At 43.9% G+C, this 144,179-nt stretch overlaps 2 protein-coding genes across 2 annotated transcripts; both read left to right on the top strand.

The window, feature by feature from the left end:
* Positions 1 to 33,667: 33,667 nt before the first annotated feature.
* On the top strand, positions 33,668 to 103,126 carry LOC146808541 (extracellular calcium-sensing receptor-like). Its single transcript, XM_085623991.1, has 6 exons — positions 33,668 to 33,876; positions 38,727 to 39,018; positions 56,732 to 57,574; positions 101,670 to 101,888; positions 102,457 to 102,484; positions 102,990 to 103,126. The coding sequence occupies exons 1-6, from the start codon at positions 33,668 to 33,670 to the stop codon at positions 103,124 to 103,126; spliced, it is 1,728 nt and encodes a 575-aa protein (XP_085480117.1).
* A 5,892-nt stretch (positions 103,127 to 109,018) lies between these two features.
* Positions 109,019 to 126,389, top strand: LOC146808540 (vomeronasal type-2 receptor 26-like). The gene is made up of 3 exons (XM_085623990.1): positions 109,019 to 109,129; positions 120,741 to 120,750; positions 125,467 to 126,389. The coding sequence occupies exon 3, from the start codon at positions 125,481 to 125,483 to the stop codon at positions 126,387 to 126,389; it is 909 nt and encodes a 302-aa protein (XP_085480116.1). The 5' UTR covers positions 109,019 to 109,129; positions 120,741 to 120,750; positions 125,467 to 125,480.
* Positions 126,390 to 144,179: the final 17,790 nt, after the last annotated feature.

Genomic DNA, 144,179 nt, shown 5'->3' with positions numbered 1-144,179 from the left:
CAGATTAGTTGACTGGGGATGAGTGTTTGATTTGCTCAAGCTCTCCGTCCATTATCCCCTTTGGTATCGCTTTGTTCACCCTAAGTTGGCAGGGTATGCCCAGACGTGGGTCCTTTGCTCACTTTGCCACTGGATTCAAGATAGCCTGGCTGATGAGGGTTATGAACCCGAAACTGGTCCCAGGATGCTTGTTTCCGGTCTAGGGAAGACATGGCTTGGTAGTTCGGGCTGGACTGTTCCCATGAGGCACAGGGTCAGACTGATTTGCATATGTCCATGTCTGAACTGGGGCGGTGGAGTGAGCTAAACAATGATATTGGATTAAACCCAGATCAGTTGACTGGGTGTGAGTGTTTGATTTGCTCAAGCGCTCAGTCCATCATCCCCTTTGGTATCGCTTTGTTTGCCCTAAGTTGGCAGGGTATGTCCAGACCTGGGTCCCTTGCTCACTTTGCCACTGGATTCAAGATAGCCTAGCTGATGAGGGTTATGAACCCGAAACCGGTTCCCTGATGCTTGTTTCCGGTCCAGGGAAGACATTGCTTGGCAGTTTGGGCTGGACTGTTCCCATGAGGCACAGGGTCAGACTGATTTGCATATGGCCATTTCTGAACTGGGGTGGTGGAGTGAGCTAAAGAATGATGATGGATTAAACCCAGATCAGTTGACTGGGGATGAGTGTTTGATTTGCTCAAGCTGTCCGTCCATTATCCCCTTTGGTATTGCTTTGTTCACCCTAAGTTGGCAGGGTATGCCCAGACGAGGGTCCCTTGCTCACTTTGCCACTGGATTCAAGATAGCCTGGCTGATGAAGGTTATAAACCCGATACTGGTCCCAGGATGCTTGTTTCTGTTCCAGGGAAGACATGGCTTGGCAGTTCGGGCTGGACTGTTCCTATGAAACACAGGGTCAGACTGATTTGCATATATCCATGTTTGAACTAGGGTGGTGGAGTGAGCTAAAGAATGATGTTGGATTCAACCCAGATCAGTTGACTGGGGGTGAGTGTTTGCTTTGCTCAAGCGCTCCGTCCATCATCCCCTTTTGTACCACTTTGTTCGCCATAACTTGGCAGGGTATGCTCAGACGTGAGTCCCTTGCTCACTTTGCCACTGGATTCAAGATAGCCTGGCTGATGAGGGTTATGAACCCGAAACTGGTCCCAGGATGCTTGTTTCCGGTCCAGGAAAGACATGGTCGGCAGTTCGGGCTGGACTGTTCCCATGAGGCACAGGGTCAGACTCATTTGCATACAGCCATGTCTGAACTGGGGTGGTGGAGTGAGCTAAAGAAGGATGATGGATTAAGCCTAGATCAGTTGACTGGGGGTGAGTGTTTGATTTGCTCAAGCTCTCCGTCCATCATCCCCTTTGGTATCGCTTTGTTCGCCCTAAGTTGGCAGGGTATGCCCAGACGTGGGTCCCTTGCTCACTTTGCCACTGGATTCAAGATAGCCTGGCTGATGAGGGTTACGAACACGAAACCGGTTCCAGGATGCTTGTTTTCGGTCCAGGGAAGACATTGCTTGGCAGTTCGGGCTGGACTGTTCCCATGAGGCACAGGGTCAGACTGATTTGCATATGTCCATGTCTGAAATGGGGTGGTGGAGTGAGCTAAACAATGATGATGGATTAAACCCAGATCAGTTGACTGGGGGTGAGTGTTTGACTTACTCAAGCGCTCTGTCCATCATCCCCTTTGGTATCGCTTTGTTCGCCCTAAGTTGGCAGGGTCTGCCCAGACGTGGGTCCCTTGCTCACTTTGCCACTGGATTCAAGATAGCCTGGCTGATGAGGGTTACGAACACGAAACAGGTTCCAGGATGCTTGTTTTCGGTCCAGGGAAGACATTGCTTGGCAGTTCGGGCTGGACTGTTCCCATGAGGCACAGGGTCAGACTGATTTCCATATGGCCATTTCTGAACTGGGGTGGTGGAGTGAGCTAAACAATGATATTGTATTAAACCCAGATCAGTTGACTGGGAGTGAGTGTTTGATTTGCTCAAGCGCTCAGTCCATCATCCCCTTTGGTATCGCTTTGTTCGCCCTAAGTTGGCAGGATATGTCCAGACGTGGGTCCCTTGCTCACTTTGCCACTGGATTCAAGATAGCCTAGCTGATGAGGTGAGGAAATTTGATTTTCGATCTCTATTGTATTCAGCCACCATTTTTTGTGTTCCACCGCCATTTTGTATTGCCCTCACTCAGGCAGCACAATGAACAAAGTTTTTCTGCTGATCTTACTGCGACGTGTAAAATAACCTTCTGCCTCTGTTTATGAGACTTATATCAGGGATTGGCTGAGTCCACTAATCCTCGTCTGGTTTGACTAAACCCTGTCTCAACTGTCGGTTCACACCATTCTTTCCTGACTTTATCTTATCTTTTGGCCTTCGCTATTCTCTACTTGTATTCTCTCATTTCACAACTGTCCTCCAAAGTATACATATATGTCCTGCCACCTGCAAGTTGAGTTGTAGACACTACCACTGATTAACTTGTGGGGAGGTGTGACACAAACAGTTGGAAGAGAGGTTTATTTGGGTCGTCAGTCTTAATACAACGATTTGGAGACAAACAGCGGCCATGTGCCTATTTTTCAGCTACGTTAGACCCAGTAGCCTAGGCATTGCCTAGGTGTCTTAAAGCTACAGCAGCAGCAGCGATTTCCATTCGTCAGTCTGCTGGAGTGGTGCTAGATAATACTCTCATTGTTATGGTACCACATGCAGTGGATACCTTGCTAAATAGGACGAAAACACAACATCTTAAAAGTGCTCGATTGTCTGGATATGAGCTGACGCTCTTGGCTAGTCATGTGCACTTCAAATGATGTAATATTTTAAATCCAGCCACACTGTTACCTCTTCCAGAAGAGAAAGATATTCGGAAACAACATGATTGTTTTCTCCATACTGAGGAGGAGACAAAAGGCAGGATTGATTTGAAAGATACGCCATTAGTGGATCCAGATGGGATCCTATGGGTGGATGGGTCTTGTTTCAAACTCCCAAATGGTGAGACAACTTCAGCTTATGCTGTTACCACCTTGTATACAATCGTGGAGACAGCACGCATCAGACATAATTCAGCTCAGGCAGCTGAACTGATAGCTTTGACCAGAGCATGTGTGTTATCTAAAGAAAAGAGAGTGAATGTGTATACTGACAGCCAGTATGCGTTCGGGGTGGCGCATAGCTTCGGTCGTTTGTGGAAGGAAAGAGGATTCCTTACCTCCCACGGTACTAAAATACAGCATTGTCAATTGGTAACTGATCTTCATGAGTCACTTGTTTTGCCTACCCAGATAGCAATTGTGAAGTGTAGTGCGCATAAGAAGATTACTGATGATGTTGGTCGCGGAAATGCTTTTGCGGATGAGGTAGCAAAAAGGACAGCCAGAGATGCTACAAGCCGTATGTATGTTGCGGGCCCTGCAAATTGGGTCAGGGAAAGAGGGATGTGTGAGGACACAATAGAAAGTGTGAGATCGATTCAGGGAGATGCTACAGAGAAAGAGTTGAGAAAGTGGAAAGAGAGTACAGGAATGTTAGATGCAACAGGATGTTGGATAGAATTGTCAGAACACCAGCGTTGGCTGTTACCAGATGCCTACGTACTTCCTGTAGTTACTATGGTGCATGGTCCAGCCCACATCAGTTCAAAAGGAATATGTAAACTTCTGGCTCCAGTGTGGCTGAACGAAGGGATTCCAAAATGTGCAGATAATGTGGTGAAGCATTGTATCATTTGCTTGATGTACAATCCGGGAATGGGAACCCCAACTCCGGCAGGTCATTTTGCTCCCCCAACATATCCTTTTGAGGTGTTGCAAATCGACTACATTCACATGGATCGATGTAACAATCTTAAATATGTTCTGGTAGTGGTATGTGCCTTTTCCAGATGGATAGAGGCTTACCCCCTGAAAGACAACACTGCTTTGTCCACTGCCAAGGTTCTTCTAAAAGAGTTCTTCCCTAGGTTTGGTTTACCGCGCATTGTCTGGAGTGACAATGGAAGTGAATTTGTAGGCCAAGTTATGCAAAAGGTGTGTACCGGTCTTGGTATAAGGCAGAAGTTTCATGCGGCAAATCATCCTCAGTCCGCGGGATTGGTAGAGTGCTATAATGGCACTCTCAAACTTAAGCTTGCAAAAGTACAAGCCAGCACAGGTCGTAATTGGCCCGATGCTTTACCTTTGGCTCTCCTGTCCATTAGAACAGGTGTACATTCTCGTTTGGGACTCAGCCCATACGAGATTGTTTTCGGGCGCCCAGCTAATGTATGGGGAGTCCCTCGCCCTAGAAAGTATTCTGATATACAGTATCCAATGCTGATTGACTATTTACATGACCTCACCACTAAATTACGTTTTCTTCACCAACAGGTTCAAAATGCTTTACCAGAAGCCTCCACAGACCCAGGTCATTCTATCCAACCTGGAGACTGGGTCTGTGTGAAAAATTTTCAGAAGACAAAGAATTTGGAACCTCACTGGAAGACGCCTCGACAAGTTCTTCTGACAACTCGCACAGCAGTAAAAGTCGAAGGGAAAAAGAACTGGATCCACGGCGTGCACTGCAAGAAAGTGCCCTTGCCCTTGCCTTTTGATCAGTGGGTTCGTAAGGGTATAGGTGATTCTGAAGGAGAAAAAGTCCCCCGATTCATACCTTTCAGTAGTGCACACCTGGATGGAACTCGATCGGAGAAAGAAGATGACAACATTCTACAAGATGCCGTTCCTTCCCATCTCCGATTAAACACTACAGAGCCACAGACCCTATTTCAAGACCAAACTGTACCAACAAGGACTAGATACAATTTAAGACCTCGATTGGTCAAGGACACCTGAGATTTCCATCTCTTCTGCTACATTTATCATCTGTCCAGGTTGCAGGGTCAAGGTAGGAGTCTTGGTTTGTGACCTGTATAAAGGCTAGGCCCCCAGGACTTGCAGTGTCATAGGACGGCTAATAATCACAGCCAAGTAAGTAAGGAAGATTGCTGTGAGCAACAATTTTAGAGGATGGATGTTAAATTAGGAAAGAAGGATACTAAGGAAGAGATGAGAAAGAAATATTGTAAAATATTGTACAGTCAATGTGGCGTAACATTGTGTGTTTCTATATTTTTGTGTATCTTATTGGCTTGTGTAGGTTTGGTTATTCATGCTATGCAGCAAAAAGTTGTCCCTAATTCTATCTCCTTGCCTCTTCATTCTACTATCTCCCCACATCAATTATATACACTTCCCCAACATGAACTAATCAGGAGAACAGAATATTTTAATAATTAATTTATCCAATGTTTGCACCAACACCAATTGGTAGTCAACACAACCGACTGTTGGGTGTGTGGTCTTATGCCTCATACCACAGATAAAGGGATGCCATATTTAGTCCTTCCATTTTCTTATGAAGGTTCCGCTTGGGCCTATTTTGTAATATTTTCAAATGCAAATCAGAGCCGATTTAGACATCCAGTTGGTTCCTATGGTAGTAAGCCAGATTTTAGTCATAGTTCTCTGATAAAGGGAATGGTGGCTATGACTAAAATTGTGGAGAATAATAAGGTTCCTGTTGACGAGAGACAAACATATACTAATTGGAACGTGACTCGTTACATTACTAGCCTTACAGATAAAACTAAACAGGGAAAATCACCAATTTGGACTGTCCCTCATCAAGGTAATTTCTGTTTACAAATGAATGGCCAGACTACTGACACTGGACAAAGAAAAAGCTTTTTTTCCCATACATACATCTACACGTCTCAGAATTCACTGCCGTTAGTGCCATCCCAGGGCACATATTTTGTTTGCCACGTTAGAGCTTACACGTGGCTACCAACGGATTTTTCAGGAACATGCTATATAGCTTTTCTTCTCCCTCCTACATACACTGCTCCTTCAGGCCATCATAGAAACAGATATGGCAGAGGGATTATTGATTCTATAGACACGGCAGGACAAGAGGGAAGTGATTTCCTCAAAGGATTTCTTCCTTTTTGGGGCCCAATGGCCAACAGCAGAAACATGAGACAGCTGATTCGTGTTGTTGAGACTACCATAGATGTCACTGTGGGAGCCTTGAGTAATCTCACAGCTGAACTTCAGGCGGATCGTCTCAGAACCGGATTGCACTAGATGTTATTCTTGCAGATCGTGGTGGAGTCTGTAAATTGATCGGATATAGCTGTTGTATTTATATACCTGACGACGCCCCTACGGTATACCAAGCCATCTCCAAATTACACATGATCTCCGAATCGATTCATCAAGACGAAGGAGATTGGTATTTATTAGGATGGTTTTGAGGATTACTATCTACATGGGGATTGAAGGTACTAACCTTCTTTGGAGTGGTTTTGGCCATAATTTTCTCCTGTTGTCTCTGTATGCAGTGTGGCCCCGCCATCTGCGGTCTTTGTGCCACTCTGTGTGTCCCAAGACCTGAGTCACAGAAAACAGAGAACATTAAAATGATGTTGCAGCAAAAGTTTGACGACCTCATGACTATTGACATTGATTCAGATTAACGTGAATCTGTGGGTTTTGCCTGAGTTATGGCAAAAGGAGGGTCTGAGGAAATTTGATTTTCGATCTCGCTTGTATTCAGCCACCATTTTTTGTGTTCCACCGCCATTTTGTGTTGCCCTCACTCAGGCAGCACAATGAACAAAGTTTTTCTGCTGATCTTACTGCCACGTGTCAAATAACCTTCTGCCTCTATTTATGAGACTGATATCAGGGATTGGCTGAGTCCACTAATCCTCGTCTGGTTTGACTAAACCATGTCTCAACTGTCTGTCGGTTCACGCCCTTCTTTCCTGACTTTATCTTTTCTTCTGGCCTTCGCTATTCTCTACTTGTATTCTCTTATTTCACAACTGTCCTCCAAAGCATACAAATATGTCCTGACACCTGCAAGTTGAGTTGTAGACACTACCACTGATTAACTTGTGGGGAGGGGTGACAAAAACAGTTGGAAGAGAGGTTTATTTGGGTTACTTGACATCTTGTTTTCAAACTTTTCTCATTGGTTATATCTTGTTTTCAAACTCTTCTCATTGGATAACCATGTATGCATTGGGAGTGTTCTTGGTGAATCTATGTCCTATAAAAGATTGTGCGCCACGGAGTAAAGTGACAGTCTCCTAAGAACATACTGAGTGTACTTCTGGGACAACTGTACTTAGCTGCAGCTAATAAACCTGATCTTCTATGCTCAACAGAATGTCCTGTGTCTCTATTCAAAAAAGCAGGTGAACTCAGGAGATTAAGGCGTGCCCTGCGCCGCCAGGCCCATAAGTGGGCGGAATTTGCGAAATCCACTTTCGCAAATTATCACGAAAATGTTAAAAATTATCGCAAACACGCGGAAATATCGCGAAGATGCGGAAGTTTTTTTCCCGCATGTTTGCGAGATTTTCTGCATAGTTGCGGCTCGCCAACTTACCCATGCGGTTGCTCGCGGGCGCGGCCATCTTGTTTTCAGTTGTCTCGCGGTGCATGATCGCGAGAAGAAAGACGTGATCGTACGACGCATGACGTCACTGCGGGCGCGAACTGTCGCGAGACAGCGCAAATGGCTAGAAACAATACAACATCTCATGGAGAACGCGACCGGATCAAGAAAACTTGTCGGCGAACGCAGGGATTCAGGTAAGGTGATCGCGCGTGCGCGAGAATGTATTATTTTACAGCGCGAGCAAAAACCAAATTATCGCAAAGCTGCGGAATGCGGAAATTTTGACATTTTCGCGCTTTCCGCGGAACGCGAAAATGTCAAATTATCGCAATTTCCGCGAACGGAACGAAATTTTAGCCAAGGCCTACCCATAAGGCCCTGGTTCTTCAGAGGGTTATGAATCCGAAACCGGTTCCAGGATGCTTGTTTTCGGTCCAGGGAAGACATTGCTTGGCAGTTCGGGCTGGACTGTTCCCATGAGGCACAGGGTCAGACTGATTTGCATATGGCCTTTTCTGAACTGGGGTGGTGGAGTGAGCTAAAGAATGATTATGGATTAAACCCAGATCAGTTGACTGGGGATGAGTGTTTGATTTGCTCAAGCTCTCTGTCCATTATCCCCTTTGGTATCGCTTTGTTCACCCTAAGTTGTCAGGGTATGCCCAGACGTGGGTCCCTTGCTCACTTTGCCACTGGATTCAAGATAGCCTGGCTGATGAGGGTTATGAACACAAAACTGGTCCCAGGATGCTTTTTTCCGGTCTAGGGAAGACATGGCTTGGCAGTTCGGGCTGGACTGTTCCCTTGAGGCACAGGGTCAGACTGATTTACATATGTCCATGTCTGAACTGGGGTGGTGGAGTGAGCTAAACCATGATATTGGATTAAACCCAGATCAGTTGACCGGGGGTGAGTGTTTGATTTGCTCAAGCTCTCAATTCATCATCCCCTTTGGTATCGCTTTGTTCGCCCTAAGTTGGCAGGGTATGTCCAGACGTGGGTCCCTTGCTCGCTTTGCAACTGGATTCAAGATAGCCTGGCTGATGAGGGCTATGAACCCGACACCGGTCCCAGGATGCTTGTTTCCGGTCCAGGGAAGACATGGCTTGGCAGTTCGGGCTGGACTGTTCCCATGAGGCACAGGGTCAGACTGATTTGCATATGGCCATGTCTGAACTGGGGTGGTGGAATGAGCTAAAGAATGATGATGGATTAAACCCAGATCAGTTGACTGGGTGTAAGTGTTTGATTTGCTCAAGCGCTCCGTCCATCATCCCCTTTGGTATCGCTGTGTGTGGTGGCAGGACACAGTTTATTCATGTGTAAGTAGGACAATGACAATTTTCACTCTCCCATCCTGCCAGTGATGCCCCATCCTGGCCCACCTAATCTCTCTATTGTGTTTGGCTGTCTAGGAGGCATACACAAACCCAACTGGCAACTACGCACAGTCATGTGACCCAGAAAAAGGCTGCTGACATGAAATGGCTAAGGAAGAAAAATGCCAACTTTATTAAAGATGCATTTTCAAAATTGTAATCTAAAATCCAACATCACACTAAGAGAAAAATACATTTCAGAGTTTTTCACTATCAGGACATGTAAAAATTAAACATACATATCCAACTTTTTAAAGACACTGCACCCTGCCCTCTGTGCTGTTCAGGGTCTACATTGGGGGTGATTTGTATGCATTAAAAAGGGAAGTTTAGGCCTGGCAAAGGGGTAATGTTCATTATCTTTCTCCTCCTCCTGCTTCAACACCCTCCTCATGCTCCGCAAGATCTAAAGATGGATCCCCACCGGAACCAGAAGGACGGTCACCCAGGCCCTCGTCAGCAGCAGGTTGGACTACGGCAACGCTCTCTACGCAGGAGCCTCAGCCAAACTCCAGAAATGACTACAATGCATACAGAACACCTCAGCACGCTTCATCCTTGACATCCCCCGCCACAGCCACATCACAGCCCACCTGAAAGACCTGCACTGGCTCCCCGTCAACAAGAGGATCACCTTCAAACTCCTCACCCACGCTCACAAAGCACTCCACAACACCGGACGACCGTACCCCAATGAACGACTCACCTTCTACACCCCAAACCGCCAATGTAATTAATGTCATCATGTAGAATGATTACAAACTATTTTGTTTGTGTGATGTAAGAGGCGTGCATTCAAATGTGGTCAAAAGATCGACTATGCGATACTGCTATGATACAAGTTGCCAAGTATCTTACCGAATGTTTGTGAATTCCAAAATTGATGCAGCGCGGAACCTGGGTAATGGGAATCAGGACCAAACCCCCTACCTAATATCCTCCTTTCATCACAGACCAAATATTACATTAACACATTCACTCTTACAAACATTGGGGGGGCCCATAACACCAACATTCACACTTCGCTTCTCACTGGTCTGCACTTACAGGAGAAATGTATGTTCCAAGCGCTGACATGAAAGGAATACCTTATAACCTATAGAGAGAAAATTATTTACACTTCTATACACTAATATCCTTATCTCTACACATTAAACCTAAACATTAAGATACTCCTCCCACGTGATCAATGGATCATTTAGTTGGCTTGATATTGATGATTTAGTCCCGCTAAAAACATACTCAAAGGTCCTGATCTATCCTCTTTCAATAAATGACCACAACACATTTGCTTGTTAATCAATATTTTGTTTATCTAAATAATGCAAGAATTTAATTTATTAGTCATTACGCAAATCGTAAAACACCATATTTACCTAATCTGGCTATCGGTCGTCCTTCAAGTCATCAAATTTTGTAGTCAGCACGCTACAGTCCCAAAAATTGGGTCAAGGACCAGAGACGTGCAAGCATTGAGCAGTGCCCATACATTTTAGGAAGTCCTCAGTTCATCAAGAAATTTGGGCAGCAATTCAGTCTGTCAAGGATTCAGGAACGCAGCAGTCACGGAGCGTCACCGTCGTCTCCGTCAGCAAAAGAAGGCACGCGTCAGCACGAAAGCCTGCAAGCATCACGCCTCAAGCAACCATCCTCTCTATTCTAACGTCATTTTATAATGGAAATAAGGTCTAGAAGATACATTTTACAAAATTTGGACTTATCCCATTGGTTGGTTGGGATCGTCCGGTGAGGTTTCACACAATTCATGAGGTTCGGTAATTTTTCTTGATGGCGACCCTTGACCTTGGTTGAGGCCGGTTGCTCCCCACGCCACGCAGCTCCACCTGATGGCGACCGTCCCCGCCACTGCTGAAATTCTGTGCCCCTGTGTTCGAGACCCCCCTGGGCTGCTGCTTGTCACTTGGTATTGTTGGACTGTGGTGCTGTTGTGTTTCTACTTATTTTTTGTTACTGTTCATGTTCTGTTCTTTACTCTCTGACTGCCCGTTTCACCGCTCTCGCCGCCCCCCTCCCACCGCCGCCCCCTGTGTCCCCACCCCTTCTCTTTACTTTCCCTTCGTCTTTACCGCCGCTGCGTCCCCTGCGGCCCCGTCCCCCACTCCCATTGGCTGTTTCCCACTCTCCTCCCAGCTGATCCTCCCTCCCACCTCCCAACTTATGGCTGGCGTGCCGGAGGCGTGCCAGAGGCAAGCCCGTCTGCGCCCGTCCGTGCCTGTACCATGCCCAGTGCCACAACCCCTGGACCCCGCGAACCCCACAACACCAGACTACGCTACAACGCCAGCACCCTCCACGCACTCAACACCGGCCGAAACCACACCTGCTTCCAGGCCGCCCCGAAACGGACCCACGGACCCTTCTCCTGCCGCACCTGCAGCCTCACCTGCAACAGAGCCACCAAACCTCCTAAGACTGAACCCAACCAACTTCGCTGCATACTCCTCAACAACCGCTCCGCACGCAAACACGCCGTCGAACTCTGGGATCTGTTCGACACCTCCACCCCAGACGTGGCCTTCCTGACCGAGACCTGGTGGAACGACTCCTCGGCACTCAACATCTCCATAGCCATCCTGGAAGGCTACAAAATCACCCGTAAGGATCGCGCCAACAGAATCGGAGGAGGCATAGCCATCGTCCACAAGTCCACCCTCAAGGTCGCCACCCACGCAGATTACACCCTCCTCACCGCCGAACACCTGCACTTCCGGATCAACACCGACCCCAACACCACCCTCAGAGGAACACTCATCTACAGACCCCCCGGACCCCGAACTCAGTTCAGCGACTCCATCGCCGACCTCGCCAGCACCCACACACTCACCTCCACGGACTACATCCTCCTCGGGGACCTGAACTTCCACCTCGAGAACACCAACGACACCAACTCCACAACCCTGATTGACAACCTAGCCAACCTCGGCCCCAGACAGCTCATCACCGCACCCAACCACGCCGCCGGCCACACGCTGGGTCCCGTCTTTTCCACAGGCACCCACGTCACCTTCAACCACACCACCAAGCTCCACTGTACCGACCACCGCTGCGTCCATTTCACCTTCAACAAACCAACCATGCACCACCGCACCCAACAGATACCTCGCCGCTGCTGGAGGAAAGTCACCGAAGACCAGCTAATCACCATCCTTGCCCAGAACCCACCCACCGACCCCACCGACCCAGACGCCGCAGCCCGCAATCTCAGACAGTGGATCGACGACTGCGCCAACACCCTTGCCCCGCTCAAGAAACCCTCCAACAGCCACACCAGCAGGAGAGCCACCTGGTTCACCGACGAGCTCCAGACCTCCAAACGCATATGCCGGAAACTGGAGAAGATATGGCTCCATGAACGCACACCGGACAACCACACAGCCCACAAGGAAGCCACCCGCAGACATCACCACCTCATCAGATTAGCCAAGAGATCCTCCTTCAACGACCGCCTGGATAACAATACACACGACAGCAAAGAGCTCTTCAGCATCATAAAGGAACTCTCCAACCCCAGCGCCAACGCCGACGACATCCCGCCCTCACAAGAACTGTGCGACTCACTAGCCGTCTTCTTCCACCGCAAGATCGCTGACATCTACGACAGCTTCAACACCATGACCGCCCCACCTACGCCACACCCCACCCCCTCTGGGAACACCACCAGCACCAACCGCCTGACCTCCTGGTCCAACGTCAACAACGACGAGACACGCAAGGTCATGAACTCCATCCACTCAGAATCTCCGTTAGACCCGTGCCCACACCACGTATTCAACAAAGCAGACGCAGCCATCGCACCCCAACTACAGAAGGTCATCAACATCTCCTTTGAGACAGCTACATTCCCGGAAGGCTGGAAGCACTTCGAAATCAACGCCCTCCTCAAAAAACCCAAGGCGGACCCCAAGGACCTCAAGAACTTCGGGCCCATCTCACTGCTCCCGTTCCCGGCAAAGGTCATCGAGAAAATCGTCAACATGCAGCTGACCCGCCACCTGGAGGACAACAACATCTTGGACCCATCCCAGTCCGGATTCAGATGAAACCCCAGCACCGAGACTGCACTCATTGCCGTCACAGACGACATCAGGCACCAACTAGACAACGGCGTGATATCAGCCCTCATCCTCCTGGACCTGTCAGCTGCCTTCGACAGGGTCTGTCATCGCACTCTAAAGACACACCTCCTAGAAGCCGGAATCCAAGCAAGGGCCCTTGACTGGACCATGTCCTTCCTCTCCGGCAGAACCCAGAGCGTCCGCCTCCCACCCTTCCGATCCAAAACCACCGACATCATCTGCGGCGTCCCCCAGGGCTCATCCCTCAGCCTGACGCTTTTCAACATCTACCTGGCCCCCCTCGCACAAGTGGCTCGCCATCACGACCTCAACATCATCTCGTGCGCCGACGACACCCAGCTCATCCTCTCTCTCACCAAGAACCCACACATCACCAAAACCAACCTCCATGAGGGTATGAAGGCCATCGCTGACTGGATGAGGAACAGCCGTCTGAAGCTGAACTCGGACAAGACGGAGGTCCTCATCCTCGGACCCACCCCCTCAGCTTGGGACGACTCCTGGTGGCCGACCACACTGGGAACAGCACCGACACCCACCGACCATGCACGCAACCTAGGATTCATCCTCGACTCCTCCCTCTCCATGTCCAAGCAGGTCAACGCCGTCTTCTCCTGCTACAACACTCTCCGCATGCTTCGCAGGATCTACAAGTGGATCCCGACCGAAACAAAAAGAACGGAGACACAGGCCCTCGTCAGCAGCAGAATGGACTATGGCAACGCACTCTACGCAGGGATCCCAGCCAAACACCTACAACGACTACAACGCATCCAAAACGCCTCCGCCCGACTAATCATCAACGTCCCCCGCTGCAGCCACATCACCCCCCACCTGAGAGACCTACACTGGCTCCCCGTAGACAAGAGGATCACCTTCAAGCTCCTCACCCACGCACACAAACCACTCCACAACGCCGGACCAGCCTACCTGAACAGCAGACTCAGCTTCTACACCCCCACCCGCCAGCTCCGCTCCGCCAACCTCACCCTCGCTGCTGTCCCCTGCATCCAACAAACATCCTCCAGTGGCAGATCCTTCTCCTACCTCGCCGCCAAGACATGGAACACCCTCCCTACCCACCTACGGCAGACCCAAGGCCAACTCACCTTCAGAAGACTCCTCAAGACCTGGCTCTTCGAGCAGTAGCGGCACCACCCCCCTCCCCTCAGCGCCTTGAGACCCTCACGGGTATGTAGCGCGCTCTACAAATTCTCTGATTGATTGATTGATTGATTCCGGTTTTTGTAAAAGTCCTTTGTCAAAATATTTGGCAGGCCTCCCAACGCGACCTTGCTTGGGTACAGCAAGAGCGGGGTCATGTTGAGGCTGCTCGTACATGTTATGGCGCAGGCGCACTTCGCCGGAGACCTCGTGGAATGGTGGTCATCTCGTCGAGTTAGTTTGGTGGCCATCTTGATTTTAGGCCCAACGGACAACTTAAGCGAAACAAACACAAAGAGAAACTAATACATAGAAATATTGAATAAAATGTTAAACCCTCACTAATTTCCCTATGTGCTTGTAATTATCTAGCGTATTGCGACATTTAAAGCGTTCATATTCACCCATTGATGTTATCTGGTGCAACATTACAAAAACGTCACAAAGCAAGATATATCATGCGAGATTCTATTTTTCTAGTGTTATTATGCATACATATGTTAATTACATATTATTTACGCCTTGCAAGTTTTAAATCCCACGTGTATTTTCATACATTAATAATGTTGATTAAACTTCATGCAAACCCATTAATAATATTAAAATTAATAGATTAATCTAATTAGTATAAACATGCAGAATAGGGGGGTATACAAAATTGTGTACTACCATCTCCATCAATTACAAACTATTTTGTTTGTGTGATGTAAGAGGCGTGCATTCAAATTTGGTTAAAAGATCGACTATGCGATACTGCTATAATACAAGTGGCCAAGTATCTTACCGAATGTTTGTGAATTCCAAATGCAATCTGGTCCCGAACAACAGATGTTAACAAGCTGGCAATACAAACAACACCGCATTTCCTCCAATTAAAACTAAATGTAATGCTGACGTGCAACCTGAGACTGGAGTGCATGATGAAAGAGAACGGACTACACGAGAATAGGGGACGACTAGTACACTAGATGCAGCTGTGTTGCAAAGTAATGTTGTGTATTCATGATGACTGAAAAGGGGATGAAGACCCTAAAGAATTTGGGGGCATATTATCAAGGGCAGGAGAGAAAATCATCGCCGCTTTAGCGTCCGTTTTCAGGTGAAAAGCGGCGATAATTTTATCGCACTATCAGCAAGGACACGCTAGCGCGTGAATCCATGCCTCAGCGCCTGTTTTCCTAATGCCCAGCGTCGCAATGCTAATGATATGCAAAGTGGGCGTACCTTACTAATATAACTTGGGAAATGTCGTTAACACAACTATCTCCTATCATCAATCTTTCCGCAAACCCGCATGGCGATGTAAAAAGTAGCGCAAACCACTCTTATCACTGGTTTCTTAACGCCTGCTTACAATCTGACTTAAAAACTCAGGGGCATATCAGCAACAACCGGCGATAATTATTGCTAAGCGCACTTAGCGCTAGGATAATTATCGCCGGCTAGCGTGGATTTTTATTGCTGAGATAGTGTACTATTAGCAACGCTTATCTCAAAAGCGATAAAAATCCTAACGCTAACTGCCAAACGTGAGATTATCGCTGGAAACCCAGCGATAATCCCACAAAGTTTGGCGATAGCTTGCTGACAGGGCCTCACATACTTAGCCATGATATCCACCTTCCATAGGATATCATGGCTAAGTCAGTTTCAAAGCAGGCATGAGGAAAGTAGCGATAACAGAGGTTATCGCTACTTTTCTTGTTGCTATGTTGCATTGCGTGAGGCTTGATAATAGGAGAAATGTCGGTTAGCGACATTTCTCCCGTTATCCTGGGGAGGAACGCCCACTTTGCATCTCATTAGAGATGCAAAGATGGGCGTTAGGAATTCAGGGACTAAGGCAAGGTTTCAAGCGATAGCGTGACCTAGCTGATATAGCGATCAAATTATCGTGGCGATAATTTTTTATCGCCGCCTTGTAGATATGCACCTAACTTTGTTGGCTCATGCACAACCACTTCTGGATGAGAGTGTTTTTTGTTGGTTCAAAAGTTTTTTGTGTGCTCCTGGGGTGGCGTATTCCGTTTCAACATACGTCACTGTAACAGATACTTCATAGCACTTCCAAATTCCATTGGTTGCGTCCCCCTGGGCACTACCTACATCCTAGAACAGGATTTGTCAGTTTGCATTGCTTCGCTTCAAAAATAAATGCTGGCTCTTGTCGCAATTTTTTTTTAATTGTGTTTTTATTTTTTTTGCTGTTAGAAATTATCTTCATTTCAACATTCTTTTAGCATCACATCTCTACAAGCCTTCTTTAGGCTCCAATGCATTTCGGGCTACCCGCCCTTCTTCAGGGAGAATTACTGCAAATTAATCATAACACACATACTTGTCAGAGGATTAACTGTATTAACAAGATTCGGCATTATCCCCCATGTTGACATTTCTTAGTGATTGATTATGTCTATTAAAAATTGTGTGCAGTGCTCGTGGTTTAAACATGCTGTATTATGGTTGTGAAGCATTTCTCAGGCATATTTTTAACGCGGTCGGTGTAGCGTGATAATATTTCAAAACGCGAGTTGGTGTGGCGTGGTAATTATTTTGGCGTGGTAATTATGTATCGGCGCGTGTTTCTGTCACCAAGTTAAAACAGTGTCAGTCACCCATAGTAAACTACTAGTTACTCACGGCATTTCTGTTCCAGTTTCTCTAATGCTTTTACTATAGGAAAAGAGAACGGCTTTTAAGCGAACGTTCAGGCACAACAAAGTTTGCACAAGTAACAACGCTGATTGCAGCTTACTTTCAATAGTTGTGAAGATATTGGGCTGTTCGGTGTCTCGTTATCTGATTCTCTGTGTCGCTGTCTCTGTTTTTGAAACCACAAGTGGTGTGGTTGATAAAGATGTCGGACTATATAGCTTGGATGCCGATTGTTGCATCACGTTTAATTAACATATGCGTTGGACTAACCGGTCAGTCTGTAAAGTGGCGGCCATATTGGAGGTTGTGATTCCTGCATATGTAATCAACACTTGCATGGGACTAACCAATAGTTGTGTTAAATAGTAGTGTTAAATAGTAGCCATATTGAGACTGACTTAGCTGTCTCAGCCATTATATCCTATGGGAGGTAGATTGTATGGATAAGTCCACCCTGCCCTATCAACAAGGATTCGCCTATCGCTGTGCTTTTATCACTGGAATTTCAGCGATAATCTCATATTTTGCCACTATCGCTAGATTTGTTATCGCATTGGAGATACGCGTTGATGATAACGCGCTATCTAGGTGATATAATCCAGCGATACCCGGCGATAATTATGCTTGTGCTAAGCGCGCTTAGCGATAATTATCGCTGGCTGTTGCTGATATGCCCCCAGGATAGTATGTCTCACAATGCACAAAGAGAAACTGAAAACAGTACTGATTGTATATACGTCTGTCCATATAATGAAACTGCAAAAACTATGCTGAAAGTGTAGATATGCAGAAACTGAAGGAGAAGACAAACAAGGACTGTGAGAGAACCCAAATATAAAAAGAATAATTATGATCAAGAATAAGTAAACCTGACTTATCATGTTCACAAGATAAGCCTTGTGATATATCACAATCTAAATAGGTCCAAATTAACGAACCATATCATTTTCATAAGAAGATACTGTTTATATAAATGATGGTAGGCAGGTGAACATCATGAATGCAATATTACCTTTGTTTGTGAAAATGGTCATAAAAAGCAACTGAATTCTGTTTTGTCAATCAGGCCCTTGGATATAAGGTGAACATTAAATGTGCGTATACTAAAGGTCAGAGGAAACAACTGAATTCTATTTTGTCATTCAGAAATTCAGTCCCTTAGGTGTGAGAGTATTGAGCTGTTTAATCCAATATGTTTGTCTTTGTGATAATATTCTTGAGTTATTCAACCAAGGAATAATTTAAAGAATATCCCGGACTTGGAACCAAATTATTGTTAAGTTCCCGACAGTGATTTGCTAGTTTAAAATTAAGATTATTAATCTGAACCAAGTTCTTGTGTTCTATAACCCGGATTTTACATTTTCGCTCAGTCTTTCCGTTATACAGGAGTCCACATGGACATTTGCTAGAGTAAATCACGTTGCTTGTATTGCAGTCTGCTGAATGTTTAAGTATAATTGTTTGTCCGTTTGAAAGATGAGTTCTTGTTTTATCCATTATATTATTAGTATTATTACGATGAGTGCAATTGTTTCATGCCAGCCCAATTTTGTGTTGAAGTCTTTTTTAGTGTTGTTAATATTTTCTCAAGGTTTTTCGTTCTGGTGTATAAAAATATTGGTGGATTTCCAAAACGTCCATGAAACTCTGGCTCCCATTGTGATAAGTTCCATCTTTTTTTGATTAATTTTTTGATGATAGATGAACTAGTGGAAAACCCTGTCACTAGAAGTGGTGTTTCTGATTTCTTATTGGTGTTTTTTTCCAATAGTTTATCGCGTTCCATGGACATGATTTCAGTTGCAGTATCATCTAAAAGATCTTTGGGGTATGCTCTTGTTTCATACAATTGCTTGTGTTCTTCTATGGTTGATTGATATTTGATTACATCCAAAGTTATTCTCTTGATCCGCATGAACCAGTATCTAGGTAAATTCCTGATTAAAGATGGCAAATGATAACTATTGTATATGGGACAGTTATTGTGATCTGTGCTTTTTTTAGAAACACTAGTTTCCCTCTTCGCGTCCATTATTTCTATCTGTATGTCCAAAAAGAATAGAAAGCAATTGTCAATGGAATGCGTAAATTAAATTCTTGGATTGTTTGACTTTAATTTTAATATGTTATTGTCTAGTTTTTATCTGGTTTCACTTTGGCTTATAAATATATCATCGATATACCGACAATATAACATCATGTGTTCATTTCGCCATGAAGGTGTTGGCATATGCTGGAGCCCCAGTAAAGCCAATTGAAGTACCGTGTTGTGGTAGATAGAACTTGTCTTCCCATAAAAAAATAGCTATAGTACAAGCAAAAGTTCAGGATTTCCAGAAGAAAAATTTTGTTAGCTTTAATTTCCGCTTGTTGGAGTAGTTCCCATTCGACTGCTTTTAACCCTTCATGATGTGGGATAGAAGTATACAATGATACCACATAGCTAACAGTTTGCCAATTGATCATCTGGGAGTTCCTTTAATCATTTTATGAAATGTGTAGTATCCTGTACATATGACTTCCATTGCTGCACAAAGGGTTGTAGGTAAAAATCCTGGTACCTCCCATGGGGTTTATACACTGAGCCACACACTGAGACGATGGGTCTGTAGGGTGGGTCCATGTTATTTTGATGCATTTTTAGTCTCATTTATAGTCATGGTCTTCTAGGAAATTCCATCAGTAAAAAGACTTTGGGCCCGATTACGATGTCTTCCGGAAAGGAGGCGAATGGCATTCGATTAGTCCAAATCTGATTCTGAACCGGCCTTTCAGAAAGACTCGAACACTTTATCAATGATCGATTATGATGGCTGGAAAGCGTTTGAACTGCCTGACTTGGTTCGGAAAGACATTGGGAGTAACCTACTCATTTGGAGCTGAATCGTAGCGGTCTATGGACTGCTTTTCCAGCTGAGCAATTAAGTTTCTCAGATTAGGACAGCCTTTCCGATTTGGTTGTGCTAACACAGATCGGGTGTCAGAATATGACTTTGGGGGCACCTAGCAGGCCCCCTTCACCCGGGTCCTTCTGAATCAGGCCCGTGAGGGTACCCATGGGTCCCCGCTTTCCCTGCATGCACAGGGTGCAAGCTTTTTTCCAACTACCCCTTTTGTCAATGGGAGCCTGTGTTCTTGTTCGGAACACAGGCTTCCATTGAAGTCAATAAGCATCCGACCGAACAGTGTTCGGAAACACCGTAATCGGTCGGTTGGACTCCCAGAAACCGAGTCATTTGGAAAGCATTCTGAAACCTATTCGGTTGTACTGCTTTCCAGACTATATCGTAATCGGGCCCCTAGTTGTAGTCCTTATCCAGTCCCACTCTACTGCTTTATCTAGTGTCTTCAGTAAAATCTTGATGATCTTGTGCGAAGGATCAGTTTCCAATGGGAGATAGATGGTGTCATCCAAAATCTGCTCTGACTTTAGACAAGTAATAACTCCTATCCATTACAGCCAAGGTGCCTCCTTTGTCGCAGGGTTGAAATATCAAGTTTGTATTATGTGATAGTGACCTCAATATGTTGAGCTCTGTTTTAGGTTTTAACATTTCTTTGGTCAAAAATTGATGGATTAAATGTCTTTTTTGATGACAATTTCCAAAAAGTATCCAACGTCTTGTGGGAAAGTGGAGCAACAAACGTACTTTTGGGTTTAAATTCCAGATACCTAGGTTCTGCTTTCAGAAGAGTCGGAGGTATGATATTCTCAAAATAATTATGCAAACATAGTGCTCTCATGAATTTGTAAATTGATATTTCACATTCCAGTAAATTAGTATTGATGTCCCTTTTTCCAAAACTGATTGTTGTTTGTTTGCCAATGTGAATGATGATAGATTAATGACTAAACTTTTTGTTGCCTCTTTCTTTTTCTTTTTCCTCACTTTATTTTGTGGATAAAGTTTGTCATGTTTGTGTTGTTGTTTCTGGTTAGTGATCTACATCCAGACCGGTGGCTAAAAAAGCTGTAGTTGATGTGGATGCGTTAGAAGATTTTATCTTATCTGGTGTCATTCCTAGATTGTGATAATGGTAGACGTGTAGAAGCTATATCTTTGTAAATGTGTAAATGTAAATGTGCAGATATTTATATAGCGCAAATCACCAACCGGTCTCTAAGCGCTTGCTTAGGGAACCCGTCCTGGTATTCCCCTATGAGATAACCCAGCAGGGCATCCACAAGGTGAAAGCCAGGCATCCCGCCGCGAGGGGCCATTGTGGAGATTAAGCAAGCTATTGCCCAGAGTCGCAGAGTGTGAACCCATGAATCGAGTATGCACTGGAGCGAGAATTATCGAGTCCATGGGCAATTTATGGACTCAAGACCCAGCCGAGCCGGGAATTGAACCCTGGTCCCAGGCTGATCTCTGCTTCCAGGTCTGCAACTCTAACCAGTGAGCCACACTTCTCCACTGACAAAACATGTTCTTCTGAAGATACTTCATGTTTCTTGAATGGTCTTCCTTAGCATAAACTTCTGCCCATTTATAAACTTCATTAATTTTATAGTCTTTGGTATCCTTCTTGATCTTTCTTGTTTTTCTGTCTTGTAATTCTTTACCATAAGCCTCCAATTTGGCTGTTAAAACATCCAAGGTGATTTTCCATGTGTCTTGTTCCACCCGTCCAGGCAATTGCTGTTTGATGTTCTATATTTCTTCCTCTATTTCTTTTATAATTCAGAATAATTCTTTGATCAGTAAAAGTATAAGGTCCAAGGAGCACTTGTTGAGACTTGCAGTTGCAAACCATTTCACCATTAAGAAGTTTATTATAGTTTTATTATACTGGAACCTAAATAACATAGGTTTGATCGCCCATCTAAAACCCCGAGGAATCCGTCTTACTTTGTGATATTGAATTAATGTGGATGCATAAAGTTCCCTGTGCATCAAGACTCAAACTGTTTTAATTGTTGAGCTGTGATCCCTCCTGCCATTCCATAAGACTTTGTTCCTTGATTAACACATACATCTCTAGTGCTTGTTCAGATGTATGTGCACGAGTATCTGTTCGATTATCAGTGATGTTTGATATGCTTTCAAACAACATCTTTGGTGGGTGCAAGGTATTAAAGTAGACAGAAACAATTGAGAACCTTAGAGATAAACATACGATGCATGGTACATTTATCTCAAAAGGTTGATTTTGCCAGGTTGAAGTATCAGTTTAAAACTGCACACACAAGCTGCAATGACTGGCCTGAAACATGTCCGAAAGTACTACTTAAGTGGGTCGCACATTCAGATCCACAGGCCCACTAGTAGCATGTAATTTACTGGACCTGGATACGTACAGTACTATTTTACAAAGGACTTATAAATAAAATGTACCAACTGGAGGTCAGCCATTGTTACCATGTTTTGAGGAGTGAATGTTGAAAATGGCCCTTTTTGCAGGGTCTGCCTCAAACCTTTTGCCTTCCTTCTTATACTTTTTGCTGAATTTATTTTTATTGGCCTTAGGGCTCGGAGCACTTTGCCACTGCTATACAGTGCTAAAGTGCATGTGCTCTCTCCTCTAAATGTGGCCACGAGGATAAGTAGTCCCAGGGCCAGTTCATAGACCATGCTTAGATCTCCCTTATTTGGGAGATACACTCAGATGGTGAGCTGGTGGTCCCTGAGGGTAGGGGTCGTCACTTCCACCAGATGAAAGTGGATGGGGTACTAGTCACTACTCTGAGGAACACTGGGCATATCCAGAATATCGTAGTGGAAATGTTAGTTATCCTTGAGCAGTACACCAAACAGGGGTGTAGGGTGACTCAGGCCCATGGGCAGGACTTTTTCTGTCCTATTACCCTGGTATCGCTAGAGTGGGGTGGGGAGCTGACCTAAAGGAAGGTCATAGTTAGTCCCCAGAAGCCCATAGACTGAATTCTGGGAATTGAGTCGCCCATGTATCAGAAGAACTGAGAGGGTGGCCGCTCTGTTTTCTGAGGGTACCACTTCTGAGCGAAGGGTATGGGAACCCAGATGGCGGTCAAGGTGAAAGAGAACTCACCCCTGTCCCCAATTCAGCCAAAAGGTACAGACCCCGGGTAGACTGGCCCATGTCAGGATACTACCCCTGAACTGGTGGGAGAGAGAGTGGAAGTAGGGTGCGAAACACCTAGAGCCACTGCCCCCACTCTGAGACAACGAAGAGTCAGAGAAACCTCTGGAGCCCTGAGGGAACTCCTTGCCAGTCCTATGGCTGGAAGAGAGGCCTACCGAATAGCTCCACTTTGGGCCTCCACCTAGCAATGGATGTCCCTGGAACTCACTCCTGACACTGACAGCTGGCAGTGGCCTCTGTCTTTTTTATTTTTTACTCTGTTTATTGATTTTTAAACATTACATACAAGGACAAAACACAGTTGTTTTACTGCAAGTAAGGTTGCATTTATCATTGATGTAAAGAAGTTGTGTTGTTCTGATTCATACATTTAAACTAAAACATATTAATAGCAGGGGAGAGAGGGGAGGGAAGGGAGGGACTGAGTGATCAGTGTTTGGAGAAATTGCTGTCATGGCTGTGCACATGGCATAAACCATCGGACATCCATAGGGTAAAGTACAGGCAACGTCAAAATGTCACCTCACACGGGTGAGCCATTCCCTTAGCAGACTCAAGAAGGCAGTCATTGCCTATGTGTCTCCCAACCCACCAGGCATTGTGGAAGTGGCAAGATACACCTCTAAAGGAGACCAAATATACTTGGGGTGGTCGGCATTGACATAGCCTCCCAGTAGGAGCTCAACTATTCCTAACTGTACACTGCGACCCCAAGCCAAACCACAGCACATGGAGCCCTACGTCTTCTCCAGTACATCACCATGCAGGTCTTTGCAAGCAAAATCTGGAGTGCTGCCAATCTGCAGCCTGCTGGCAAAGCGTCTTTTTCATGTAGCCCAATAGTCCAACTCGAGAAGAGCGCTCCAGTACATACTCGAGCTTCTCATCAAGCACAGAAAACACTGTGCCCCATAAACACTGCTAGGCAGTGCATTTCCAGGACAAATGCAAAACGGTGGCACAAGGTGCCGCACACCACACAAAGAGCGTATCCTTAAGTAGCCCCATTTTGTGTAACGTGAAGGGGGTGCAATAAAGCCTATGTAAATACTTGAAGTGAACAAAGCACAATCTATAATTAGTTGAGACTGCACCTGATTGAGCACAGCAATATCTCCATTGCTCATCGGACAAGGGGGAATCGATATACCAATCCCATTGACCGCGGCCTCTGGGCTCATGGACAGGTGCAGTGTCCTGCATTTCCACATATAGCCTAGTGATTAGAGAGGGTGGAGAGGGGGAATTATGGATAATCTCTAGGGCAGGAGTGTAAGAGGTCTGTCCAGGAAAGAGCTGGATATTCTTTTACAAATGAGTCTTAGGCTAAGTCTGTCTGCTCTGCGCTACAGCTACCAATGGTTGAATTCAGGTTTAAATTATTGAGATATAACTGAACCTAGTAAGGAATAGTGTCAAAATTAATTGTGGGGGACCACCATACATTTCAACTAATAATCCACTTTCTCACACACATCTGAATCTGACGAGAAGAACTAAAATTTGGTTGGGACAACATTCTGCAGTCCAGAAATTCTAAAGAGACAAGAAATGGTCATACATACACAGGGAAACAAATATTGTGAAAAGGGGTGAAGTACATACTGGACAAATACACTTGGAAGCCTCTGTGATTCATCCAGCAAGATTATAAGGGGGGTTTCGACTGTGAGTAACAGGAAGGAGAAGAAATCTGCCCAGAAACAATGCCAGCCATTTTACAGTGGGTATTAACAGTGCACAGTATCTTCCTTAGGGAAAAGTATACGTTTATGCCACTCATCCTTTTAATGTGTAAACTAAGCATTTCATCCTTTCAACCTAAATCTACCAACTACTACACCCTTCAAGTCATGTAGGGAAAAGAGAGATTTGACTGGAAGAGGACTCCAGCCACAAGGTGAAGTGTCCTCACTGTAAAGTATGCACATGAGATGGGGTGAAGCACAGCCATGGACATCACTGTTTCAATCACCAGCCACACAGTGCCAGAAAGCAAAGACTGTTGCCTTGCCAAGGGACAGAAACTAGAGAGCTGGTGTCCTGTACGTGACAGAACAGATATCTTCTAAGGCTCATCCCCACACGGCCCATCAGCCATTACCTGTTGAATTTATGCAAGTCTCAGAAAGGACCCAGCGAGAGAAACCCATCAGCATCTAGCATCTCTATACTGTGCATCAGACACTGAAAGTCACCTTCTGCACCTGGAGATTTTATCTTTGAAATTTCTCACTTGATCATATTTTCTGAACAACAAATGTGAGGCCAGGTTTGACACAGCCACAGAGATGTTAGCTTGGCCATTAGATACAAATTGTCATATAGGGCCTGAATTAGATCTTGGTGGACAGTTACACTTACAGATATCCTGTCTGCCAAAATCTAATCCTCATTATATCCCATGGGATTTATATTTTGGGGAAAGGGATATCCGTCACCATTGCGACGGAGTAACCCGTCCGCCAAGAACTAAATCATGCCCTTAGTTTTTTATAGTAACGGTTGGACTTATTCCATATTATTTGGAATATTTAGACTTAATTTGAATCTCTTGAGTCTTGCTTCCATTTTCAAATTTATGAGGTTTTATTCATTGTTCTAAATCCTCAAATCTATCAGTGAGCAAAGTAGTTTATTATATTGAGTGGTTGTTCGACCTCTCCATTGATACACTCAGAAAACCATCTTGGGTCCTGCCAGGCCGGTTTCCAAAACCTTCGCTCAACCCTAGGGAGCTGTGACTTCAAGCTGTCAAGCTTGTCTAAGGAACAAGTGCAAAGCATTTAGAAGTATCAAAACAGTTGAAGAAACAGAAGAAAGAAAATCAAGACAAAGAAAACCTCAAACCAATTTGTAAAATAGCTCTTGTTTATGAATGTTTAGACACCAAAACTAACAAAATCCACCAGAGGGTTCAGAGATATAAATCATTAGGCAAAATGTAAATCACTGTTTTTCATTCAAATCACAAACAAGCATTGGCAACTACAATTACGTGGGAAATGTTTGAAAAGCTTTGTAAAGTTGTGATGGCTACTGCAGCCCACTTTGGGTGACCAGTTCCAGAAGGGAATATTCCACAGGTGCAAGAAAGGCTTGGCAGTTAAGTTACCTCGCAGTTAACCCCTTCGCTGCCAGGCCTTTTCCCCCTCCTGTGCCACACCCCTTTTTGGCTATTTGGGGTAGTGCGCGCTGAGGCCCCTGTAACTTTTTGACCACATAAGGTATCCACGCCAAATTTGCGTCCTTTTCTTCCAACATCATGGGGATTCTGAAGGTACTCAGGGTTTGTGGATTCCCCTGGAGGGGTCACAGAAATGAGCCAAAATACAGCAAAATTTAGTTTTTGGGGGGAAAATGGGAAAAACGGGCTGCAAATGAAAGTATCTGGGTTTTTCCCTGCAAGTGTTATCAAAAAAGGGTTTGTGGGGTTGAAATCACTATTTTCCCAGCTTTTAGGGGATACCAGACTTTTGTCAGAAACCCAACATATTTTACACAGTTTTGGCATTTTTCTGGGACATAGCCTATTTTTGCTATTTTTTGTCCTTTCAACCTCCTTCCAGTTAATGGTAGAAATGGGTACAAAAGCAATAATGGATCCTGGAAAGCTATACATTTTATAGAAGTAGACAAAATTCTGAATTCAGCAAGGGGTCATTTGTGTAGATCCATCAAGGTTTCTTTATAGAAACTAACAGTTAAATATAGGATGAATTGAAAATTTGTTGAAAAAAAGCACCTTTTGTGTCAACGTTTTCACCTGTAACTTCTTCTAATTATGACAGCTCTTTGAAAGCAATATACCGTTACATCCACTGGACATTACTGGTTGTGGGGATATATTGGACTTGTAGGTTCACCAAGAACCCGATGAACCCAGAGCCAAAAACTGAGCAGCAACTTGCAATGGTTTTTTATTATGTACCTGGTATATAGTAATTATTCTGTAAAAATGTGTACATGGAAAAATAGGTATGAAAGACACCTATGTATTTCTGAAATGGGAACAAAATATAGAGTTTAGAAACAGTAGATATTTGCACATTTGCGAATTTGGGAATACTCATACTAGCATGAGAATTATCAGTCATTTTTTAGAATATTATATATATTGATGTACTTATAGAGCGCAGCTATCACCCTACGGGCATCTTGGCGCTTGCATTGGGAACCCGTCCTGGTTTTTCCCTGTAAGATAACCCGTACTGGGCATCCCCAAGGTGAAAGCCAGGCATCCCGCCGCGGGGGGCCGTTGTGGAGATTAAGCAGGCTTGTTGCCCTGAGCTGCATAGTGTGAACTTGTGCTTAGAGTGGGCACCGAAGCAAGAATTATCGAGTCCGTGGACGATTGGGCTCTGGACCCTGCCGCGTCGGGAATCGAACCCAGGTCCCGGGTCTGATCTCTGCTTCAGGGTATGCCTCCTCTAACCAGTGAGCTACACTTCTCCACAATGACTTCTCCAGAATGACTTCTTTTTTACACAATGTCTATCATTTGGAAGGCAGAAATGCATCGAAAGTCAATAGGTAATTACAGCTCCTTTACAAATCTGAATTACCCTGAGTCTCCCGATAAAAATGGTACCTCACTTGTAGGGGTAGGCATAGTGCCCACGACCGTAAATGGCTCAAAACCCAACGTGAACACACCACATTTTCACAATGCAAAATTATCCTTTTTTAGCAAAGTGCCTAGCTGTAGTTTTTTAACCCTAGCTCTGCCGGCACCTAGGGAAACCTAGCAAACCTACACATTTTTGAAAACTAGACACCCAGGGGAATCCAGGATGGGGTAACTTGACTGCCTCCCACCAGGTTCTGTTACCCAGAATCCCTTGCAAACCTAAACAATTGCCAAAAAAAAAAAAATTCCCTACATTTCTCTGGTGGAAAGTTCTAGAATCTGCGTGGATCCACAAATTTCCACCCACCCCGAGTTCCCCAAAGTCTTCAGAGAAAAATGGTACCTCACTTGTGTGGGTCAGCCTAGTGCCCACGACAGGAAACGGCGCAAAACGTAACGTGGACACACCTCAATTTTGTAGCGAAAAATGACCCTTTTTTGGCAAAGTGCCTAGCTGTAGTTTTTGAACCATAGCTCTGCCGGCACCTAGGGAAACCTAGCAAACCTATACATTTTTTAAAACTAGACACCCAGAGGAATCCAGGATGGGGTGACTTGACTGACTCCCACCAGGTTCTGTTACCCAGAATCCCTTGCAAACCTAAAAAACTGCCAAAAAAAACACAGTTTCCCCACATTTCTCTGGTGAAAAGTTCTGGAATCTGCATGAATCCACAAATTTCCACCCACCCCGCGTTCCCCAAAGTCTTCCGAGAAAAATGGTACCTCACTTGTGTGGGTCGGCCTAGTGCCCGCAACAGGAAACGGCACAAAATGTAACGTGGACACACCTCTCAAGTTCACAGCGAAAAATGACCCTTTTTTGGCAAACTGCCTAGCTGTAGTTTTTGAACCATAGCTCTGCCGGCACCTAGGGAAACCTAGCAAACCTATACATTTTTGAAAACTAGACACCCAGCGAAATCCAGGATGGGGTGACTTGACAGCCTCCCACCAGGTTCTGTTACCCAGAATCTCTTGCAAACCTAAAAAATTGCCAAAAAAAACACATTTTCCCCACATTTCTCTGGTGGAAAGTTCTGGAATCTGCATGGATCCACAAATTTCCACCCACCCCGCGTTCCCCAAAGTCTTCAGAGAAAAATGGTACCTCACTTGTGTGGGTCGGCATAGTGCCCGCGACAGGAAATGGCACAAAACGCAACGTGGACACACCTCAATTTCGCTGTGAAAAATGACCCTTTTTTGGCAAAGTGCCTAGCTGTAGTTTTCTAACCATAGCTCTGCCGGCACCTAGGGAAACCTAGCAAGCCTGTACATTTTTTAAAACTAGACACCCAGGGCAATCCAGGATGGGGTGACTTGACTGCATCTCACCAGGTTCTGTTACCGAGACTCCCTTGCACACCTCAAAAATTGCCTAAAAAAAAACATTTTCCCCATATTTCTGTGGTGGAAAGTTCTGGAATCTACTTGGATCCCAAAATTTCCACCCACCCAGTGTTCCCCAAAGTCTTCCGAGAAAAATGGTACCTCACTTGTGTGGGTCGGCGAAGTGCCCGCGACAGGTAACGGCGCAAAACGCATCGTGGACACACCTCAATTTCGCAGTGAAAAAAGAACTTTTTTTGGCAAAGTGCCTAGCTGTAGTTTTTTAACCCTAGCTCTGCCAGCACCTAGGGAAACCTACTAAACCCACACATTTCTGAAAACTAGACACCCTGGGGACTCCAGGGAGGTATGGCTTGCGTGGATCCCCCAACGTTTCCTTACCCAGAATGCCCTGCAAACCTCAATTTTAGATGAAAAAATCACCTTTTTCACACATTTTTGTGTGGGAAAGTTGTGGCATCACTGGGCTGACACAAATTTCCTACCACCCAGCGTTCCCCTGGGTCTCCCGATAAAAACGGTGCCTCACTCGTGTGGGAGGCCCAAGTACCCGCGACAGGCAAGGGCACAAAATGTAGTGAGGCGACATGAAAATTGCCTATCTCAAAACGACCTGGTTTAGCAAGGGGGGGTCACTTGGGTTTTTCGCCCAGTGCTCGGCGGCCACCTAGGGAAACCTACCAAACCCACACATTTATGAAAACTAGACACCCGGGGGATTCCAGAGATGTATGGCTTGGGAAGATCTCCCAACGTTTCCTTACCCAGAATGCCCTGCAAACGTCAAATTTAGCTGAAAAAATAACCTTTTTCACACATTTGTATGTGGGAAAGTTGTGGCATCACTGGGCTGACACAAATTTCCTACCACCCAGCGTTTCCCCGGGTCTCCCGATAAAAACGGTGCCTCACTCATGTGGGAGGCCCAAGTACCCACGACAGGCAAGGGCCCAAAGCGTAGTGAGGCGACATGAAAATTGCCTATCTCAAAACGACCTGGTTTTGCAAGGGGTTCACTTGGGTTTTTGGCCCAGTGCTCGGCGGCCACCTAGGGAAACCTACCAAACCCACACATTTCTGAAAACTAGACACCCGGGGGATTCCAGGGAGGTATGGATTGTGAAGATCTCCCAACTTTTACTTACCCAGAATGCCATGCAAACCTCAAATTTAGCTGAAAAAATCACTTTTTTCACACATTTTTGTATGGGAAAGTTGTGGCATCACTGGGCTGACACAAATTTCCTACCACCCAGCGTTCCCCCAGGTCTCCCGATAAAAACGGTGCATCACTCGTGTGGGAGGCCCAAGTACCCGCGACAGGCAAGGGCCCACAACGTAGTGAGGCGACATGAAAATTGCCTATCTCAAAACGACCTGGTTTTGCAAGGGGGGTCACTTGGGTTTTTGGCCCGGTGCTCTGTGACCACCTAGGGAAACCTACCAAACCCACACATTTCTGAAAACTAGACATCCGGGGGATTCCAAGGAGGTATGGCTTGCGTGGGTCCCCCAACGTTTCCTTACCCAGAATGCACTGCAAACCTAAAATTTAGCTGAAAAAATCACCTTTTTGACACATTTTTGTGTGGGAAAGTTGTGGCATCACTGGGCTGCCCAAAACGGGCAGGCCCATGCCCCCACCCCTTTTTTTTTTTTTTTTTAATTCCCTGGTGTCTAGTGGGCTTTTTGCCTCCCCGGGGGGCAGATTGGGGGCCAATGCCCCATCTGCCCCACGGCGGGGGCAGAAAGACTGTAATAATTGGGGGGGTGCGGTGGGGGCATGGGCCTGCCCGTTTTGGGCAGCCCCCACCCTATTTTTTTTTAAATTCCCTGTTGTCTAGTGGGCTTTTTGCCCCCCCGGTGGGCAGATTGGGGGCCAATGCCCCATCTGCCCTCCAGGGGGGGCAGACAGGCTGTAATGGTGGCGGGTGGGTGGGGGCATTGGCGTGCCCGTTTCGGGCAGCCCCCACCCTAAAAAAAAACCTAAAAACTAATCCCTGGTATTTAGTGGGTTTTCTGCCCCCCCGTAGGGGCAGATTAGGGGCCAGTGCCCCATCTGCCCCCGGGGGGGCAGAAAGACTGTAGTAATTGGGGGGTGGGGGCATGGGCCTGCCCGTTTTGGGCAGCCCCCACCCCTATTTTCTTTTTTTTTTAAATTCCCTGGTGTCTAGTGAGCTTTTTGCCCCCTCGGGGGGCAGATTGGGAGCTAATGCCCCATCTGCCCCCCAGGGGGGGCAAAAAGACTCAATGGTGCCAACGTTATTTGGGGGGAGCAAAGGCCCTTGCCCAAGGGGCCGCTCCCCCTTCCTGGTGTCTAGTGGGTGGATCCCTGCTTGGGGATCGCCCTCCTGTGGCGATCCCCAAGCAGGGATTCACTGGGGAGATTCTCCCCTTTCAAATGATACCTCTCCCGTCTTACTACATGCTCAGGGGGCTGAGATAGCCCCCTGAGCACGTAGAAAGTGAAACTGAAATGAGCCTCTTGGCTCATTTCAGTTTCACTTTAATTGTAATGATGTCGGCGCGACGTGCGCTCCGATCATCATTACACTGAAAAGGGGGGGACCTCGGGAGCTGGGGAAGCTCTTCCCCAGCTCCCAAGGCTATTTTTAATTAAAGGGAATCCCTCTGGTGCCCGCACCAGAGGGATTTCCCAGGGAATGCCTCATGACGTGCTGGACTCGTCATGGGCACGGCGCGACTGTGCTCCATGACGAGTGCAGCACGTCATGGGCACAGAAGGGGTTAAATAAGTCTCCAGTCCAGTTCCAGGCTCTATGGGTGAACCACAGTAGACATCCATGGAGTGGTCTTGATGCAAGTGATACACAATACTGAAGATGCTGAACCAGTGGTGGAGATCTTCCTGTGGCCAACTCTTTGACCACACACACAGTGGAGAAACTTTGGTCACAGGGGTCAACATCCCTAGAAGTCCAGTTGAAGTCCAGGCCAAAATCCAGTTGCCACTGGTCTACTGGTCTTTGGTTACAATGAAACCAGCCGTGCCCTTGAACTGAAGCTGGTGTCCATCTTGGGTGACAAAACCACACTCTGCCAACTCTCCCAGGTCCAGCAGACTCAGGTGCAACTTTTGAGGGTTGGAACTTTGTCTTCCAGGCTGCACTTCAGTGGTCAGTGGCAGTCAAGCATTGGTATTGCTAACACTCACTGAGGCAGGCTTCTTCAGCTTTTGGGGCCTTGCAGCTATAACAGGAAGCTAGCCTGCTGATTGTTGGTGTTTCTTCTTCTGTCTGGGACTCAGCGATGACTTTGCTTCAAGCAGTGCACCACAGGCTCAGTCCTCTCTTTGCTAGCATAAGGATCAGCAGGGGCAGTCCAGTCTTTGGTGCACCCTCTTTTGTCCAGGAAACAGCAGGGCAGTCCTTCTTCCCCATGCTATCCTAAAGATTTGGGGGCCCATGCAAAAAGTATTTTGGGAGCCCTTGTCTGGGACAACATGACATTTTGTTAGTCTTTTTTGCTAATCAAAGCCTTATGTTGCCTAGCAATATTGAATGGTACGTTAAAGGTTCAAATACAGAAGTACACAGAAGGGAGTTAGAGAGAAATTTCACCTTCCCTGGGGGACACTTGGAAGGTGGAGGCCGTGGGCAATTACCCACTTTGCTCATGCCTTAAAACCTCTCTGTTTCCTTGGTTTTCTCTAAAGTACAGACATGATCTGAGTACCAGGTGTGCCTCAGGGGATGCAATGACTAATAGCCAGTTGGCTACCATGTCCCTTCCCAACTGACGAGGACATCCTGCAAAGTGTGGCATTTAGTTATCACTGGGTGAACTATTTTGCTCACTCCCACAATGGCAGAACATCTCTCAGTGTGGCGATTTGTAGCCCACCCTAGATGTGTGGCTATCTGAGGACTATATGCCCACAGAAAACTGACTTGGTAACTGTTCCCCCTCTCTGTCCCAAACACATACTTGTCTACCAGAACCAAAACGCAGCTCCACGTTTTGCCCTTCAAAGGCGGCTTTCTCTTATAAGCTGACCTTTTGTGCTTGCACCCTGTTTGGCTCAACAATGATGTCTTCAGCTGCACCACAGCACAATTAAAACAATCTGTCCCTTACTTAATATTTGTACCCAAGATACAAGGCATTAGGTGGTGCCCTCAGGTCATTTTTTGGCACAAAACTTCCTTTTAGCATATGAAAGTTGGTCCGTACTTCTATTCGCCCTAAATTGCATTGCATTGTGAGCGCCCACATTAATCAATAGTAAATCTTGGCCAGTGAATGCTTGTTTTTAACCCAGTCCCAAAATATCCCTGTATGTTACTTGGTCAAGCCAGATAGGCTTTTGCAATTTTTGTGAAAATTGTTTATTGATCCATATATTGAGCTCCGGTTTTCTTTACTCCTCTCTGCCAGAGTACATTGTGGACTTAGTTTATTATAATAATTACATATAATACCTACTCATTATCTGAAATCCTCCTATTCCCCCGTGATGGGAAAGAGGATACTTGGAAAGGGTAAACATAGCATTGCAATTTCAGAATTCATAAATCCCTTGTTGAATAAAAGTCAGTTGATCCTGAACACTTGTAATAAAAACTCCTACCAGGGAGAGAACATGAATAGTGTTGTTTGACACAGAGCCAGCACCAGTGCATTGACCCAAATGTTGCTTCTGGTGTCTACTCATCCCAAGTGCTTAAACTAAATACAGTGCGGGGCACAAAACCGAGAAAGAAACAGCCTTGAAAGAAGCTCTACATCAGAGGGCAGATGTCTATCCCTAAATATCTGCTGAGAAGGATCTGGGATCAGCTCTCAACGTAAATGTCCTGCTCCACAGACAGTCCACCAGGCCACGCAATGGGTGGCTGGGCCTGTACAGTGATTGTCCTGCTGGTCAGTGCCAGAGTGAGGGCTCTGCTGACAGCCTGCAAGCTGGAGACATTGGAACTCAACATCTTCTTCCGGGATGGAGACCTTATCCTAGGAGGTGCTCTCCTGGTTCACTCTGAGTACACTTCTCCTGAACTCACATTCAAGGAAGTGCCACAACCTATATCCTGCAAAGGGTAAGAGTAGTTTAATAAATCATGTGAATAAGTGTGCTAGCAGGTATCCAGTGAGAGGCCACAACAGTTTATTACTTTGCAGTATGAATACAATCATCTCTACTGATATCCTGTGAAGGTTGTTAGAACTGTTTACAGTTTGTGTAGAAAGGGCACAGCTGATATCCTATGAGAGGTAAGAAAACTTTACCACAACTTGTATAGACGTGTCACAATTCATACCCTATGAGGGGTGAGTACAGTTTATTAGAGAACATATGGAAGTGTCATTGCTGATATCCTGTGAGAGTAAGAACAGTGTATTACAGTATGTGTAGAAGTCTCACACCTGATATCCTATGAAAACAATTTATTACAGTATGTATAGAAGCCTCACAGCTGATACCCTGTGAGGGTAATAACAATTTACTACAGTATGTATGGAAGTGTCACAACTGATAACCTGTGAGGGGTAAGGACAGTTTATTATGATATATATAGACGTTTCACAACTGATATTCTGTGAGGGTGAAAGCAGTTCATTACAGTATGTGTAGAAGTATCACAGCTGATATCCTTGGAAGAGGGAGAGTACTTTAATGTTGTTTTTAAAGTTTCTCATCAGATATCGTGTGATGGATAAGACTAATTTATTATAGTATTCATGTAAGCGCTGCAGCTACTGTCCACAGAAGGAGCAAGAACTGTTTTTGCAGTGTGTCTAGTTGTGTCACAGCTGATATCTATATAGAGATATCATTGTGTCTACAGATGATATCCTGTGAGCAGTAAGGATATTTTATTATATTTTTAATAGATGTCCTCAGAAGGGTGAAAGCAGTTTATCACATTTTGTCACATCTGACATTCTATAAGGGGTAATATTAGACATATACAGACAAAACATTGCATAAGAAGCACAGTGTTGTTAAGGGTCCAGTGGGACTGAATTAGTACATAAAGTCATATGAGTCAACAAGGGAAGTCGTACGGTAGGTGCTGTTCACATGATCATATCTGAGTCTGGAAAGTAAAAGCAGGGCAGTATTCACCTAAGTCACCAAGTGTTATTGTTAATAAACTATTATAATTGTGCATGCATGATGAATCACATTCTTCTAATTTCATGCACAAAAACATTGAAATATATTTTTCTGTCATCCCCATGACGAGCACACCGTCACACACTAAACTCTGACTCTCCCGTGTGACAAAGGGGCTGCAGACATCACCCCTGCCTGGGTCTCTGATCCAAAGCATTGGCTGCAGTGACTGCTCTCTCTGAGAGGCTAATTGTGAGAGGCTTGTGCCGCTATTTTGATGCTCCAGCGACGTAAGGCTCTCAATCATATTTATGATGTAAGCCAAAGCCACTGTGCTTGTCTTTGCATTGCCTCATAGATATGGAGTATGGCAAGGCAGTGGTAAGTGCTGCATTGCTTTACTCTCTGCCAAAGAGGATTTCCATGGGCATTGCGGTGGGTGTTCCCCCATACCACCCATGGATTCTGATGCTGCTCCATACTGGGGCAGGTCCAAAACCTTATTCCCCACCAGAGCAGGCATAACAAGGTGAAATATGTTTATTTGTTTCTCCTCGTTTTTCCCTCTTTCCATGTGTTCTGCACTCTGCAGCACACATAGGAGGAAAATGCCTTTCAAGATTATTTTTGTGCAGGAATTGGTCCCTTTCTGCACAAAAACAATTCTGTCAACAACACAGGCACCCTTGCAACATGGTGCCAGGGTGCCTGCATTGGCAACATTTTCCCAAGTTTTAAATTTAGGTCACCTGGGTACCTAAACACCATTTCCAAGATTCTAGCACCAGAGGGGAACCGCTTAGAGGTTCAGAACTCAATCATCTGGGCCCAGGTGTGCGTTCAAGATGGTTGGAGCTTTTTATTTCCTTGTGGCCCTGATCAGTGGGCCAGCCAACTAACCCTTTGAGTCACTCTAGAAGATCTGAATGAGAAGGCCAGCCAACTAGCCCCTTGGGTCACTTTAAAAGTCCTGGGTTCAAGCAGAGCTGGAGGTCCTAAGCAGCAGGACAGGCTTCTGAGAAGAACACGGGGCAGGCTTCACTTATCAGGGCAGTCCTTTTAGAGTGCAGGGGAGTATTCTTCTACTGTACACAGCAGGCTACAGGAAGCAGAACAGTCCTCTGAGACTCCTTTTGCAGGTTCAAATATAAATTGAAGAGTGGGTCTGAGAGTCCTATTTTAATACCTGGTGGAAGTTTTGAAGTGAAAGAAACTTCCGGATTTTTCTCCCCATAGAAGTGTCTGACATTTCCTGCCTCTCTGCCCTTGTCCTAGGATGTCTGGAGTCACAGAAGCCTAGTGTGTAGTTATTTGTCCATGTGCTAAGGCAGCTCCCATGAAATGCAAGTAGGGCTGCCAGAGTGGCACATCCTGCCACTCCTCAGTTTTCCTGTTGTGTGTCTCTCTGTAAGGAATAAACTAAGACCAACTTCCAATTACACCTAGTCATCTGATCCAGGAACATGCTGCAGGCACCATATAGCTAGCATAGGAAGATGCCAACTTTCTAAAAATGTAATTTTCAGAATTGTGAAATCCAACGTTGTCAATGAAGAGGATTCTACATCACAATTCCTTATGCACCAAACATGACATTTCTACCTGTTCCCAAACAAATGTTATCCCTTATCAAATGTAATGAGGCAACCACATTTTATCCTATGGGAGAGGTAGGCTGCTCTGTAGTAAAACATTACTTTAGTAGTATTTCAATACCAGGACATGCACAACTTAAAAGTACACGTCCAGCGTTTTAAATACAGTGCACCGTCCCAATGGGCTGTTTGGGGTCTACCCCAGGGGTAACTTATATGTTTCAAAAAGGGAGTCCTAGACTTGGTAAAGGGTTTTTTTCCCCAAGTCGAACTGGCAGTTTAACACTGCTCTACAGGCTGAAAATGTCAGGCTGAGACATGTTTGAAAGACTACTGAAGTGTTTGGCACACTAAGTGCTGCAAGTCTACTAGAAGCATCTAATTTTCAGGCCCTGGGTATATGGTATGCCTCATTACTAGGGGCTTGTAAGTAAATTTAATATGCCAATCAGGTGTATAACACTTTTACCAGGTTTTAGCTAGGAAGCACTTCAGCACAGGTTAGCAGTGGTAATGTGCACAGACGCTTAAGACTGACAAATAGGAATTCAGTAAAAACAGGAGAGGGGAAGGCAAAATGTTTGAGGGCAGACCACACTGAGGCCGATAGGTCTAACAGGGCCTGTGTGCCTGCGCCCATTCTCAGCACTGGAGATCAGGCAGCTCCTAGAACTGCTTTGAATGAGTTTGGAGAATGCCTCTCTTTAACTTGTTTTGAGAGGTACCTTGGAGTCTTCATCCCTGGGGTGACTTGGAGTATGTTTGAGTGTCTGCACCCTTTCAAAAGGAGCAAGGAACTTGATTTTAAATGTTTCATTACAAGAATTTTTTTATTTTTATTGCAAACATAGCACACAATAAAATTAAAACATTAAATGATATCACCATCTAATACAATATTTATTTTAAAAAAAGATAACTATTGCACATCATTGTAATTAAACAGGGAAGTGCTTCCTAGGGGGCAGCCATTGCCCCAAAAGGTATGGAAATTGAGATCATGTTTATAATGTACATCAGAGGTAAATATGATCATTGATATAGAAAACCAAGTTACTGTTGAACTTGAATTACTGTAAATAAAGATATAGCTTAAACATGCAAGGATATTTAAAAAGGATATAGAAAGGACAGAAAGAAAAATGTGCAAAGTGAAGTATTGAGTCATCAGCCCTGGCACTGGAATGCACTTCTCTGCAGAGGGGCAAGTGTAATCAAACAAAATGACATCACTCACAGTACAAAAGAGCCAGGGGGTGAAGAAGTCAGATCCATTGATCCCATGGTGTATGTTGAGGTGGGTAGAAACAAAATGTAAATGACACCTGAACAGACCACTGATTGTAGAGGGTTGATGCAAAGATATTGTATGAAGTTATATATCTATTTTTATTTATGATTTGTATTTATTGTGTGATGCTGAAGATGTGGCCTCTGAGCCACAGCTACAAATGTAACTGCAGTCTAAGACACAGAGCACCAGGACAAGTTGCCATTTTCAAATCGTTTTTGGCAGCACCATTTGTAGGAAATACCTTTGATTTGTAGGAAACACCCATGAGTACCTTTGATTTATGAATATTTTTATTTGCAGTTCTTAATGCCGCACTATGCCATCAAACGGCCACAGTGGTACAAGGGGGTGAGTTGAGAGTCAGAGAATTACCAGCAGAAATTCAGGTAGTTAGGAGTCCAATTTATTGTGGGACTAAGATCCATCTTCGCTACTCTTCCCTGTCCACCCCTTTATTGACGTGCTTTCTGCAGCGGCACTACTTCCTGTTTGTCATGACTACTTTGTGCCTCTACTGTAACACTACTGTGTATGCAGAAAAACAATCCCACACGTTGAATAAAAGATTATATTTCCTGCTACCCAGAAAAATGTGGGTTATAGCTTTCACATATTGATACAAAAAAACATCTGAAACCTTTGATGAATTTTTTTTTATGAAAGTGCCAGATGGCCAGTATTCCATTTGACATGTGTAATATTCACAATAAATGAACACAAACTCCAATGCCCCAAAGACCATGATGTGTTAATATGAGAGGAAGGCACTCTTTCCCAATAAACCGCCCAACAGCCACATCTGTAGCAACCTGTCATCGAACTGTGGTCTTTTTCTCAAAGCCTGCTGAGTATGTTATAGCTTTTCTATTTGCCTGCGTAGGAGTTGAAATATTTGTCATTACCTGATGTCATCAATCACATACTCTTTTGACCCCACAGGTTTGCCAATCGCTTTTACCGGGACCTGCTGGCCATGCTTTTTGCCATTGAGGAAATTAATCACACCCCTGACCTGTTATCAAACATTACTTTGGGTTTCCGGATCTTCGATTCCTGCACCTCTCAAAATAGGGCCATTCAAGGGCTCTTACAAGTGCTCTCAGGGAAGTCTGACCCAATGCCGGGGTACAACTGCAATTTAAAATCAATACCAGTAGGACTTGTTGGAGAAATGCTGTCATCCACGTCTCTTCCACTAGCCAGAATTTCAGGACCTTTCCATTTCCCCATGGTAAGCAGGGTGCATGGAGCAGCTGAATAGATCATTTCATGACTGGATGGAATAATCGTGGCAGATACAACCCAAACAGAGAACTTGCAGGTCACCATAGAGCTCCCTTTCATAGAAATATATGTGGGTGTTCAAGTGTAGACCTTCTTAAAAGGGTGTTTAGCCAAAATATCAAGTTTTAAATTTCGACCTACGATAATATCGTGTTTTTAATATCGTAGGTACAGAATATCGAAGTCAAGAATATCGACGGACAGAATATCGATCCCAAGGTAAGTAATATCAAAGTTAATAATATCGAGGTAATTAATTTCGATGTAAGTAATATCGTAAGTAAAAATTTCGATGTCAATAATATCGATATTTATTTAGTGTAATGTCATTTAATATGTATTTTATTTGTATGTTAAAGATAATTGTAATGTATTTTAATACATTTAAAAATAAATGTTTAGAGATTAATAATTATTTTAAATTTAATTTATCATTTTAGTATCAGAGCGGGTTGTGGGTTTATAGGGGAATAGGGTGGGAAGTAATTTAATTATAATTAATGAATTAATATGTGTTGTTTAATTGGTATTTATGATTAATTAATTGGTATTAATTAATAATTGGTAATTAATTGATTAATTAATTGTTAATTAATTATTAATTGTAAAAATATTTTATTAATTGGTTAATTATATACATTATAATTAGTTTATTATTAATATTTATTTATTGTTATTGTTAATTAATTAATTGTTAATTAGAAATTAATTGGTGATTTAATTTTATTAAGTGATTAATTGATAATTAAAATAATTATGTGAATTTTTATGTGTAGTGTGTTGTGGGTTTATAGGGGAATAGGGTGGGATGTAATTAAAATAAAATAAATAATGATATATTTTATTTATTTGTAATTAATATTAATTAATTGTTATTAGTTAGTTAAATATAGTAAATATAAATAATTTATTATTGTATTTTATTTGTTGTTATTGCTAATTAATGTATTGTTAATTAATAATTAATAGGTGAATATTTGTAATTTCGTAGTTAATATGTATTAATTAGTCAATTAATAACTATATTAATTATAAAGAATGTATTATTAATTGCAAATAAGAGAGAAATTGATATATAAATCTATTGTGTATTTTGTATGCGTAGTGTGTTGTGTGTCAAAGGGGGAATAGTGTGGGATGTAATTTAAATTTATTTATTTAAATATTTATTTTACATAATTGGTATTTAATAATATTTTTTGTTTTAAAACATTGTTAACATGCAATGTTTTTTATAAGAAATTATTGAATTGGTTATAATGTTCATAGAATCACTATGCTATCTAGTGCTTTCACAACTGTTTTACTATCTGGAGTGGGAATAGTAATTTTTACCCCTACGCTATCCAGCGCTTTCCCTACTGTTGCAGTCTCTGGAGTTGGAATAGTAATTTTTACCCCTACGCTATCCAGCGCTTTCCCTACTGTTGCACTCTTTGGAGTTGGAATAGTAATTTTTACCCCTACGCTATCCAACCTTTTCTCTACTCTTGCACTCTTTGGAGTTGGAATAGTAATTTTTACCCTTACGCTATCCAACACTTTCCCTACTATTGCACTCTCTGGAGTGGGAATAGTAAATTTTACCCTTACGCTATCCAACACTTTCCCTACTATTGCACTCTGTGGAGTTGGAATAGTAATTTTTACCCCTACGCTATCCAACGTTTTCCCTACTGTTGCACTCTTTGGAGTTGGAATAGTTATTTGTACCCCTACGCTATCCAACGTTTTCCCTACTGTTGCACTGTCTGGAGTGGGAATAGTAATTTTTACCCTTACGCTATCCAACACTTTCCCTATTATTGCACTCTCTGGAGTGGGAATAGTAATTTTTACCATTACGCTATCCAACACTTTCCCTACTATTGCACTCTCTGGAGTTGGAATAGTAATTTTTACCCCCACGCTATCCAACGCTTTCCCTACTGTTGCACTCTTTGGAGTTGGAATAGTAATTTTTACCCCTATGCTATCAAATGTTTTCCCTACTGTTGCACTCTCGGGAGTTGGAATAGTTATTTTTACCCCTACGCTATCCAACATTTTCCTTACTGTTGTTTATGTTGAAGTTGGACTAATAGTTTTATTGTGTCTGATATTAAATATGTTTTGTAATATTTTAGCTATTGTAATATATAATTAATAATAAAAATTATTCAAATTAAAATTATTGATTATTATTTGCTATATGTAATTATTTAATATTTATTAATGTTATAGTTTTATGTGTATAGATGTATTGGTAATTTAAATAAATATTTAATAATTTATATGTTACAGAAATTATTATTAAAAGTAATTATTAAGTAAGTGTATATATTATATATTATATATATATGTTTAATTAAAGTTTCATTTAATTACATATATTTATTATAAATTTTACATATTATAAAATATATTTAATTATGTTTCTTTGATTTATAAGTATTATTTGGTTTATTTTACATATATTTTTAAACTAAAAAAAAACGATATTTTTGAATTACGATATTTTTGACATCGATATTAAATTATCGATATTTTTGTACTTACCATGTTGTAGATAGGATGTCGATATTCTTGACCACGATATTTTTGTTGCGATATTTTTGTAGGTCGAATTTTTGTCTTTCGAAATTATGTCATACAATCCTTAAAAGCCAACAATTTGAAAGGCATCTAAAACACACAAAAAGGGAGTCTACAACAGAAAATTGGCTCCTATGACTGCTGGGCATGTAGTTGGCTTTTGACACCATAAACCATGACCTCTTCATACAAACCCTAAAATGTAGAACAACTTCTACAGCTGCCTCCTCGAGAGGGAGGTTCCACAAGGAGCAAATGAGAGATATCTCTAGCTCAAATTGTCCACTGGAATTATCTCAGTCAGGGAACAGCTTCCTCTACCTTAAGGTTCTTATGGTACTGCTATTAATGGAAAGTTTTATAAAAAAAAAAACAGGTCACTGGTGTAACCAGACTTGGACCAAAATGTGTGAGCGAGAATTTCTAGTCCGGTGCGATAGAATGTGTCTTCAGTAGAGCTGGAATGCTCTCTCTAGTCTTCAGATCCATGGATCTCTTTGGAGCTGGGTAAACAGCTGATCACTCCTAAGCCAATCCTTTTCAATCTATACTGCTTCACAACCAAGTTTTGCATGAAAGTGACACACTTCATATTTTGGGGGCGTGCTATGTGACAGCACAACTATCTCAGAGTTTCAAGCAACTGAAATACAAAACCGTGATCCCTGTCTGAAATATATGGATCTCTCTTTTGCTCACCAACTCCAGCCATTGCCCTTCTCCCATAAGTGACCACTTGATCTAGGCCTCCTAATGTATGTGATTCCACAGGGGTTGGAAGGATCAATTCCAATGAATGAATTATGAACTGCAGGGCTGGCTTTAGTGCTGGGGTGCCCAGCACGACAATATCGTGTGTGCCCCTCCATCAACTCCTTCTACACGGATTCCCTCACTCCCTCCTTCCAACAGTACTCCTTACCCTCTGTCACATACATTTAATGAATTTTAGAGCACTACATATAACAGTTTAGGGTGTCAGAGCACTTCACATTACAAACACACACATTATACAGACAAAAGGAATCATACATGTGTAAATCAGTCTATAGGAAATGTTGCATAACACAATGAGGATTGCAACATGAGTGAACCACATGTCATTCATGCTGGTAGCCAGTAAGAGTTCTTGGTCTGGAGAAGCACAAACTCAGGATTTAAAACATACCACAGTGGCTTTACTAATAAAAATGTATTTCTACCCAAACATTTTTAGCAGCAATAGAATAATGAAAGCCTGGGGGGAAAAAATCACGTTCTAACATATTGGATGTAGCTCTTTTATGACAATTCATAGCTTACTGTGCTATATTAGGATCGTAACTGATGAACTAGAAGTAATTGAAGGATCTCTGTCACAAAGACAGAAATCTACTGAGATAGCCACATAAAATACAGCTTAGTGATCTGCATGGTGCTGGTTATTTGCAGTAGGCACATTAACCCTCTGCACTATGATGAGTCCAAACTGTTCCTAGACAAGACTCCATCTTTCGCAAGTAATAACAATAATCACCAGAGTTATCTTGACATTTTTTATTGTTGCCTGAAAACTGCTGGACACACAAGGAACTCTGCAGCAGGTGCTTCTAAACCTGTAGTTTATTTCTATTATTTCCAAACACAGCACCCACCGAGGTCAGCACCAGGTGTGGCTGCATTGGTCACACCATCCTAAAGACTGCCTTGATGACCTGGAGTGCCCTCCTCAAACACTGATGTCTCAGTAGGCAGCACCACAGGCTTTTCATCCCAGTTCAGGTCATTGTGAGGTCAGTCATTTGAAAAAGTATCTCGTAGGCAAAACTAAAATGTGTGAATAAGGTGGGATCGCAGTCAGAAGAGAGGATGCCTTCCTTAGTCCACTTTAGTAGAATCCAGGCAGAGCACATTTCATATTCCAAAAATGTTCTAAATGTAATGGTAAATGGGGAATTAACTTCAAGACTACAGTGAGGTGTATCTGTACACTGCTTATGCATTCCTGTCAAAAGTGATCAATATACATAGTGGGAATATTTCCTGCCATACTCCAGCTGGACAGTTGTGATGCTGGAGAGACACTTTGGAGAATCAAAATGGTACTCCTTTTTAATGGAGCCAAGGTACAGTGCCATCGACCTACAGGGAGAAACATGGTCCTTTGCTCGTCTCTTTCCAGATCTTAGGAAATGAAGACTTGCCATAATTTCATAGATGACATTAATTATTAATCTAGAAGTGATGCTGTAACATAATGATCCTTTATTTAGTTTTAAGCCTATACTGGAGACGATGCAGCTTCTTAAACCTGATAATACTGGAATGCTGCCTTTAAAACCCACAGACTTAGAATTAGTCATAAACAGGTCATTACAGAATCTGAACACTGAGAATGGTATGGTAGGTCTAGTATCATTACTGATGACTGTGATATTGATGTCATTCAAATCATCAGCTTAAAACTCTAGAGAACATAGCGCACTTGGTAGACTAATGTATAAATCAGTCAGTCAAAGCTCTTTATTTCGGTGAGATACCATAAAAGAAACAAAGATTCAAGATAAGCTTCACACATGTCGATAGGGGGACAATACAATACGTATGATAAGACTTGACAATGCAGTTAAAACTGACAATCTATAAAAAGTTAAATAGCGAACAATAAAAATTTAAAAACAACAGATATCTTGCAATACAAGCTTACATCATGGAGTCTTATCAACAAAGGAAAAGTTAATGTACAAAATTGAAAAGGTCCCTTATCTAAAGTGCATGTGCATTGGTTAAAATAATACAATTATAATCAACACACAATTATATAAGAAGCAATTATAAAACCAGTCATGACAATGAAAACAATTGGGTGGCAATCGAAAATGTACATTAAAAAGGAAATTAAAATGACTCCTTACATCTTGAAGTTAGATGGCCAGAAAGGTACTTACAAAGACAGGGGATCATGTAAGCCATTGTCAGTGGTTGGCCGGGGTGCTGTCTGTGCCCTCCTTCTGATCGCCCATGAGTGGCCTAAAAGCTTTGCAGTTGCACACACGAATAGTTGTCTTGCATCAGATTTCAGTATGCACATCGTCTCTCCAGAGTCTCCGGTGCCAAGTTGCCTACATACAGGAGTCCAGCAAAACACACAAGATGATGGACGGAATGTTGCACAATGGCAAAACATTCACCCCCAGTCACAGATCTGGGTTTAATCCATCGTTATTTTGCTCACCACACCACCCCAGTTCAGACATGACCATTTGCAAATCAGTCTTGACCCTGTGCCTCATGGGAACAGTCCTGCCCGAACTGCCAAGCCATGTCTTCCTTGGACCGGAATCAAGCATCCTAGGACCGGTTTATGGCTATCAGCCATCATCAGCCAGGATAGCTTGATTCCAGTGGCGTAGTGAGCACGGGACCCACGTCTGGGCATACCCTTCCCACATAGGGTGAACAGCAAAACACACAAGATGATGGACGGAATGTTGCACAATGGCAAAACATTCACCCCCAGTCACAGATCTGGGTTTAATCCATCGTTATTTTGCTCACCACACCACCCCAGTTCAGACATGACCATTTGCAAATCAGTCTGACAATGACAGGGTGTCCAAACAAATGTTCAAATGGGCTGTAATCAACCCCCTTTTGAGGCACCTCCCTGTATGTAAATAAAACGCAGGGCAAGAGTAGGTCCCATTTTCGCCTAAGCTTCTCTGGGAGTCCTTTAATCATGCCCTTTAAGGTTTTGTTGAATCTCTCAACTAAACCATTACATTGTGGGTGATAGGATGTGGTGAACTTGTAGTTCACTCCACACTCCCTCCACATAGCAGTCAAGTTACTAGACATGAAGTTTGCAACCCTGTCAGATACTACCTCCTTAGGAAAGCCTACTCTTGAGAACACACTCAAGAGAGCTCTTGCCACTACAAGTCCTGTAGTGGTCCTTAGGGGAATTGCCTCTTGGTACCTGGCGGCATTATCCACCACCACCAGTATAAATCTGTGCCCAGATGCTGTTTGAGGATCCATGGGACCAACAATGTCAATCCCAACCCTCTCAAAGGGCACCCTCACCACAGGTAGTGGTATCAGGGGGGCCTTTGTAGTGCCACCTGCTTTGCCACTGGCTTGGCAGGTTACACAGGAGCGACAAAACTCCTTTGTGTCTTCTGACATGTGGGGCCAGTGAAAGTGAGGAACAATTATGTCCCAAGTCTTGTTCTGGCCCAGGTGTCCTGCTAGGGGAATATCATGGGCTAGTGTCAAGAGGAAACCCCTAAACTTCAGAGGTATAACCAACCTCCTGGATGCACCAGTCTTAGGGTCTCTACTCTCTGAGTATAGGAGTCCATCATCCCAATAAACATTATGGGTGCCACTAGCATTACTAGCAGCCTCATCAGCAGCATGCTGTCAGAGGGGTTCAAGAGAGGGGCAGGTTTTCTGCTCTTGTCTCAGATCAGACCTGGAAGGGCCCCCTGTCCCCAAGAACTCAACCTGGTCAGGTCCAAGCTCCTCTGGGACAGTTCCTTCTTCAGGCTCAAGATCATCTCCCTGAGGAGACTGATCAGCATTCTGAGTCAGGTGGGAAGGCTCTGCCTTAACCCTACTGCTCTTCCTCTTGTGAGGCACCTGGTCCATTATTCAAGAATCCAGGGCCTGTCCAGTTTGAGACATTTTTGCCAATGACTTGGTCACAGCAAAGACATGTGCAGGGATCCCTAACATTTCTGCAAGTGTCCTGAGCTCCACTTCAGCCCAAGCTGAAGTCTCTAGATCATTGCCAAGCAAGCACTGTACTGGTAGGTCTGCACTTACCACAACCTTCTTAAGGCCAGTTACCCCTCCCCAGGAGAAGTTATCAACTCCCAGAGAATGGTCTGTTCTGACATTGCTAGCATTGGTCACTTGGTACATTTCACCAAGTATAATCTGCCCAGGATCCACAAGATCTTTTGTCACCATTGTGATACTTGCTCCTATGTCCCTGAATGCCCAAGCTTCTACTCCATTTATTAAAGGCTGCTGTCTGTATTTGTCCAAGTTACTGGGACTCACAAAGGGGGACATACCCATGCCCCCATCACTGACAAGCACAGCCTGAGTTGGTGATCTGATTAGGCCAGAGTCCATCTCAGAACCCAGGGTCAACCCTACTACACCCTTATTCTGTGTATTCCCACCACCAATTGTGACTGCAATAGGGGGAGCAGGTGCCTTAGGGGCATTGGTGGTGGCTGGAGTAGTTTCTTAAGGCCTAGGTGTAGTCACTGGTCCAGTGAGTTTTCTGCATACAGATTTTGCACCAAGGTTTCTTTTGGCCTTTGCCCTTACTTGGCCGTGACTCCCCATTAGAAGAAGATTTTGGGGGCCCTTGAGAAGACTTCTGGTCTTGGCCCTTGTCCCCACCCTTGTCAGAGTTCTTAGAATCTTGCTTCTTAGGGTCACCACCTTGGTTCTGTACCTTCTGCCTCACCCTGGTTCTGACCCATTTGTCTGCCTTCTTTCCCAATTATTGGGGAGAGGTCAGATCAGAGTCTACCAGGTACTGGTGCAACAGCTGATTTTGACAGTTATTAAGAATCTGCTCCCTCATTATCAGATTATACAATCCTTTGAAGTCACACACTTTACTGCCGAATAACCAACCTTCCAGAGCCTTAGCAGCACAGTCAACAAAGTCAACCCAGTCTTGATTTTGTGCTTTTTGGATGTCTCTGAACTTTAACCTGCATTGTTTAGTGGTTAGGCCAAACCCATCTATCAGTGCACTTTTCAAGACTTTGTAATCATCAGCACCCTCTTCTCTTACAGTGAGGAGCTTGTCTCTACCTTTGTCTGCAAAGGAGAGCCATAAGATTGCTGCCCACTGACCTTGAGGGACCTTCTGTACTTCACAGGCCCTCTCCAAGGCAGTTATCCATTTGTGGATGTCATCCCCACTCTGGTAGGGAGGGACAATCTTACTTAGGTTTCTATGGTCATAAGACCTCTCACTATCTCTAGGGAAATTTCTGCCACCAAGGGACTCGAGTCCTTCCTTTTTACTAGCTCGTTAGAGCTCTAGGGCTTCCCTATCTAAGGCCATCAGCTGCTTTCTGAGGTTGAACGTGTCTTGCTCATACTTCAGCAGTCTCTCTCTCCTCTCCTGGGAGGTTTCCCTCCCTCTGTGAGAAGAGACAGAAGTTCCTATAGAGGAGACAGACTAGATAGATCACAATGACAGAGATCTATCCCTTCTAGCCCTGTTGTCAGGCCTACCTGGAGGAATAAAGGAAGGAGCATTATTGTCATCCTCCTCATCCTCATCCAGGAGATCTGTGTTCACCAGAGTCTGGTCATTGTCACCAGTCTGGTCAGCATTATAGATAGGGTCAGGGGAATTGTTAACCCTAGGCCCACCCTCACCTGCTGTCCCACCCACACTGTCTACCTCATCAGGCCCACTAGGCCCTGTGATATCATCCAGCTTAAGTATCTTTATGAGATGCTGGGTGGATGGACTTTTGCCTGTCTTCAGCTTCCTAATGGAACATAAGGCCCTTAGCTGAGCAAAGGAGAGATCCTCATATTGATAGGGAAGGAGCTCACTGGTCCCTGGTAGGGACCCACTGGTTCCTGGCTGGTTAGACATTACTAATGTGGTGTGGTGTATTGCTTTACCTACACTAGTGTGGCCTACTAAACTCTCTTGAGTTGTAGAAAGAGTGTGCTATACCTTGACACACAACTCTGAGTTCAGTAGAACTTACTGTAGCTAAACTTGATATTATATGTACCTCAGGTACCTTTAGTGGTTTTCAATTAATCAATTCAATTGAGATTATCTAGTAAAACAATGGCAAGCTGGAATCCCACACGCTGCACACCAATGTGAGAAGGTGGCCTGATATATGCTGTCCACTAGTTCTAGTGGGCAACTTGTATCAGTCCAAACAACCCCTTATGGTGATAGGTTAAAGACAACATTTATTGAAAGCTATCCTAGAGGTAGCTATGGAGAGCAGCCTTCAGGCTAAGTCTTGAAGGAATGTAAAGCAGCTTGTTTTACCAGTCTATAATCTCTTGAATGAGCCAATGAAAGGACAACCACACCAGGTATATATTTAAAATATATGTATTTAGGCTAACACACACCCCTCTAGTCTCTTTATGAGACTGAAGTTCGAAGTACTTAACTTACAAGTGAGCAAGCATCAGTAATAGCACAAATACACGTTTGGACCCTAGGGGCGTACCAAACCATATACCAAAAAAGTGGTATAAGAACCACGACTGAACTAGACACAAGGCCTAGAGCCTGTAGAATCGCTGGTACCCCAAGGAACCACCCAAGGTAGTGACACAGGGGACCCACGGGGACTGTCTGCAGTGTGTGAACACAACCGCGGGTTCCCGTTATCTTCTATGGGCAATGTCGCGGTTGGAAATTTAAAGATTAGGGACACTTAGAATTGAGTCAGGACCAAACCCTTTTGGACTTAGGAAGTCCTAGGGCTAGCACCCACGGGAGTACCGTAGTACTCAAGTTACTTCACCCAGTGAAGCCGGCTGCATAGGTGTCTTTTGGTGTTGGGTCACGTCGTCGATTTCAATCGGAGCCTGCAAAAACTGCTGCTGCCGTGAAGAGGAGACGTGTCCGATGAGATCCAAATCTGGATCAGGGATGGAAGTAACCTGAAAGCAGAGGGGACAGAGTCTGGGTCACTAACCAGTAACCGAGGGCAGGATGGACCAATGCCCACAGATGTCGGGTGCTTCAGGTGAGTTGATGGGTGTCTTGACTCTTCAGCCACGAGGTCCAGGAGGCGTCAAGGAAGTCCATGAGCCGAATTCTAGCTGTCCCACAAAGTCTGTCGAGTGCTGCGGTGTCGGCGACCAGATTTGACCCAACAAGCCTTGGCAACAGCAAGTCACTGGAATTCAGAGAAAGGACTGCGGTGCAGACCAGCAAGGTCTAAGAGACTCACCCAGCAAGGGTAAATCAGGGCACATCTGGAGCAACCAGGAAAGCCCAAGCAGAAGAGGAGCTGCCTTCGTGGGGACCTGCTAGCCAACGGGTTAGTGACCGCGAAGGAGCCTCAAGCAGTCACACTTGAAACTGGCCCACGGGTCACTTGTGGAGTGGAGGCCAGCAATCTTCGGTGCAGGATGTGCTCAAGGCTAGGGCTACTAGGAGCCCAAAACACAACTTCGAGGAAGCCCAGAAAGATGCTGTTGTTGCAAAAGATCACGTTTTCCAGGGGTTACGTTTCCACGTCACCCACGATAGTCACGGGCCTCAGCATTGCTGGGGTCTCAGGGTAGCCTCGAGGAAGTCTGGAAATCCACCTCTGGTGATGCAAAGACTTCAGCGTCTGGCAGGAGCTTCAGAGATGCAGACCGGTCTGTTGCTTCTTTGGTGCCAGCCAAGCAGGGGAGTCACTCCTTGACCCCAAGGGAGATTTCTTCAGTCTTCTAGTCTGGATAGAACGTCGAAGGTCCAGGATGTATGTTGCAGAGTTTCGTCCAGGGTAATCTAAAGTCCTGAGGACTGGATTCCTATACTTATACTGTGTTGAGGGGATAGACTAACTCTAAGGCCCCACCATGGGTGGGCCTGGAAGGAGGGGTGGTTACACCCATTTTCTTTGTCCAGTTGCACGCCACAGCAGGGGCAGGTAGCCCCTGCAACCGGTTTGAACTGGACTATGCACAGGGACACCAAATGTGCCCCCAGTGCAGGACTTCAAAGCACCAGAGAGTGCTCCAGCCCAGCCCCAATAAACATCTTCCTGTCTGGGGAGGTGGTTACACCCACTTCGACAGGAAACCTATTGTCCAGGCCTCCCCTGCCGGAGTTTCGGTCAGCAGCAGAAGGCCAGACCCGTGTCTGTGGCAGAGGCATCCAGTTTGTGATGCCAGGGCTCAGGAAAGTCCTACCGGGTTTGACCAGTGTGAACATGTCTCTCCCTCTAGAAGGGTGGAATGCTACCCCCGCCGCCGAAACTGGTGGTGGGTTAGTATTCCAAAGCGTTTGACACCAAACTCGACATGTTTTGATGCAGCCATTCCAAAGTTAGCATTTACCGTGAGGTTATAATGCACTTAAGAGTATATGTATGGCTGTATCACAGAACAGCCATAAGGAAGTATTTCCGAAAGCTGCAGAGCGGCTCAGCTCATGCTTGGGCACCCTCTCACACAAAACCAATCACTCTGCCTTCAGGATTGTCCAGGCCTGCCATAGGAGTGACTTATAGGTTTATATGTGTCTGTATATATGTGTGGATATAGGTAGCCTATACCACTGTAAGGGGTGCAAGCACACCCTTACCCAGGCTGCAGAAGCAGACCTGTGGTGCCATTTTGGAGTGCTTCCCAAGGGTGACATAATACTTGCTTCAGCCCCTGGTAGGCCTCTGAGGTACCTATGCCCTAGGTACATAGTAAACCTTATACTAGTGGCTCATAAGGCACTCCAGAATCCAATTAGATATGTACCTAATGTACATGGAAACCATTTTAGAGAGGAAGCAGCTAGGCTGTGGTCCTGATTAGCAGGGCCACAGCCAGACTAAGGTCGAAAAACAGTGAAACACCAGAAAAAAGTGGGGGTACCCATGTGAAGCAGATCCTACTCTCCTACATAGCCTATGTGCTAGAGTTAGGGAGTTCAGCTGGAGGGCTGCTTCTAACCACTTCTTCATTGGGGGTAGCTCCAAAGATGGAACCGACCACTTGTTATCCTCTCATTAACTTCTAGGATATCTTCCCAATCGAGGGTCTTGAAAGATACATTAAAGTCACCTCCCACGATTAAGGGGTAAGCAACCTGTTTTGCATCCAATACCTCATCTAAGGCCTGCAGGGTAGGTGATCTGCCTGCTCTTAGTCTCCTTGCACAGATGTTAAAAATGTCTATGGACTGGCCAAGTGGGCCTTTGAGTCTAACCCAAAGGATATCACAGTTGTTGGTAGGGAGCTCCTCAAAAGCACAGCTTAGTGCAATGCTAATCAAAATGAGGAGCCCTCCAGGGGGGCGGCCATGTTTTGAGGGGATTTCCGGTTTATAAAAAGTTGCGAAGCCTAGGATAAAAGTGGGGGTCAGGCTCCAGGTTTTCTGCAGGATGCAAATCTCATGTTGGTTAATGAACTCAAGCCAAAGCGGGCGATCTGTTTTTCCCCTTATGCCCAACACATTCCATGATGCTATTTTTAGTTTCCTTGCATCTAAGAGGAGTGATGGATTGGGAGTGGTAGGTGATGTGGAAGGTTGGGCCATATGGCTGGTCTAGTGTGTACGTGTAATCATAACACCAGCCTGATCGTCATCTCTCAATGGTGAGGGAAAATGAGCGTGTAGGGGAAGGTGGGTGCTAAAGGGCACTGGCTTCTGGGCCCGTGTGCATCAAAGGGAAGGTAACATCTTGATCAGTGTTGGAGGGACACACACATTGCCATGGGGACTCTAGTGTGAGTCAGTCATTATGCAAAAGAGGTGCAAGTAATATATCTCTAAGTGGTGCTGCTACCGTCTTGGGAGTAGCCACAGATGGAGGGATGTTCAGTTTCAGTTGAATGATGGTGGGGAAAGAAGGGTAAGATCTGGCTACCAAAGCGACTAGATTATGCACTAGGTTTTCACTTGTGAGGGTGAGTTCTACTGCGTCAACAGTGCTATTATTCAGGACGCATCTTCTTACCCTCAAGATATCGTCCCTTATCACTGATCGACAGCCCCTTACATGCCTGATCCAGTGAAAAACTTTGTTCTTAAGGGCCTCCCCAGACTCATGTTTGTTGTTGCAATCAGCTTTAGGGACATTGGTCATATAGATGGTACACTAGGGGACATAATGGGGGATTAGGCGGGGCAGAAGAAGTTGGAACGCCTCACTGTGGCCTGTGATCTGGTGGAATGGTTCTTTTGCTATGGCCCACTCATCCCCCTAATATTTCCTCTGGGGCCATCTTGATATTTATTATGTGGGGGTGGCATATTGCGGGTGTCCCCTTCTCGATGGCCAGAATTGCAGGGTTGGTGATTGGAGTGTTGCATGGTGTTCGTGAATTACGGGTAGAAATCTGGTTTGATTTCATGAACATGCTTGTACCCAGGAGACCCATGGGTGGTGCTGTTTCCATGCTGCTATGATCTGCAACTATACGATATAGTTTGGAAATAGGAGTGTTCAAAGCCCCTATTGTTTATTTAAGAGCTAAGAATTCCCTCTGGAGTTCGAAGTTAGTTGTTGAAATTTCGGTGCCCACCACCCTGCAGTTGCCATGGTAAGGGGTAGTGTTCACCCCGCCAGGTGCTATGCCCGAGAATCCCGAGCTCTCCATGTGAGAAGGTGTTAGAATCCGGGGTCTCTGGTTGGGGCAGCTGTATTGGGCTTGATTGTCTGTTCTGCGAGGGGTGCAAATCTGTTGCTCAAAATTAGATCTGCTGAGGTCCCATTTTGCATTTCACTGTGGTTACTCTGGGGGCCAGTAGAGGGTGCATCAGTATAATCAGGGGCTTTAGATGGTCGTTTGTTGCTGTCGGCCTTTTTAACCAAGCTTAGAATACTACTAGGGCTGAGCTGGTGAGTGGTGTGGCAGAGGGAGTGGAGGATTGGGGGACCTTAGGGGAAGGTACAGTTGCCATGAGCAAACCTTGCAATCATTTAATAAAATATATTTTCGGTCTAGCACGCTTCCCCCGCATTTGCTATCCCTCTCAGGGCTGGGGATAAAGTTGCGAGTCCGTTTATTGGTCTTTTTCTTTCGGACACCTCCCACCCCTCCCTCAATAATTTTCCTTTTTCCTGTTTGCACAAAGCTGGTTGGTTAGTACTGGAAGGGCGGTATGGGGCTAGATGTATTCAAACACAGTCACAGTACCTTAACCCCTTCGGTGCTCATGACGGAATGGTTCCGTCATGACCCACGGTTGAGCTGTGCTCATGACGGAACCATTCCGTCATGACCACGCCCGCGCAAGATTCCGCCAGCACAGCGGCGGAATCTGCGCAGCATCGAAGGGGTTAATGTGAGGAGAAAACCATAGTCTGGGTGCCTTAAGTTGGAAGTGGCAGATGGGTGGTCCAGCTTCCTCCGGGCTCTGATGGGCGCAGACTGGCCTTCTCTTGGCCCAGCCTTCGTCCGGGTGTGTCCCGCACTGTGGGAGTGTTGTGTCCTTTTTCTGTACCTCCAGGTGCAGCAGGAGATCGTCAGCAGCCTCTCTTGCCATAAAGGGTACAGGGCAGTATAGTCCTCTGGCCCCGGTAGCTCTCTGGTTGTGTCCAATGCTTCGGGAGTGCAGTGCCCTTTTTCAGTGCCTCCAGGCAGAGCAGAAGATCATTGGCGGCCTCTCTTGTCACAAAGGGTGCTGGGCAGTGTAGTCTTTTGGCCCCGGTGGCTCTCTGATTGCGTCCTGTGCTGCAAGAGTGTTGTGCTCTTTTTCTGCACCTCCAGGCACAGGAGGAGATAGTCAGTGGCCTCTCTTGCCACAAAGGGTGCTGGGCAGTGTAGTCCTCTGGCCCCGGTGGCTCTATGGTTATGTACCGCACTCCTGGAGTGTTGTACTCTTTTTCTGCGCCTCCAGGCGCAGCAGGAGATCATCGGCAGACTCTCTTGCCGCAAAGGATGATGGACAGTGTAGTCCTCTGGCCCCGGTGGCTCTCTGTTTGAGTATGTATGTATAAATCATTACACTATATTCTGAATGTAGTATTTCACATTTGTTTATTTATTTGATATATTTTTGAGTTTTATATAGTGCTAGTTTGACCCGATGTAATAGAGTGCTTTACATGTTAGATTAATACGTTTACTTGAGCTACAGGTGGAGATAAGTAAGGTTCAAATCAGTCAGCTTAAAAGTAAAGAACTATACAACAATAAGGTAGTAAAAACAGTCTGAAAAGTATATAACAATATAGCATTAATGACATGACTTTAGAGCAAGATTAAAGAGTGAATGAGTCAGGCGACTACCTCGAAGGATCCCGGCGATGTGGGTTGGATCTTTGAGAAACATGGATCAGCTTGTGAGTGTGTTGAAGGGGTTCTTACACAGTAGAGATTTGTGATCCTGTTTGAACCAAGAAAATTAGGGGTTGCAGCGGAGATCCTTATACAATACGTTTCAAACCGTAGGAGCATTTCCTGGGAAAGAGTGCACCTGATATGATTTCGTCTTCACATTTGGTGGTATGAGAAGAACTGAGTTGGAGTTTCTCATCGCCCGCTCTCTTCTTGCCCTCGATAGTTTTTTTTTGGGAGATTTTGTTTAAAGGGGTTTGTGGGTGATACAAGCTGTCTTGAAAATGCATCTTCTTTGAATGGGTTACCAATTGAGATTCTTGAGGGCAGGTAAGATGTGATCAAACCCATTGATTCCCATGTGGAGTCTGGAGGCTGACTTGATAATTGCTCTTAGGAGCACAAGGTGACTTTTCGGAGTTCCTGTGATGATGGCGTTCTGTAGTCAAGTTTCAAGAGGACAAGTGTTTGCATTACTGTCTTAAGATCATCAGGAAGAATAAACGGTTTGATTTTCTTGAGATTTCTTAGTGGGAAGGGCGCTCCTTTGGCTGTGTTGTTGATGTGCTCCTTCATTGACATGTTTTGTCCAGAATGATACCCAAGGACTTTACGGAGTTGGAAAGTGAAAGAGAACAGTTTGGTGCATCAAATATATTAAGCCGTTCTTGGATTGGTAAAAATGTATGTCTTGGGGGAGAGGAGTAGTAGTTCAGTCTTGATGGGGTTCAGCTTTAGGTGGCGGCGTTTAGACATGTTTGTATCTTATTTTGTGTGACATTATGCTGCCAGATGTCTGTGATTGATTTTATTTTGTAGTAGAGTTGTGTGTCATCAGCATATAGGTGATATATGGATTAATATTATATTTTACCCCCGCTTGGTTTAGAATACCTGTGGAGGGTTCGAGGTAGAAATTAAATACGGCTCGAAAGAGGAGTCCTGAGGTACACCTTGTAGAGCTGGTGCATTCTTCAAGAGGAAACTGTTGATTTTTATTGGTTGAGAGTGATGTTTCAGATAGGACGTAAACCATCTGAGGTCTATGCTATTGATAACAGTGTGGTTCTTGAGTGTTTCAAGTAAAGCTGGATGAGTTAGTGTATCAATTTGGATTAGGAGCATAAGTCGCCTTTATTTAGGGATCTATGAATGTCATCTGATATATATTAAGCGTAGCAGTTTCTGTGCTGCAGCCTTTCCTGAATCCTCATTGGAATGTGTTTGTGGATGTTGACTTCATCTATGTGTTGGTTGAGTTGTAGCAGGACACACTTCTCCATACTTTTAGCTAGGGCAGGAAGTCTGGAGACCGGTCAGAGGAAATTGAGATCATCGGGGTATGCCCCTGGTTTTTAGAGAATGGGTCTGACTTGGCCTACTTGGAGGGAGTCAGGTACTTGGCCTCATGAGAGAGAGGCATTGATGATGTTGGTCCAAAACGGGAAATGATACGGTTGATGTTCAGTACTAGGGTTAAGAGGAGGGGATCTGTAGTGTGGGTATGGGCTTCAAATCCATCTGGGTAGGAAATAGAGGGATGGAATCTCATAGAGGACAATGTAAAGACCCTCGTCTACTAAAGTCTATAGTGCCCGCTGGCATTCCTAAATGCAGTGACAGAGCATTCAATTAAGGACCCAGGTGCTTAGTGCAAAACTCTATTATGCAGTGCAAGCACCTGCACAAACTTTAGTAAATGGGAGCCTAATCCTCTTCCCATTCAAATATCTCCCACTTGCCTCGGTTCAAAGAACCAGGAAACAGTAAAGAAGCAGGAGACTTAACGAGGCTGGGCTGGGTTGGTAGGTCTTATTAAACCTACATAAGTAAAATATCAACTTTTTTAAATGTCTTAGTTAGTCTCAGATCAGAAAAACAAGGGAGATGACAGTCTGGAAAGAACGAGTATTAGCAGATTGCATTTCTAATCACAGGATTTTGCCAGGACTTCACTGTCCAGGCTCTACACCAGAATACCCATAGTTGTTGTGGGGAGTAGGGTGCTGCTTAATTCATACATGCTGTTAGAAACTGATTGTGTGAAATTAAATTAAAACTTCTTAAAATCCCTTCCACTACAGATCAGCTATGGGTCACTGCTCTCCACTCTGAGCGACAAGCTACAGTTTCCATCTTTTCTACGCACAGTGCCAAGCAACACCTTCCAGATCATTGCCTTGGCACAGTTAATGAGATTCTTCAGATGGACATGGATTGGGATGATGGTCTCTGACGATGACGTGGGAATGTTGGGGGGACAATCCATAAAAAGATTGATTGAGAAGGATGGGGGCTGTGTTGCATTCATGGAAAAAGTCCACCTAAGCTACTCTATGGCTAAGATCACCAATGTTGTTGAAATTGCCAAGAGACATACTGTGAAAGTAATCATTGTTCACAGCCCTGAGGTCCATGTGAAAAAGGTCATGGAGGTCTTCTTTGCACTGAATGTGACAGATAAAGTCTTTGTCTTCTCAGCATCCTTCACATTTACTCTTGGACTCTTCCCCAGACACACCTGGACACTCTTCAATGGTTCTCTGGCACTAGTCCTCCATTTCTCAAAGATGCCAGGGTTTGAGTGGTTTCTTACCCACCTAAATCCACTGCAAGATTCCAATGATGAATTTATTAAACTCTTCTGGGAGAAAGCTTTCAACTGCAAGTGGCCAGGATCTCAAACAACTGAGATAATGGTGGCGATGGAGACCAATGATAAACAAGTTTCTTGCTCAGAGAACCAGACATTAGATAAAGTGGCAGCTTCTCTTTTTGAATTTTATGATCTCAGTTTCTCCTACCATGCCTACCTCGCAGTCTATGCCTTTGCCCATGCTATGAACTCATTGATGTCCTGTAAACCTGGACAAGGACCGTTCATTAATCGTGATTGTGCTGATATCAATAACTTTCAACCTTGGCAGGTAAATAAGAGATAAGCTTATACATTGCAATAGCTCATGAATGTCTTAATTGCTCAGTTTCATAGAATATGTGAATCATGAAATTTGTTTATAGTGATGCGCCTTTCAACAGCAACATTATTATTAAGGCTTAGCTTGAAATCTAGCTCTTGACATCCTATATTTAGTGAGAAACTCCACTATTGAATTACATGTAAATTTACAATCAGTGAAAATTCCTAAACTTTTATTTCACTAATAACTTTGGCACCTTTTGACGAATTTTCACAAGACCTTACCCAGAATAAGTTTATACACCTTCCAGGAAAGTTTCAGGGTGATCCATCCAGTGGGGGCCTAGGAAATCGAGAGGGGGGGGGGGGGGCAAAACAAGGTTTCCCTGGGGAATTTACGATAGGAATTTTAGGAAGCGTTTCACATAAAAAGAAATGAGCAGCATTACATCAAATTTGGCAGAAAGCTGGATCTTTACTCAAAAACAAGCTTTTTAAAATTTGATGTAAATCTGTCCAGTCATTGTTACGAAATTAAGGTTAAAATATTAATGATATAATGAGAGTTGGTCCTGTGGGAGACCAGCAATTCTCCGGGAGGACCGCACATTCTAAAACTGTTTGGCTGGGAGGGCACTTTTTCCCACTTGCCTTTTTGTACTAGTTCCATGGTGCAGAAGAATCGGATTGTCTGGCTGCGACACAAACAAAGATCCTGTGGCCTCCATTATAAGACATGGGGACTCGGACCTATGTTGTGAAATAAAATAAAAAATGAAGGTCTGAAGGGGCAGGGCAGTGGTACCATGAAACGCTTATAGTTATTGTGGATTTCAAGAGGGCCCACCCAGAACCCCCCCCCCCAACAAATGTTTCACCCGTCTCATGCTACTTCAACTGGATCACACGTGGTCCACAGTGACTCTCTCCGCGCACCTGGAGGATAATGAAAAAAAACATATGTAAAAAAAAGGTCCTGTGGACGCAAGTGATATATAGTCCACTCTCCTCCAGACTCTCAAGCCCCACTAGGAGGCCAAGCCTCACTAATCACATCCTTTGCTCTGTACTGGATCCTTTGAAGTTTGGCGGCCTCTTCTTTACAATCAACGAGACACAAGTGACCAAGCCCCTATAATGCACAGCCTTCACTTTGTAAAGAAGTCTTCATGGAGAGCCCAGTCTCTCCAGAAAACCAGGCCTCCTTTGGTGGTCAAGCCCCTACTACAAACAGCCTTCACACTGTGAAGAACAGCCTTTGCCCTGTGCGCAACTCTTAACAGAGAGCCCACTACTCTCAACCTCAGGGCCCCTTAGTTGGCAAACCCCTATTACCTTCAGCATTTGCACTGTACTCAACCCTTTGCGGGTAGGGGGTGTCTTGTGGCCAATCAACCAGACACAAGTGGAAAGCCCCTGCTGCTCATGGTCTTTGCTCTGCTTATAACCTCTTATGGACAGGCCAGATTCTTTAGATAGCAAAGCTGTTGGAAGCCCACTGAAACCCACACTATTCATTGCTCTGAGGCTCTATCACATATCCTTTTGAGAGGGAGTTTGGGGTAGAAAGTTTTGTTAGGGGCATATTATCAAGCACAGCGTTAAAATTATCGCCGCTTTAGCGGCAGAAAACTGCCGCTAAAGCAGCGATAATGAGCTTGATAATATGCCGCACAGAATTCCAAAAGAAGCCCATGTTGACACCAGAACATGGGATTCTATGGGAATTCTCAAGGGCATATTATCAAGCCCATTATCGCCACATTAGCAGCAGTTTTCTGCCACTAAAGTGGCGATAATTTTAACGCCGTTTCTTGATAATATGCCCCTTAGATTGGTCCTACCGCACTCCTGTCTACTGGTTAAATACCCCAAAAATAGTGTTATTTACCTGGTACCATAATACACCCATGGTAATATTAAGATCATATAAAGAGACATACATTTAGATTACATATGTAAATGGGAGGAAAGTGTATGCTGTGTTTAATGAACTGGACAGAGCAGAACAGCACCATATGAGGTGCATGAGCGAGCACACTTTCAGCTGCCATGCACCAATACAGGCGTCCGTGCATCATAATGCAAATGTGTCTGTTTGTCGTCAAAATATGTTTTGTGCTGGAAGCGGTCCCCTCCTGAACAAAAACGATGCTGTAAAACAATTAGCGTAGCACACATTCACAAAAAAAAACAACTTGAGAAATAAGAATGTTACTCCTTGTTACGACAGCCTAACGGATGCTTATTTTGGCACACGTCCATGTCTAAGAGTGGATATGGTTTTTTTTTCTGACATTTTGCTATTGCCATTTGGTATATCATCCATCAGGGATATTAACGGATGTATGACGTTACAGCGCATACTTTTACAACGCATGCACTTACAACGCAATTTTTACATCGCAACATCCACTACAACGCATTCCATTACATCGCATGACACTACAACGCATTTTAAAAAACTACCTTTACAACGCATTTCGTTACATCGCATACTACCTTTACAATGCATACCATTACAACGCATACTGTTACATTGCATTTAAGGTAAGTATTGGATAGTATAGGGGTAAAAATTACTATTCTAACTCCAGGGGGTGCAACAGTAGGGTAAGTGTTGGATAGAGTAGGGGTTAAAAATTACTATTCTAACTCCAATGGTATGCATTGTAATGGTATGCGTTGTAATGCCTGCGTTGTAGTGACCTGCGATGTAGTGTCATGCGTTGTAATGGTATGCGTTGTAATGGTATGTATGCGTTGTAGTGTCATGCGTTGTAAAGGATGTTCCGTTTTAATGCCTGCATTGTAAGTGTAGTGCGATGTAATAGTTGCGTTGTAAAGGTTGTTTCCCATATTAACACATTAAGAGTAGATATGGATTTGCCATAAAATCCATGGATGAATTAACAGGAACACCCATACAGCACCCATGGGTTGTTCCTCAGACACACAGTAATGCATGCCACATTCCACTACATTGCATTACTTTTGGTAAAACCAACCTAAAACGAATTTTGAGTTGGTTTATAAATATCCACCATTTTGTGTCAGAACTACATTAAAAAGTAAATCAAACCTTAAACAAGCTCTTTGTATATATGGTGGAAATCAATAGTTATAAATGTTTCCTTTTCACACCTATAACAATGGACTTACCTTTTATTATTATGTGTAGACTGCTATGGCAGATGATCACAATACACTAACATTAAGAGACATGTAAAAACAACATTATTTTTTTTAATTTTCTATTCTTGCAAGAAAGTGGTTCTTGCGAGAACCTGTTTGTGTGTATTTCCTGTAATGTTTTTTACATTTTTTCGAAAAGTTTATGGAAATTCAACTTAAACTCAGAAAAAAAGGACATCAGAACTTGGAGATTGAAAGAATCGACTTTTTTCCATACTGGTGTTTGATGACTAACTTATTTCTGGCCAACAAGCAGAGAGGGGTGGTAATAGAGAGCTCAGGCTATGACGTTAAGAGGCGATGTGGATTATGAGCCTTAAGACTGTAGATCACGGTTTGAACATAGACCGTGAGCTGCATTACTTTTTAGGAGACTGAATTATTTTATTTGCATGTCTAACTATGAAAAGTTTAGGTAATGTAAATACTCTGTGTCGAGATTAGTGGTGTTTGAATAATTTCATATTTAAGTATGATATCACCACTGGAGATAGGGAACATCATATCTGCAACTTAGATGTATAAACTTGTTGCAATATGGTTAATGTCCATCATCAGAGGCTACTCCCTAAATACAATCTATACAGACTGAATTATTTTATTTGCACGTCTGTACTGTGAAATGCTTAGGAAATGTGAGTAATAACTCCATGTCAAGATTAGTGGTGTTGGAATAATTTCTCAATCAAATGCTATATATTACTGGAGATTGGGAACATAATACTTTCAAATCAGATGTACAACATTGTTGAAATATGGTGAATGTTCATCAACAGAGGCTTCTCTCTAGACACAATGTATATCCACTAAGACAATATTAGTGGAATCGTATATGAAGACTCTCAATGTATTGTAATTTTGTCTTGTTGGGATTTTGAAGGGACTTAAGTTTACTGTCCTTAACTGTACACCCTGAATAGGGTATAGAATTGTAGTAATATCCATGACAAGTCGCCATTTACATGGTAATGCATGCCCTTCAAGATTTAGGATGGAGCAGATTTGCTGTTATCGGATTATTATGTCTCATGTTTCTGTCTCTCCTTGTTCTACCATTTTAATCACGGCTTTTGTCTTTTCACTTGGGTGAATTACTGGTCAAATTAGTATTCGGAATCTATAGCAAGCAGATTGGTCGCACCGCAAACAATTGGGTCCTAAGCTCATATTATGAGGCCTATGGATCATAATCTGATCCTCTGACTACCAGCCTATCACCAGATGGCCTCGTTTTTCGACGCTCATAGACACGGATAGCTTGTGAACTAATAGTTGGATTTATAGATACAGAATAGAATGGAGAATCTTCGAAGGTCATCTCATTTCCCATTATCTGAGAAAGTACAATGTAGAATATTGCATAATATGAATTTATTATTACGCTATCAAGCACAGTTAGTTTACATGATTATTTACTTTGTGCTCTTTACAATGTCATACTTGACTAAATAGGTATAGCTATGACGGAAAAGTCACTATTGTCCATTTGACACACATTGATTTGGGCAATATCATATACATGACAAGATGGTTGCACCGTGTGGTAAGACATAACGCGGATTGTTTACCACACGGGTATTAATAGGAGAACCGATATGGTTCCCACACTGAACGCCACAGACCCGATAAACGGGGGGAACGGTTGTCTTTTCATGGTAAGTGTTGAGGATAAGAGAACAGTATGGTTAATGATGAAAGTATTCCATCAAACAATCGTATTGTCAGAAATAACCAATTTTGGGGAAGGCAAAGCATACTTGGTTTTGTCATGGCTAATTAGAATAAATAGATTGGTAACGTTAGGGACGTAGCTTACGTGGTGCTACATTTTTTTATTCGCAGATGCAATGATGCATTGACAATATACTAACTCTGGGCGTAGTTTGCGAAGTAGCGCTACACGTAGCTACGCGAAGTGCTCTTCGCATTACGCGAGCTACGCGTAGCTTCGTAAACTGTGTAGTGCACTGTGCAAGATGCTGTTCGCACTGATTGCACAGTGCCAGATGCTTATCTGCACTGTGCAATCAGTGCAAACTGCATCTTGCACAGTGCAAGCGGTCGTTTTCTGCCGCTCGAGTAGATTTCTACTCGAGCTGCAGCTTTCTCAACGCGGATTGGTAGTTTCTCATCGCGATCGGTCACGAGCATACACGACCACTTGCAATGAGAAACCTGACCTCCCCGCGTTGAGAAGCTCACTGGGAGGTTTATTTTCCACGCTCGCAATCGGCAACTTGATGTTGCTGATCGCGAATGAGGAAAAAGTCTCACCGGGATGTCATTTTGCTTGCTCGCGGTCGCCAACTTGACGTTGAGGACCGCGAGCAAGCAAAAAATGACCGCTGCACAACGCTACGCTACACGTGTTTGCACTGTGCTACGTGCAATTCGCGTAGTGCGAAGTAGCGCAAACTTTGCAAACTACGCAAGCGTAGCGTAGTGTTTTGCCCAGGCTTAAAATATACCATAATCACTTGCAACAGTTATTTTAGAATATTAAGTAAGTGACGTGTTAGTATTGATAATTCTGGTATGAAATATATATTATGTGACAGTATGTAATTAGAGATTTCTTTGAACTTTCAGATTACTTATACGCTTACTGGATACAGTACCTAATATAATTTATGGGTACATTGAGATTACTTTTGAGGGTAAGCTCCCCTCCTTTCTAATAAATATGAGGTGGCCATGCAGGACTTAGTAGCATACAGTACTCAGTTATTTACAACATATCTTGGGATTATATGGCACAAGTGGTGAATTTATGCTTGATTTAACGCAAATCGAGAAAATTCTGGCAGTATATACTTTCCTATTCTCTTATCTCATTGATCTATTTTTGTTCACATTACCTTCTTTAACTCGTTTCTTAACTCACAAGTCAACTTTGGTACTTGAAATGTTATGAGGGACTCTCATGGCACAACTTGGTGATGGATCCCGGTGATGGGACTCGATATAATATCATATCCCTCCTTACTCCAATTTACTTGATCTTTCCCCATTCCTTATGATGCTGTTATCTTCATGTTTCAGCCCTGACAAAGTCTTTTTAAAATTTAAATAACAGACAAAACATGTGTTGGCAAGGAACTTAACAGCAATATGAAGTGCTTGCATGTTCGAATGAAGAACAGTGGATATTCTAATTACATCACATCATTTGACTAATTAAGTGCTTGGATATTCCAATATACCCTGTTTACTGATGACCACTAATACGTTGCACTTTGCACATTAATGATGAGCAAAAATGATGCTGAGTAGGTACTGGAGGATTTCACATGGGGCACCGTTCACAGGTGCAATGGAGGCTCCTGAGGTGAAGGTGGATGCATCATGACTGCCTCTCCGGTCTCATATAGCATTTGGAATCCACCACCCTCATGCAGCAACATTCCCAAAGTAATTTTTTGGAGCATTGCATGAGAAGTCCTTTGCAGGTATTCGGCAGGTAACGATTTTTGCAGTGACTTTCTTCTTCCCTGAAGGGATACTGAAGAAATACCACCACATAAGCAACTCTTTCATGGGTGTTGGAGATTTCTGCTGATGCTTGTAGGAGAGTAGGATCTGCACTTATGTTGCCCCCACTTTTTTTCTGATGTATACACTGGTTTCTGGCTATAGTCTGGCTGGGTCCCTGCTAATCAGGGCCCCAGTCTCTCTGTTCTCTCTAAACGACTTGGTGTGCGTATTAGATGCACGCACTAGTGATTGGATACTGTGCTACCTTAGGAGCCCATTGTATAAGGTATCCTAGGTACCTAGGGCATTGGTACTTCACAGGCCTACCAGGGGCTGCAGCATGTATTATGCCACCCCTGGGAAGCAGGCTCAATCGAACACGACAGGCCTGCTACTGCAGCCTGTGTGAGGTAGTGTTAGCACTCCTCACTGAGGTATCGGTTCCTATATCTAACCATACACACACATATAAACCTATCAGCCACCCCTATGGCAGGCCCTATCAATCCTGAGGGCAGAGTGCTTGGTTTACAATGTGAGGGGGTGCCTCTGCCTGAGCAGGGCCCCTCTGCAGCTACCAGAGTCTATTCTCTATGGCTGTTTGTGGATGCGGTTAAACCATATACTCTTAAGTGCATTAAAATGCTAACTTTGTAATGACTGCATCAAAACATGTCTTGTTTGGTGTCAAACAACTATGAATCATACCCCCACATCAGTCCCTGATGTGGGAGCATGATCCCACCCTTTTAGAGGGGACGACATGTAAAACTATAGAAATCCTATTGAGCCCTAGCATCACAAAATGGATGCCACCAGCACAGACACTGGGCTGCCCTCCAGCTGCTGACTGAAACTCGCAGTGGAGGAAGACCAACTAAAGGCATCCTGTCACAGGGAGGTGTCACCACCTTCCAGGCAGGATTTAGTGTATTGGGCCTGGGTGGGTGCACTCCTAGAGTGCTTTGAAGTCCTGCACTGGGGGAGCAGTAGGCTCCTCTGTGCATATGCCAGCTCAAACCGGTTCAGGGGCTACCTGTCCCTGCTCTGGCATGAAACTGGACAAAGAGAAGTGGGTGTAACCACCCCCTCCCCTGACCCTCCTAGAGGAGTGGTCATAGAGCTAGTCCCTCCCCTATCTTCACTATAAGAAAACAAACTTTGCCATTGCAAATAAGATAACCCTGGACGAAGCTCTACAAAGAAGAATCCTGGCTCTTCGACATTCCACTACCTTTGGAAAACAGAAGAATCTCCCTTGGAGTCAAGGAGTGATTCCCTGCTTGGCAGGTACTAAAACCCTTAATCAACGGTTGCAAACTTTCCCGCTCCCGCCGGAGTTCGAACTCCCTACTGCCCCGGAAGTAGATTTCCTGACTTCTCAATAGCCATTGTGAGTCCCCAGCAAAGCTGTGGCAAGTGGACCCCACGAGTGACAAGGAACAGCAATACCCAGGGACCGTGCACTATTGTCGAGTGCAAACCCTTCACGATGTCCTACAGACTTGTGTATTGGACCATTTATGGCCCAAGCCTCCAGCAGGTTTTGCAGGTAAAATCAGAGGCCTACCCCATCCCGAGTGACTGCGGGCTCCTGTGAAGCATTTCCTGAAGAGGCGTCTTTGTATTCACTTGCCTGTTGGCTAGTGGGTCCCCCGAAGGCTTTCTTATTGAGTAAAAGAGCTCCTCTGGTTGCTCCAGGCCTGTCCTCACTGACCGTCACTGGGTGAATCCCTCAGATCTTGCTGGTCTGCACCATCAACTTTCTTCAGTCTACACAAGACTTGCAGTTGCCAAGACTTGTTGGCTCCAATCTGGTTTCCGACACCGCCATCAGCTGCAGACATTGTGGGACACTCGGAATCCAGCTGCTGGTCATCATCAATCCCTCCTGGACCTCGTGAGTAAAGAGTCACAACACCATCGATGACCTGAAATCACCCGACATCCGTGGTCAGCCATCTTCCTGGCCACCGGTCACTGGCAAGTGACTTTGAACACTGTCCCTTCAATTTTCAGGTCGCCTCCATCTTGAATCCATCCTTGGATTCCACCGGACACTTCTTTAGTCGACACAAGCAGCAAATCTTCTTTGGGCTCCATAGAAAACAGCGACGCGAGCCAACGCCAAAAGACGCCTATGCACCCGGCTTCACTGGGTGAGGTAACTCGTGCACTCTGGTGCCCCAGTGTGTGTTGGCCCTCGAAGTACTTACCTTGTAAGTGGCTTGCTTGTAGACTTCCTCGAAGTACCCTAGAACTTTAAAAATCAAACCGCGACTTGCACCATTATAATCAATAGGGAACCCGCGGCTGTGTTCACACACTGCACGCGTCTCCCATGGGCCTGTTACTTACATGCTAACACTGCAGTAGTGAAGCCCCAGCTATTCCCCAGGCCCTGGGCCTTGTCATTTTGCAAGGCGACAGTCTTATACCATTTTTTTAGTATATGGTCTGGTACGCCCCTAGGGCTCCAGCCATATTTGTGCTTAATTTATTGTGAAACGTTGACATTTGAATGTGTATCTGGCTTCTAATCTCATAAAGAGATTAGTAGAGTGTGTCCAGTAATAAATACATATATATTTGAGATATATACCTGTGTGGTGTCCTTTCATTTGGTAATTCAAGAGATTATAAGGTAAAACAAGCTGCTTTACATTCCTCTGAGACTTAGCCTGAAGGCTGCTCTCCACAGCTACAACTAGGATAGCTTTCTTTAAAAGGTTGTCTTAAACCTATCTACCATAAGAGTCGAATTGGACTGGTGCAAGGTGGCCACTATAACTAGTGACCAGCATATGCCAGGCCAACTTCTCACAATCCTGCTCCCCCTCTAAGTCTTTCCTTTCATCTTGTGATACCATTTTAAGTAAAATTCCCATAAAATGTGAGAAAAAGCTGAAGGGTTCAGCACAAGATGTTCTAAAAGCCAACAGCTAATCTCAAAAGAGGTTGAAACGGAGGGAACTACATGTAAAGTGAGCAAGACACTGATGTTAACCAATCAAATGTTTTTCAATGTGTGTCTCACAGGTATTGCGGTACTCCTGTTGAACCTCAACAACCAAAAGCGAGAAAATTTCACATAAAGACTAACCCTGGGCGAAGTTCTCGTAGTCGCGCTTCGCGTAGCTACGCGAAGATGTACTTGCACTACGCGAGCTACGCGTAGCTTCGTGAGCTTGCGTAGTTGCTTGGGGCGCCCGTTCGCGATGGCTTTTTCTTGTTTGCGAGCACGGTGAGCGTGTTCGGGGAGCTGTTTGCATGCCTGGGGGATAATATCTTGTGATCTTACCCATGCGGTCGCTAAGAGGCACGGCCATCTTATTTTTCAATTGTTGCGCCTGCTCGCAATGCCTTATTTCCTGTTCCGGGTCGTGGATAGCATGTTCGCGATGCGCATTGTCGTGTTCGGGAGCGCATTTTACTTGTTCGCGACCAATAGTGCATGTTTGCGAGAAATATCGCGCAAACTTACCCACGCGGTCGTGAATGGGCGCGGCCATCTTGTTTTTCACTCATGCTATGGTTCTGGGCCTACTTTTCTATCCTCCCTTAATCTTTGTAATCCTTTGTATTTAAAAAAAAAAATCTGACTTTTTTTAGTTATCATCTATCTCTCTCTTTCCCTAAGTTTTTATTTTGCATTTTATTTCTACTTTTACTGTGTGTTTTTTTCCTTTTATAAAGTTCTTTCTTTCTTTCTTCTTCCCCCTAACTTTTTCCCCCTTCTAACTTTTCTTTTCCGCCTCCCACCCACCCCAGAACCATGGCCAAGGGCACACCTAGTGCCAAGGTCAAGGGACCTGCAGGAGCAGACAAGGGCCGCCTGCCTTGCGGCAGAATGTGTCCTGCAGGGGTGCAGGCCCAGCAACTTTTTGGGGAGGTGGCCGCCTTTGTTTTTTTCATTCAGCGCCACCTCCCCTTGACCTTGGCAGCAGGCAGCAGGCCTGGCTCCGGGTACGCTACCCAGGAGCGTCGGTGGGCGAGGGTGTGCCAGGCAGTGTTCTGGTGCTCTGGGGTCCGGCGCACCCATAATCAGCTGGCCCACCAGTGGTCCGACATCCTGGACCGGGAGCAGGACCTGTTGGACCTGCTAGGTGTCGAGGTCGTCGGGCTTGGTCAGTAACTTATTGTGTATAAATTAAATTTGACGAATAACAAGATTACTGCTGCGTGCTACACGTTGCTGGTAAATTACGTTCCAAAAAGCAAAATCTTCTGTGATTGTAGGACCCAGGTGCTCGGTGGTACTCTTATTTGTTTGCGCTAGCTTGTGATGATTATGTAAGAGTTTATTTTAGAGAACTGAAGTTAGGTAATGCGATCTGCTAGAGAGACTCTAGTCCTTCCATTGTCCTACTGTGAAATAGTGGTGGATGGATATTGGATACTAGGTTTAGTTTGTTAGTATTAGTTATTAATTTTTTTATGCGGTCTACGTGACACCTCCTCTGTCACTCAGTGCTGCTTACCCCAGTCCTCCGTAGAACCTTTTGTACTTTGTTCAGTGAGTGGAAGGCTTAGCATGGTCAGTCAGTAGCAGAACTAGATCAGAATCATGCAACCAACCCACAATTTGTTGTATCTATGCACAAATTTATGCATGTGTCCTCCATCTCATCTATGCATTTGATGGCTGAAAAAAATGGAAACGCAGACTTGGTGAACAATTGGCCCGTCTGGAATAGGTGGTGTAGGTCAAGTGGTACTTACTAGGCTTCGTTAGTATTTGTAATCAGAATGATTATGGAACACTGGAGTGTCCATAAATAAGTAGACAATCCGTGAATGCAGGAAGCAGCCAGTAGTCGATCCATCTGATTAGATAGGTCAATTCTATTGCAATTGTTGTTTCCTAAAATGATGTTTGACTTATTTTTCCAAATGATTTATTATTATTTGTTTCACAGCACTCCTTAATGTTTGTCTCTTTCTTTATTATATTTTACATGCTCATCAGCACCACCCAGGGGCAAGAAGACGGGGTCAGAGTCGGCGGGGGAACCACAGGACCGCTCCTCTACCGAGGCTCTTGCTGCTGGCCCCAGTAAGTCCTCCAGTGGTTATATTGACAGTTATATTTCCCTAACTTTTACTGCATCTTTTTTTCCCGAACTATAAATTATGGTTCCACTTTCTAATTCTATTTTTTACAAAAGCTTCTTTGACCTTGACTATCTGTTTCCAAATTCTGTTTATCCCTGCCTCTAACTAAGTTCCTTCTAACTGCCTCTGGTATGACTCTCTGTACTACTACTACTACTATTATGCTGTCTGTAGCGAAGCTTGCACAGTTGCCCACTCTTTATTGAAGGTTTTGTTTGGAATAATAAAACTCTGATTGACCAATAGCTCTAGCCACTGTGTCCTGTCCTTTGGGTTGTCCTCTTCTAGTCTTCTCAAGGTTGAGGCTTTGACAATTACCACAAACAAAATGGCCACCCAGATATTTGACTAGTGTTTTGGATCGGATAGTACATGATACTACTATTGTTGTAGTGATTCTGCAGAGCCACATACAGAACTATGCACAACAAAATAGGATGTTGGTGATGGGAGGTTGGACCTTACTGATCACACCTCAGTCCGAAGAACCCACGATCCCCTGACCGACTAGCTATAGTGTCTCACATTAGGGTCCCACTCCCGACCCCCCCCCCCCACGAAGAAGATACACAATGTTGATGATGACTGAGACAGACAACCCAGAACATAACACCATTTTGCTCACTCACTTGTGTAAGTTCACCCCACCACACCAAATACCACAGAGTCTATGTGTAAGTTCAAAAGGTGTATTTGAAATAAGTAACAAGCTCTGTACGTCGTTATTTGAAATTTAATTTACTACAGCCATCGTCAATAAGCCAGCAAAAAGCATAAGATTAAAATAGTAAACATTTACAAGTGCATGACAACAAGAACAAGAGACAAGAGACAAGATCCTTTGAATTCTGGAAGACCCCTCACCGTAGAACGTAGAAATACTGGTTACATCATGCATCATAAACTCTGTAAATCTCTGGTTTGTAGAAGGGAATCTTCCGCCTATTATATGAGAAAAATGCTGCGCGTTAGCCGTTAGATAGTATACTGGTGAATGCAAGCATTTTGCAGTCATGGCAAAAAGTGTAACAAACATGTATGTGATGGCGAAGCAATACGGACTAACCAAACTCAATAACAAAGTGGCTTGTTTTTCGACCTCTTCACTTTTACGCAAGTCATGTGGCCTCAAAGGCGTCTACTGCACATGTCAATAAGCTGCCAGGTATAATTAAATATGAGCCAAAAGTAGTCAACATGATGAATCTAAAAGGGTTACACATGGCTCAGGCTAACTTTCAAAAGGGTAGAGTAGGACTAGATGACCCTAGGAACCATATCACTACTAGTGTCTGTCTACCGACTGTACTTACTACTCTAGTGCTGATGTATGTTGTATTAACATTTTTTTCAATGTTCCAAGTGAACACTAATAAAATAGGGGGAGGTTTCCAGGCATCTAAAAATGTGTGATGTTTTTTTCTAGGCACACTACCAACCACCAGTGCCGGCGGGGCCAGCGGCGATGCGGCCATTCTGGAGGGGGCAGGAGAACTGGCGGCACCTGCAGGAGCGACATGGGGGAGCCAGCAGCAGTGGCCGGCGGTGGTAAGTTATATTCATTACTTCTTGACATTAGTACTAGATGGAAATGTGTTCACTACTTCACTGTACTGTGGGACTTATTAAGTTGTAGTACACATTATAAAACGTTTGAAGAAGACACCCTTTACTTAGCATTAGCAGCGTGAGTTGCGTAACCAATGGCCTCTTCTATTTGACTCCAAAATCAGCTGTGAAGGTTTTATGGAGAAGACAAACTCAGATCAGATGACCTTGATGTATGTGTTGAACAAAGAGGGAAGGAAGGGTGGAAGGACGAGCAAGATAAATAATGTGACTGACTGGCAGAGAAGGATATGTTGGAAGCATGCATAGGTGGCTGATAGAGATCAGGATGCATGGGTTGTTGAAGGATGGGTGGAAGGTGAAAGAGAATGCCTGCCTGGGTGGGCGACACAGTATGGGTGGATAGTACTAGATAGCAAGAATCAGCGTTGTTTGGTTCAAACTCAAAGCCAAGGCAAGCAAGGAAGGAGCGGAAGCATGGGTGGTTGTTGGTGAAACCAACTAAGGTTTGTTATGAGATATATAAAAAAGAAGGATAAATGTTTACTTTAATGGATGTATGCCTGGATGTACTATCATCAATAGACAGCATAGGTGGAAAGTGTCACTGGAGAGTTATACCTTGAAGAAAATGTAAAAGAAACTGCGCCACAGTAGCAAAACGTAGGGGAATATAGGTAGTATTATCAGAATTCAGTTGACTCACAGTAGTTTGCAAGCATGTCATATATATATATATATAGATATATTATCTACTGGCGGTCGCCAGTAGATAGTTATAGATAGGACCGTGTTTCCATAGGAAATCCGCAACATTCTATTTGGAATAACTTTGGCGCCGGTTGACGAATCCTCGCGAAATTTTCAAAATAGGTGGGGCGCTCCACTCCGCTCCTACCCTCAAAGTCTCGGGGGGATTTGTCAAGCGGGGGCTGAGAAAAAAGGGGGTCCCAAAACGCATTTTCCCCATGCAATTTTCCATAGGGACCTTTAGTCCAAGGTACAGCCCGAACGGCTGAACAGAATTACTTGAAATTTGGCAGAGAGGTAGTCCTCAGCTCAGGGAAGTGCCTTTTGCAGGTGTGGTGTCAATCTGTTCAGTAGTTCCTGAGAAAATCAAAAGTAAAATCATATATATATGTGGGCGGAGCCTAACCACACCTCTCATCCTGAGATCTGATTGGCTGTCAGCACTTCATCCAAGAAGTGTTGGCAGCCATCTTGGGACCAATATACATGATAGCACCTCATTAAAAAGCATTGCAGTTAATAGAAGGTTTTAAGACTTTAGTTACATTATAAATCATTTGTTGATGGTACCATACTCATTTTAGGAATTGTGGTATGTTCTAAGGTGATTTCACCATGTGAAAAAGCCTTCTGCTGGGATATCATGATTGAGAGAAAACTATTTTCTCATGCTTTTCCCGCAGAGGTTTGGAAGGGGATCTATAAGCTAAACTGAGAGCTTATTTTCTGTAAATTCACATTATCTTTCTCAGTCATGTGAGAATGAAGTCTGACATTCTCAGTAAAACATGTACATCCAACAAGGGCAGAGACTGTCAGTTGATTCCTTTGTGTTCTACTGCAGCTTCCCAGAGTGTTCCAAAGAACAACTAGAGCGCTAACAGTCCTACTTATGATGAACGTATAGCACACCTGAAGCCATCTTGCTTGGATTAAAGTGGTAACTCTTAAAACATTTAATTTAAAAAGGAACAAAATGAGGGGGTTCATTTTTCCATAAAAAGTATGATTAGTGCTGCAGAAAGAAAAATTAGGGCACATTTTGAGTGACTTCTCAAATCCTCTTCTATTTCATTAAAAAATTCTGACATGCAGACTGAAACATGCACTTTTAATACCAGCAGCAGTTTCCCCTGGTGAGCAGTAGCTTTACTACAGTGATCTAATGAGCAAAACGAGTGCTAACATTCTGAATTTATGGTAAATGTGTGACACATCTGAATGCCTTCTTGATGGAATCAAAGTAAAAAACTGAAAGTATTTCCTACTGAGGAGACTGCAGTAAATGAGGAAATTAGGAAACTTCATACCAAATACGTCTCCCAAGATGGCCACCAGAGACAAAAGAGCCCAAATGTAGCCCAAATATCACCCAGATGTAGCCCAAGTATAGCCCAATGACAGAATGTCCCAGAGTGTTCTTAAAAACAACTAGAGCGCTTACTGTCTTCATTATGACAAAAGTATGGCACACCTGAAGCCATCTTGATTGGAATAAACTGGTAACACTTAAAACATTTAATTTAAAAAGGAACACAATGAGGGGGTTCATTTTGCCATAGAAATTATGATTAATGCTGAAGAAAGAAAATGAGGGCACATTTTGAGTGACTTCTCAAATCCTCTTCTATTTCATTAAAAAATTCTGACATGCAGACTGAAACATGCACTTTTAATACCAGGAGCAGACTTCCATGGTGAACAGTAGTTTTACTACAGTGATCTAATGAGCAACTAGAGTGCTAACTTTCAGAATTTATGGCAAATGTGTGACATATCTGAATACCTTCATGATGGAATCAAAGTAAAAAACTGAAAGCATTTCCTACTGAGGAGACTGCAGTACATGAGGAAATTAGGAAACTTCATAACAAATAAATCTCCCAAGATGGCCACCGGAGACAAACGAGCCCAAATGTAGCCCAAAATCACCCAGATGTAGCCCAAATATAGCCCAATGACAGAAGTGTGCAAAACACTTATTATTTTGTGGTTTTGCAGTGTTATATAGTGCAGACTTGTCAGGTATTGGAGTGCTTTACATGAGCATTGGTTACATCACACAAGAACAAATTCATTTTGGTTGTAGACATGGGGAGACTAAGTGATTTGACCAGAATCACAGAATGTCGAGCTGAAGCAGAAACTCCAACCTGGTTCCCCAGTTGCAAAGTCTGCAGTTCTGGAAGTAACACCACATCCTCTCCCCTAAGTGCAACATTTAATCAAGTGGTCAACTGGATAAAAAAACATAAAGATAACAAATAATATAAAAGTGCTTTGTCGATATTTGAAAACTCAGAAAATATGTCCTTATTTTAGTCTTTTAGAGCACTAACCATAATTTTGATGCCAATAAGACCCTCTCATATATGTAATTTCTAAAGGAAATGCTCTAGGTATTACAGTTTTGATTACATCAAGATGACGTCAGGCGTTCCACACTTTTGTAATAAATATAGAATGTTAGCAATCTAGTTGTTCATTAGGATACTGTTGAGAGGCAGAGGCCAGGGGCACGGACTCTGAAAATTGAAGGCAGGTAGGAGGGTGCAAAGGCAACAATTTACCACACTGAGCAGGCAGGAAGGGCCGTGGCAGCACAACAGACTATGGAGGGCAGTGGAAAGGGGGGCAAGGGCAACAAACCAACAATACAGGACTTGCAAGAGAGGCTGTGGCAATGTAATAGACCATTGTGGGCAGAAGGAAGAGGCAATGGTAGTACAACCATACATGCCAACAGACCCGATTCAGCCAGGAAACGTCCAATGTTTTGAAGCTCAAATGGGCTTTATTTGATCTGTCTCCTGTCTACAATCTCCTCTTTTTCAATGTAACTCAAAGGGGAAAATCAATATCCCAGTTTTTTTTCAAAATGTCCCTCTTACCAAGTTCAAAATGTTCGCAAGTATGGTACATTGGATCATGGAAGGAAATGGGGTAGGGACATGGACTTGGATAACAGAGGACAGGAGGGACATGGAGAGGTGCACCAAACTGACCCTGCAGGGCAGGCATCAGGGTTTGCAGCAGCACAATACACCACACAGGGCATGCAGGACGGGAGTGCAGCACAACAATCCACAGAAAGCAAGAGGGAGGGGACAGGACCATGCACATGGACATCAGAGAACAGAGGGGCAAGAGGCAATGGTAGCTAGCTGACCATAATGGACAGACAGGAGAGAAAGCTGCAGCATAACAGACCATAAAGGGCAGGAGGGACGGATCAGGGGCATTGCAATGGAACAGACAAGCCAGGAGGGAGGGAGTAGGGGTCTGCACATGTAAACAGAGGGCTGGGGGCAAGGGGGCAGGGCAGGAGCAGAAAGATAGCCATGAAGGACAGGCAGGATGGGCACTAGAAGCAAGACACACCATGAAGAACAACAGTGAGACTGTGATGGCATACACACAGACCATGGAGGGAAGGTGGGAGGGGGTCAGGGGCAGCTAACTGACCACACAGGGAAGGTGGGAGGGGCCATGGCAGCACAGAAGACCATGCATGGCAAGTGGGAGGGTTAGTGGCAGCACAATGGCTATGATGGGCAAGAAGGAGGGTGCAGGGGCATGCACAAAGGACGATGGAGGATAGAAGGGAGGGTCAGGACCTGTGCACAGACAAGAAAGTTCAGGGGAAGGGGCCTCACAACAGACCGCACGGGGCAGGCAGGAGGAGCAGTTGCAGCACAACAGACCAGGGAGGGCAGAAGGGTGTGGCAGTACAATGGACCATGTAGGACAGGAGGAAGAGGATAGGGGCATGGCATGTGGACAGGCAGGGTGGAGGTGGCAGGGACAGGTTACAGTCATCTGACAATGCTAGGCAGGTGGGAGGGGAGTGGCAGCTCAACAGAACACTCAGAGTAGATAGGAGTGGCAGGTCCATGGAACATGGTGGGCAAAAGGATGGAGCAGGGGCATGCACAAAGACATCGGAGGGCAGAGGGAAGGAGAATAGGGGCAGCAAGCTACGCACAGAGTTTAAGCAGGAGGTCAATGAAGGGGCATAGAATTGGGCAATGGAGGGCAGGAGTAGTGGACTGGTACATCATACTAAATTGAGGGCAGTGGCAGCACATCAGACCATGCATGGCAGGAGGGAGGAGGCTAGTCCATGGATTCACACAACAGAGGATAGGGAGGAGGGGGATGGGGCAGCAAGCTAATTGTTCAGAGAAGGCGGGTATTAGGAACTTTATTGTTTTTAAAAACGTGTGTCTGTGTGAACTACTTAAAATATGAACAAGTATGCAGCATAATCTCACTTTTATTCAGGAAGAAGAGGACGTTTGTGACTGTGACTCCGGGCTCACTTGGCAGAAACACCCCCTGACCCTCCACCCCCTATCGCAAAATGTAATGCCTGTGAAAAGGGTAGGTGAACACAGTGTTATATAGAACATAGTCCTGAGAGCACGATTGAAAATGAAAACTAGATATAGTGTATGGTATAAACTATGCACCAAAAAGTGTGATATAAGATGAACCGGGCGTGAAATATAATATGCAATACATTGTGCGCAATGACAGATTCATTGGAGAGCGCGAGATAGCACAGGCACTAGCGCGTGCTATGCGATATGCGCCTTGGAGTGTAATATGCACAGGGCAGTGTTGTGTAACCTAACTAGTCTCTAAAGTTGTAATATAAAATATGTGCTGGGGAGTGTAACGTTGCATATGCACTGTGACAAAGATATGGATCCCAGATTGTAATATGTATGGCATAGCACTGTGCGTTATAACATAGGCATCGAGGAAGGCACGTTAGATGGGGCAATATAACCCGTGCGAAGACAAGTGTGGCATGACATATTCACGGGGTGGTGTTACAGTGCACATAGGCTAGAGAGTGTCATAGCATATGCACTAGCTGGTGGAATACAACACAGAGGTGTGTGGCACTCGGCAGGCAATGGTGGGTGTAACACAGCATTGGGCTCTGCCAGGAGCGCGCTGTGACTCTCAAGTGATGTTCGTCACCTTTCCAGAGAGTAAAATAAAAAGTATTACACATCCAGCAGTGGATGTGTGTTTTATTAACCGTGAGGGGGGTTTCTTGCATAGTTTTGGTCGATTTTTTGTCGAATCCCCTTTGAATGGCTTGGTGTGCATGTGCATTAAATGTGCCCGTCAATAGCTACCCATGTTTGTATAAATAAACGACAAGGGTGTCTACCGGGATTAGGCACGGTAGGGCATCAGACATGTCAGAGCTTCACTAGTGGTGTAAATACTTTCCACGTGGATTCATTGTATGCATAGTCGCCTTTTAATGAATATCACGCACATCGTCATGGTGATAGGTACGTACGGTTTGTCTAGCATGTCCTAGGTGTGTCTATAAATATATATTTTTTAAAAATAATAAAAGACAGTGGCCGGCCCTGGGGATTGGGGTCAAAAAAATATAATTAGGAGACAGGCCCTGGGGGATGGGGTCATCAGGGCCAATAAATTAGAATAAGAAGGGGAACCACACAGCCCCCCTTCTTAAAAAATTCAAATAAATAAAAGACTGGCATCGTGCCGGAGGCCACGCCACCTCCTTGCAGCACTCTGCAAACGCGCCCCCTGGCGAGTTGTAAGTTGGGGAATTAATTCCTCTTCAATAATGAGGGTCCCTGAGGGCCAACTAGCCCAACAGGCATCTCCAGTATGCGCCAGGGAGCTGCGCTGCAGACAGGTGTTCTGAGGCCACCCCTTTTTACACCTCTCTGCAACGCAGCTCTGTGGCACTTACTGGAGGTACCTAGTGGTCTAGTTTGACCCTAGGGACCCTTAGGATTCAAGGGGACTTAATCTCTCAACTTAGAACAGCCACAGGGCGCGTTTACACAGTGGTGAAGGGAGGGGACGGGGCCTGAGGTGAGGTGTGCAAACACGCACTATGGCACGTTTTAAATTGGGGATATAATTTTCCCTTCAATACTGAGGGCCCCTGGGGGCTAACTAGCCCACCAAGTGCTTCCAGTAAGCGCCACTGATCTGCATTGCAGAGAGGTGGTCCAGGCCGTGCCACTTTTTACACCTCTCTGCAACGCAGCTCTGTGGCACTTACTGGAGGTACCTAGTGGGCTAGTTGGACCCTAGGGACCCTCAGGATTCAAATGAACTTAATCTCCCAACCAAAAACGGACACAGGGTGTGATTACACAGTGGTGAAGGGAGGGGACGGGGCCTGAGTTAACGTGTGCAAAAACACCCTATGGCCTGTTTTAAGAGGTAGTTTTAATCCCCCTGCCCTATTATATACTAGGGGCTTACAGAGGAGGTCATGCTAATCACAGGGGGACCCCAACGCATAATGTTCCCTAGTGTATGTAGGTGTTTTCACTGTATTCTAAGTGTCTTTTAACATAGCACTGGCTCTAGGACTGGTTAGTCAGACTCAGTTACCACCAGTATCCGTCTGAAAAAGTTGAGGGTACAGGATGATTTTGCAACAAGGATTCTTTCTGCTCTTCTTTTTGTTCTTTCTGCACGTTATCCTTCTTCCTGCACTTTTCTTCGTCTTTGAGGACTTCTGTTGCTTCTTTCTGCTTTTTTTTTTCTTTCTGTGCATTTTTTCTTCTTTCTTTACATGTCCTATCTCTGTAGGCATAGTTAGAAATTAGCATTTAAAAAACCTTTGAAATTCACAGAAAAAACCATAGGTTTCAGGCCTGTTATAGTTAGGAATTAGCATTTAAAACACCTCAGAAATTCACTGAAAAAACCATAGGTTTCAGGGGTGTTATAGTTAGCTGGACTTTTCACTTGTACAAAACCATTGAAATTCCCCGGTTATAGTTAACAGCTAACTATAACTCGCGCGCCCTGAATGCACTGCTGATGACGTCACATATTACATCACTCATGACATGGTCAGTGACATCACTCATGACATCACTGATGACATCTCAAATGACATCACTGATGACATCACTGATGACATCATCCTTGTGATAGAGTGGCAGACCTCCTCTCACCCTAATATAACCTTTGATACACACATTCAGAAATAGAGACTAAAATTTTCAAAACAATGGACATACCAATACCAGTTACAACAACCTCTTCAGTAATTCTAAGATCCACATACACATCCACTCATTCACCAACAGTCCTATACAGTCACTCATACATGTACTCACTCATCATATGTACTCATACACCTATACATCCTGTTACACAATGCCACTCATCCATAGAGTTACTCACACACATAGTCACTCATGCTAATAAAGAATCAAACATACATTTACTTGCATATACAGTTATACACACACCCCCACACTTACTTCTACGGAAACTTACACATACTTAGTCTTTTAAACAATCACTTATAGAAACACATACTTATTCATACAGGAACTCTTTCAATCTCTCACTCTCACATATAATCACTTATATACACCAATAGTCACATATACTAGTTTAAAACATATGTAGTTACTCATAAAGACACTATTGAAAAACTTGAAAAAATCTGGCGCATGCACTATAGGGCAGCTGACAAAAAAACGCTTAATTCAGAACAAAGGCGTTACAAGGAATCCATCCTTCAAGCGAAAAAAGCCTTTCTCACGAGACAGATAGAAGATGCAACCAATACCCCTAAAGAACTCTTCCTTACGGTCGCTTCCTTAGCAAACCCCAAACCTATGGAAATTCCAGCAAGCCTCTCACTCTGCGAAAGCTTGGCGACCTTCTTTCGTGAAAAGGTGGAAAACATCTTTCTCCCCTTAGATAGTATAGTGATGACCTCCTCACCGAGGGAGGCCCTTGATTCCGCCAGACCTGAACTCACGCTTCTATATTTCCCGCCCATCACGGAAAAAGAAGTGATAAGTCGCCTACTCAAAATTAAATCAGGCTCCCCTCATGATCCCTGCCCCACAACAATAACTAAACTTGCACCAGACGCAATTGCTAGGGGTCTCACTCCCCTCTTCAATCAGATGCTGGAGACAGGGGAATATCCCTCTAGTTGGAAGCAAGCCTCCATCTTACCCCTGCTAAAAAAACCCAATCTTGACATCACGGAGATGAACAATTATCGCCCGATTGCCAGACTCCCACTCCCGGCCAAAATAATAGAAGGTTACTTGAACACACATCTTAGTGCCTTCCTCAAATCGGCGGATGTACTGGACTCTTCCCAACACGGCTTCCAAGAGGGGCACAGCACGGAATCCGCCCTGATCAAATCTATGGAAGATATCAGGCAGGTGATGGATACAGGGGGCAGAGCAGCTCTGATCCTATTAGACCTCTCGGCAGCCTTCGATACGGTCCACCATAAGCTTTTGGTGGACCGGTTGAGGGCATGTGGAATTCAGGGTAAGGCTTTAAAAATCCTACAAGCATTCCTGTCTGACAGATCTCAGACAGTGGCGCTGGGCGGCCACGAATCTCACTCCTTTGTGCTTCCTTGCGGAGTTCCTCAGGGGTCTTCGTTGAGCCCAACCCTTTTTAATGTATACGTGTCCACCCTCGCCCCGGTGATTCGATCATTCGGCTTTCAACTCACGGCGTACGCCGATGATACACAGATTGTGGTGTCCCTCCTTCCCGGTAACACAGAAAATACCGCTGATAGATTCAGAAACTGCATGCTTGAAGTTGGCCGCTGGATGGCACAAAGTTGCCTTAAGCTGAACTCCTCAAAAACCGAGGTTCTGCTCTTTGGTGACAGAGACAACTTTTGGTCCCCGAGATGGTGGCCAGACGAATTGGGACCTCTCCCAGATCCGGTGGACAAAGTGAAAAATCTCGGTATTCTGGTGGATACCTCCCTGACCTTTAAAGCCCAGGTGAATGCTCTTTCCTCCTCCCTTCATTTCATACTCAAAACCATCAGGAAAATACTACCTTATCTTGAGAAGAAACACAGGAAAACAATAGTTACGGGTCTAGTGCTCTCACGCCTAGACTACTGTAACAGCCTGATGTTAAACGCCCAGCAGAGCGTATTAAATAAACTCCAGCTTCTGCAAAATGCAGCTGCTCGCCTTATCACTGACACACCCAAATTCGCCTCGGTTTCTCAGGAGCTGGGCAAGCTTCATTGGCTGCCGGTCCGTAAAAGAATCATTTTCAAAGCAGTCTGTATGGTCTTTAAGGCCCTCCACGATTCGGGACCTAGGCACTTGAAATCTCTTTTCCGCTGGCACAAACCAGCAAGAACCCTGAGGTCAGGACAACAGGCGCTGGTCACGGTCCCCAGAATTAAAAGAGCTCGCTGGGGAGGCAGGAGTTTTTCTCTTGGGGCCGCAGAGGCCTGGAATAAACTTCCACTTGCGCTTAGACAAATCCAGAATCTGATGGCCTTTAGAAAAGGTCTAAAAACATGGCTCTTCACTCAGTAAGCACGCTTCAACACACCAGTCTATCTTTCTAGCGCCAGGACACCTCCGGGTATCAGAGCGCTCTACAAATGTGCAAAATAAATAAATAAATAAATATTGAGACAGTCATTCACTCACTAACACACCCATACACACACTCATCCACCCATACAGTCCTGCACACATGCTGTCTTCAACACATACAAACAGTGAGTCACTCATTCATGCACCTATGCACTACGTAATACCCCCCACCGAAGCATGCAGACACTCAGACTGATACTCAAAAAAACAACTAATAACCTATATAGACACCCATGTAGCTACTCACCAACCCATGCAGCCACTTATACACAAAGTGAGAGACTGATACAGATATTTACATATTTAAACATTACTCACTAAGCCATGTATTCACTATGATACACTTAATCAGTCAGTTACACAATCAATTTTTCAAAAACAAATCATCCATTTAGACACTTATATACCCATTTATTCTTCCATCGACCTTGAGATATACATATATAAAACATATTTAATTTTCAGAAAAACAGACATTCACTGGATGATGTAATCAGTGATGTCATCAGTGATGTCATTTGAGATGTCATCAGTGATGTCATGAGTGATGTCACTGACCATGTCATGAGTGATGTAATATGTGACGTCATCAGCAGTGCATTGCGGGCGCACGAGTTATAGTTAGCTAAACTAACTATAACAGGGGAATTTCAATGGTTTTGTACAAGTGAAAAGTCCAGCTAACTATAACACCCCTGAAACCTATGGTTTTTTCAGTGAATTTCTGGGGTTTTTTAAATGCTAATTCCTAACTATAACGTGCCTGAAACCTATGTTTTTTTTCTGTGAATATATATATATATATATTATCAAGTGGAAGCCCCTTCCTCCGACTCCAGGGACCACTCCCTACCTATTAATGTATTTTCGATTGGGTCAGCCAGCCTGCAAAGGGTGGCCTATCTGTTGGTTATGGTTACACAATCAATTTGTATTTTTGTATTTGTATTTGTATTGGCATTTATAAGGCGCATAAATCACCCGTAGGTTTCATAGCGCCCGCAGAAAACTCCTATAATAAACAGATGGTCAAGTGGAATCAGAATAACCAGGTTTTCAGAAGTTTACGAAACTTTAGGTGGTTAGATTCAAGTCTCATAGGGAGAGGGAGAGAGTTCCAGATCAGAGGGGCTATTTTAGAAAAGGATCTGTCTCCATTTCTGACCGTCCGAACTTTGGGGACGGAGAGGAACTGCTTGCAGGATGATCTGAGAGTTCTAGTCGAGTGATAGGCTGTGAGCTTGTTGGCAAGATATAAACGGCCTTTGCCGTTTAAAGTTTTGTGAACCAGGCAACAAAGTTTGAATTCAATGCACTTTTTTATCGGAAGCCAATGTAACGACCTCAAACTGGGGGCCGAGGGAGTGCGAGAGGGGAGATTGAGGACCATCCTAGCCGCAGTGTTTTGCAGGACCTGTAGCTTGTTCAGTAGATTTTCATTAATGGAAGCAAATAACGCATTACCATAGTCCAGGCGGCTGATAATTAGTCTCTGGACTAGGGGCAGACAGGAGGGAAGAGGGATCCATTTGAAAATTTTCTTCAGGTTGCGCATAAGCCCGAAACTGGAACGTACGATGCTATTAATATGGTCAGACATAGATAGTTTGTTGTCCAACACTATCCCCAGATTTCGGGCTGACGATTTGGGAGGGGGACATGGGCCTAAGGATGGGGGCCACCAGTCGTTGCTCCAAAATTTGTGAGCATTTCCGAAAAGGAGAATCTCTGTTTTGTCTGCGTTAAGTAACAGATAATTATTAGACATCCATTCTTTTACTGTAATCATACATTGTTGAAATCTGAGTTTGACATTGCTGGGATCGGTTCCAAGAGTGATGAGAATTTGTGTATCATCGGCATAGGACACGGTTTCAAAAACGTGCGCTTTAATTAGTCTAGCCAATGGGGACACATAAAGATTAAAAAGCGTGGGGCTTAATATGGAGCCCTGTGGCACGCCCTTGTCTACTTCCTGGTCAGAGGAGTAGAATTTATCGATTTGAACTTTAGAGCTGCGTCCAGTCAGGAAACTTTTGATCCACCTTAAAGCTGAGCCTTCGACACCCGCCTCCCCAAGGCGTTTCAAAAGAATACTGTGTGAGATGGTGTCGAAGGCAGCAGACAGATCGAGTAAAACCAGGATAGAGGGCTGTTTTACATCGAGGGCAAGTCTTATGTTATCCACCATTTCAATTAGAGCGGTTTCAGTGCTGTGAAATGCTCTGAATCCAGACTGGGAGGGATCCAACAGTTTGTTGGTTTCTAGGTGTCTAGTGAGTTGAGAGTTAATCAGAGATTCCAGGACCTTTGAAAGCAAAGTACCCTATGCAGTAGCGTTTGGTGGTGGGAGTGCTAGCGGGCGGTGACATGGGGAGGGGCAGGGTGGGTGGCACTGGCAAGTAAACTATGTATTACGGCCAAATACAGGCAATCAACATAAAAATAAATAAAATGATTTTCATTGTGCACACTGCACCGCCGAATGCGATGCAGTGCGTGCAACATTTTTTTTTATTTTTTGTATGTATTGTTTAATTACCTGTGATTGTCCGTAATCCATAGTTTAATACGCCCACCCTGCACCTTCCCACGTCACCGCCCGGCAGCACTCCCACCACCGACCGCTACTGACCTGATGTCGCTCGTATTATCATCTATAATTTAAATATAAGCAATGATCATTGGATCAGATAAATAATCAGCCTTTTTGTAGTACCCAGGGCAGGGTGTAAGTGAAATTGATCATTTGCCCTCATGTAACAGACAGAGTATGGCCAGTGCCACCGGCCGTAAGGTGTAATACAAAAATATGAGCTTCCCCACCTGCAGACAGTACTAGTAAATAAAACTAACGTGAGTCTGCATCATGTGACTCATATCTGTTTCTCTTGGGTGCAAGCTTAGCTGACTGAGCTGGCATGCTGGCTACTACAAGGTTATGTAATTGCGCTAAACTAGAGATAAGAACAACACGACTAGTGTACCGGAGTACATAGTACGAGTATAATGTTGGAAACTCCCACAAATGTCCAAGGAAGTAGGAGTATAGATACTTACCACCAAATCACAAATGTTATGTACTGTGCTTGCTAGTGATACTGTGACACTATGTGTTGAATGATTTTAGTGTTTCTGTTTTGCTAAGAGTATTGGCTACAACATGTTCTTTTTCTTTCTTGATATAGATACTCCTTCCACATCCACACCAAAACCATCTAGGAAGGAGTTGGCCGCCCGGGCACTGGGGGCGTAAACTGGAGGCCGTTTGCGAAGAATATCGCCGGCTGGTGGCTCAGGCGGAGGAGGAGGAGGTGGAGGAGGAGGAGGAGGCGGCTGCAGCTGCAGCCTCCTCCAATGCCCTGGGCCCCAGTCAGGCCCTGCCTCCAGTTTTACGGCGCCGTGGTCTGGCAGCCGCCCGCCGCCGCGCCTCCATCTCAACCACTGCTGCCCCCCACCCTGCATGTAAATGCAGGGCATTTCACCGCCTGCTGCTCCGCCGGATGGCCGGCTTGGAGGAGAACCTAGAGGAGTGGGTAAAATTTCTGGTGGATAAACACCTGAAGGCCCGCCGACTATAGAGGACCTCGTCATTTGCCCCTTTTTTAATTCCTTTTGTTGGTGGGCGGGTTTTTGGGCGTTGGGGATTCACTTTTGGACATTGGGACTTGGACTTTCGTTGTGGACATTGGTTGGGGTTAGGGAGTGGGGTGGGTTAGGTCAGAGTGGGATAGTTTATTTTTGTTAGGGTCTATTAAATTTGATATTATTTACTTAAACATACGATGTTAATGTTTTGTGGTGGGTTACTGTTTTCCGAATTCAATCTAAGTTACATGGTTTATTACTTTGTTTCCTTGCTGCTGCATGCCCGCAGCCAGTGTTTGATTTAAAAGATCTGCAGATTTTGTAACACACAAACCGATAGATGCAGTACTCCTCACTGAGTTATTTTTAATTGTCATAATAGTACTGTCAGTCTCTCCTCCTAGTCCATTATACCTCCCACCAAACCTATCTTACCTGTGATTGATGATGATGAAGTTCGGCACACTGATGGCTGCATGGTTGGTTTCCCAAATGAATGGAGAAGATGCCATTATTGTGGTGGTAGTAGTAGACACTGGCAATAGCATTTGAAAAAAGAAAGAGAAAGTCACTTGACTGAGAGGCTGTGAGAGGAGTAGTAGAACAAAGTAAACTACAGCATGGGTGAGCAAGCAGAAGAAGATCCTTGCCCTGCCTTAGTTGAAATTCAATTAGTGTTGCTTTCACCACATCTGCCCCAGCAAGCATGTGATCAATTGTTGGTGTACATTTAATGTAGTCACATCACACCTTAATATAAATCCCACAGCCTGGGGGAAGAGGGTTAGGGATTGATGAATGGATGGGTAGTGGGGTTTTGGGAAAGGTTTGAGAAAGAAAAACAGACAGTATGCATGGACACAACAAAAGTAAAACACAATCTTGTAAGACGACCATTATCCATTATCCATTATCAAAGAAATCAAAGTATAAAGTGAGAAAAAGGAAATGCATGCATGCTGAGGAAGAGAACTTGATGGTTAATGATAATGAGTTTACTTACTAACTACTACTACACAATTAGACAGTACAGGGCAGAAATTATTAATATGAAATTTGCCTTGCCTGTCTGCCGCCCTCAGAGCTCAGACCAAACCAAATTACATGCTGTACTGGGCTTACTTTTATTTTTCAAGCTAGCAAAGGAAATGAAAAAATAGTTGTAGGGATCAATTACCAAACAAACCAAAACACACAGTCGTAATGATTGAAGAGAAAAAAGGAATCAAATAAATTTAAAGACGAATGATGAATGATACTAAAGTTACTGTATTATCCTGGTCCAAATGTGGAGTTGCATCATTCTCGTCATTCCTCTTGGTCCTCCCTTCCATGGACACTCCGCACATCAATCTTGGGTACCACTGCCTGCCTGATGCGGATTGGTAAGGTAAGTGTGAGTTGTTTCTCCCACTATAGCACAGGGTAAAGGTCGGCCTGTAAGTGTAGATGGAAAAACAAAAGGGGTATTGAAAAATAACTGAATTAAAAAAAATAAACTCAATTACAGTGAAGTGCAAGAAGAGAAGACAAAACTCCTGAGAGAACACTTTCAGACTGAGGCAGCTTGGATAGGATACATAGTGTCTACTCTACAGCATTAAGCTGCAACAACAACGGGACAGGAGGAGCCAGCACAGCCACAGAACAGGACAACCGCGGCACAGGCCAGGCACCCTACCTCTTACCTTACATTTTGACCGAGCCAGACAAATGGCATATGCACTGCAGCAACCTAGCATTTTCCAAATGAAGTGACTAAATCAGTGCGCCACTGTCCCTCATACCACGACACTCTACTCCAGTCCACACCACTACACGGACATGTAGCCTAGGTCTGTTGTGGTTCTTGTTGAAACTGTTTACCTTTTAAGGCAGTCCATGAAACGCAGTTATTCCAATAATTATCTCCGATCCAACTGACTGACTGTGTGCAAAGATAGTATGCTCAGCAGCATCATGATGATCGTGTGGTACGTGTTCTCCAACACCAACTCAGTCTGTAGTGACTGATTAAGTTTATAATATATCCCATATTACAAAATTGCAACGGACATTGGGCGGCACCTGCAATGGTAGGAGTACAATGTGGTTATTAAACAACAAGGAAACATTGACTATCACCTGACCTGAGTCACTTTTACTTTGTCGATAAACTAGTATAGTTCGACTTCATGCACATTCATTTGTAGTCAGCAAGCATCCAATGCAATGCATGCCATCATTCACAATAATCATTCATTACCTGTCTTGCTGTTCTCTTTGGCTGTCAGATCTGATGCCTGCCTAGCCTTCTGACAGTCAGTAAAGAGTTTCTTTTGGCTTGGAAACAAAACGGAATATAGCTGGAGTCACATTTCACTTCTTATAGAGGGACTGTTAGAGGCAACATGTATTGTACTATTCTCCATCTCCATCCAATATCTGGATTGCTTGAAATGTATTTAGGGAGAGAAAGGAAGATGGAGCAGGACCCTGAGGAATTGAGTGGACAGTTATGCACAGACGTGCAACTCCAATAGGGAAATAAAAAGAGGAGACTGTTGGTGGATTTGCTGTGATTAGTTTTTGAACCAGAAAAGCAGATACACAGTCACACACAAATAAAGGAAGGGAGAACCATTTGAAAGCCTAGTTGTCAGGGAAGAGGAGCTCGTCCTCAAACTCTGGTGGTTCAGACAGAAGTACGTCATGTAAGAACCCACTACTTATGTCATCGAAGTCGCTCTCCTTTTCCTGCTGTGATTCACGTATTTTATACTCCAGTGGTATAAAGTGTTGATTCATTTTGATCAATCAATCAATCAATCAATCAATCAATCACGACATTTGTAAAGCGCGCTACTCACCCGGAAGGGTCTCAAGGTGCTGGGGGGGGGGTACGTTATTGCTCGAACAGCCAGGTCTTGAGCTGCTTCCTGAAGGAGAGATGGTCTTGGGTTAGCCGAAGGTGGATGGGGAGGGGGTTCCAGGTCTTGGCTTCCAGGTAGGAGAAGGATCTTCCTCCGGCAGTGGCTCTGCGGATGCGTGATACGGTGGCGAGGGCGTGGCTGGTTGATCGTAGCTGGCGGGTGGGCGTGTAGAAGGTCATGCAGTTGTTGAGGTACTTGGGGCCCAGGTCGTGGAGAGCCTTGTGTGCGTGGGTGAGGAGTCTGAACGTGATTCTCTTGCTGACGGGGAGCCAGTGCAGGTCTCTCAGGTGTCCGGTGATGTGGTTTTGTCGGGGGATGTTCAGGATGAGTTGTGCGGAGGCTTTCTGGATGTGTTGGAGTCTTTTTTGAAGTTTGGCTGTGGTTCCGGCGTAGAGGGTGTTCCCGTAGTCCAGTCGGCTGGTGACGAGTGCCTGGGTGACGGTCTTCCTGGTTTCTGTGGGGATCCATCTGAAGATCTTGCGGAGCATGCGCAGGATGTTGAAGCATGATGAGCGGAGGGCGTTGACTTGTCTGGTCATCAAGAGGGAGGAGTCCAGGATGAAGCCCAGGTTGCGCGCGTGGTCCGTTGGTTTGGGAGTGGTGCCCAGGGCAGGGGGCCACCAGGAATCGTCCCAGGTGGAGGGGGATGATCGCAGGATGAGGACTTCCGTCTTGTCTGAGTTCAGTTTCAGGCGGCTGTTCTTAATCCACTCGGCGACGTCTTTCATCCCTTCGTGTAGGCTGGCTCTGGCGGAAGCGGGGTCGTTGGTGAGGGAGAGGATCAGTTGGGTGTCGTCGACGTAGGAGATGATGTTGAGGTTGTGTTGGCGTGCGATGGCTGCGAGGGGGCTCATGTAGACGTTGAAGAGGGTTGGGCTGAGTGATGATCCTTGTGGTACGACGCAGATGACTTCGGTGGCCTCGGATCTGAACGGGGGAGGCGGACTCTCTGGGTTCTTCCGGCGAGGAAGGAGATGATCCACTCCAGTGCCTTCTCTTGGATTCCGATGTTGCTGAGGCGCTGCACTAGGGTGCGGTGGCAGACAGTGTCGAACGCAGCAGAGAGGTCCAGGAGGATGAGGGCCGCTGTTTCCCCGTTGTCGATCAGGGATCTGATGTCGTCGGTTGCTGCGATCAGGGCGGTCTCGGTGCTGTGGTTGGCCCGGAACCCGGACTGCGAGGGGTCGAGGGATCCGTTCGTCTCGAGGAAGGCGGCGAGCTGTCTGTTAACGGTCTTCTCGATGACTTTGGCAAGAAAAGGAAGGAGCGAGATGGGACGGTAGTTCTTGAGGTCAGTGGGGTCCGCCGTTGGTTTCTTCAGGAGGGCGCTAAGCTCGGCGTGCTTCCAGCTCTCTGGGAAGGTGGCGGTGTGGATGGAGGTGTTGATGATGTCCCGGAGGTGGGGTGCGATCATGGTTAACCTCTCCACGCTTTTGGGCGAGAGACTTGTCCTTTTCACAGTAACAAGGGCACCAGCAGCACTGAAAACACGCTCTGAAGAGACACTTGCAACAGGGCAAGCCACATACTTTATCGCCAGCCTGCTGAGCACTGGCCATTGGCTTATTTTCCCATACCAATACACCAATGGGCTTTGCTCCATGAAGACCTCTGTTGTGTCATCTAGATAGGCCTGAACCATCCGCTCAATGTTCAGGGGTGCTCCGATTTGCTGGGCCTCTTTTGCCTTTGCATCAGTCATGGACGTACAAAACCCTTTCCGTAGAAACCAATCACCTGCCGTTTTTTTAAATGTGGCTGATGATCTTGTTGGTGCTGTTGAAGTTATTGCTGGCAGTGTTTTTGACTGATGGGAAGCAAACACACTGCTCTCAGCCTCTGAAATAGAACTTGACTCTGTGTGCCCTGCAGTACTTTTTCTGCCCTGGAGTGGCGGGCCTCTAATTAAGATCCGTTCATTTTCAAAGTCAGTGGCTTCCTCAGCTATCAAAGTTTTGTACTTGGCAACATCCACTTCTGAAAAAGGAATTACTTCATTACTGCTCAGCAATAATTTGTAACATGGATCCAAAATTGAGGCAGTAATGTAATGTCGATGTGACACAATGTTATTTTGAATCCTTGTATTGTCAGATAAGCGAGCGGCTAAGGTGTCCGCCAAATAATATGCGTCTACTTTGTCATCCACACCTGCGTACATTTCTGACACCTCCTTCAGCTCTTGCTCTAGCATGTACAACAATGGGATAGCTTGGCCCATAGTACAGTCCTCCCTGCTGACTTCACGTGTGAAGACCTCAAAAGGAAGTAGCATCTCTGTCAGGCATTTAATGAGGTCCCATTGGGCCATCTCAACGGTCATGCCTTTCACAGTAGGATCTCCTGACCTTTTCATGACATAAGCATTGAGTGGTATGTACTGCTCAAACAGACGCTCAAGCATGTTATAAGTTGAGTTCCAACGTGTTGGCACCTCCTGGATGAGTGCTTTGACTGGCATTTTATGCTCACGTTGAATGACCCTCAGCTCCTTCCGGAATTTAAAAGAATGGTTGAAATGTATGCATATTCTTCTGCAGGTGGTCAGTAAGCTGCTGACTTTGCTTTCATTTTTCAGAAAGTCTTGAACAACAATGTTAATGCAGTGTGCCAAACACGGGACCCTGAAATAGCCACCATCTTTCATGGCCCTAAATACATTACTGCCATTTCACGTGGCAACAAAACCAATGGTAAGCCCTCTTGGTCGCAGCCACTCAAACACCTTGCTGTTAAACTCATCCAAAATGTTTGCAGCAGTATGAGATTTCTCCATAGCAAACATGGTTACAGTTGCATGTTTGCGAGTGTCTTTAAAAATCTCAGCGGTGTCAACAACACCGTCAGATATCTTATCTTTAACACCCGAAAAAGAGACCCAGTGTGCAGTGATGCACATGTAATCAGTGGCTTGGCAACTGGTCCACATGTCTGTTGTCAGGTGGATACTCTGAACAGCACTCTTGCGAAATAGTAGCGGCTGGGGACTTTCCATTTTGGGCAGATGGTGGTCACAAATTCAAGAAAACCCACCCCTTCAACAAAAGAAAAAGGGAGAAGGTCCAGTGCTAACATTTTAGCCAGCTTCGCATTGTACAACCGTGCTATTGGGTGGTTGCGTTCGTAGTGCCCCTCCGGCCTAGTAAACATGCTAAGAATCGTAGGCTGCGTGGTATTCCTTCCTGTGCTCAACGTCGCACTTTTTTTGAAAGCAGTACTCCTTGGTGTCTCAGGCTGACTCTTACTCTTGTGCCACTGAGATGTGGCTGAGGATGTGGGCGTTACCACTGCATTGCTGGGGACAGGGCTACTTTGTGTACCACTACCACAGAGAGTGTCTCCCTCTTCTTCCTGTTCCACCGTGATAGGACTTTCTACTTGTTTATCCCCAACAGCAATGGTTCCAGTTTTTATGCGACTAAGGTGCTCCTCCCACTGGATTGCGTGGTGTTTTTTTCAGATGGGTCATTTGGCCTCTGGTACCATAGTTTGTACCAAGCTTACCACGACTAACAGAGGTATGACAAACGGAGCATATAGCAATGTTCTCCTCCTTTCCGCTAACCGTATAGTAGTCCCACACTGGGGAGCTTAACTTTTGTCTCCTGCTGGAGGTGCCACTTCCAATGCCAGATGAACTGGAGGGTGTGTGTTGAATTTGACTCTGTGCAGTACCACTACCTACTTCTGTTGAGGTAGTGCTTGTGCTTGATGTAGGACGCTGCCGGCCCTTTGCTAATGTAAATATGGAAGCTGGAGGTCGTGTAGGTGTTACCTGTGTTGGAGGTATGCGTTCTACATCCCTCGCAGCCATTTTGGATAGTGTAAAAATGTTGGTCTCCATCTCCTCAGGGAGTGATGTTCATGATGACTGGCTCATCATCATCATCATCATCATCATCATCCTGCTCTTCTACATCAACCTCCATAAGTGTAAGGCTTTCTGGAACCTTTTTTTTCCCATGCCTGCTCTTGTGACGTGTTTCCCTCTCAGACTCAGTTTGTGGCTTCCAAGTGGCATCTAGATCATCAGAAGGGGAGCTTGATGTAGCTTTTATGAAGTCAGTGAACAACAACAGTATAGCCATTTATGAGATTGACAAGACCAGGGCTCCTTGTGTACTTGTACTGTGTACACTCAGGAAGAAGAATAGCAAAGAACAAAAACATAAATGTAGTGTAGCCTGTTTGCCCTAAATATCAATTTTTGCATCTTATGGGATGGATGCAGCATTAGGGAGCAACAACAACGAATATATACACATAAAAACTAAAGGCATTTATTTACAACACCCAAAAAGTGAAATATACCCCCGAAAAAAAGTAAAGCCCACATTTTACAATTCAATCCAAAGCCATACATGATGTTGAAATTTAACGCACAACACAAAAACAGTTGTTTAACTTCCATGCACCCGTGATGATTGATGAGTAGTACCCCTGGGCCTACTGTACGACTAGGCCACAAGCTTGGAGGCCTATGGAAAAAGAACAGTGGCTGGTACCACAAAATGGCCGCCACCACATGGCCAGGCCACTCACAAAAACAAGAAATGGTCAGGAATACAAGACAGACAATGCAGGCCTATTGCAAAAGCACAATGCCTGCCTCCACAAAATGGCCGCCACACATGGTCAGGCCACCCACCGCAATAATAACAAAAAAAGTGATTACAAAGGACAGGAGCAGGAAGTTGTAGTCTCTGTGCAACTTAATTCCTCTACTAAATATTTTTTTTACAAATAAAAGTGACTCCTTGCTCCAAAACTACAGAAGAATGACAACCTGAGGAGTTTTTTTAGCAAAATGCACAAAATCATCGTTTTCGAGAAGGATTTATGTTGCTTGCGAGATATTCTTTGCCAGATTGCAAATGCTGCGTGTTCGGGATCGCGAACTGTACAAAAAGGCTTTATCGTGTGTGCGAACACGCATATTGAGAGCGCGAAAATGACAAAAACTGTAAGTCTGCGTTGTCGTGCTGTGCAGAGTTACCAAAAGTACGTCAGCTGAATCCCTAGGGTTACCTACTGGCTGAAAAGCCCTATTTATTTAACACACACCCAGAAACTGCTATTACACCCCAAAAAACACCTTTTGCAATTCAATCCAAAGCCATCCATGGTGTAAAAAAAACTCAACAGACAACACAAACTGTAAATTTAAATAATGCACCAAAGATTTGAGGATGACTACCCCTGGGCCTACTGGCAGACTAGGCCACAAGCTTGGAACAGAATGGCAAAAGCAAGCACACTGCTTGGATGGCTCCACAAAATGGCCGCTACACACCCACAACAACAAGAAATGGAAGACAGACAATGTAAGCCTATGGCAAAAGCACAATGCCTGCAGTCACAAAATGGCCGCCACACACATGCTCAGGCCACCCACCACAATAATAACAAAAAAGTGATTACAAAGGACAGGAACAGGAAGTTGTAGTCTCTGTGGAACTTACTTCCTCTCCTAAAAATATTTTTTTTAAAATAAAGTGACTCCGTGCTCCAAAACTACAGCAGAATGACAACCTGAGGAGTTTTTTTAGCAAAATGCACAAAATCAGCGTTTTCGAGAAGGATTTATGTTGCTCACGAGATATTGTTTGCCAGATTGCAAATGCTGCGTGTTCGGGATCGCAAACTGTACAAAAAGGCTTCATCGCGTGCGCGAACACGCATATTGAGAGGGTGAAAATGACAAAAACTGTAAGTCCACGTTGTCGCACTGTGCAGAGTTTCCGAAAGTACGCGAGCTGAATCCCTAGGGTTACCTACTGGCTGAAAAGCCCTATTTATTTAACACACACCCAAAAACTGCTATTCCACCCCAAAAAACACCCTTTGCAATTCAATCCAAAGCCATCCATGGTGTAAAAAAAATTCAACAGACAACACAAACTGTAAATTTAAATAATCCACCAAAGATTTGAGGATGACTACTTCTGGGCCTACTGGCAGACTAGGCCACAAGCTTGGAACAGAATGGCAAAAGCAAGCACACTGCTTGGATGGCTCCACAAAATGGCCGCTACACACCCACAATAACAAGAAATGGAAGACAGACAATGTAAGCCTATGGCAAAAGCACAATGCCTGCCTTCACAAAATGGCCGCCACACACATGGCAAGGACACAACAACAACAAGCATAAGCCAAGGGGAACAAAGAAAAGAAATGCAGGCCTTTATGGAAAAAAAAGCACACACTACTAAACTACCACCACAAAATTGCCACGAGCCACATGGCCACTCACAGTCACAAAAGGCCATGGAAAACAATAAACTGAAGCAGGCCTATATATGACCGGACAAAGGAGGCCTGCTGAACAACACAGCGTTAATACAAAAATGACAATCAACAGGGCTACGAAAGGATTGGAAAGAAATTACACATCAAGCACACACATCCAACAAAGGTATTTCACACACACACACACACACACACACACACAAACAGTGAAATACACCACAGCCAAATTTAGCATTTCAATCCTATGCCATCCATGCCCTACATGATGTTGAAATTCAACAGTTACCACGAAACATGGACCCATGGATACCCTACTGGCTGAAATTGCAGAGAAAAACAACTAAGCCCCTATTGAAAGTACAGGCCACCCACAGCAATAATTTTTAAAAACAATGAAAATCCCAGAAAAAACTAGGTACAAACAAGCCCCAATGAAACAAACACACCAATTCTCCAACATACTTGTAGTAAATTAAATCTCAAATCCAAAAGTCCTCAAATAAATCCAATCCAATGGTATGATGCAGCAGACAGACACAAAAAGGGATCCTTCCAGCTCCAAATACAAATGAAATTGAACAGCACATGGGCAAAGCACCGGGAGGAGCCTGCTGGACAGGAACAGGAAGTTGGAGACTCAGGGGCACTTCCTTCCTCTTGAAAAAAAGAGTAAAAAAATTAAAGGACTCCTTAGACAAAAGACTACAGCAAAATCACAATCTGAGGAGTTTTTCGGAGCAAAATGATCATTTTAGAGAAGGTTTCATGAAGCTCAAGAGATATTCTTCGCCAGATTGTAGTTTTTGCATGTTCAAGATCGTGATCTTACCAAGACAGGCACCGGAAGTCAGCTCGCGCGCCTGAATGACGTGTTCGCGTTTGCACACTCTCGAGGGCTTGGGAAGCCATATTACAAATCTCGTGGCTCACACAAACGGACAGAAAAGCAAGTTGGCGAACACAGAATCACAGTAAGACGTTACCGCGCGCGCGAGAATGAATATTGAGCGCGCGAGGAAGTGAAACTACTACGCTATGTGCTAAATTGCGTAGCAATCTGCAACTTCGCGCTCTACGAGCATCGCGAAGTTGCCGAAACTTCGCAAGCTCCGCGAACGGAGCGTAGTTCAAATGGTTGTGAGGGTCCAGCAGCAGTATTACAAGCATACCGAAGGAAACTGGAAAGTGAAAGAAATACACTGCATAACACACATTAATTCTCAATAATAAAGAATACTATCAAAAAAATGTCACTACAAAATCTAAAAATGGACCTTATGGGAAACTTTGAACGCTAGCTTTTTCTTTTTGTTAAACCCCCCCCCCCCCCACCCCTACAAGTTCACATTATAATAACCCCTAGAAATTCCCTGAAAAAAGCAAAACTTGAAGAGACATTATAGTTAGATGACAATGAGAGTCAATGAGTGATTTTTTAAACTCAAAACCCACAGAAATGGGCCAATTACAATTCAGTGAACTGACTATAACTTGTGCCCCTGCAATGCACTACTTATTACCTCATGTACTACATCACTCATGATATGTTCAATAAGCTAATGGATGACATCTCAAATGACATCACTGATGATATCACTGATGACATAATGGATTAAATCATCCACCCAGCTGTTGCCCAATTTACTCAAAGAACCAGTACAGCATTTCCAATATGTACATAGGTACTAAATGGTACAGAATAATGTGAAGTATAAACTACGTGGACATATGTGCTTATATAAAATAGTTATACTGTAGCCCACTCCCTTAGACACTTGAGCCCCATTACGAGGCCACGCCTCTGTGTTGCACATTGTTTACACTGTGCAGGGCTCTTCATAGAGAGCCCACTTGTTTCAGATACACAGCCCCATTAAGTGCCCAAACTCCTACTATACACAGACTTCATCCTTTGTACAACTCTTCAGTGAGATCCCACTCCCCCCAGACACCCAATCCCCTTACTGTGGTCAAATCCCTGCTATACACAACCTTTCACATGTACAGTAGTCTTCATGGAGAACCTGCTCCCTCAACACATGCAAGCCACTTTAAGAGGTCAAGCATGTTGATGAATGTATTGTCATTAGCAGTACAAAAGGTATCTAAAGTTTGATCTAGATAAAGGTCACTAAATACCTTGCAGTTTGATAATCATACATCAAACTGTCATGCTCATTGGATGTCATTGTGAGGTCATCAGTGATATCATCAATGATGACATACCCTAGAATCACATGCCTTCCTTTGTCACAAACATGGAAGATGTTAGCATGCCTCACTGTATGTCACACGTCCAAGTTATCTGCATTAGAAAGGTTATAGTAGGTCAGTTTCACCTTTGCCCATGAACTAGAGAGTCTGAGGGCAGTCCTCTGCAGTGTTCTTACTGGTCACTATAAGTTGCCTAATCATTGTTCTAGGATTCCAATTTGCAGCTGAATAGCTCATATTTGTATCTTGTGATGGAGGGTTAAGCCTTTGGCACTGTACATATTCAATCAATTAATCCATTGGTAGATTTGTAGAGCGCTACTTGTCACCCGTGAGGGTATCCAAGCTCTGAACACTCTCTGAAGCCTCTATCCATTTGCTCATCACCATCTTTGTGTACAGTCTTATGCAAAAGAGCTGTATTTATTAACTGGCATCAGGTTAGTTAGAGACTGGTGTTCAAAGATCTCTGCCAGTTGGCAATGGATGTGATAACCTTTCCTTGTGTTCCAGGGCAGTCAAAGGTTGCTGGGCTTCAATTGTGACTATTTGAGTTGCGTACAAGTGGTGTGCTAACATAACAATAATGTTGACCCCAAATGGAATAGACAAGTATTCTCTTTCAGAACATGCCTTTTTCAAGGCATTGTGGTCGAATAGCCCAGGCTTACTTTTTATCTTTTTGCTTTGCTGAGACTCGCAGCTGTGAGAAAAGGCGGTTTTGTGGCCTGGGACACTTATTAATGTGTCAACAATATAGGCGGACTTGCCTGAACTGTGGTGTAAACGGGTTCAATCTTTGATAGAAATCTTGTTCATGCATAAAGAAGTATTTTCTCATGGTGGCAGGTGGAATTACAGGAATGAACATATGACACATGGCCATGAAATTTAAATACCCTGAAGAATTTTGCATGTGGTGAACGAAATGCATTGGCTGTTTTCTGTAACGTCTGGAGATGTGTTTCTTTTATATACAAGTGAAATAAAGAAGATGTGGAACATATACAGTCTGAAATGTGACCTTTTTGAAATGCACGTTGTTTGTCTGTTGCACTGCTGTTAGTGTTTTTTTTATATAGTGTGTCCATAGGGTCGCACCTCTGAGCAGCAGGCACTTATAGCCGGTACACACTCCAAGGATCATAATTTTAATTGAATATTTGGGGCAAGGAGGAAGTACGGTTTTCTCAAGAAGCTCTGTGCTCTGTGCTTTTGCATTGACAATAATTTGGTTTCAGTTACTGATGGAAGAATATTGACAAGGGTGTGGTGCAATTTTTACAAACCTTTGCACGATGCTGCAAACTACCCCTGCCCAATGAGTGAGGCATCATCCAAACTTGATAAACAACAATAATGTAATCTCATGGTACAAGGATGGTATGCATTGGCCCATGATCTGTCCTATGGCACAGTCTATTGGAATCCCACTAGTCAAGTCACTACTGAGCCAGCATTAGGTTGTACTAGCTTGCCTAGGTGCTACCATACCTATAAACCCACTTAGATGATTCAGTTAGTTGTGGACCTGCAGCTCACTATTAAGACATTCTCTTAGTGAAGGACCAAGAGAATGGTGGCACCCAACACAGTCATTTGAAAATTATGTAGGTCCTGGGGTGGTGATAGGGGAGGGTTTAAAAAGCAATATTTAAAGATCAGATGCACCAACACCCATAATCGCAATAGTTCAATAATCCTTCAGCCTTCTCCTGGTAGGACTGAATCTCCATTCTACGAGGTGAAGTCAGAATACTCTTCAAGATGTTTAGGCGCTATTGAAAGGTGAATACATGCTTCCTGGACCATTAGGGGCAAGGCAAGGATGAAGAAGACTTCCACTTGCAAGATAGATAGGTGACAGATCTTCCCCTGCACCTTAATGTTGTGCAAAGTTGACAAATTCTGAATATTAGGATGTGGCAACCTGATGTTGCTTGAGCAGTTGTGATCTAACTGTTGTTTCTCACAGGCCCCCCTCAGTCACCTGGACTCCGCACTTAGCTGGGAGCCAATCACTCTTCCTGAGAAGATGGATTGCAGCTTTTTCTCAGGGATGCCTGTCTGTCCCCTTGCACAGATCAAAAGCAGCAGTGGTTTCCTCTGGTTCAGCCCAGATTTCTTCCTAATCTGGAAAGGGGTGGCAACTGTCAGAGTCCTATGTCTGTACCACAACAGGTCCTCATTGGATGATAGAAAATCCTTGTAGAACTGTGCTAGTCAAGGCCCTCAATAGTTATGACTAGACCTGGCCAATGGGATATTGTGCAACCTTTCAGTGTTAGGGTGCTATGCAAATCATAGATAGGCATGACCGCTATCTGAACGTAGCAGGTAAAGCATGTCCAGCAAAAATGTATGTGTGCTGTAGATGAGGACAGAACACAAATCTGAGGACAGCAGGATTGGTGGAGTGAGTACTATCAATGTGGCCAGGGAAATGTGGTGACTTTGGATGGATTAGTACATTCCTTCCTCATTAACAGAGGCAAGTGTGCTCAGTTGCAGGAGGTATTTGAATGTAAAACTTGAAGACTTCCATGCCTATCATCGGTCTTGGGGAACCTAACACTAACCCAGCCCCCATGCTGTCAATCACCTGATACCTCAGGCATATTTATTAAACGTTCATGGCAGCAAGCAAACTTGAAGTGCTGCGCTGCGTGAATAGGAGGGAGCTTGAAAGGGAATGCAACAAGGAGAAATAAAGATATTTCTCCTCACTACGCCTCTGTCATTTGTGGTGCAAACCCAGGTTTACAAGCCTTTGTAAATCTGAGTTTGTGTTAAAATACATGGATGAAAATATGAAAATACAAGGATCACCTATGCAATGCCTATGTGACACAAAGTGGCACAAGGCAGTGCACGCATTACGTCTAATGAAAGCAACCATTCAAGTAGCCAATTCTACAAACGACCTAACTTGGGACCACATTTTACATGAACATGCGCAAGTACTCTTTCCATCTATGAAGTGGGGGAAAAGAACCCATTCTACAGTGAACTCGGCTGAACCTTGCACATGGGAAGGCTGTAGGAATAGCCGTAGTCACTGCCTAAAAAAGAGGGTGCAATGTGGGTGACCGCTCCACCTCAAAATCCAGTTCTAGAGTCTCATAAACTTCTAAATGGGAGAATGGCCAGTGGGTGAGCTTGTCTGTCAGGCACTGGCAATGCTACTAGGTCAGGTGCATGAATGCACTGTCAAACCACACCTAAAATTCCATGTTCTTTAATCACTGCCCTCCTCCCATCTGTGCTACTGCCAGAGAGAAACACGGTAAATTAAATAGTTATCTATAACACTTTACTAGCATCATATTGGCTTATGTGGCTTATGTGTGCCCCTAAACGTTCAAGTTCTGGCAGCTGGATAAATAAACAAAATGATCACAGCTGGAGGGGGGGAGCACTTTTTTTGTGGAAATACACAGCATCTGTCCATTCACAAGATGTACTTCTGGTTCCCATCATGCCGAAGCCCCTCTCACCTGCTGATACACACATAATTGTCTGTTGACAGCTGCATTGTCAAGCCAAACCATACAAATGCCACCCTACCCAGAAAAAAAGTACAAGGCAGCATGGATCTCCAGACCCATGTAGAGGATGTTTGCCCCAACATATGAGCATTCTGTCATTTCAATGTCTTTACGAACGATCACACTTACAGTCCTAATTAGCTCTTAGAAATTGTGCCTAATCAGTGAATAAATTGCATAAAATATAGTATTGCGAGCATGTTACTTGTTCCTCCCCACCTATGAACAACAATCGGTCTGTTATGATGCCCACTCCACACGTCCATCCAAGAACAGATCTGACTCAGCAGTCAATAATTCCTCTCATTTTCCAGTGGTGGTTATGTTATGTTCCCTAACCTAGGCCTAAGTAGCAAAGCAACCTTTTACCTACATTTGTCCTACCTTGCTCTGAATAGCCGTTCTAGCACTGACGTTTTTCCCAGTTATGTGCTGGATAAATGTTGATTGGTTTCCTTGAAACTAGCCTCATTTATTATGCATGAGGATTGTTAGTAAAATCCCCTGCACATGACGTACATGACAGGATTAAAATACTCTGTACAAACTCATCACTATTTTCATTCTAGAATGACAGAGCTACTTTGAATAATTACAATTATTGATTTAGGCTCATTTACATAATCGTATTCACAACATGTTGATTGTGGTAGAGCCCCGGAGGCTACCTTTTTGGTATAAAAGAACCACACCTTCGCTAGATAACTAGAGGAGCAGCTTCCACACTGACAGTGGGGACCTGCATGCTGAAGCTTCAACACGCAGTGGTCTGACATTCCTTGCGGGGTGTCCAATTTGTGACCAAGACGGGGTCCTTCATTCTCTCCTATCAGGTAACGGGGTTGGCTCTTTCCTAGGGGATTCTTGTCTTTACACACACATCCATGCTAGGTAAACTTTAATACACTTAGGCAGGGTCTGCATCGTAGGGGTAGGCTTCATTACTGCCATGTTTATATGCCTGCATATATTCATTGTTTTAGCACCATGGTAGAATTCTACCTTCTATTTACTCTGTTGGTGCTTGTAATCTCTTACGTTAGCTTCTGTGTATTAATTGTCGCAACAAACATGTTTTATACTCGAAGGATGGTGGTTCAATAAATGCTTATTGAAAACGTCCCCACCGTTTAATCTGTGTATCTCTCTGAGACTAAGAGGCTGATTACGATGGCGGTTGTAGGCACCTCTGTGGTTTTGGTGGTGGCGGAAAACGTCCTTTTCCGCACTCCTGCGACGGTCCTTGCACTCGTCATATTATGATGGGCAAATATAGCCCATTTCCTGTCCGATGCGTGAGTTTCGGGATCTGCGAGAAATTTCCTTCCGCAACGGTGGCAGAGTGAGCCAATAGAGAGAGACCGCCGTGCAGAATGATGTTACGAACGCCGGACAAATCACTATGCCTCAAACAGCCCATCACACCGCAGCGGAAAATCCAGCCATTCAGAGATGGCGTAAGCACTACTGCGGTAAGCGAAAATCGAATCCCGGACACCTCCACGCGTTCCTGTCCGCTGGTCAAACAGCGGTTTTGGGTCTTTCCGCAGCAATTCCGACCACCGTGGATGGATTTTTAGCTTTACCGGACATTCCCAGCGGAGTATCGTGAAATCTGTCCCCTGAGGTAGGATTTTTCAGGCAGTGCATCCTAGTTTGACCCCCGGTTTTACCACGGTACATGCGGACGGTAATTTTCCGCTACCATGGAGGACAGAATGCTTTTTCCAACCGCCATCGTAATCGACCCCTAAGTGAGCACGATTGACTTATTGATAGGTAATGTAATGCTTCCACGATCCCTGAAGGGTCAAGGGTTGTCATGCTCGATGGTTGCCAGAAACTATTCGCTCCTTGGTAAGGTTAGGGGGCTTATGGTGGCACTGTGAGCTAGCTGGTCTATAGGCTGACATATCCTGTGGGTGTGCCCAGAATCAATCTAGACACCAATCCCTTATTTTATGTTGTCCAACAAACGCTCAGATCCTATGTATTTTTAGGAACTACACAACAGTTACAACATGTCAAAGAGACTCTGTTTCTGTTGCCCAATCCTTCAGGTCCTCCACTATGTGAAGAACATCAACGTCACGCTTGATACAGGGGCGAATATATACTTTGATTTGAATGGAGATCCTGTGAGCACTTTTGACATCTTCAGTGTGCAGGTATTTGATGATGACGACATCCGGCTGATAAATGTGGGAAGCTTTGACTACCAACAAGGTGAAGGAGTGCATGTCAACACAAAGAGCATATTGTGGGCCAACAACAACCAGGTGAGGAGGGCTTATTTTTCATATGTTAATATGTATGGAAGACATGTTGCCATTCTACCTTACATTAAATTGGCCCCATGCACCTTACCAACCACAGTGACTTCCATAAATCTTTCAAACACATCTGTTCAGCTTGATTCCTACTTACAGACAGCCCCACATATATGGAACCTAATCTGGAGTTTGTGCCTCCTCATACCACACTCCTAAAGCCATGAACAACCTCCCCCAGATCAACCTCCTCTGTTCTTGAATTCTGCATGGAGCTGAAGACCTGGATCTTCACTTAGTCTGCTGGGTAAGTTCTGCGGTATACAAAGACACATAACATAACATATACAATAACAACAATACAGATGAACTCTAAGGAAGGTGCATAAGTATGATTAACTGAAACATAATAAGCAGACCGCAGTCACTACATTACCTCATCATCTATCTTCAGCATCACAGTCCTGCATACATGAGTAGCCATGCCTCCATTTAGAGGGTAAGGGAATAGGAGCAAACAAGTGGGGCAAATGGTAATCTGATCTTGTGAATAGATCTTTCCCTGTGTCTCTTGCAGGAACATTTGCAAGGTCCCTGCGGTGCAGGTATGTTTAATTGATGCATTGTCACTATGGTATCACTTCTCTATCTCAGCAGATGGTCAGTTACTTCAACCAGAGCAACAGTCTGGATTGAAGTCTGGTGCTCAGAAGACTCTGCTGGCATTCTGCATTTGATTGTCCGTCCTGCTTGAAGCATGGAGATTTGAAAGAGTGTAGATAAACAGCATCCTGCTTCCATGGACCCTGCTCTTCCTCAAGAGAAGGAGGTGTTCCCTCTTTCTTGTACTGAACTTCAGGAGAAGATCTCTAAGCTAGTGGCTGCAGCTGCTGCCTTTGGGCCCACAGATGCTCCTCATTCTAAACAGCAGGTTCTAGAGCAAAGGCCTGCTGATGAGAATCACGTCCAAGGTGCACTGCCTAAAGGGGAGTATGTGTAAGGGGCTCAACTAATGGTGGTGATTGAATACCTTCAACAGCTACTCAATCTCAAGGGACCTGACCTAGAAGTCCACCTTTGGTTCACTGCCCTCTCATCACGTAATTATAGGCATTACTTTGAAAGAATGGAAGGATTTTGGACGGAAGGATGTTGAATCGGAGGATGCCGAAGGGATGAATGCTGAATGGAAAGATGTTGAATGGGAAGCTGATGAATGGGATGATGCTGAATGGATGGATATTTAATTGGAGGATATTGAATGAAAGGATGCTGAATCCGTGGTTATAGAATGGAAGGTTGCTGAATGGAAGGCTGTTGGATGGAAGGATGTTGAATTGGAGGATGTTGAATGAGAGTGTGTTGAATGAGAGGATGTTGAATGGATGAAAGTTGAGATGGGAGGATATTGAATGGAAGGGTGCTGAGTCGGAGGATGTTGAATGGGATAATGTTGATTGGAAATATGTTGAATGGGATGATGTTGAATGAATGGATGGATGTTCAATGGATGGATGTTCAACAGGAGGATATTAAATGGAAGGATGCTGAACTGGAAGATCTTGAAAGGAAGGATGTTGAATGGAAGGATATTGAATGGGAGGATGTTAAAGGGAGGATGGTGATAGATTAGGCGATCCATGTCTTTTTTGGAAACAGCAGAAATTGCAAGGCATTACCATGACTTCCCCTAAAGTTAAAGAAGATTAAATTAGAAATCCTTGCCTCACTTCTAAAGGCCGGACTCAGATGACACATGGATATGTTTAAAAGAAGATGTAGGCACCAAGTTGACTTAATAAAATCCAAGTAATTTGGGCCTGCAGCAGGACTGCATGCTCACCCTACCTTTGTCCAACCAACATAAAACATATATATGGGTAAAAGTGCAGGGCATTTGATATCTCCCTTCTAAAATGAGAGGCCAGCATGACCTTTTGCTCCAGTATGCAGATGACACTGTAATACTGTTTGCATACTGCGTCTACTTGCAAAAGTTTCCTGGTGTACTGCACAAATAAAACAAGGACCTGTTTCTGAAAACTAACAAAAACTAAATATTAGTGTATAACAGAGCAGATAAAATTGATCAGGTGGACGCATACCAATTTTTAGGGATATATCATCTCAGAAGAGGACAACCCAATTTAATTTGAACATTTGGAAATGGAAATCAGCATGTATCCAATATTTCCTAAGGGAACACTATGTCAGTCCGTGCTGTTTATCTGTGTCTTCCATCTTACCAGTCCTTAGTGCCAATAATATCCCTTTGGTGGCATACAAACCCATCACGTTTGGGAATAGGTTGAACTAGGGGCAAAGTTCTGAGTAAATGTCTTTGATACATCCCCTGCCTGAAACCTAGCTTTAATCCCATCTCAACATGGTCTTGAGGTTAGGCTGGTTTGCATGTGATGTATTGTAAATATGCAAATTATCAACTATTACCAAAGGCTGAGAAGTGCCAGAGAAGATACATTAAAATCTTCATTTTGAACAGAAATCAATCACAAAACCATAGGTCAATCACTTTTTAGGCACGCACATTAAGCCACATGTTAAAGCAATATTGGAGAGCTGAACAATGGAAACAATCTGTAGAATAGAAAGGTTTATAAAAAAATAAACACATTATAATGAAACATGAAGTTTCAGAAAACACAAATAATGACATTTTACACTGGAAACATATACGGCACAAAACTACAGGCAACTTGACTAAACTGCACTAACAATGTGTTCATAAAAAATTCATGACCTTATGTCTGCCGTTATTCCCCATCAACAACTTAAGAGCAAGTTTGCAGAGGGACATCACATTTGCTTGCATGTTGCAGACTTTGTGGGAACAAATTTGAATCTGCTTAATACTTGATTTGTCCCTGGCTCCAGCTATCAGAAATCCAACAGCCTTTGGTAGAACCAATATTTTGCAGACAGAGGTCACTACTGTACATCAGGCACAAGGAGAATATGGTCAGTTTAACCCTTTTAGTGCGGTGGCTCTGATGAGTGGGCGGGGTCGCGTCGGCCAACGGACGTGCGCAGCACTACGGAAGTAGTGCGAGCGACAGCCATTGGCCAACAAAAGCACGTAACAGGTTAATAGTCTTTTAGCAAAATAAATATAAATACAAAATTGTCAAAGTTGGGGAATACTTTCCTAGTACACCAGGCTGTGCTGTTTGAAGCAGTGCAGTGTTTTTTAAGAATATAAGGGGGTACTTGAGAGGTATCCCAAATATATAAGGTTTTAATTCATACTGATATTTTTACGATTTTAAATGATTTACAATAAAATAAGAATTGTTGATCCTGTGTGGTCTTTGGCAACTTCATCTGGAGCACACATAGCTACTCGTAGGCACCTCCGAATGGAATTGTGGAAGTCAAAGAGGGTCAAATGGCCCTGACATCTGCATTTTTTGGGGGTAAAATGATTAATTGTGATCTAACGATCTAGTCCAGAAGAAAGGAAAACACTGGAAAATATTCAAGGCTTTTGTTATGCTATTTTCTGTTAATAAGTTGTCTAAAGCGCACAAATACCCAGAGGTATCTTGGCATTGGCTAAGATGCAGAAGAGAGGCAAAGGCAAAAGAATATTTAAGGGGGTTGTAAGTATTAAAAAGCCAGGTCTTCAGAAGCTTCTTGAAAGACAAAACGTTGGGTGCGCTCTTGACGTGCAATAGTAGATCAATTTCAAGTCTTTGTGGCTCCCAGGAAAAAACTCCTGCCACCCCAGGTAGACTATTTAAAACCTGGAGACAACAGCACATTTGGCAGTGGCAGAGTGTAGGGTCCTGTCTTAGGTGTACCAATTAAAACTGTGTTGTGCTAACTGCCTGCATACACTTGCAGAGTCTAGAGCTTGTACCTGTGTCATCCTTGGCCAGTGAGTCAACAATTTGGGTATCGTCTGTGTAGGAGTTGAAAGGAAAAGCCAAAGCTTTTTATGACAATGGCCAAGGAGTTATTTAGACATTAAAAAGTGAGATACTGAGTGAGGACCCCTGAGGGACCCCGCTTAGGAAATAGAAAATGTGAGATGAACTCACCATGTCAGGCCAACTGTTCCCGGCCAGTAAGAAATTACTTCAGGCGGGGCCGGTAGCGCCAATTTCTGTCAGTGGAATCAGCAGCAGCTTATGAGTGAGTATATCAATAGCCGCTGAAAGATTAAGCTGAGTGCCTCCTTGGTGGGCTTGATCAGGGCTGTTTCCACGCTATGGCCTGCGGACTCCGAATTGAGTGGTGTCTAGATAATTATTAGTTTGGATATGGTCAACCAACTGGGTATTCATGATTTTTTCTGCTACCTTTGCTGGTAGAGGTAAGCAGAAAATGGGGCGGTAACTGCTAGGATCCTTCGGATCCAACGTTGTCTTTTTAAATAGTGGAAGTAGAGAGGCTTTCTTCCAAATAGAAGTGAACTACCCCTTTATGAACATGAGTTGTGAGCTGAGAGGCAATGTTTTTTTCTACTAGTTTTGCCACCCTTGGAGGACAAGGACCCTCTGCCCCCTCTCTCTTCCCTACGGTCTCCTGTCTTTCTTGCTCCCTTAACATGCTGTGGGGTAGCAGAAGACACAGCCATCTATCTTTTTTGCTGGTATCTACTTGAAACAATAACTAATTTTTTCACAAGCGTATTACTTTTCTGTGCGGCCAAGGGTCAAAACCAATGTGCCAGGGGTCACAGAGGGATACCAGGGGTTGCAACTGCGACCCTTGGGTAACCCTAAATGATGTCCATGGAGGACTGAGATTTTATTCCATAATTATTTTGGTTCCTAAACCACATGGAAGTTACAGACCTATCCTGCGTTTTCAAAAGGTCGATCAGATTTTTAGACAAACACTCTTCAGGAATGTCTCCTTGTAATCTGGGATTCTCTTAGTGGCTATCCATTGTTTTCTGATACCTCTGGACTTGAAAGATGCCACATTTCATATTTGTGTTCATCAATCAGCACGTCCTGCGATTTAGAGTGATCTTCCATCGTTATCAAACCACAATGCTTCCCCAGAGTCTGGCATCTGCTCTTCAAGTCTTTGTGAAGGTATTTCTTCCTGGAGAGGCTTCTTTACATCTTTAAGGTGTTCAAATTTACCCTTCTCTCAATTGATCAGCTAATTTCTGTCCCTTCCTATGAGGAAGGGTTCTCCGAAGTCGGTCTTGGAGGGCTGGATCTGTGCCAGATCGTTTGCATATCCCCATTTAGATAAATGAAGTTATCTTAAAAATCTGGCATGGATCCTGCCCTCAAGAGCCACCTTTGGAGAACCCTGTTGTAAGGCATAATCAGACTAGCTGAAAGTTGTTTTTCTTTTTCTGAAGCTAGTATGTCTTCTGAACTTGGAGAAATCTCACATTGTGACTTCTCAGAGTCATTAGTTCATCAGAGCCTTGTTCAAGACCAACTTGGACTCTTTCTTCCTATCAGAGGTCATAAGTTGACTCTTCTAAACTCAGCTCTGGAGATTATTGAACTTTTTTTTAGATTCTTCCAGGGACTGGTTATGAGTCTGAGATCGTGTCTCAGCAACCACCGTTGTAGTTCACAGGGCTCACTTGGATCTGAAGCATAGATAAATCACTTCCTATGTCATCGGACACCACAATCATAGGGTTACAAAGCCCAATGCGAGCGACTCCAGCAATTTCCCAAGTCTTAGAGTAGCGGTAGTTTCAGAAACACATACAAAGGGGAATTCTATTAACCCCTTCAGTTCCAATATTCCTGCACACAGATGACAGCCATTGGGGTGGGGACTCAAAATGGAAGATCAAGAGTTGCAGAGTTGTTGGTCCTAGCGGGAAAACTTTCAGTTCTCAACTTAGAGGGAGCTCTCAAGGATCCATTGAGGTCCATTAGGGTTTGCTCTTCCTCTTCAAGGCCAATAAGTCCAAGCCAGGGCCAAGAGTTGGGTAGAAAAGGCCTAGATCAACTACTACGGAGGGGACCATGCATCTAGTTCTAGAAAAGGTGACTCAATTAATCTGTTAGAGGGCAGAAAAGCAACTTTAGTCTTTTCAGGTCTCATCCCACGAGTGAGAACCAGGCAGACTTTCCCCTCAGCTGGGCTATCCTGTCCTCTGGGTCATTCTATCCATCTTTGGAAGTGTTTTAGCTACTAACAGCCCAATTGGGTCAGCCCTCACTGGACACCTATGTATCAGATGAGAACACCCATCTCCTGCAGTTCTGTTTGGATGTTTGATGTCAGAAAGTCTGGGGGTGGATTCCATGTCCCTGGTTTGTCCTCTGGGCCTTTGGCCTCTGTTTGCATTGCATTCCCTTCTCCTCATTCCAGGGGTGCAGCAGAAGATGTGGGAAATATTGCACCAGTGATCTTGCCATCCCCTTATTGGCTGTGACATACCTGGTTTTTGAGCATTCTACATATGTCAATTGTGCCTTTGTTCTCCTTCCAGTGAATCCTCCTCCCCTATAGTACCCAGCCTCTCCCCTTGGGCTATTCATTTCTTGGCTTGGAGGTTGATGATCTAGGGTCACACTCCCAGGGTGTTCTAGAGCTGCAACGTTGATCATTCATCAGTCTAGGAGGTCATGTATTGTGGCCTGTTATGTAAAACATTGTGGACATTTTAAATCCTGGTGTCAGCAGAAGAGTCATTTAAATCCCGGGTCACAGGACCCCTTATTGTAATCTTGGATATCCAATGTGATCGTTTTTTTATCGGTTTCCCTACTACCACATTGGGGTCCAAATAGACAGCAGTTCACAGTTTAGAGGGAAAATGGGGAACCAGGGACTGCATCTATCTCTCTCTCTCTCTCTCTCTCTCTCTCTCTCTCTCTCTCTCTCTCTCTCTCTCTCTCTCTCTGTTTCTCTCTCTTACCCCATTAATGAAGAAAAGCTTCCACTTGTAAGAACAGGTCATATTTAATGGCTTAATCAATGCACCATTTAGTGTTGGACCACAATGATCCCTCAATTCTAATTTCTAAAGTCTAGTTGTGAAGGGTTACTTACTAGCAAAAGTGAATTTAATAATAGCCATTACTTAAAGTTACTTGTGATTTTGTTAAATCTTTCTCTGTTCCTCATCCGCAGTGCCCAATTGTGTGATGCATTTCAGTAGCACTGGTGTCTTTTTCCTGCAGATCCCACGCTCTGTCTGCAGTGAGGAGTGCCTTCCTGGGTACAGAAGAGCTGGCATTGAAGGACAACCTGTCTGCTGCTTTGACTGTGTCCCCTGTACTCAAGGGGAAATCTCTGTCCCTGGTGAGTTTCAGAGCATGACATTCTTTCCAGAAAGTTATTCAAACATGTATGCATTTCCTTTATTTGCCACACTCCTTGAGAAAACCAAATATACTTTGGGAAAATAAATCTCTGCAAGCATTTGTACATGCTGGTTACATGTGCAAGGTGTGGGTCCTTTACAAAAGCAATAGTATGGTTGCAAAGACAGGGGATATAGGCTTTTATCTCTCAGAGAAGGGTGATTTAATAGGACACTTCTGTTGATGAATTCACTGCAGGAAATGTCAACCAAAATGCTGGGACAAGGCCTGTGATAGTCAGGCTGTGTTTTTTCTAAGCAGATTACAGAAGTGCACTTTCAAATGTCCACTTGGGATCCTCTATGCCTATAACAGAGTTGCACATTATATGCTTTTCTCAGAGGACAGACTTCTATTGGTGACTACATCTCCTGGGCTTCACCAGCTGTGAGGAGGAGGTGGAGAAGGTGTGAGGAAGACCTTTACCTGGTGCCACTTTGCACTTTGCCTGCTCCCACAGTGTGTGCTGCACCTGTGCTGGACCCAGGCCAAGACAACAGCCATCTGAGGCCGGGCCCTTCCATCCCACGCTCCTTTCATTTTTTGTAATTGGATCTTTCCTCATTTAATATTGATATGGATGAGAGGAAATCCTCTTTGTCTTCTCCTGATAGCAAGATCCACTGCTCTACTGCCTCTATTGTAAACTTCAAAACCAGTGGCAAGTGGTGAATTCATAAACAAATGTTGTCTGTCAGTGTTTTTCAGGCTCCCAAAGAATAGTAGGGCTTATTTACAATGAAATTGCGCACCATGGTGCAGCAAGAAATTGTGCTGTGCCAAGCTGCGTCAGTTTAAAAAAACAGAAATATGGTGCATCCCTGTGCTCTCCCCTGCACTGTCGCACAAACAGCAGCCATGCACCAAGCAAACTCCCATGCACCATGGTGCAAGGGTGCCTGTGTTGCAGGGATGATTGTGTTTTTGCAGGAAGGGACACCTTCCTGCACAAAAACAACCATTAATGGCGTTTTGCTCCTTCTATGTGTGCTGCAGAATACAGCACGCATAGAAAGAGCACAAAACGGGGAGAATTAAATGTATTTCTCCTCATTGCACCACTTTTATGCCACCCCTGGAAAGGCGTTAGTGTTTGGCGCTGCCTCAGATTTACGAATCCTTGTATATCTGTAGCAGTGTCAAAAAGCCATGGGTGTTGTGTGGGAATACCCAAAGCAACACCCATGACACAATCTTTTGAGTACTCTTTTGAGTACTGCCTGAAAGAGGGCCAAATTTACAAGGCTGTGTAAAGCAATACCGAAGTGTAAAAAAAAGTGACGATCCGGTGGCACAAGGGCCTTGTAAATTTGCCCCAGAGCCTGTTCCACACAATTCTGCCAACAGTAATGGTGGGGGAATCAATCAACTACTCTGAAACCAGACGGCCCTTGCATTTTACTAGATTCTTTAACTATTATTGTGGATATTCAGAATTCATGGTCTGGAAATAACTAAAGTGACTAAGAAGGTGAAAGAGGACTCAAAAAACATCCAGTTTTTGAGGCTTGTTTTGTCTAGGGATTCTGGTGGTGGTGATTCAACGAAAGGCAAAACGCCATGCCCAGATCAGTTCCACCAGACATCCTCATATATATCTATTTTTTATTTAGTGTCTGTTATTAAAATTCCGTTCGAGGAAGGTTTTTTAAGGCTTTCTGTGATGGAGCTCATAGTTTCTAAACTACAAGAGCAGCCTATGGTTTTAAGTAATTCTTTCACCCATGGCACTTCAACTGACAAACTTTTTTCCAATAACATGTATTCCTCATATGGGGCCTTTAACTGACTTCAGTATTTCTATATCAATTCCACCATCAGACTGTCTTTAAGAAAACTGTAAGTCTTTTCATATTTTCAATAATGTCTGTAATATGCATACTGAGGTGATACATGACAAGTCTCTCCCCAGTCTGCAACTTTCACCAGCAGTTATGCATGATCTTTTTATATTATTTGAGGTACCCCTTTAGGCCAACAGTCCTCTGAAGATTATATTCAGCAACAAAAAACACAGTGGTGAGTACCAGTCTTTTTATGAGGAAGTAAATATGGTTAGATATGTACTTGGATTTGAAATGGTTCTAAACACAGGTCAGGTGATTGTGTTGTGATGTATTTTACACATCCTGCTGTTGTGGGCAAATTAATCTCTACCTTTTCTAATCTGTGGCACTCGGGTAGCAGCATAAAGTTTCTCCCACTGTGATACTTCTGTAACCCCACTATTATTAGGGACTCCTCCATAAGTCTTTTGGAAAAGCCAACCGCAACACCAATATGCCACCTTCGCCTCCAATTAATGTGCGCCTTTGGAATCATTGGATAACAAAGATTGTGTCCTTTCCGAAGATTCAAATAATTCAATAGGCAATGTTGAGATGGATTTGCCTGGATTTGTGGAGGAATAAGTTCTTTCTGTACCGCAGGGTAATTTTAAGTTCCTATCTTGGGATATGGCTGGTCTGCACTCTTAATGCTACTGAGCTTTGTCTCATTATTTTCTTGATGGTTATTCATCATTTTCAAATTTGGCCACCCCTTCCTCACCGGGGAGGGCTTGAGGGGGTTTCTTGATTGTTGTGGCTATGACTTTGCTATGCAAGATTAATTAACAGCTTAATGACTCACCTAATTTGTAAGCTGCCTTATTAAGCGACAGGAAGTCTCACAAACGTCTGTTGTTGAATTTTTGGTATGATAACTTCACCAGGAATACATACAGCAATGTTAACATGTTGACTCATTTTTTTGTAGCAATGTAAGAACTCTGTGCATTCTGGGTATTCAAACATGTTAGCGAGATCTCGGTCCTGCAAAGTGTAGCGCATGGGATAATTCTGAAATGCTACCAAGACCTCCAGGAGGAATAACATCTGTATCGTATGAGTGCTTACAGTACCTCCAAGTGAGATATGCGCTTATGCCCTATGTAGCAGGGTTGGAAGATATCACCGACTTTAGCACATTGGAGGCCAAACTCCTATAAGAGGAACTGGAGGACCACACACTGATTAGCAATGCTACGGATTGTATGTCCACAGTGCTTATTTCACAAGACATTGGCTATGGAAGATGGGACCGGTAGGCTCCTCGGTTGTCTTTGGTGCTCCTCTTCGGAGGAAGATGTTTTGCACACAATATGAACCTGGTCTGTGCTCATCCTTCATTCTGATGCAGTGCCCTTGGGCCTGGGTTCAGTGCTAGGATGGACATTGAGGCCAGACCCCAAAATTCTTCATCTTCTTATGACTATTGGCCTAGACGCCAATAGATATGAAATGGTCTTGCTATGGTTGAGCTTGGTGGTGGTAAGAGAGATATAGACTTCTACTGGAAGGAAACAGAGCCCCCGTTCACTAGAAGAATGGTGTAAAGGCTTCTATCACTGCATAATTATGGAGAGGCTGATATGTGTGTCCAGGGGCTGCCTGCAAAAACATGCCAAAATGTGGTTCCCCTAATACACTCAATCAAGCAGACTAATTCTTCGCTTTTCTTCCCTGTCCACTAAGTCCTTGCTATTATTATTTACTCTATCTCTCTTATTTTGCTATATTCATATCATATTAATCTTACTTCATTCATTTTTCTTCTTCCTTTCTCTTTGTACTCTGGCTCCACTTCTCTACATAATTCTTTATGTTTACTTTGTCTTCTCACTTTCTTATCCTTCCCCTTCTTTTGCACCCTAAACTTTTAATAGATGAATAATCTTATATGATAATATATTTCTATACTACTTCTATGATGCTTTTATGCATAGTCATTGTTTCATATTTACATTTAATCTATTTATATTCATCAATTAATATCGTATGCATTATATCAATTTATTATCTATATTGCTTTTCACTACTTCTTTATTTAATTAATCATTTATTATATACCTATTTATATATTCCATATTTATTCATTTTACTCAACAGCAAATGTTATACCTCCATTGATATCTTTTATTTGTATAGTATTTATTAATAACCTTTTGTTGTATAGTTATTAACACAAAATATGGGAGGTCCGGGGCCACTGCCACAGGATTCTTCTTGATCCAATGATTTCACTACGGTAGGCCTGGACAAGTAAACTCAGAGTTATAGCTCTAGACGAATTGTGATGGATGATGAGGGGGGCCTTGAATTTTGCAACCTAAAAATACTATAAATCTGGATTATAATATGGGTCATGATGGCAGGAAGAGGGTTGTGGAGGAGACGGGCCCTTTCGTGGTATTTGGTTGTTCTCCTGCTTTTGTAAGCAATGTATTAAAACCCAACAAAATGTGTTATTAAAAAATAATAATAATTCGAGCAGGGTCTTCAATTTACATCTGTGTCCTTATCATAGATCGTCCACATACACCCTCTTTTACAGACTGAAGACCCTCTACTTATCACTTCCATATGTTTTATCCCTGAGAATCTTCTTAATCTGCTAGGCTGGTGTCTAACCATCATTTGAGTGATTATAATCTCTTTTCTTTTGCGTTTCCTTGCTCAAATTTACAGGGAAATGTTGTTGGACTCATCCTAGAGTAGAAATTATTAGAGATGATTAATCATAGATTAAGAAAACAGTTCATCAACCCTTGAATATTTCTCAGTGAATCGTTGAGCAATAACAATAATGAGATCTGTCCTTATCTGGATGACCAGGGGGAGCTCAATTTAGTTCATGCCTCCTTCGACTCCATTTGTATATCAGTGAAAGAATTGCTGAAGTTTCCGCCTCCAAATAATTCTTGCAAGATTAAGAGTGGCTTGATATATCTTGCACCCAGCCCCATTGTAACCTTTCAGAGGCTCTAAAAAGGTCCCCTTGTAGTAAGGCAGCTGTTATGGCACACAGGTCTAATTACAAAATATCCCTGCCAAAAAGAAAGCAAACTTTAAGGGAGGAGCTATGGAACAAATGACATGCACCCAGCATTCTAAGGGGTTTTATTGCCGTTTGGAGGGTTATTAATGCCCCCTTCCTTCGCAACAATTCTATGCTCATTTTGTAGGCAAATAAAAATAATTTTATTTTTGATATTCACTTTGGGTTTAGGGCATGTTTGAGCCCAATAGAGCAATACTTTAACTTGTGTCTACTGATCAACCAATACACCGTCGACAAGCAGGCTTCTAGGCATATGGCTTCCATGGACCTCACCTCGGCTTTTGACAGGGTTAACAAATCCAATTTATGGTCGATCATGTTGTCCTTGAGGATAGATACTACACTGTTGTGTTTTCTGAGAGAACTACAGCCAAGCCTATCATCAAGGTGTGATTGTGCAGATTCCTTTAAACACTATATTCACCAGCTGGAAAAACCAGTATTGAAAGTAGGCTGAGTCATACCTGCGGTACTACCCTGACCCAGTCCTGCTTTACTATATGTGGGTCCCGTGGTTCTTCTGGCCTGTTCTGGTAATAGAAAGAGACAGGCAGGAGTACACTGCCTTCCATCCCTGCACTCAACTTGCCTCAATGCATCATGGTAAATGCAGTGCATGATAACACTTCAGTAGTCAATTTTGATTTTTCACCCATGTTAGAGCCGCTTGTGCTGTGAAACTCTAGACATGTGTTTCTGGATGCATCTCTTCATCAGTAGCGAGCAACTACTCATTTTAGGAGTCCCTGAAAGGCTCGCCATTTGCTTCTCAGGTGTGCATGTGTAAATGTGTGTGCAGATATTTATATAGCGCAAATCACCAACCGGTCTCTAAGCGCTTGCTTAGGGAACCCGTCCTGGTATTCCCCTGTGAGATAACCCAGCAGGGCATCCACAAGGTGAAAGCCAGGCATCCCGCTGCGAAGGGCCATTGTGGAGATTAAGAAAGCTATTGCCCAGAGTCGCAGAGTGTGAACCCATGAATCAAGTATGCACTGGAGCAAGATTTATCGAGTCCATGGACAATTTTTTATGGACTCAAGACCCAGCCGAGTCGGGAATTGAACCCTGGTCCCGGGCTGACCTCTGCTTCCAGGTCTGCCTACTCTAACCAGTGAGCCACACTGGGAGCAGGAGCATCAACACAAGCTCTCAGCTCTGTAGCTCAGAAAGCCTTTTCAAACAGAAGGGGAGTGGGTGCAGAGTCCTGAAAAGACTTCAGGCAGCATTTCCAGCACCCAGAAAATGACTTTGACAAAGTAATGGCAAGAGGGAGCTCAAGAAAGCCCATTTAAGTGTGTATGTATGTTTGTATTACTAATGTTGCTATTATTATTATTAATAATATTTATAGGCTTTATTTTTTATTTCAGGATGATGGTAGACAGGTATAAATGTCTTCGTACTAGATCTACAAATGGATAAATGCCAAAAGACTTTAAATAAAGAAGAACTAGAAACAATAATATATTTCGTATGCGTTAAAAGATACTCCTCACCACAGGGATTGTGAACAATGCAGAAAGACTAGTATAGTAGGTGGTAACCTGTGTAGGTAGGAGCAACTGCCACTGAAAATTCCAGTCTCAGGTGTAGTGAAATCAGAGATAAAAACGGAGATTCCTTTTTAGATCTATGCTACAGACAACTGTAATGCTTGTAATTTTACACATTAGGACACACTTAAACCCTGCACTCCCAAGAGGAGGAAAAAAATGCACTAATGCACCTTTAAATTACACACGTAAAACAGAATTCCCAAAAGACGAGGTGATAAAACAAGACCCAGCACTCTCTTAAGGTGTGGCAATAAAACAAATTCAGGTGCCCTTAAAGTGACACACACATTTTTATTAATTCAATATTTTGGAAAGGAAAGCAAATTATATCAGTTGATGCAGACTCCCATATATCAAGTAACTTAAGCACAAACCCAGAATAAAATGTAGCATATATACACGTAGCAAAGAGCAAAGAAACATAGGAGTTTTATACAAAAAGTAAGCAACACATCACCGATCGACCATGCAACATCCTTGTCGACTCAAGCTGGAGGAGCCCTTTGACATCCCAAGAAGGAGTTCGATCAAAACTCAAATCCAGATTATTTTGTGGCAGTAGGTCTTCTCCTAGCTGCCTGCAAAGACTCCCTGCCTTTAATACCTTTTACTCAACGTGAGGCGAAGGTTCTAGAAACCTCGCCCCCTTTCTTCTGTTGCGAAAAACCGAGCGGCTGTACTGGTCTGTGTCAAGGTTAAGACAGAAGCTGGCCAGGCTCCTGTATTTTGACTCCGAGACAGAGCTGTACATTCCGTACATTCCTTGAAAGGTACCAAGCACACATCCCACACAACATGTTCCAGATCACTCTGATCGGTGAGGAGCTAAAACAAGTGAAGAGCGAAAACATCCCCTTCCCCACTTTGCAGCTACGTGCAAGCACAGAAAATGGAGTCTGTTACACAAGATGGAGTCAGCACAGAAAATTGAGTCAATTATTCCAAAGGAGCCAATGATCAATATATCATTCTTAATATCATTAAAGCAGCTTTAGCTTTTGTAAGCAGACACACATAAAGCATAATGTGACTGGGCTTTGGGCTCACGGTTGGATGGATTTGTTTTATATCTCCGTTGTCTGTTTTTGATTCAAGTACTTTCCTCCCTATTCAATCTTTTTTCCACCCAGAATCTGTTTGGTCTCACAGTATTGTGATTGGTTGAGTTGCATTCTTCTGCAGACATCATGGAACTACATTTTCCTTTCCATGTTTGCCATTTGACTTTCAGCATTCCACAGGAGTACATAAGCATTCGTCTTTCCCCTCTTAGGTCCAGTTGATCTCTCTTACTCCTATCTCTTTGCACTGTTTCTTCAGGTCATCATTGTTCCTGCAGGTCCTGCTCTCTTTCCTTGTCTCTCTAGCTACTGATATCCAAGCACATGTAGTAATGGCTTAAGGTATGGCAACTTTATAAAGCAATCATTTTTGCATGACTCCAGGAACCTCCAATAAAAGCTTCAGGCAGCACAGCTTGGTACAGCAAGTGCAATAAGGGAAAGAAGATTCAGACATTACTGTGTCATCAACTTAGAGCAAATCTGCACTGGTGGCTTGATTAGACCAACAGCAATCCATAATAATAAAGGTGGTAACTCAATTATATCATCTTATTTTCCAAGGCCCAACTCCTCATGACATGCATAATGAGGTGAACTATGAGGTAAACCTAAGAGGCGTCTACAGAATATATTCTCTTCAATCTGTAGTGAAGGTACATATGCAAAACCTCATATCCCTGGTCCCCAGGTTGTCAGGGACGAACTTCCTCTATTAGATTTAATATGTTTGTAAGAAGCTTGCACCCTGTTACGGATGCAAAACTAAAACATGCCTATGGATTGAATTAATGTAAGTCTCCTTTCTTTTAACATACAAGACCACTTTTTTCCCCAAATGTAAGACGCAATGTGCATGATTGTTTTGTGCAATAAGTATTGCTTCTCAGTGGCTTACCCAATTGTAAGTATGAGTATTTGCAAAGGTTTGTGTCTACATCTAGGCCATACATATATCAGCAATGAGTCAATCGGTTTCTTCAGAGATGTGGAATTTGATCCATAAGAGCTGCATCATCTACATAGTAGAGGTGCAGTAAAACATTTTCTACCAGTCCTTATTGTGTGTTGGCTTTCTGAACTCTGAAACTCCTCAGAATCTTTAATGTAGTGTGAAGAGTAAAAGAATCAAGAAGCTTGTTTAGCGAACCCACTCCCACCCCCGCCGTCAACCCTATCAAATGACAGGTTTTCTGCAAACTCACTCCCTGGGCCATACCTTACATTAGCTCTTAAATCAGTGAGCCTGAGCATTTAAAATGAATAAACGACAGACCAAAAAAATGTCATATTAAGGCACTTACCATCATTTACATATTTTATCACAGTCAAATATGGTTAAATGCCATAAAAAGGAAGATTATCAAAATGATTTATCTATTTTTTAATTGATTCTGGAGTCAAAGTTCTTGGGTGAATCCTGTGGACAGAATCCGGTCTTGGGCGCAGGATGTGGGTGTTTAGTCAGAATTCCAAAATGGACCAGTGCCATAATCCCCATCAACTATTTGAAAGAGATGCTACGGATTCTGCTGTGTCCCTACACATTGCAGTAATGCACCTTTGAACCAGCCAACTGATTCCAGTCTTGGAGTCCAAAGTGTTCAACCTGTCAAAAGGAAGCAGCCAGAGAGAGCAACGGCTGAGGAAAATTGAAGAAGGCCAAGAAAGGTGATGGCGAGCAGCAGGGATGGAAATGCCGTCAACTTCCCAAGGGGAGAGCTCAACAAACAGAGGCAGAAAGGACAGTGGAAGACAAGGCCCAGGTACTGGCAACAGTGGTAACCCTGCAGGTGCGGGACATGACCCACAGAATAGCTTGCCGGTGGCACAGAGGCAAAATAACCAACCCGCGCAGGAGCTGGTTCCTAGCCTATCCCTTGAAGAATCTGGTCAGGACCTGCATGGAGGACTGGGTAAGATGATGAAAGCTATGCACAGCTTCATGGCCTCTGCGAAATTGTTGGTTGGGGCAGGCACAGGGCATACTCCCAGCACCAGTCAAGCGAGCGCGAGCCAAGTGTGGATGCAGAGAAGCAGTCCTTCTCTGGAGGTGCGGTCCGAGTCCTCCTCTTTGACAACGGGGGGTTCAGGCACGGGTGTTGCAGACGTCACAGCGGGTGCGAATAGCAAGGGAGTTCTGATTAGGCCTGATCTGCCGCTGCTGACTGGAAGGTCATCTCTGCAGTGGAGAGTTCCTTTAGAAGCCAGAGAGAGAATTTGGAACAGGGAGTTCATTGACATTTTAACGTTGCTTACATTCGCCAAGGAAGGCGCAGACATCACGGTGTTGACTAAGGAGGTTGATAAACATAAGTGGAAGAAGAAGGTTAAACCAGATGAGACAACTGGTCAGAGGCATTTGCCATGTTGTTCACACTCATAATGGAAAAGTCCCCTGAGCAGAGGCCCGCCCTGTGAAAATATAACAGGGTAATTTATGAGGGATACAAGCGTAATGGGGTCACAGGCTGGTTGAATTACGATAGAGAGCACCTGAGATGTCATGGGATTGTTGGGAGAATGAGCTCTGGGTACAGTACATGGGTAATGGCAACAGCAACACAGGCAGAGACACCCCCTTCTAGAAGGACAGACAGACAAAACCATACTATTATAAAAAGCAGTTTAGACATTCCTTTTGGGGCAGGGTCGCGCCGAGAGGGAGGGGAGGCTTTCAGCAAAGAGCCAACAACGCATGGAGGCTATACAACAATGGGGCATGCACTTGGGGCGCCACATGCAAATTCACCCACACCTGCTCCAAGTGTGCTGTGTGGCACCCAGCAACCAGTTGCAGAGGAGGCAAGACCGATAAGCCAAGAGGCACCAATGCTGGCGCAAATCAGCCTTAATTGTTCTCAGTCTAAACACTCCATTCTAGCACCATCCCCTGTTTCCATTCCCACCTTGACCCCTAGCCTGAAGGAGTACCCTAGAGCAGCTGAGCGGGAATTGTTGTTCAAGGGTTGTAGTGAGGGCTTTAGCATCCCATATTCTGGATCAGCAGTTTCAAGAGAGGCCAAGAACCTACGCTCAGCCATAGAAGCCCCAGAGGTGGTCAGGGAAAAGCTGGAGGAGTGCCAGTTGGTGAAGGTGTCTGGGCCATTTGCCAAACCACCCCTTCCACATTTTATTGTGTCTCCTCTGGGGATTGTGCCCAAAAAAGAGCAGGGATGATTCACCATCTCTCTTACCCCAAGGGATCGTCAGTAAATGCTACTTGGATGACAGAGCGTGCTCAGTTTGTTACGCTTCATTCGATGAGGCAGTTGATTTGGTACGAGCAGCAGGTGAGGGTGCTCCTTTGGAAAAGTGGATATTGAGTCTGCTTCCGCCTCCTCCCAGACCATCCCGATAGTTTTCACCTACTAGGTATACAGTGAGACAGGCAGTATTTCTATGATAAATGTATGCCCATGGGCAGTGCGTCTGTCATGTTCCCTGTTTCAAGAATTTGCATGCCTCCTGGAGTAGGCATTGAGGCAGAGGAAGCCCCCGGGGTGCTCATTATATTATCTAGATGACTTCCTCTTCATCGGTAAGGCAGGTTCCAGGGAGTGCTGCGAGACCCTCTGGGCATTTCAACTACTTAGTCAGTCACTAGGTGTGCGCTTGGCCCCAGAGAAGACCCAGGGACCAACAGAATGTTTGACATTTTTGGGCATAGAAATTGATTCTACAGCAGGGAGGTGCAGACTGCCAAAAGATAAGGTTGAGGCCCTTCTAAGCGACATCATGTAAGTCCTGAGCAGGAACAAAGCGGCGCTGGCCATAATTCAGAGCTTGCTGGGCAGGCTAAACTTTGCAGCTAGGATCAAACCAGCAGGGAGAATCTTTGTCAGGCAGCTTGCTAGGGCAAAAGTGAAAGTAGAGAAATTCCATCACTTAGTGGGGGACTGAAAGATGACCTGCGCATGTAGCTGTCCTTTCTGAATGACTTCAAAGGGTCTCTGTTGGGGCGCACCCAATGGTGCAGCAGTCAGCAGCTTCAGCTGTTTACTGATGCGTCTGGGAGAGAGGGTTTTGGTGCCATTCTAGTCAGGGAGTGGTGTGCGGTGAAATGCCCAAATGCATGGAAGAAATAAAGGCTTACAAAAACCATCCCTGTTTTAGAAATGTTTCCAATTGTTGTCACTACATCTATGGCCACAAGTGTTACCTAACAGAAGGATCACATTCTGGTCCGACAATATGGCCGTGGTACAGGCCGTTAACAGCCAATCTGGCAATTGCCTGGTTTTGGTGGGGCTTTTGAGGAATATAGAATTTCGTGCCAGGCATGTCCAAGGGGTGAAGAACGTGGCAGCTGAAGCTCTTTCTCGTTTTCAGTGGGAAAAATTCCAGGCGAAATACCCCCAGGCTATGGAAGAGATGACGTCCTTCAAGGCGGAATGGTGGCACATGGATCAGTGGAGCAAAGGATAGTGGCCTTGGGAGAATTATCATTGGCACCTGGGACAGGAGCCAGATACTAGGCGAGTTACAGCACGTTTGCGTCAGTGACACATTCCCCGGGATCAGGGGAGGGCCACCACCCTATCGGATGAGTGCAGCGACTTGTGCTATGGGCAAAAGACAATGGGAAATCACACGCATGGGTTTCAAGACACCTAGCGGGTATCACCCACTTTACGAAGCCAAAGGGGAAGCTGATCCAACTGCAGGTTTCCCTGTAAGGGCAGCACTGAAAGGATGGGCTAGACAAGTCACCAGACCAGAAAGCACCTGTTGATTTCAGCATGCTGAAGAGGTTAGTGGGGTTACTCCCTGTCATATGTAGTTACGAGGCACTGCTATTCTCCACCACATTTTCCCTAGCATTTTTTGGAGCTCACCGGACATCTGAACTAGTGACATATGCAAAGAATGACTCTTCTTATAGGGCACTATAGTTGGGTGATCTCAGAATGGGGAAGGATGTGGCCGAACTGACAGTCAGCTGCGGAACGGCTCAGTATTCTATTTGACCAGGCTGGGAGGATCCGAGTGTTGCCCAATAGAACTGCTCTGGGCTTATATGGAGTATAGCCCCAAACATCCAGGTTACTTGCTGCTTCACCAGGACGGCCAGCCTCTCACCCAATTTCAATACAGAAGCATCCTCAGACGGGCACTTACAGAGGCGGGAAACCAGGGACAGAAATGGTCAACTCATTCCTTTAGAATTGGGGCTGCCAAAATGGCATTTAAAGAGGGTTTTCCTCCTGGGGCGATTAAACATATTGGAAGGTGGCAGTCAGACAGATACAAGTTGTATGTCCGAACGTGAACTAAGCCTAGTTCTGGCCTTGTTTACGCATTGACTAGTAGTGTGCAGAAGCATTATTTGTGCCTTCATAATTGTATAACCATATATTGAGTGTGTTCACAGATGTTAATAAAGTGTGTGGTAATGTTTTCCTTCTTGTTTTATTTAGAACTTAAAACAGTATGGGTGATGGGTCACTCTTATGTGGCCAGAGCGGAACAGCGGGCCAAAGAAAGGAGTTGGACACATGCCTCTGTAACGTTGAAATGTCCTGGATGGGAAGCCCGGGGATGATGTGGGCATTGCTGAAACCCATGTTTTGCCAGCTGGTGGGAAAAGAAGGGGTTAGGCCAGACATTCTGATAATCCATCTGGGGGAAACGATCTCACCTCCTGTGGTAGGGGCCCCCTTTTACAGGCCATGCAACAGAGTTTAACCAAGATGGCTACTCTAATGGGCGGGGGCGAGATATTTTGGTCGTAGATCATCCCCCGCAGGGTGTGGGAGGGAGCTTGATCACCTCCAGCTATTGAGATGTCAAGGCGGAGAATTAATCTGTCCCTACAGAAATGTACTAAGCAGCATGGATTGGGATTCATCAGGCATAGTTTGCTCAGTAGACATCTAAGCAGTAATTTTGAACCAGTTGGGGTACACCTGTTCAATGTGAGTACAGATATTTTCCTGCTGAGCATAGGGGATGCCTTGGAAAGGGTTGTACTTAAAGGAGATGTGAGGGGAGCAGAGGTGGGGGGCCTCAGTTATCGCAAAGTGCCATCCCCTAGGCTTGGCAAAGTTACAGGGTGATCCTAAAACTTTAAACAACTAGAATGTCTCCAGATAGTGGATCTTGGAGGCAAAAAAGCAATTGCCTCGGGTCACTGGGAGTCATTACGGTGGGCCTGGCATGATGTGACGGCACTCCTTAATCCCTTCAGGGGCAGTTGAAATCCTGAGCAACTGTGGAGACTGGCCGGGGTCTCGCTCTGACATGTCAGGAGCATGACACAAAGTAAAGAGTAGGTTGGCAACCTACCATAAGGAACTAGCTGTAAATAATCTAACTGAGGTGGTGTGGAAAACACCAACAGGACAGCTCTAGCTTTCTCAGAATGGGTGTCGGCCGTTCAAGGAACTCATCGTCGACACCTGGATCGCCCGTAAGCTAACCCAACCTGTGTAATCAATAAACTTGTGACAGAGTTTATCCACAAAAAGTGTCCCTCTCATTTATTATGTTGCACACACTTTATTGTTGTATTTTAAGGGTCCCCATAGTCCAGAATGGCTAGGGGTGGCAACGCTATGGCATTTCTGTCCTGATAGAAGCATACAGTGTTTGGCCTTTTTGCACAGGAGATTGTACCAATAATTATTTTCGAGAAGTAGTGGATTCTTTCCAAGCACCAGCTTTGTCCTGGCTAACCAAAGCCTTCACCTTGATATTAGATTTGGATACCCTAATGGCTTTGATATGCTGTCCTGCAAAGTTTTTCTTGATCCCATTGGACTTGTTCCAAGACAAATTGTGAGAAATGGTTCTCCTGACTCCATGAGCTGTCAAACCAGCTATTGTGATTGTGGGTTAGACCCATTTATTTGCTGATCATAAGGGCTGTGGAAGCCGACAAAGCAATTCAAACATAAATATTTAAAATTTGCAAATTGTCCACTTTCCCATATGCGCATACTCACTAGGATGCTAAAGAGGCGATCAGCACTCTATGTGTCACTTTACTGGTATAGGGTTTTTCTTTCAGCCTTAAGATAGTGTCTGCTATATTCTCTTCTAAGGTGTGTATATGCTTGCACAGCAACTTATTGATAGCTTGCCTCCAGTTTTCATCCATCCTTATTATTCTTTAATATTTTTATAAGAGTTTCTCACATTGTAAGTTGCCAGATGTTTCTAAAATGATTCTGTGAATAATGGAGACTCAGCCAATTTCCTGTTCACATTATATACGTATTGTTTCCTTGTATATAGGTGTACTGCATTAGATAATGGCACCATCAGTTGTCATAAATGCTTAGAGCACCGTCGACAATGGTATGCTTCTCTGCTCAATCTTGGGCCGAACTAGAAATCTGGATATTGAGACTGCTTTGAAGTTCCATTCTTGAGACTGTTAGGACAAACATTCATTCTTATTTTATGTCTTTATTCTGTGTCTGCGCAAAGTTACATTTGTTGCTAATAAAAGAGAGGGAGTTCAGTACTAACAGTACAGCACTGATTGTAGGAAGTAGATTGAATAAATCATGCATTCAAGATACTGAGGTATAAGCATCAGTGGCCAATGGGCTCAGTGCTTTTTCTAATATTCCAATAGGTTTTATAGGATAGGAGAGGTCTAAAATGTGTTTCATGTCCTGGTGAAGGCTCTTTACATTTTCAAATAAGGAAATGAAACGTCAATGAATCCGACTGAAATCATCCTTCTAAAGGACTCAGTTGCTCTGGAATCATTACACTGTGTCTCATGTTAGGATCATCGGTTTTCTTAATTAAATATTTTCCAGCAAAGGGGATACCTCAACATTGCTCCTGTCAACTGTGTGTCTCTTTCTTACCATTGCACAAAGTTTATTATAACAATATCTGATTATTTTATAAAAATCTTTTTTTCAAAACAATGATTATTCGCTATGTATACTAGTCGTGCCTTGAAACTGGCTCAACATATAGTTTTGATATTCATGATATACGTCAACTTCATGAAACTGATTAATTCAGTTAAGAGATCTGTGTTAGACTCTGGTATATCAATTTATTTGTTATAAATAACATATACCATATTTTGCAATATTTTTCCTTAGGGTCTCGCAGTTAGACAGTAATCTTAGGGAACGCTCTTCTTAAAGACTGCTTTCTGAATGCACACCAGTACATACATGTGTGGTGAGGGCGGTGTGTGCTAGTTTAGCAGGCTTTCTCACTTTGCCCATGTGTGTGCGGGAACTAATGTTTAGCTGAGGATCATGTACAGATCTGATCAGTTGCATGGAGGAAGAGCTGGGATGTATATCACTTGCACTGACTGTGTGCCACACCCACAACATGGTACTTTTCTCTATAAACAAAGGACATTTATGTTGTTTGAGGGAATAGGTTTATATATATGAGAACTGTATAATGTATGTCAGAAACCTCTGACTACCCTTTGCAAATTATGCTTTAAATAAATGGTACTTTACTTACAGGAAAGTTAAAGGCATAATATATAATCCTAATAGCAATTTAAGATACATTTAGACACAAATATTATAAAATGTAATTATTCATACTGTCAGTGGTTATCAAAACGATCTGGCATGGAGCCAGCCCTCCTGGAGTCGTTTTTGCCCTTAATGAATTACACATTGGTTGACACTATTTCAATGTTTTAGTTTCTTATGTGAGTAATTATGTACTGCTAAAATATATTATTGACAGTTCCCCTGCAATTACAATGTGGTCTACTTCATAGACAGAGACTGTCTCCAAACATAACATCATTTCATTATTTCTTCAGGCAGAGATGAATGTATGAAATGTCCTGATGACAAATGGTCCAATGAAAAACATGATCATTGCATCCTAAAAGTGACTGAATTCCTCTCGTTTGAAGAGCCCCTGGGACTCACACTCACCATATTTGCTGCCTTCTTGACTTTCATCACTTCTTTGGTCCTTGGAGTCTTCATTAAATACAGAGACACTCCCATCGTCAAAGCCAACAACCGTGGTCTCAGTTACCTTCTTCTCGTCTCCCTCATGCTCTGTTTCCTCTGCTCGATTATATTTGTCTGTCGTCCTCACAAGCTAACCTGCATGCTCCGACAGACGGTCTTTGGGGTGATATTTTCTGTCAGTGTCGCCTCGGTTTTGGCTAAAACCATCGTAGTTGTCATCGTCTTCAAGGCAACAAATCCCAGCAGTTCTGCGAGGAAGTGGCTGGGATCAAAGACACCAACGTGCATAGTCTTCGTCTCTTCTTTGATTCAAGTTGTTATCTGTGTTGTTTGGCTGGTGAGATCACCTCCTTTTGCAGAGCTAAACATTGTGTCTTATAAGGAAAAAATTATTGTTGAGTGTAATGAAGGGGGTGCCATCTTCTTCTACTGCATGCTGGGATACATGGGCCTCCTGGCCACAGTCAGCTTTATAGTGGCCTTTCTCTCAAGGAATCTGCCTGGAAGCTTCAACGAGGCCAAGCTGATCACCTTCAGTATGCTGGTGTTTGTCAGTGTGTGGATCTCCTTCATCCCAGCATACCTGAGCACACGGGGGAAGTACATGGTGGCCGTGGAGGTGTTTGCCATCCTGTGCTCCAGTGCTGGACTCCTCGGATGTATATTCTTTCCAAAGTGCTATATTATTTTAATGAGACCAGAAATAAACACTAGACGCAATCTAATTGGTAAAAAAACTTTTGTTTCTTTTAAAAGTGAATAGACCTACAGGTACCCCGAAATAGTGTAATGGAATAAACAGGGCAATGCACAGAGGTGCATGTGTCCAAACTGAGTTATCTTGTCTGATTCAAATACAGGAAATGGGAAAAAGCTAATACCAAATGCATATTATTATATGTTGATCCATGACAGGGTTAAACATCCAAAAGAATGAGATCAATAGTGTTAGAAGTTCACTTGACTAACAAACACATTGAGACACAGTCGATAGAGGTGAAAAATGAATGCTAACAATAACAGGTAATCCTGCACTGTCCCTCTCCTCCAAGAACTCTGTAGGGTGTCTATATCCACCCTCCACACCCACAGAACCTGTATGAGTGGCTATATCGATCCTCCTCAGCCAGAGGATTACAATAAGGCAGTGAGCCTGCACTGAACCACAGCCACAGAACCTGCTGGGTGCCTACATCCTTTCTCCTCAGCCACAGAACCTGTTGGGTACTACATCCATCCTCCTCAGCCACAGAACCTGTAGGGTGCCTACATCCCTTCTCCTCAGCCACAAAACCTTGACAGTGCCTATATCCATCTTCCTCAGCCACAGAACGTGCTGGGTGCTCTATCCATTCTCTTCAGCCACAGAACATGTAGGGTGCCTCTCTCCATTCTCCTCAGCCACAGAAACTGTTGGGTGCTATATCCATTCTCCTCAGCCACAGAACGTAAAGGGTGCCTATATCCATCCTCCTCAGCCACAGAACCTGTTGGGTGCTATATCCATCCTCCTCAGCCACAGAACCTGTTGGGTGTTTAGAACTCAATCAATAAATCAATCAAGTGTTTGTATAGCGTGGCTACTCACCCATGATGGTCTCAAGGTGTTGATCCATCCTCCTGAGCCACAGAAAACTGTAGTGTGCAATATCCATCCTCTTCCAACAGAGGAGCAGCAGAGGGCAGTGAGCCTTCATGCCCTAATAAGGGCATCTTATTTTCTGGAGGAAGTTTTTCTTATTGTGGATCCAAATAAACCTTCCTGCTAGCTCAACATTTTCACTTTTAACCCCTTGTGTGCCACGCCCTTTCCCCGCCCTGTGCCGGCCGTTACATTAGCGGGCGGGGTTCATGACGAGCTGGACTCGTCATGGGCACAGCGTAACCGTGGCCCATGACGAGTCCAGCTCGTCATGGGCACACAAGGGGTTAAAGTCACAATGAAACCCTGGACATAAAAGATCGTCCCCAATTAACCTGGTACTTTCACCAGGGCTTTCAGGGAGATGAAAAAAGTTTGGGGGTGTTCAAAAAGGTGCATGGCCTATGTATTTGAGGGAGTGTTCTTTTCCTTATTGCATCCACATATATAAAACAACATCTAACTTAACCTAAAACCAACCAGGACTAATGGCTTTGTCAATGGGTATTATTAGTTTAAGATAAATGAGTAGCAATAATAATTTTGTTGTAAATAATATCGAAAGTGTTTAAATTCTGAAGTTACGAAACTGTGAATTAAATATTATTGGTCTTGTGAAATGAGTAGTGGGGTTCAGAGTGTGTCAATCACTCACTTTATATTCAGTATATTAGACATATACACTGTTTTCCTCTGTACAGCTTGTCCACATGCATATCTTACACCTCATCTCTTTCCTCTTCTGTACCCTCTTTTAATCTCTCACCTGAATGCACTTCTTCACATCTCATTCACTTCACCACCCCCAAACACACCACGCACCCACTCACATGTTAGGACTGAGTTTTCTTTTACTTTTTCCTTGTCAATATTTTGACAACTGTGTACCTCCTTCACACACATTGGCACTGAATAACTATTGCATCTAGAATACATAACTATTGACCAGTACGCTTTGCAGAGAGGCCAATGGCTGAATGACTATGTATTCTGAACACCTTTGTGACCCACTGACATGTGGACACCTCCAGTTTCAACTACAGAGCTCTCAATCGTGGCCCATTATGAACACCTGGAAATCATTTAAATTACACCCTATACAAGAGTAATATGATGCTAAAAAAACCTCAATATCCTGGAGAAGGCTACAAATATTAGGAAATGCAAGATTAAGTGAAATATAAGCTGAACCAAAGAGCTGAAATGGATTAGCATAATGTGTTTTTCATTCATTGTTTAGAAATTTATGAGCATTATTTGCCAGTAAAGTTAAGGACATGAACACAAAGGCAAATGGGGAGCTGTTTTGATATCCGTTGTTAATTACTATGGGGCTTTAAACTCGGAGGGACTCGGCCCACCTAAAGCACTGACTATCAATGACTGCAATGGTGGGCCAGGGTTCCAGGTGCTTCTGACTGAAAAATATCATCAATGATTGGTGGATCTCAATATATTTATGAGCTGCAGACATCAGAAACCCACTTTCCAGCAGCACAGACTCCACCTAGGATAGGAACAGAAGCTCTGAGGGACTGAACAAGGGGGTTCAGGGAGGGTACAGAGGGAGACCTGGAACAATATGGTATGTGAAGAGTTTCCACAACTACTGTCAAAAATGTACAACTGCATACTGTGATAGGCACACAGTAACTGCATCTTATGCTAGGCACATAGTAACTGCATCCTGTGCTTGGCACACAGTAGATGCACCTCATACTAGGCACACAGTAACTTCATCTTATACTCGGCACAGAGTAACTGCATCTTATGCTTGGCAGACAGTAACTGCACATGATGCTATGCACACAGTAACTTCATCTTCTGCTAGGAACACAGTAACTACATCTTATGCTATACACTCAGAAACTGCACATTATACTAGGCACTCAGTAAGTGCATCTTGCACTAGGCACACTGTAACTGCATCTATTGAAATGCTCTCAGTAACTGCATCTTACAATAGGAACAGCGCAACTGCATCTCGTACTAGTACAGGACCTGAATCTTATAATTTGCACATAATAACTGAACCTTACGCTAGGCACACAGTAACTGCATCTTATGCTAGGCACACAGGAGCTTCACTTTACACAAGGCACACAGTAACTGCTTCTTATACTGGGCACAGAGTAACTGCATTTTATAATTGTCACAGAGTAACTGATTCTTATAGCGGACATACAGTAACTGCACCATATGCTAGGCGTAGAGTAACTGCATCTTATGCTACGCACACAGTAACTATATCTTATGCTATGCATGCAGTAACTGCACCTTATACTAGGCACACAGCAACTGCATCTTGTACTAGGCATACAGTAACTGCCCCTTCTACCAGGCACACCATAACTGCATCTTGTACTAGAACGCAGTAACTGCATGTTATACTCAGCACAAAGTAACTGCACCTTATGCTAGGCACACAGTAACTGCATCATATGCTAGGCACACAGTAAATATATCTTATGCTATGCACGCAGTAACTGTACCTTATACTAGGCATGCAACAACTGCATCTTGTACTAGGCTCACAGTAACTGCACCTTCTACTGGGCACACCATAACTGCATCTTGTACTAGAACACAGTAACTGCATGTTATACTCAGCACAAAGTAACTGCACTTTACTCTAGGCACACAGTAACTGCATCTTATGCTAGGCACACAGTAACCAGAACCTATTCTAGGCACACAGCAACTGCATCTTATGCTAGACACACACTAACTACATTTTATACTTGGCACACAGTAGCTACACCCTATGTTAGGCACACAGTAACTGTGTCTTATGCTAGGCACACAGTAACAGTTTCCTATGCTTGGCAGACAGTAACTGCATGTTATGCTAGGCATACAGTAACTACAGTCGGTGCTAGGCACTCAGTAACTGCATCCAATGTGAGGTACACAGTAACTGTACCTTCTGCTTAGCACACAGTAACTGTGTCTTTTTTTTTTGTCCTCATTTGCCATTACCTCCATCCACAAGAGACGCCAACCACCACACGTGTCTGCCTTGAAGTAATTTAGCGATCTATCCTCCTTCGTGGCCTTTTCCGGGCACCATTTATTTGATAGGTGGGAGACCAACCTCTTAAGTGGAAAACGGAGAAACTCCAGTCAATGGTGTTCAACCTGACAGACCCGGGATTACGAACGAGAGAGGGAGAGACCACTTCCCAAGGTCTTCTGGAGACTAATTAACATAACCATCGGACCCGGAGAAAAAAAAAAAAAAAAAAACCCGGTCATCCTATCTCCAGTTTATTAACAGATCCCAAAAGGACAGATTTCTTTCACAACACGATCTGGCCAAGTCAGTCTTTGAGGTTTCGTACAGTGACATTAACCAAGCTGCGTGTGATGGAGCTTTAGCTTCCACCCAAAATTTACATATTTGTCGCCTTGCAAGGATGATGGAATAAAAAAGAAAAGACTTTGCCTGTCCGTTTACATTTTCCTCCAATCCAAAAATTATTAGCGGAAGAGTGATGTTCAACGATATACTTAAAATCGAATCCAAGGTGACCTTTACTTCTTCCCAAAGCAACCTAATGGCAGGGCAGTCCATAAACATGTGTGTATCTGAAGCTGCCACCAAATTACACTTATTACATTTCTTCCCTAAAAGAAACTTAGAAAGCCTTAGGGGTGAGAGGTAGGCCCGATGCAAAGTGAACAGATGATTACGTCTTAACCAAACTGGTTTCACTGTTTTATAGAGAAAAGAAAAGGATCTCATCCATAAGTCCTCACACTGAAGGGCTAACTCATTTCCCCATAACTTTTCTGGCAAGGCGAAATCCCCATCCGCCTCCTCCACCATAGACCAGTACCAGATTTCCACCTCTTTACCCCTTCTTGCTTTTCTACCAGATGTTGTTCGAACTGGCTATATTTCCCCGATTGAGGTCCTTTATTATTTACTGCTCGTGCCCAACTGTATGTATTTAAACTTAGAGAAGGGTGTACCCACCTTGTCCCTCAACACCTCCCAGTCTTGTACCCTTCCATCCACCAATAACTCTCCCCATCTAAGAATCCCAGCCTCTTTTAACGGGGTTGCTAAACTATCCTGCATACAAAGTGGCAGCCCAGGAGACTCCCACACAGGGGCGAAGTTGGAGTAATAGTGTAACCCGACATTTTTATTAATCTGAACCCAGTTTGATATGACTGACTGCAAGGTCTTTAATCTGACTTTTTTGAAATATTTCATGTCTCCAAACATAAATAGAAATCCATTCCATGGGATATCTACTCCCCCTAACATAGCCCTGAACATTTCCCCCAAAGATGATATTACGGGAGTTTTAAGAAGCATCCTGGAGTAAGTCAGCTGAAATGCCCATGCATAATATAGCAGATCTGGCAAAGCCAGCCCTCCCTTTTCCCTCCTCCTTCTCACCTTCTCAGCCTAGCTGTTTTAAAGTTCCAAATAAACGAATTTATTTCTCGCTGACTTTTTTCCAGTTTTTTTCGTTCAAAAGACAAGGGAATAGAATTAAAAATAAAAGTAAACTTTGGAAGAATGGACATTTCAACTAAATTTGTTCTCCCAAAAATCGAGAGTGGCAGGAGCGACCAAGATTTCAAAAGTTTCCTGTATTCCGTGGCAAGACGATCTAAGTTGGTCTGTGCAAGCTTTCCTATTTCTTGGGTAATACGTATTCCCAGGTATCTCATGGATGTTACAACTGTTAACTGTAGATTTGGGACGTTCCAGCACATAATCTCTGTTTTGCTGGCGTTGATATCATAGCCAGAGATTTGCCCAAATTCTCCTGCCTTTTTAATTACCATCGGGAAAGCTCTCTGCGGATCTGACGTGTAAACCAAGATATCATCCACATAAAGCGCTGTCCGCTTCTCCCATTCCCCGAATACAAAAGGAGGAATATCCACTTCCTCTCTTAACACTTGAGCAAACGGCTCTATGTAAAGATTAAATAAAAGCGGCGAGAGCGGGCAGCCCTGTCTAGTGCCTCTGGTAATTTTTATCGGGTCTGTTAAAATGCCATTGACAAGCAATCTAGCTGTAGGGGCCCTGTATAATTTCTCAATAACCCGACAAAAGACCTCCCCCAACCCAAACCTTCTCATCACCTCCACCAGATAAGGCCAATTGACCCTATCGAAGGATTTTGTGGCGTCTAACGTCAAGGTAGCCAGAGGAAGAGAAAATGTGGTTGCAATGTCAACCGCCCCTACCAGATCTCGAGTGTGGTCGGCCAGCTGGCGTCCCTTTATAAAACCCCTTTGGTCTTGATGGATTACCTATCCGATTACCTCTCCCAATCTTAATGCCAAAATAGATGTAAAAATGTTGTAGTCATTGTTTAGAAGGGAAATCGGCCTGAAAGACCCACACTCCAAAAGGTTTTTCCCTGGCTTTGGGATAAGAACTATCGTGGCATCATTCCAAGAGTCAGGGGGATTCTCCCCTCTCAAAAAAATGCCATTGAGAAGGGTCGTCAATGCTGGAATTATGACAGGGCCTATCCCTCGATATAGTTCTCCGGGTAAACCGTCCGGACCCGCCGCTTTCCCCTTCTTCAGATGACCGATCGCTTTTCCCACCTCCTCTGAAATCTCCCTCTCTAGGTAGACCCTTTGTGATGTTTGCAGAGATGGTAAAGCAATATTATTTAGCCACCTCTCCCTGACTTCCGGGTCGTCCCTGACCTCTTCCTTATATATTTCTTGAAAAAATTCTTGGAAAGCAGTCCCTATTTCCCGATCCGAAGATATTCTCTCCTTCTCGTTTAATCTCTTTAATATACTTTCTCGCCTGTTCTGCTTGGACTTTCCATGCCAGGACTTTTCCCGCCGCTTCCCCAAATTCAAAATGGGAAATTTTGCTCGCCTCCCATCTTTTAGTTCACCTTTCTTGTAATATGCTTTCAAGCTGACGTCTCAAGTTAGCCTGTTTTTCTACCGCCCCAAAAGATGCCATGTTGGAACCCAGATGCTGGTCTATTTTAGCCAACTCCAGCTCAATATTTTGTATTTTCTCCCGATAAACTTTCCTCCTATGGGTAGCTCTGTTAGTTATGCAGCCCCTTATATATGCCTTCATGGCATCCCAAACTTTGTTAATGTCTACCGAGCCCAAATTTAGTTCTAAGAAAGACTTTACCTCCGATAAGAATAAATTGATCTCCTCCTCTTCTAATAATATCGTACGGTCGAAAGACCAGGGGGATTCTTTCTTGTAGGTGGCCCCTTGAAGATCAAATATAATAGCCATATGATCTGCCATATGTGAGGGAAGGTAAGTCAGCCCTTTTAAAGAATCTTTTAAGGTATAGCTGAAAAGGGCATAATCAATTCTTGATTTATGTTTATATTTGAAATTTTGAAAAGAAACCCCCAACTTGTTACCTGACCTTTCCCTCCATACATCAGCTAAACCGAGGTTTTCCATTATGTCCAGCAAAGCCAACCTTGATTTAGATGGGATGAGTGCTCTTATCTTATCTTATCTTATACGGAATTTGTTAAGCGCACGGTCACCCAGAGGTTTCATGGCGCTGAGGAAACAGATAGTAGATGGTGAGTAAAAAGGCAGATGGAATAATGCTCTAACCATGCGCTTGTTTGAATAACCAGGTCTTCAACGCTCTCCTGAACTCTGTCAGCTTGGTACAATTCCGGATAGACAAGGGCAGAGAGTTCCAAGTTTTTGGGGCAAGGTGTGCGAAGCAGGATCCACCAAGTCGTTTCTTTTTAAATGTCGGCACCGTGAGGAGGGACAGATGGGCAGAACGGAGGTCGCGGGTCGGTTCATGTTTGTTTATGAGTTGATTGATGAACCTAGGGCTTTTACCGTGGAGAGCCTTGAAAATTATGCAGCCTGTCTTGAAGGTGATCCGATGGGTTATGGGGAGCAAATGGAGGGAGGCCAACAAAGGTTTGGCTGACTTCCTGCGATTGCTCTTGAATATTAATCTGGCCGCTTGATTTTGAACAATCTGCAGGCGTTTAACGATGGTGAGGGGAAGGCCCAGGAAGATAGAGTTGGAGAAATCTAATCGCGAGAGAACCAGTGCGAGTACTACCTGGATGAGAGCAGAATGGGTCAGCAGATGGGCGATTTTTTAAATCTTTCTTAGCTGGAAGAAGCAGGAGGAGATCACTGTTCCGGCCTGAGTTTTCAGTGAGAGGTCGGCACTGAGAGTGACCCCAAGGCTTTTAGCTGACTGGGAGGGGGATGGGGGAGTGCCCATTGAGGATGGCCAGAAATGGGGGCCCCAGCTGAGTGTGCTATTGCTAGGGAGTACCAACTCAGTCTTTCCTGGGTTCAGCTTAAGATGGTTCCGATCCATCCAGCTCTGAATGTGCAGCATGGTCTTTTGAAATTCCTCGACGGAATCTGGGGAGTTGAGGGGGAATACCAGCTGCAGATCGTCTGCGTAGTTGTAAATAATGACTTTTCTATTTTTCAGGGAGTACAGAAGGGGTTTAAGATATAAATTAAAAAGGAGGACTTGGAAGACTTATCTAACAAAGGATTAAGCACAATATTAAAATCACCGACCCAAATAACTGGATCCTGTGAGAGTATGAGATGGTTCTGAATTACTTTCAGATGGGAGGGGTCATCTTGGTTCCGCTCATAGTATCCTACCAATATTAAAGGTATACCCTCCAATACAATTCTCGAAATTAGCCATCTCCCACTGCGGTCTTCCTTACAATCCAAGATTTGAATTTTTACTTGTTTTTTAAAGATTATTAGTATCCCTCTTATATTAGCGGTTTGGTCCGTACATAGGAACGTATCTACCCAACTTTGTTTCCTTAACATCTCAGAGACCTCTGCTTTTAGTAAATGGGTCTCCTGAATGACGATGGCCTGCGCAGGAGAATCTCTCAAATACTGTAGAATGTTATGCCTTCGACTCTTTACACGCAGGCCATTGACGTTCCAGGATAAAAACCTAATGGAGGTCATCTATATAGGATTTTTAATTTTTTTATTTTTTTTCCTCCTCTCTCTTCTTTTTTTCTCCCTCTCTTTCTCCTTCCTTTCTCATTTTTGGCCGTCTCCCTGCACTATTTTCCACTGCCATGGGGATAATATTGCCACAAGCTAGGATAGACCCATTGTCTTTGATAGAAAGATTATAAGACAGACTAAATTTCTAACCTTTGTGAGGTCTGACTCCTGAGGAATTTTATTGCTTTTCCCCCCTACCCCCTGTGCCCCCCTACTGCCCTCTCCTCTCCCCTGGAAAACCCCTCCTTCCAAACTCTTGCCAGATGTGTGGCAAGGTTTACGTCTCCCCTCCCCGTCCTAATCCCTTTCACTAAACTAATGGTGACTTGTAGAAAATGATTTCTGCGGGTCCGAGTTCTTCTCTCATGGAACCCCCTCTTACTTCAAAGACTACTATAAGAAATTAGCAACGAGATACCCCCACCAAATAGGCAACATGAGTTGATAGCATTTAGACTTTAAAGTATAAAGATTCTTTTATGGGTTATAGCCTCTTTTTAATGCTCGAGCTAACTTTCCGATACGTATCTAGTTACCCTAAGTCTTAAAGACGATATTTTTATATGTTACATACATATATATATATATATTTTTTCTTTCTCCTCCTCCCCATATGTATATATTTTTTTATTTTTTTTCTCCCCCTTTATTTCCCTTCCTTTTTTTTTAATTGTTTTTATTATTTGTTTCTTTTGGGTTTTTTAGAGTGGTACTTAAACCTCTTACCCCCCTTATCCAACCCGGTTCTTTACCCCATGACTATAGAAAGGAAAAAAAAAAAATGACAAAAGCGAGAAGCAGAAAGATCCAGCTGGCCCAATCCTTTAACTTCCCCCCTTGAGATTTCCCCCATTTTTCCTAAGAATTCGTCCACTTCGAAGGGGGATCGAAGGTTGTACATCTTATTGTTATACATTACCCGCAAAAAGGCGGGGAATCGCATCTGGACTGTGGCCCCTGCCACCCTGAGCTTTTCCATCCTCTAGCCAAGTTCCCATTGCCGATCTGATGTCACTTTAGAAAGGTCTGACCTGCTTTCACACAAAAAGTCGGGGCCCTTGAGTGTCTTTGATTTTAAAGCAAGGCTCAAAAAATTTTCTTTCAAAGAGTATGTTTGGAAATTTACCAGACTCTTGCATGGTTTAGTTCTCCCAGCATTGAGGCGGAAGGGGTCGCGGTGGATCCGCTGTATGTCACTATCCAATACCCTCAAAAGTGACACCACGAACGCTTTTAAGTTCTCCCCCTCTCTACCCTCAGGGACTTTCAAAATCCGAAGATTATTCCTCCGCGAAAAATTCTCAAGCGACTCAACCCTCTCCATCCTCCATGCAAGTATCCGACATAAAGTCTACTGCCCCCTTGTCCTGTACATGAGCTTGATTTGAATCAATACTGCCGGTAGGAGCAACGGTAGAGGTAAAGGTAGAGGCAGAAGTAGAATTAGGGATAGGAATGGAGGTGGGAAGGACAGGGGGAGAGAGGGGGGTACTGAACTCCCTAAAGTGGGTGCCTGTAGAGCCTGTGGAGGCGAGGGCATTACGGGGGGAAGAGACTTACTTATGTGTCCCCCCTTGTTTGGGCCACCACTTAGTTCAGGCAGATTAATTTCAGCCATGCTTGCCCTTTTTATTGGGTTACCAGATCCTTCAGGATTAATTGCCAGGACCTGGGGGAGCACTTTGAACAAAGAGCGAAAGGAGTGGGTAACCCGCACCACACTGTTCAATCTGCTCTTATCCTTGCCCTTTCTTCTTTTTCCAGGCTCCTTACTCAGATAGTCCCCCTTATCCTTCTCACTGGAATAATCTGAGCTCCAACCTCCTTCAGCCTGATCTTTCACTGAGCTGGATATTTTGGGAGGGTTCTCCACCTCTGATTTTCTCAGGCCTGCCTTTGCGCCAGTTTTTGAGCCTCGTGCACTTCTCCCTTTTCCCTGTCTTTTCCCTTTGTCTATTACAGGAGACTCCCCGAGTATTTTCCGTTGTTTATTATTCCTAGTGCTTGCCCCCACCTCCTCGGGCTTTCCCCCACCCCCACTCTCTTTTCCTGAGTCACGCACCTCTTGAGCAGGAACTATGGGGCCCCCTGCGTTGCCTTGGGCATCCACCGTGGCGGTCTCCCCCCCACTTCCCGCACCCCCGCCAAACCTCTCTGCAGGGACCCACGAGCCACTACCCTTCGACCTCTCCTCAGCTCCACGGCTGCTTGTCTCCACTTCGGAAGGCAGGCGGGGGGGTGGAGTCTCTCCACCAGAGCCAGGCACATCAGCTCGTGCCTCGTGGTCCGCTGAGGGAAAAACCTCCACAAGAATAACCAATGTCCGAGCCCTGGTGCCGGTACCGAACCGCCAGACACCAGATGCTGAACCCCTTCGTAATGGTAGCTTTTTTCTGCCACGTCCCAGCTTGTAAGAAACATACGAGAGGGTGGACCGCTGAGAGCGCCACTTCCGCCGCCGAAAACGGGTTATTTTAAATTTCGTAAGTCTTCGTGGTAGCCTTCGTGGTAGCCTGCGCCGCCATGTTTTTCCAGAAAAGACTCTTATATCATACCCAATGCATTTCAAGACGTGCTGGCTCTTCGTCAGGGGTCCCTTGTACAATTCACTCCATATGCAAAACCCGTCCACAGTAACTGTGTCTTATGTTATGCACACAGTAATTGCATCTCATCCTACGAACACAGTAGCTGAATCTCGTGCTAAGCACAAAGTAACTGCATCCAATACTCGGCACACAATTACTGCCTTCTTAATCTAGGCACACCATAAGTGCATCTTGTGCTTGGCACACAGGAGCTGCATTTAAGGCTAGGCACTCAGTAACTGCTTCCTATGCTTGGCACACAGTAACTGCAACTTATGCTAGGCACATAGTAACTAATCATATGCTAGGCACACAGTGACTGCATCTTATACTGGACACATATTAACTGCATCCTATGTTATGCATACAGTAGCTGCAATGTATGCTAGGCATACAGTAACTACATCCTGTGCTAAGAAAACAGTAACTGCATCTTATACTAGGCACACCATAACTGTATCTTATACAAGCCACACAGTAAATGCATCTTATACTGGGCACGCAGCAACTGTATCTTATGCTTGTCACACAATAACAGTGTCTTATGCTAAGCACACAGTAAGTAGCTGCTTCTCATACTAGGCACACAGTAGCTGCTTTCTATTCTTGTCACACAGTATCTGCATCTTATACAAGGCACACAGTAACTGCATCTTAATCTAGGCACACAGTGACTGCAGTGGTGGGCCCTGCTCTCCAGGTGCATAGGGTCTGAGGACTTTCTCAATTTACAATCAGTCTAACATAGATGTTTATACTGTTCAGTGGATGCAGTAAAATGCTTCTGTGAGACCTTTTTTGGAAAGGAATGCAGACCTTTGTCTTTGGAGCCATAAATTAATCTTTTGGATGATGAATCCAGTTGGACCTCCACCTTGAGTGGACACAATGTGGCCATTAATTAACGTGCCCTGCTGTCCGGCATGGGGAGTGTGTGATCACTGCATATACTGTGTGTGCTGTGTCCCGATTGGCAAAGTGTTCCTAACGCCATGTGACATCTGACTGTACAGTATTTTTGGAATGTGTGCCTTCCTCCAGTCTTGTGTGCTTTATTGGGGCCAATCTCCCTCGACCATTGTGATGTCGCTGTGACTATCTGTGGTATTGTTCTGGGGTTCCTGTTTGCGCATTTGTCTGTCGGCTATGTGTCACCCCTCCTGTGATCTTTCAATCAGTGACCTGGGTCTCAGAGCCTGCCTGACTACGTATTTCTGAGTCGGGTTGACATGGAGTTCACAGTGGGTATATTTTTTTAATAAAGATGTGATTTAGCTTTTGTACATGAATTTATTGGTATTCACATAGACATTGGTTTTCAATATTAACACATGGATGGTAACAGTTGATGTCCACCTCTGGAGACTAACAATCCGATGGCATGAAAAGGGACATGGCCATCCTCAGCAGATTACATTTAAATCAAGACAACTACCATCCTGTATCCCATTTTAGGGGAAAGATTGAGCAAAGATATGGGCCTAGTCCTGGTACTTAACCATACAATATAATGAAATACCGGAAATGGAAAACGTGCTTTACATTTCAGTTGTATGCGCATCTTCTCAGTAACCACTACTTTTTGATAGTTTGATTTGTCTTTATAACAGTGTCAAATGATTGCGTATCCTGTTTGTGATGAGAAGCAAAAGGCCAGGCACCTGCAGAATCTTCTGCCCCGACTCTATAGATAATAGTGAGAGTAGTGTGAAGCGTGCCCGACATGCTTTCTGGTGTAGGTGCTGGTCTACGGCATAGGTCTACTTTGTAGTACTACTGAGCTGTAACTGAGTATGGATGCACTGTCACCATTAATGAAATATTAACATATCAGCAGAACACTAAAAACGCTGCATATCTGGCTCTTCACCAAGTGGAATGGGTTGCCTCGGTGCATTAAAGAAGTGGGCTGCACAGGCCACTATTGGATATTTTATGATTTAAAGTATTTTTTAATTTTAGGATTTCAGAGTCGTCTACACTAACTAATCTCATAAACATGCATCTGTGGGTTGTTACCGATGGTAAGGAGGGAATAATGCTCATAGCAAATGAGACAACCTTATGCCTAGCAGCAGATATAGGGGGAGTAGTTGCCACTATGGATCACTTATGGTGCGTTCAGACATCAATCCAGTACTTGAGGCAAAATCAATATATGGAACTTCCAACTGGCCCCACAGGGGAACCTGCATCAGAATGACAGAAAATGGATCCAGATGCTCACAAGTCATGAGTTGTTGACAAAACCACGAAGCAATTTCTCATAAATGAATTCCCATGATTGCCAGTACTTTAGTGCCTACCTAAATTTATTCCAAGATCCATAATTATGAACCTTTAGTTCACCAAATAATCCTGTATTTGGTGTGTGTACTCTCGCAAGAAGCTTTTACCCATATATTGATGCTATTGAAGGATACTACAGACCTTCTTCAAGACTTAGCAACTATTACTATTGACACCAAAGACATACTCTTGACATTGCCAAATATTTGGCTCTATTTCACATTCGGAAGGACTTGAAATGATCAATAATGTGATCCTACAGCATATGATGGATGTAACACCAAACTTCTTTCTTTGTTTCAGTTTGTTTGTCTGTTTGTTTGTTTCCTTCTTTCTTTCTTTCCTTTCTAAATTTCATTGTATAGAACACTTACTTCAGCTTCAATGGAATTTACTATTTACAAACAACTGAACCGTAACACTGCGTCTGAATATTAAAATAATGACATGCTCTTCTTTGAGCAGTAGCCGATGTTCCAACATCCCCAGTGAAGTAGATGCATAAAACCATGGTTCCAGGTCATTGATAACTTTCTTGCAATCTGGAACAGCCCAAATCAAGTTTGCCCAGTGTCTCAGAAATGCATAGTATTTGATCGAAATACAGTTACTATTGGAATACTATCAGTGCATTTTGTAGACTCAGAAATGGCATTAAAGCTAAGGCAACTAATAGCAGACCTTTATGTCAAACTGCTAGGAATTATTTATTCAACGCACAAAGCTTTTACCCCAAATACTATATAAGAACTTGCTGTTTACCAACAGGCAGGGAAACTCAGAGTAATCCCTTATGGAACATTGTATTAAGAGGAAGTGCATGTAATGATGAGAAGTTATGAGTATGTGGATATTCAAATGAGACATTACAAAGAGCACAAACATAGACCATGGACATAGCTCAACAGCATGCACTGGAAAGACCTAAGAGACCACTGGATTAATGCTTAAAATTCATCGTGCCCCACACTTGTGGTTCTTAACCTTTTGAGTTCTGTGAACCCCAATTCAACATTACTGGAAACCGAGGACCCCCACTCAAGCATTATTGGAATCCAGGAACCCCCACTGAGTCATTACTAGAAGCCAGGGACCTCAGCCTATGCATTCTTGATGATTTTTACTGCAAAACAATCCACAAAAAGCACAGAAACAAGCATTTACTGAACAAATACACAAATGAATTATTTGATTTTAATTCATGAATAAATATTTTTAAAAATCATTTTTTTTTAATTCTAATGTGAAAGAAGGAGCATTTGTAAATTCAGTTGAGGCCACACATCATCCATACTATATTCTGTTTGATGCACTTGCACAGCTCCTACAAACCAATCTGAGAATGCGTACGCAGAGCCCTACTGGCACTTTTATGCTGCCGGTATATATGGCCGGTATATGCCACAGCATATTTATATGGCCACGTAAAGCCACTTTACTTGGTTTTTCATGGCCTATAAATATGTGCCCCTTTCATGCTGGAAACTGCCTTAAAGGGGCGTTCCATGGGTGTTGCTGTGTGTGTTCCCAGGAAACACCCATGGAACGAGACACAATCCTAGATTTACGAGATTTGGTAAACCTGGGAATGCGTCAGAACCTAACGCTAGCCCAGGGGTGGAGTTAGGGAGGTGCAACAAGGAGCATTGTTTTAATTTCTCCATGGCTTTCTTTTTACATTCTGCAGCACACATAGAAAAAGGAAATCGCCTGAATTGATTGATTTTGTGCAGGAAGGTGTCTCACCAGAACCTAACCCATAATAGTATGTACTGAGCAAAAGAATTTTCAAAACAAACTCATCTGGACATTGGAATCTTTCCAACTCTATTTCAAACCAAGAAAGAGGAGCCCAGCCATGTTTATATGCATCCACTTTTGCCGCATCAATAAAGGGGCCTCATACAGCACCCACATACAGGAGAGCTCGTTTCCATTCATGCAACTCTGACAATATCATTTATGTATTAAAAGTCCCGTGTGGCTTCGGACATGTTGAATAAACCTCAAGAAAATGTAAACAATGTGTAACTGAACACACATCCCTGATACATGGAGGCAGTCTTAAATCCAGTTTGACACCCCTTACAACTGAAAGCATCATCACATTTCCAAACTTCAGATTCAGCCACCATTCAAGGTGGTGACCTGACAGCATCCTGAATTGTACTGTATGGAGAGACTCAATACTTTAAATTCAACAAGTTTAGATGACAAAAACAATGTCTGTGTTGGTTAAGATGCTTCCCGTATACACACTTTTACTTTACTAATACTTCCATTGAAAAGAACCAAGATACATTTGTACCATCAGAGTAAATGTGTTAATTCAATACTATGAGTGATGCTTTGCCTTCAGTTTACACTGCAAGTTTGTATTGCAGCACAGCCCAAGTTTAGAAATACAGGTACCAGCATCCTCCCTCAGAATCATCCGGGGACACTGACAGCACCACCCGCTCTTCACATAGTAAACAAAAGGTGAGCCTCCCTTCTCATACTCTAACAGAGGTCCATGATACACAACAGTAAAGATACAGACGTTTCACATGTACACTGGTTAAACTGACTGGACTGATTTACAGAAAAGAATTTACTGAATCAGGCATGACTTAGGGAAATATATTTCATCATGCAATGGTATTTTTGTAATGCTTCAGACCTACAATCAGCAGAGAATTAGCCGGTACATCACTTCCGATCTATGTAAAGAAAAAAACAATGATTTCCCCCGTTACAGCCAATAATGGTGATAGGTGCTTCTTAACAGCAAATGTTCTGAACATCTCTAATGAACAGTAGGAATGTAGAGACCATGCATTTGAATAGTTGAGCATTCCTTATAGAAATCATACTTTATAACATCATTCTTATTTAAAATGTATTCTTACTCTAAAATGTTAGACGTTTAATAGTTTTTGTGTTTGTTCTCGTAGATTTAAGTTAGAAATGAATGTGTCTCTGATGAAGAGATATCTCTTGAAATGTGCACAGGCTAAATTAGAACTTTTTGTAAATAAGTGGTGACAAGATTCAGACAAGGTCAGAAGAAATATGTTTAGTAAAAGAATAACTATGTGAAACTCAGTAAAAAGTATGTAATTGTCTTTAATGAACAGTTAACCAGAAAAGTCATTACATTTCTTTTTATGTTGCATATTTTTATTGAGAAGTACGTCAGTTTATAAACAATACATTAAGTCGTTACATTTCAAACACAGTAGACAACCCTGAATGTTTGATTATTGTTTTAATCCTGGAGGAGGAAATATCCTGGGGCAGCTCTCTTTTACACTTCCAAGGGTTCAGCTAAGATTATGAACACGTGACTCGCAGCATAATAACCAACATGCATGCACTACATACCAACATGGTTAACCTGCTGGTTAAACAAAGGCATAGCACTGATGAAGATAGGGAAATATCAGGAAAAGGACACTACATATATGAATTCAATATGAATGATATGTTCTATACTTCAAAAGAATCTGGAGGCAAAGAAGAGGAGGGAACATTATTCAATACAAACACAAATAAGGCCAATGCTGGATAGACCAGAAAATATATAGAAAGTCTTAGTGCAGTGAAATGGCAGCTCATATGTAGGTAACTACACTGAACAGCTGAAGATATGTTATTGCAAGCCAAGGCCTCTCACTGCGATCAACTGAGTACACTTAGCAGTCATTTCATTGGGACGTGGAAGGTGAACAAATACAAGTAATCATAAACTATAACACTGCAGTTATGTGAGTTATGTTAGTTCTCAAACCACACCCCTGGGGTTGAAGTAATTGGGTTGAAGTAACCTGACTGCTGGATGGCCCCTGCTTATAGTTCACTTGTTATATCTCAGGGCCTCGTATATGAGGTTGTCCCATAGGGCAGCACCACAGGCCTTCCTTTGGTGTTGCCTTATGGCAAAAGAAAAAGGCAGGCATATGCTGTATCTATGAGATACGGCGCATTCCTGCCCTTTTACCCTGAGCTGACGCACAATGGGCTGCCGTACACCAACGCAGGCACCTT

This window comes from Triturus cristatus, chromosome 8 (genome assembly GCF_964204655.1).
Source record: "Triturus cristatus chromosome 8, aTriCri1.1, whole genome shotgun sequence".
Classification (NCBI taxonomy): domain Eukaryota; kingdom Metazoa; phylum Chordata; class Amphibia; order Caudata; family Salamandridae; genus Triturus; species Triturus cristatus.
The sequence above is the reverse complement of the archived record's forward strand: the minus strand, read 5'-3'. Positions and strand labels throughout refer to the sequence as shown.

What these genes read in the sequence shown, in the direction of transcription:
- LOC146808540 (XM_085623990.1), top strand. Translation starts at nt 125,481, where the DNA reads ATGAAATGTCCTGATGACAAATGGTCCAATGAAAAACATGATCATTGC.
- LOC146808541 (XM_085623991.1), top strand. Translation starts at nt 33,668, where the DNA reads ATGGGTGGCTGGGCCTGTACAGTGATTGTCCTGCTGGTCAGTGCCAGA. An exon ending in ATAACTTTCAACCTTGGCAG is followed by an intron (nt 57,575 to 101,669) that starts GTAAATAAGAGA and finishes CCAATCCTTCAG; the next exon opens with GTCCTCCACTATGTGAAGAA. An exon ending in GCAAGGTCCCTGCGGTGCAG is followed by an intron (nt 102,485 to 102,989) that starts GTATGTTTAATT and finishes ACGTAATTATAG; the next exon opens with GCATTACTTTGAAAGAATGG.